The following is a 138,373-nucleotide window of genomic DNA, read 5'->3' as shown; positions in this document are numbered from 1 at the left end:
TCTCTAAGGTGCTGCTGGACTCAAATCCAGCTGTTCTACTGCAGATCAACACGGCCACCCACCTAAACCCTCTAAACCGAGTGAGAGGGCAACAACAGGGCAAATGAAGGTCCATGCAGGCACGTGCCAGGTGCAAAAAAACCCCAACTTCAGGTATGTGCTAATGAGGTTTGAAACCTGCAGAGACTGGGCGGGGGGGGGGGAGAGACCTTGGGGTCACCACAGTGGAAAGCTGAATGGAACCGTCAGCCCCGTGTGCCGCAGCAATGAAAAAGGCAAAGTCTGTGCCAGAGACTGTTAGGAAAGGGGCTGAAAAAATGGCCAGTATTGTAATGCCCCTCTAGAGATCTCTGGTGCTGCCTCATTTGGAATATGAGTGCTGTTCTGGTCACCGTATCTCAACAAAGTACTGCAGAGCTGGAAAGACTATGAAAGAAGCAACCAAGATGATTTGAGGGGTGGAGCGCCTTTCCTGGAAGGAACAGGTGCACAGTCTGGGACTCTTAAGTCTTGGGAAAGAGATGACCGGGGGGGGGGGGGGTGGGCATGGTAGAGGTTTCTAAAATTATGCATGGGTAGAGAGAGTGGACAGAGGGAACTTTTTCTCCCTCTCCCCAAATACTAGAACTCCAGCCACCAATGAAACTGATGAGCGGTAGATTCAGGACGGACAAACGGATGTATTTCTTGACCCAGTGAGTGACTTCGATGTGGGTGTCCCTGCCATAGGATGGACGGCTTTTGACAGATTCACGGAGGAGAGGCCCATCAAAGGGGTCTAGCTAAAAAGACAGAAAGGAGCCTCCATATTCTCTTCCGACTCAGCAGGCAAGAACCTCTTTGAAGCTCCACCGTCCACCGGTTTCACCTGGGTTAGGAGTTTCCTCCACAGTTACTTGCAGGGCCCGTTCCACAGGTTGGGGTTAAGCTCCAATTAGCCTCCTTCCTCTCCTGGCAAAGGCAATGAAGTGCCTGCCCAGCTCTCCAGCGGAGGAGGGAGTAATTGGACGCGGCTTACCTGTGCTATGGTTGGATCTCCGGAGCCGACCTTTTCCAGGGGAGGGGGATGGAGGAGCCCAGCTGCAAGGGGCCAGAGGCACGCTGACAACCCCCCCCCCCTCCCACGCTGCCCTCTTGAGCAGCCTGGCCTGGAAGAAGAACAGGACGAGCACCTGTCCTCCTGTACTTGCACCCTGGCTCCAGAGAAGCAAGAGGTCACACCAAGTTTCCTTTGCAAGCTCAGCTACAACCGACTATGGAGGACTGCACAAATGCCCCGCCTGTTGCCAGTCAATGTGGTGCCTTCAGGCCAGTGGAACCAGCAGCTGTAAACTGGGAGCGCCCTCCCTTCTTCCCCCGGAGAGCCACTCAGGTCCAGTGCCGGGAAGGCTCCGTGCCGGGGGTGCCTGCTGTTCGAGTCACCTAGAAGCAGTGCCACAGGGCTGGGTGCAGGCAGAGCCCGCCGTGGCCCGGCCAGAGCCCCCAGCATGGGAGGCCTCCTTCACCGCAAGTCACACCCGCCGTGGCCTCCATCTGGGGGACCGGGATGGCAACTGCTGCAAAGAAGGCTGCTTCCGTGGGGCAGGTCAAGGCAGGGGGCCCCAGCAACAGTCGGGGCTCAGAAGGGGGTCTTACCTCCGTACGGGGCAGATAGTCTGGGTCAGCCGGCACCCGGGCGAGGGTCTCACAGAGGATAATGCCGTACGCAAAGACATCAGCCTAGGCGGGCGGAAGAAGGAAGCGGCCCTGAGAGAGGCCCCTCCGTTGGGGGAGCTGCGGGGAGGGCAGTCTGAAGCCCCTGCCCCTCCCAGCAGAAGGCGCCACAGAGGGCCAAGCGGGAGGGGAGGGGAGGGGGGCTCTAACCCCCTTCTTGCCCTTCACAGGGACAGTCAGGCCCAAATCTTGCCCCCCCCCACATCACCCCAGAAAGCACCCCTGTCCACGACTATGCCGACACAACCACACTCACTCCATTACCTTCTCATTGTACAGCTCCCCGCGCAGAACCTCAGGGGCCATCCAGTACGGGGAACCCACCACGGCCAGGGGCTCCTTCTCCCCACCCTCACTGGAGGAAGAAACAGAACCTTTAGTGCCCCCTAGTCAGGAACTGGCAGGGCGGAAGGCAGGGGGCACGGCGGCTGCGGGGCGGGGCACACGGGACTCACCTGTAGGTGGGGATCTTCTCAGCCAGGCCAAAGTCGCCCACGACAGCCGTGTAGCTGTTGTCTTCACACTTCACCAGGCAGTTCTAGGGGAGGGAAGGCGAATCACGCACCGTCAGGCCCCCCAGCCACAAAGCGGCCCCCCTGCCCAGGAGCCCCGGCAGACAGGGAGGATCCCTGCAGGGGGGAAGGGGGCAGCGCTCCACGCAGCCCTACCTTGGAGGTGAGGTCGCGGTGGAAGATGCCCTTGCTGTGGAGGTAGCGCAGGCCGCGGGCGATGTCCAGGGCCAGCTTGCCCCGCACGGGCCAGGGCAGAGGGGTGGGGCTGTCCAGCAGCTGCTCCAGGTTCCCGCCGTTGATGTACTGGAGGAAGAGCACAAACGGAGACGTGGAGGCGGAGCCCACAGGCAGCCCCTTCCCAAGCACTGCAAGGCCTCCACTCGGCCACAGCCCCCCACCCCTCGCCCCCCCCCACCAGAGAGGCCTGTCCCGGCCCTCCCTTCCCGCAGCCCAAGCCGGGCCACACCTCTCACCTCCGTCAGGGCATGCAGCTGGCCCTGGTGCACGCAGACGCCCATGAACCTGGGGCAGAAGGAGAGCAAAGCGGTCAGCACCGGAGCCCAGGACCTGCCCCAGGAACGGCCAGGAGTGGCCACTCAAGGAGGTGGGGCGGCAGAGGACCCCCACAGCGGGCTCTGTGCAGAGGACCTCCCTTCCCTTCCCCAGGCCTGGAGAGAGGAGCAGGGCGAAGGTCTTATGCCCCAGCATAATAATAATATGTAAGGCAATATAGTGATGATGTCTGTGGCGGAACGGGCGCTGGCTCTCAGTCCGGGCAACTGAGCTGCCGTCAACGGCCTGCTAGCCCCGCTATCCGCCTCCCACCGTCCCTGGTGGGCGTGGCTCACACTCTTCGTCGCTGCCACCACTCACTGATTTGTACACCTCCTGACTGAGGGGCAGTGAGACCCCTCTGGCTGAATTTCCCTACTGGGAAGTGAATTCCCCAATCTTTGGGTGGGCCCTGGAGAATTGGCAACCCACCAAGGTCTGGCCTGATCAGTTCTCCCGGGCTCCCTCCCTTCCCATAGCGTGCCAAGTGGGGGAGCTTACGTAGTCAGAGCACCACAAGGTCCTTTATATTCCAAAAAAGTATAATTTATTAACTATATACAGAGCACTTGCACACAAAGCAGGTAAAGGCACCACACGTAGGGGTATAGACCCCCCCCCCTGTTCAGAGCTCATAGGGCAGAAAATCAAACTGAGGAGAACCGCCGTCTGCTTCCCCTACCACACTGTTCCCGGCTCTACCTTAAGGGGGGGGGTCTCAGGGAAGAAGGTTCCCCCCTTTTATTCCCTCTCTGCTGCCTCCCAGGCCCTCCACACTTAGGCACCCAGGTCTCACCCAGCAGCAGGAGCCTCCCCTCCTTCAACCAAGAAGGCGACTAACTTCCCCTCAGGATGGGCTGGGTATTTCTGTGGAGGCTGCTCCGCCCCTTATTTTTCCCGCACTTTTTTTTTGACCCGGGGCAGCTGGGAGTTGTAGTCCAGGAAGAAGGGCGTCCCACACCAAGACTCCTGCAGGCCCCTCCCTGGCCCCACAGTCCATCAGACCTCGGGGAACATTTTTTTTTCTTTTAGACAGATTAACTGCAACCAGCACTCATTTCACCCTTGGTAACCATTTCGTTATAGATGCTAAATGCCAATTTAGATCTAGTGGGTGTTTTGTAAACCTGGTGGAAAGGGGGACATCAATGGGACACTGTTATCCTTGGACATAAAAAGTATAAGGTTTGGCCAGATGAGGTGTGCAGACAGGAGCATGGATCTAGCAAAACAAATGTAAGTTGAAAATGAGCAAAAAGAGAATTTGAGGAATAGATTGCCAATGAGCATTTTTTCCAAATATATCAGGAGCAGGAAACCTGCGAGGGGAGCTGGAACGAAAGGATTACATAAAGGAAGATGGGAAGACAGTAGAGAAACTGTATGAATTCTTTGTGTCCATTTTCAGTGTAGAAAGTGTGGGGCGTTGCACCCATGCTGAGCCTCTGCTTTTGGTAAGGATGTCTGAAGAACTGGGTTAAATGGAGATCACAAGACATGAAATTCTAGGCAACTTGAAAAGTAATAACAATCCAGTTTCAGATGGGATGTACCCAAGGAATGCTACTATAAAATTGTTGAACTACTAACTGGTATATGTAACTTGTTGATAAAATTGACCTCAATGCTAGAGGACTGGAAAGGGGCAAATGTCACACCATTTTACAAAGAGATCCAGGAAAATGATGGTTGTTGTGGGTTTTCCGGGCTGTATTGCCGTGGTCTTGGCATTGTAGTTCCTGACGTTTCGCCAGCAGCTGTGGCTGGCATCTTCAGAGGTGTAGCACCAAAAGACAGAGATCTCTCAGTGTCACAAAGTTTCCTCCCTTTGCCTTTCTCCTACGCTGCAGGGACACAAGAACCATTCCATCTTTTCTCACAACTAAAAGAATCTTCAAAACCACACAGGCGAACCGCATTTATGACCGTCTAGAACAGGCCCTCTTACGTGAGAGAATCCACACTACCCGCAGAGAACTTGCTGCCACAGACAAGGAGCTATTTTGCTTGCATATCAACACCAGCCATAAAATGAGAAGTCAGGATTGGGACAAGATCGATAATCTCACCTACAGGAAGATGGAACAAGTTTTTACCAACCACACATCCAGACAGAAGCAGAAGTTTAGCAAACTACAGGAAAAAAGACAGACTAGCCCAATGCTCGACAATGCACGCATTGTCATCAATCTGACAGACCGTCAACTCTCACCAGAAGAAACCTCCATCTTGGCAAAGGGAGGAAACTTTGCAGTCACCCCCACCAGAATTCCTCTGGAAGACATCATTGCAAATGTAGAAGCTGCCATTCGTCATCTACCTGAAGAGGAAGCTGAGGAAATAAGAGGAGAAACAGCCAGGATTCTACGAAAGGCAAAGCTTCCCACCAGCAATATAACACGCAAGGAGAGAAATGCCATCAAGACCCTCAATGCAGATCCAAACATCATCATTCTACCAGCTGATAAAGGCAATGCTACAGTGATCATGAAAACAGGAATACAAAAAGAAGATTAAGGAACTCCTGGACCCCTCCACCTACAAAAAACTAAAACGAGATCCCACTTGCAAAATCACCAGGCTAACAAATGCTCTGATCAAGAATTCCTCACTACATCCCGACACGCACAGAAAACTATGCAAGACTGAAGCACAGCCACCTAGACTATATGGACTCCCCAAAATACATAAGGATTCAGTCCCACTCTGACCCATTGTGAGTGCCATTGGTTCACCGACATATGAACTAGCTAAACATCTGGCAGATCTCCTGCAGGACCACATCGGGAAAACCTCGTCTTACATCAAAGATTCAGCAGATTTCATCAACAAAATCAGTTCTCTGAAACTCAATCCACAAGATATACTTGTCAGTTTTGATGTTGTGTCCCTGTTTACCAAGGTTCCAGTAAAAGACACTATTGCACTTATTAATCAGATTTTCCCAGAGGATGTAACAGCCTTATTCCATCATTGTCTGACAACCAGTTACTTCCAATGGGACAACGAATTCTATGAACAGATGGATGGGGTGGCCATGGGGAGCCCACTCAGCCCAGTTATAGCAAACTTCTACATGGAACATTTTGAAAAAACAGCTCTAGAATCAGCACCCCACAAGCCTAGTGTATGGTTCCGGTTTATGGATGATACATTTATCATTTGGAGCCATGCGGAGGAAGAATTGATGGGGTTTTTGAATCATCTCAACAACATCCACCTGAACATACAATTCACAATGGAGAAAGAAATCGAGGGAAAACTCCCATTCCTGGATACCTTGGTCATCCGCAAAGCAAACTTTCAGTTGGGTCACAAGGTCTACAGGAAACCAACTCACACTGATCGGTACTTACACAAAAACTCCAATCACCACCCCCAACAGAAAAGAGGCATAATGAAAACATTAATGGATCGTGCAAGACGGATATGTGAGCCGCACTTTCTCAATGAGGAAATTAATCATCTAAACCATGCACTTCAGGCAAATGGCTACTCCAGAAATGAAATCCGAAGAGCAATCAAACCCAGGATGAATCAAACAACCAAGGAAAAACAGTCTCCTACAGGAAAAGTGTTTTTGCCATATATCAAAGGAATTACTGATCAGATGGGAAAGCTTATGAAAAAGCATAACCTTCAAGCAGTATTCAGACCCACCCGAAAAATACAACAGGTGCTATGATCAGCAAAAGACAGTAGAGACCCCCTCACCTCTGCAGGAGTATACCATATACCCTGCAGCTGTGGACAAGTTTACATCGGGACCACAAAGCGTAGCATCCAGACAAGAATAAAAGAACATGAAAGACACTGCAGACTTGGACAACCTGAAAAATCAGCAGTGGCTGAACATAGCCTAACGCAAACAGGGCACAGTATCTTATTCCAGGACACCAAAATACTGGACAACACTTCCAACTACTTTGTCAGACTGCACAGGGAAGCCATTGAAATTCACAAGCATAAGCAAAACTTCAACAGGAAAGAAGAAACCTTAAGAATGAACAGAGCATGGTTTCCAGTTCTGAAAAACACCAGGCTAACAAACCATTCTATCCCCGACAATAGCCCTGCAGAGAAGATTAGCACATCAAGTACCAATCCATATGCAAAAGAACCTCCTCAGGACACAGTGAAGCCTCCCGCCATTAGCATTCCACACCCTGGGAAACTCTTACAGGATGACTCAGCTCAACCCCACCCCTCCTGAGTAGATACAAATGACCTACATCTTTTCCACACTGTGACACTGAGAGATCTCTGTCTTTTGGTGCTACACCTCTGAAGATGCCAGCCACAGCTGCTGGCGAAACGTCAGGAACTACAATGCCAAGACCACGGCAATACAGCCCGGAAAACCCACAACAACCATCGTTCTCCGGCCGTGAAAGCCTTCGACAATACACAGATCCAGGAAAATACAACCCACTTAGCCTATGGAGGAATGGGCTTTCAAGCCCCCCAGTCCTTAAGATTGGTCCCTGGGAGGCTGGAAAACCCCACAGCATTCCCAGTCTCTGCTTGGTGATGCCACCTTGTAACAGATCGATTTATTTGTATCTCAGAGCTGCTGAACTGTTCAGCCTGGAAATTTATTCCCCAGATTCTGGAAAGATTTATAGCTTCAGGTCTGAAAACAAACATCTCTCCTTAGAGAACCTGCTTCTCAGTACAAATTATTTATGTAGGTTCTTGTTATGTGGGTTCTTGTTTTGAACTCTTTCCCACCAAGATATATAGGGACTTCCTTAGAGTTTATATCTGTTCATTATTTAAATAATCCTAATATTTTTACCCATTAAGCAAGATACTAAAATATAAAGAATATAATATTAAAGTGCTATAGCATAGTGGCTACGTGGTTGGGCTGCAAATCAGCACTCTGCTGGTTTGAATGATACAACTTGCCTTGAGCTCAGCAGTTGGTCTTGGGTAAACCGCTCCTCTCAGCCCCAACTTCCCAGCTGGACTGTGGGAATAACGACAACACTGACTTTGTTCACTGCTCTGAGTGGGGCATTCATTTGTCTAGAACAGGGGTATATAAGTGCAGTTATTAAAATGAATCCAATTACTGATGAACATATGCGTGCAATAAAAAGTACCTTAACAGTTCTCAATCAAAACTATATATGATATATTGTCGAAGGCTTTCACGGCCAGAGAACGATGGTTGTTGTGGATCTTCTGGGCTGTATAGCTGTGGTCTTGGCGTTGTAGTTCCTGACATTTCGCCAGCAGCTGTGGCTGGCATCTTCAGAGGTGTAGCACCAAAAGACTGTGACACAGAGATCTCTGTCTTTTGGTGCTACACCTCTGAAGATGCCAGCCACAGCTGCTGGCGAAACGTCAGGAACTACAACGCCAAGACCACGGCAATACAGCCCAGAAAATCCACAACAACCAAAACTATATATGATTTAAACTCAGATCATACTTAATCATAGAGTCATAGGGTTGGAAGGGACCTCCAGGGTTATCTAGTTCAACCCCGTGCACAATGCTACTATGAGTAACAGCATGCTTATATATCATCCTTCGGGACAGATGACTGCCCCACTCAGAGCAGTGAACAAAGTCAGTGTTGTTATTATCTCCACATGTTATACACATGTATAACTACAGTACATATGATTAAAATCTTATCTCGACTGCAACCCCTTTCTCTTGCTGCCCAGTTGTACCAAAAACAAACTGAGTAACAACCATCTCCATCAGTGGCTAAGAGTATCTCCTGCTAAGTGGAGTGGCACATCTAGCATTGCTTACCATTTAGAGGCTCCACCTAGTCGCCATACAATCTGCTTTGTTCCTACAAGCTAGCATGAGAAAGATCCATTGAATTTTGCAGTTTAGAACTATCACACTCCAGGTAAGGGCAGATGACCTGCTCCCCCTCCCTTTTATCACACTTCATATAGCATGACTGAATAGACATAGTGTGTGTCCAGAGATCAGGCTTAGAGTATTCAAAATATAAGAATAATGAATGAATGAGTAAAAAGAACACAAGTAAAAAGAATGCTTTTGGCATGTTCAGACTAGCAAGAGCACAAAGAAAAGGTGAAAATTTGAAGTTGCAGCAGAAGTTCAGCATTACTTTAATTCCCATGTTTGGACTTCTCTCCCCTGTCCCTTGCCATGTGGACAAGATGGAGTTGCTGGGTAAAAGCTTTAGTTCTGCATGGCTTGTGCCCCCCTGGCCAGAAGCCATAAGATAAAAGAGCTTCTCTGCCTAGAAAATGTACACTCTCTCTCCTTGGGAGAGTCTGCCCCCACCCCTGCCTCTCAATAGGAAAAGTTCAATATATAGCCAATTAAAAGCAGGATTTGGGTCCAGCAGCACCGTAGAGACCAACAAGATTTTCAGGGTGGAAGCGTTGGCGAGTCGGAGCTCCCTTCTACGGCAGACCAAGACAGCCACCTACCTGAAATTATCTAGCCAGGTGTCTTAACAGTGTCTCTTTGGGTGTGGCATTCTAGTAGGGGGTGATATGATAACCCATTGTTAGACAGAATTATTAAGCATATTGAGAAAGAAAGCCTGCTTAAAGAAATTCAGAACGAGTTCTGCAAAGGGAAGCCCTGCTGCACCAACCTTTTAGAGTTCTTTGAGCTGGTTGGCAAGCATGTGGGAAAGGGTGATCCGACAGACATTAGACAAATGGACTTCCAAACGGCTTTTGACAAGGCACTTCACCAAAGACTCCTCAGTAAGCTTAGCACAGTCCTGGGATAAGGGGACAAATTTTTATGGATTAAAACTCAGCTAAATGAAAGGAAGAAGAAAGTAAGAATAAATTAATAGTTCTCACAGTGGAAGAAAGTGAGCAGCAGGGTCCTCTAAGGATCTGTATTCAGACTAGTGTGGTGTAATGCCCAAATTTGCAGATGAAATCAAATCATTCAGGATGGTGAAAGCCATGGTAGATTGTGCTGAACTACTGGAGGATCTTACCAAACTGAGCAAGTGGGCAATAATACAGCAAATGAAGTTCATTGCCGATAAGTGTAAGGTGATGCACATAGGAACAAAAAATTCTAACTTTGAATATATGCTGATTGAAAGAGACCTTTGGGTTCTTCTATAGAGCCATAGTGTGACCGTAGGCGTTACTGGGGATGCTTCTCGTTGTCGTGTCTCATAAAGAATATTGCAGAGCTAGAAAAAGTGCAAAGAGGGCAACAAAGATGATCACCTTTCAGGTGGGCACCCATGTTGGCCTGCAGTAGAACAGCAAGCAAGATGTTCATCCAGTTGCTCCTTAAATACCAACAAGATTTTCAGGTGGTTGTTGTGGGTTTTCCGGGCTGTATTGCCGTGGTCTTGGCATTGTAGTTCCTGACGTTTCGCCAGCAGCTGTGGCTGGCATCTTCAGAGGTGTAGCACCAAAAGACAGAGATCTCTCAGTGTCAGAGATCTCTCTCTGTCTTTTGGTGCTACACCTCTGAAGATGCCAGCCACAGCTGCTGGCGAAACGTCAGGAACTACAATGCCAAGACCACGGCAATACAGCCCGGAAAACCCACAACAACCATCGTTCTCCGGCCGTGAAAGCCTTCGACAAGACAAGATTTTCAGGGTCTGAGCTTTTGAGAGTCAGAGCTCCCTTAAATACCAACAAGATTTTGGACCCCCCTAGAGTGTAATTCATCTGCTCCTGAGGACTTGATTTCGTTTAAAGAAGCCAGGTGTTTATGTACCACCCCCATCGTCTATCCTAGGCTGCAATTCCGTTTTTCCCTCATGTTCCATTTTGCCAGGGTGAGCCCAGTCCCCCTTGCAAGGGAAGACCGAGGCAAAGTAGGAATTGAGCAGTTCTGCCTTCTCTTTATTTGTTAAAATCTCACATTCTTCTCCCCACAGTGAGCCTAACGCTCCTTTATTCTTTTCCCTGCTTCAAATATAACCAAATAACCCTTTTTGTTGTGTTTAGCATCTCTTGCTAGCCTAATCTCACATTGAGCTTTAGCCTTTCTAACACTCTCTCTACAAGCACTGGCAAGTGGTTTATATTCATCCTTGGTTCTACAGTCCTCCTATTTCTTAAATGTGTTTTCTTTAATTTTCAGAGCTTTAGAAAACAGTTTATGGAGCCACCATGGCTTCTTTAGGTACCTTCCATTTTTCTTTCTCATTGGAACAATTTGTGATTGTGCCTTCAATATGTCACTTTTAAGAAACTCCTACCTATCTTCAACTCCTTCCTCCCTGAGTTTTTCTGACCATGGGATTCTCCCCAGCATGACTTTGAGCTTGTTAAAATTTGCTTTCTAAAATCCAGCCTATACATCTGACTATGTTCAGCTTTCCCCTTACCCAAGACTGTAAATTCCAAAATTACATGGTCACTGCTACCCAGGGTGCTCACTACTTTCACCTCGTCAACCAGTTCTTTGTTGTCCAAAATAGCAGACCCCCATGTTTCCATCTCTACTTTCCATAGGATGAAGTTGTCAGCAAGACAAATCAGGAATTTATTAGACCTTATGTTTTTTGCAGAGTTTGACTTTCAGCAGATAGGAGGAGGCCTTTAAACGTCAGGAGCCCAGCCTCCTGCCTGACGATGGCCGAGGAGGGTAGCAATCGCTCCCCAGCAGACCGGCCCTCCTCAGTTAGCCCCTCCACACACAGGGGGAGAGGAGGGGGAAACCTCTCCCCGGCAGGCTGAGCCCCCCACTCACTCCCAGGCCAGAAGCACCAGCTCCCTCCCCACCCCCCCACCCCGTTCTCTCCCTTCCCCCCCTGTCCAGCAGCCCCTTGCTGAGCTGCTCCTTCTAACTTAGCTGATGCAGCTCTTTATAAATCTCTTAAAGTTGACACAAAAGTTAAGCGAGCAGATCATGATTGGTCCATTCTAGCCATTAAATAATCATTTGTCTACTACTGTCCACTACTTTTTAATTGGTTGTCAAAGATAAAAGGAACATCTGTGGTTATACCACCTGTTGACAAACTACATTGAAGTTCATACACAGTTCATTAGAACACATGTGTATAACCAGATGTAAGGATCCACCAAGTAACTCTCAAAAATACTTCACTGCATGAGTTAAAGAACTTTATTGATAAGCTACCAGTTTCGGCTCTTACAACACCCTTGACAGGAATTGCATCTACTCCCCCCTCCCCTCTCCACCTGTCTATCTGACCAGTTTCTTCTTACCCTCCACGCATCTGATGAAGAGAGCTGTGATTCTCGAAAGCTTATGCTACAGTAAAGTTGGTTGGTCTTAAAGGTGCTGCTGGACTCTTTTCTATTTTGACAGGAATGGAGTTTCTCTACAAGCACAAAGCATATATAGGACTCTAAGCACAGGTGAACTCCCAAATCCCCACCCCTTGAGGTAATGGTCAGCTAAGTTCCAGAGGAAGAGCAGAGCTGATGTAGGGAAAAATCTCAAGGGGACTCGTGGGTGTCCATGCAAGCGCCCCTTCCCAGGCGAGAGAAGTGTAGGAGAACACACAGATAACAGTAGAGACAGTCCCTCCCTTGCATACTCTCACATTACAGTCACAAAACAGCTTCAGCCTTTTGTTATACCCACAGCCTCAGCGCACAAACAAACATTACACAGGGTCTTGTTGAGTATGTGTCGGGGTCGTGAACACCTGACACTGGAGCACATTGTGATCGAATCCACGTTCCCGTTACAAGGGCACCCAATATGAAGGTGATGGGCAGCAGGCACAGGGCAGTCCGAAGGAAACGCTTCTTTATTCAATGAGCAAGTACGTAAGGAATTCGCAGCCACTGGAACGGTGGCCATAAGCAGGGCAGCTTTAAAAGGGGGTGAGATAGATGTGTGGAGGAGAGGTCTGTCTGGGGGCAGGGTGACGACGGACGAGAGGGAGCCTCCACACCCAGAGGCAGAACAGTTCGGACTCCCAGTGCCAGGAGGCAACATGGGGGGGGGTTGCGCCATGGCTTTTGTGCCCTGCTTGTTTGGCCCTTCAGAACAGCCGGTTGGCTCTGGCGTAAAACCAGATACTGGCCTATTATGGGCCACATCCAGGAGAGATGTTCCTATGCAGTGGATGAAATCCTTTAAAATCCGCTCATTTTGTGGTGCTACCAAAACAGAAGCAGAAGGGGAAGCAAGGTGAATTAACGTGACTGGCTCTGGACTGGCTGGGAGCTTTGGGACTGGGCTGCGGCCGAGACTGGCCTAGCCGAGCTGCAGTGAGAAGAGAGCTGTGGCCGCTTGCCTGACTCCTCTGCCCTCGGGTCTCTCCCTTCCACGCAGGGTTAGTGCTCGGCAGTCCTTGCCATCCTTAGGGCTGCCGTGCTGAAGGCACCCACTGCTGCCCACAGAGCCGTTTCCTCCAAGGCCTGGTTGCGCGTCCTGGCCCCAGAGACAGGCCCCTTCCCTACGACCCTCCCAACCCCCTCTAGTTCTGAGACTGGTTTATACCTGTTGGCAGTGAGCTTGGTTGTCTCTCGGGGGGGGGGGAGCTGCAGCAGCCATGCCTGGGCTCTGGCTGGCTGGGGCAGGCCCTGCTGTCAGCTATGCAGCTCCAGCCCCTGCCTTGTCCGCAGCCACCCTGTCCGGAAGCATCTCTAGCCTGCGCTGACCTTCTTACACCGGACTGAGGCCACTTGGGGGATCGCTGCTCTCAGGTGCCAGCACTGGCGGCTCTTTCCATTGCCACCTTCCTACGGAAAATATCGGGCCTTCCCACGTGTGTGTCTTATGCGGCCATCTGCCTTGAAACCAATCAAAGACTCCCTGAGACTAAAAAGCATGGATTAATACTATCAAATTTTGGTTACATCTACATTTTAAGAATAATGAGGACAGCCTCATCTTTCACATGCTGATGGAGTCTCAGTCATCCATGTGGCTTAACATCATAGAAAAAAAATTAACTCAATAGGGATTAATATTGAAGGTTTATTTTCCCTCAGAGAAAAATCAGCTTATGCACTGATCAAAGACTCCTCGACACCGAGATCCAGAATCCCAGGAGTCTTGCAATAGGCAGATGTTCACCTCTGGGTTTGGGGTTTTTTACCCCATGGGTATAGGGCAGAATATCTCACTTGTTTAGTGGCCCCACATTATCGCAGAGCTTATTCGTTCGCTCGGTTTAATGTGCTACCTTCTATGATACTTTATGGGAGATGCCATAAAATGCCATATGCTAACAGGTTATGCACTTGTGCTCAGCGAGACACAGAAACCCTGGAACATGTGTTTTTGTATTGTATTTATGACTGTGATATACGTCCCGCACTCATTGATCTGCTGTTGAGAGAGCAAATTGGAAAATCTGATAAATGTAAAGTTATCTTCCTATTGGCTACTCAGAACCAAAAAGTTATAGAAACTGTAGCTAAATTTTTGTATCTTGCATCTATGAGGCAAGTTGTGTATTTGTAGACTGAGTTCTGGTTGCGTCGAGTGTTTTTGTTAACATGGATATGATGCCAATAAAGGTTGTTGCTGCTGCTGCCGCTGCCGCTGCCGCTGCCGCTGCCACTGCCGCTGCCCCTCTTAGGTGCCTGTCTGTGGCTACGGGGCCCACTCAGATGCTGGCCCTTGGGCCTTGCCAGGAACTCCCTTGCCTGCTTTTCTGGCCTCGAGACTCTCTATTCTGCTTGGACTGAAAGCAGGGGGGGGGCACCGCAGCAGGAACTAGAGACTGATTTGAAAGCTTTCTGCTCCTCCCCTCAAGCCAGACATTCGGCAGTCCAGGAGATGGTGGGTTGCCCCCCATGCAGGTGAGCTCCACTCCTGCTCCCCCTTCCCAGTCCCTTCATCCCCCTTCTCTCAGGGACGTCCTTTCCGGCATCCAGCCCCCCTGTGCCGCCAGATGCCTAGAGCAAGTCCAGCATGCATGAAGGCAGGCGTCCCCTGTGTGGTGCCCCTGACACTGGTCCCACTTCCCACCACGCAAGCTGGACCAGGTGGGGCTTCAGCCCTTGGAAATCTGGTTGGCTGTGAAGATTTTGTAAAACGTTGCTCTGGTGGGAGCTCCGACCACAGCATAAGGATCTTCACTGTCTTACTGAAGGTGTGCGCAAAACAAAAAGTTAAAACAACATGTTCATTTGAAAGGCATCCTATTAAACGCAGGGCCTGCCTGGAATGCTGAAGATTAACTATTTGTTATGGATAACCTCACTTACTGTCATTTTGTGGTTGGCTCTTCCACTGTGGCAGCCACTTCACGGTTGCACCCGTCAGCCTGAGCCAGTTTGGTGTCGTGGTTAAGAGCGCAGGACTCTGATCTGGAGAGCCGGGTTTGATTCCCCGCTCCCCTGCTGGAATCCAGCTGGGGGACCTTGGGCCACTCACAGCTCGCTCAGCCCCATGGCATCCACCTCTCAGGGTGATTGTTGTTGTGGGGATAATAATAATACACTTTGTCAACTGCTCTGAGTGGGCGTTAAGTTGTCCAGAAGGGCAGTATATAAATCGATACTACTACTAATAATAATGGGGAACTTGGCTTTCAGGATTCGTGGCCTTGAACACAAAGTGGGTTGCTGGTGAATTTCCTCTCAGACATCCAGCTGTGAGGGGGGGGGATCAGGCTGCAGCAAGCACTGCACAGCTACTGCAGGCTGGAGGGGAGGTCAGTGAGGGGAGTCACATCAGCAGCAGGCCTGCCCTGATGCCCTCTGAGCAGGGCAGGCACCCCCTCTCCATCACCATGGCAGCTGCTGGCATTTGGCTCCTGCTTCTTCAACTCCTCCCAACGTTCTCCTGAGCAGAGGGGTGAAGAGGAGCGCCCCTGGCATGCCCTTTCCACTGCCCAGGGAGGTGGGCTTGAAAGAGGCAAGAGTTCTTGGCATGCAGAGGTGCCCCTAATCCCCAGCTGCCAGCACTGAGCTCAGAGCCAGAAATAACCCCCAGGGGCTGATCTGACAGGCTGCAGAGAAAAGGCCTCTCCTCCCTGACCTACACCTGTTCCTGGCCCATCATGCAGAGGGGAATTAGAGGGGGCAGGAGCAGAGGAGCAGCTCCAGCAGCACCCTGGAGCTGCCCTCGCTGGGGCCCCAGGCCTGACTTTACGTGAACGAGCCTGAAACCTGATGGTGGTGCAGGCTGGAGCAGCTCCCGGCACTGCAGAATGAGCGGAAGGGACATGGCTCCAGTGCTGCTCTGCAGGGGTCACTGCTGGCCCTAGCACTGCCAGCCTCTTCCTTAAAGGCCCAAGTGGGGCTGAGCACTGCAATTAACAAGTTTACAGATGACACACATTTGAAAGGGACTGCAGATTCTCTGGGGACGGAATACCTTTTTAGCATGTCCTCTAATGCTGGCATGTGGTAACAGAAGGAAATCCAGCCAGAGATAAAATGCTAAGGAGGAAGGCGTGGGGTTGACTGGCTGGCTCGCCAGTAGCAGCTTTTTGGAAGGCCAGGCTGGGGGTGGTACACAGCTGGCCACTGCCGTGTGCTGTCTGCTACTAGTCTGACTCGCCAACATCTTCCCTTTGAATAGAAGTTGCTTCCATTGTTCCATCTGAGAAGGGGAGCTGCTGGAAGCCGGCTGAGTGTGCGGGATATAAATCTAAAAATAAACAGCAGCGTAGGAAGAGTAATAAATGCAGCAACTATGCCCCATGGCAGCTGCCCAGTCCCTTCCCAACTTGATAATCCACCCCAGCACCACAAAAAAAAGAAACAACTTTCCCCTCCCACAGTGACCATGGGAGGGGGGGGTAAGGCAGTAAGTAAATTGGGCTTCTGTTAATCCTCACACTGACGGAGGGAAGGGCCCGGCCGGATTTGCTATCCTTCCGCCGGTCCTGTTCGTACGATAGCTAGAGTCTTTAAAGGGCCCACGATTACTCACAGTTGCTCAACAGTGAAAAACCAATCATATAGAGCACTTTTGCAGCAGTTAATTAAACTGTATTTACAACTTTAGAAGAACAAAATGAAGCCTAGATCACTACTCTATATGCACAATTTAAATGCAGGTAAGTTACTAGTCCTTACAGAACTTATAGTTCAATGAGTTCATATCTCGTTTTTCTTTTGTTTGTTCTTTCAGACGTGTGAGGACGGTTCCACCACAACTTCAAGCTCAGTAAACTTCATTCATATTCCAGTGTAATGATGCAATAAAATGTTGTGTTTCAGCCTCATGTGGGATGTGTAATCTTCCACAACTGACAGAAGTCAGAGTAGGGGAGAGCCTAACGGGCGTGTGCCAGCGTTCTCTTGTGGCATGGGCTCAAATAATGTCAAGTTTCCCTGTGACAGAGTTAGGGGGTTATGTTGGCTCTTATTGACAGTGTGGGTTTGACTGTATCAGGAGGAGACAGGCTCTCTCAGTCTAACTCGGAGCTGAATCACGTTACAGTGTCCACGGGGTGGACCTGGAGTTGGGTGCTGGAAACTTGAGGCCAATTTGGACTGGGACCTTTGCTTATGCTCCCCCCTCCCACAGCATTATTTTCCAGACCTGGAATGGCTGCTCTGTCCCCACTGGAAAAACGTACGGGTAGCCATCAACACAGGCAAGTTCCCCCAAAGGGGCAACTGGTGGAATTGGTCAGGAAAAGGTCACAAGTGGAATCATAAGTGCCCTCCGCCTATCCAGTACTTCTGCTCTCTGCTCCCAGCATGGAATTCCAGTTGCCAGTAGTTCCTAGAACTGCAGCTTTTAAAAGTCCATCGGTACCATTGTTCTCACAGTTGGGATTCTCCCCATTGTCAGGCAGCATGAAGTCAAGATGGAGTTCCTTTGGGAAGGTGTAGTCCTGCCTGGCCTTTACCCATGCACGAAAGAGAAGAGAGCTGCTTTCTCATGTCCCGAGAACTTAAAATCTCCTCCTTGAGAGTTCATCCTGCTCTGGAGTCAGTCCTGCCTCCCTGCCTCAAAAGGAGGAAGAAACACTCTAGTGTCAAGTTTGGTTTTCCCACTCTGTCCCTTCAAGTGTGTCATTCCAGTAAAGTGTGAGATGCGATACTTTTTGTTCTCACTTCTGCCAGAAGAGTTCTGTGCTCGGAGCTTCATGACTTTGTTAGGGAATTTCTATGACCCCCTATTCTAAAAGACCTATGTATGAGCATTTATTGGGGTTGACCTTTCGCCCAGAAGGCAAAAGTTTTTTCCTTGTAAGCAGATTCCTTCTGACACTGTGGTTAAGTAAGGTTAGAAAGCCCTATTGCAAGGACAGTATTTCTCTTGTTCTGACTTTGTACTCAAGAATTTATCTTGAATAAGCACCCCCTCAGGAAGACACCAGACATGGAGCATGTTTGTATTACAGAGAGAGTTTACTATCTTGTCAATCAGGCCTGTGCTGGTGCCGTGTCTCCTGAAGAATTTGATTTTGAAGAATTATCTGTTATCCAGTTTTGTATAACAATTTTATCTCTTTTCTGTAAACAAACATGGAAAGTATATAAGATTCTCTGCTATGGCTGATCTTTATGCATATGTTAGAACATGGCATTGCATCTCGGTTTTATTGTAAACTAGAAACAGAGCCCGTTGTGCAAATAAATACAATGGGCTCTACAAAGCTGGGGCTGGGGAGGGTGGGGGGTTAGGAAGGGCTGGCAGGTGGGGGGCAAGGGGGGTCTGGGGAGAGGTGAGAAGCAGGAGGGGTCTGTGGAGCGATGGCAAGTAGGCAATGGGGGTCTTGGGAGGGTGGAGAAGCAGGAGGGGTCTGTGGAGCGATGGCAAGTAGGCAATGGGGGTCTTGGGAGGGTGGAGAAGCAGAAGGGGTCTGGGGAGGAATGGCAGGTAGGGAGGCAATGGGGGTCTTGGGAGGGTGGAGAAGAAGGAGGGGTGGGGAAGATTGGCAGGTAAAGGGGCAAGGGGGGTCTTGGGAGGGCTGAGAGGCAGAAGGGGTCTGGGGAGGAATGGCAGGTAGGGAGGCAATGGGGGTCTTGGGAGGGTGGAGAAGAAGGAGGGGGTGGGGAAGATTGGCAGGTAAAGGGGCAAGGGGGGTCTTGAGAGGGCTGAGAGGCAGAACGGGTCTGGGGAGGAATGGCAGGTAAATGGGCAAGGGGGGATCTTGGGAGGGCTGAGAGGCAGAAGGGGTCTGGGGAGGAATGGCAGGTAGGGGGCAACGGGGGTCTTGGGAGGGTGGAGAAGCAGGAGGGGTGGGGAAGATTGGCAGGTAAAGGGGCAAGGGGGGTCTTGGGAGGGCTGAGAGGCAGAAGGGGTCTGGGGAGGAATGGCAGGGAGGCAATGGGGGTCTTGGGGTGGCCTCCATGTCCTTGGATGGGTCAGAGGCTGTGGGGGAGACTGCCAGGCTGGCATGTGCCCTGGCCTGGGATGCTGCAGCCAGGGTGGTCTACAGAGCCAGAGCTAGGCCCCCACATAGGAGTCCTGCACCCAGCAAAGAGTATCTCCCCCCACCCTCCCATCCCAGAGGGAGCAGCTGGAGGCCCCGTGTGAGCGGAGGAATGCCACGTCCTGGAGCCGGCAGTGCTCGGAGCAGCTGGTGGAAGCTCAGGGGGCAGCTATTGGGTTCCTGGAGGGGCTGGTGACTCTTGCTGGGTGCTGGGGGGGGAGCAGGTGCCCATCAAGGGGCTATTTGTGGGCCTGGGGGCCGTGGTCCGTAGCCTTGCAGCAGCCTCTGCAGCCTCCCTCCTGCTCTTGGTCTCCCAGGCCCCTGTGGCTGCTGCCCCGTGGTTGGTTGGTTGGTTGGTTCCCCCCGTGGCGTGTTCTGGCCACAATGATACAGTGGCTGGGGTGCTGGCGCAGTTGCAGCTTGTGCAGCCCTGCTGCTGAGGTGTTTGCGCAGCTCTGGCCTGTGCGGGTTCTCTCTAAAGAACGGGCCAGCAGCGGCGCCGCCACCAGTACCCGGCCACCTAGTCTGGACCTCAGGATTGAGCTGTCTTTGACTTAACAGGGCAATTCTCATTCTAGTCACGGGTCCAAGTTTTAATTCACCCCTGCTTTGAAGAGACTGTTTCCTCAACACAGCATTCTGATGTGAAATCAGCATTTTTTAAACCATGGGGTTTTGATAAGGCAGCTTCCCCAATCAAGGGACGTAAAGGAGTGATAGTACTTTATAAGTTTATTAAATTTCTACAACTTTTAACTCGTAAGAAATTATAAGAATACTAATATGAGTTTATTACATAGATTTTACAAAATATATGTACTTGATATAAAACATCCCCCTTATCCCACACCGGCTCAACGTGCCCAGGGGGTGGCAACGTATGACTTACCATCCGTGGCTGCCGTACGGCTAAGTGTGTTGGGTTGGGGAAAGCAACGGTGAACTACCCTGTGAAACCTTCACTGCGAGGCTCTGCGGATCTCTCTCGACGCGCCATAGGACAGAAAGGCCTGGAGGGGGACGATCTACGGAGTAGCCGAGGGTCGGGCGCGACTGTGTGGCTTGGATCGGATCGGATATAAAACATGTAAGCTATCATTCTACTATTTCTAGCTAAATCCGCACACACGCACACCCCGCCCAATTCCCGCATTCAGAAACGTCTCACCTGTCCTGTAACGTCTGGGAACTGTTTTGTCTGAAAAGCATCAAACAGGTTTCTGAAGAAGATCTCCAGGAGTGAAGCATTTTCTCAAACAAACAAAAAAGGAACTTGCGTCCCTCATACCGCCGTTCCACCGGACGATCCCTTTTAAACCAGGGTGGTAGACATCAGCGTTGTGTATCTGCAACACACTTGAAATACGTAGCATTTTGGCTTAAAGATCTGTTTTCCAATGTAAATAACTTTAGGTACATTGCAGCTCTTGTTAGGGATTCAGGGCAAATCACCTCTTTAGGTGAACGAGGCTCGTCCACAACTCTGGGGCTGACTAGCTATAGTGAGGTGGGGGGAACAGAATGCCATCTCAAACGGCACCATTCGGTCAGCTCTCAGAATAGCCGTGACAGATTTGTTCCACGTTCCCTTTCTGGCGCACCAAAAGTTCTTGTCCAGACTCTTGAAGTGTTTGGGCAGGAACGGGCTGAAGTTAAAGTATGTAAACTCCCTAGCCCAGGGGTCCCCAGCGTGGTGCCCAAGGGTGCCATGGTGCCCACTGACACCTTTCCTGGTGCCCACCAAGTGTTTTCAGAAAGTGGGCAGGACCAAGTCGGGGGTTTGCCCAGCAGGGCTTCCGAGAGGCCGTTGGGAGTCTAATTGGCTGTGCAGATTTTTAAGTTTCTTCAGCAACAGCTGCCACTGCAGCACAAGGGGCTTCCTGGCATTACTGTGCGTCTATGCAAGAAAATATTTTTAAACATCTTCTTTTTAAAAGGCAACCTGCTTGAAGTGTTGGAGTTACTGTTAGAGTTATGCATAACCTCACTCCCTGACATCCTGCGACTGGCTTTGCCTCTGGGGGCAGCTGTTTCGTAGTCGGCTCTGCCTCCTGAGGCAGCCTTTCTGCCGTTTTGCAGTTGCACCCGCCACCATGCCAGAACTCCAAAGGTCCCCACAGGTGCAAAAAGGTTGGGGCTCCTTACCCTCATTCAATAAAACAATGAATCACTCATCTCTGTTCAAAAGAATGTACAGCGGAAAGAGAAATCCGCAAACCTCTTATGAGAAACACGTTTGAGCTTGCATGTAGAACAGGAGTCACCTCCTGTCACACGGCAGTGCCACAGAGTTCTGTGTCCTCACCCGTGTGCTTCATTATTAATGCGAGGCTGCTGCGGGTGATGGTCCGGAGCTTCAGGGTTGGGTGTCGTCAATAGGCAGATGATGCCCGGCTCTCTATTGCACCCTCTAAGCCTCTCGAGGAGTCGGCCTTGGTTTTGAACCAGTACAGGACCAATAAACTGGGGCAGGGGCCCATAATGGAACAGGACTGCAGTCTGCTGCAACTGTTACTCTGGGTATCGTTTTGCTTTTACTGCATCGCGGCAACCTCTACAATGCCCCTGTGCCCTGCCTAGGCCGTTTGTGGTTCATTGTCTTCTAATGGTCTTGTTCTAATTGTGTAGTCCTCATTTGTTTGTTATTTGTTTATTGCATTCAAACCTGCCTTTGTCCCCAGTGGAGATTCAAAGCAGCACACGTTGGTCTCCCCTCCTCCATTTTACTCTCCCAACAACCCTGTGAGGTAGGCTAAGAGGGCGTGACTGGCCCAAGGCCACCCAGGGAGCTTCCATGGCAGAGGGGGGGTCCCAACCTGGATCACCCGGACTATCATCGGACCCCCGTCCAGTTGCAGTGCCCATCGGATGCTGTATATGGCACGATTACGTGGATTTTTGGCCCGTAATCTGCCTGGGGTCTGAGCAAGGCAGGCAGGCTACATGTGAAGTGAGTAAATCCATCCCAGCGACTGTGTCGACAGCATCCCTGTTGGCTCAGCACCTGGCCCTGACTTTCCCTGCCGGATCAGCCTCCAGTCTTGCTTACCAGCTACGGGCTCCTGTGTGGGTGAGAATGGCCAAGGTGAGTCACAGAAGTTCTTGGCTTCCTGTGTCCCTTCCCTTGTGCATCTTCCCAGCGCCTGTTTCCCCAGGGTGCCCTGGCAAATTCTGGCCTGGCAGCGTGCCAGCCCACCCGAACACTTCAGGCCATACTTGTACACTCAGCCGGTGCTTTGGTTGGCCCTTCCCCAGCCCTCGATGGGAGCAGGGGTGCTGCTTGGCGGTTGGCCTATTGACAGGCCTGGGCTAATGTTTGGCCCATGCCTCACTTCCCCTCTCCTCTGCCCTCCACCAAGACCAAGCCGTGCCCGTGGCCTTTGAGGAAAGCACACGTGAAGCTGGGTCAACTGAGCCAGCCCTTGGTCCGGTCCACCAGGGTCCACGCTGTCTACTCAGACCGAGCGCAGCTGCCCAGAGGCTGTGACCCACTGCCCGGGCCTTTGAACGGGAGATGCTGCCAGGGACTGGAGCTGGGGCCTTCTGCACGCCAAGCAAAGCTTTGTCCCTGAACCACAGCCCCTTCTCTGGGAGAGGAGCAGCTCCGGAGCCGGAGGTGGCCTTCTTCTGCGCCACGTAACAAGCAGATTGGCAGCATGGCACAGCAGAACCTCTTGGGCTTCCACCCTCCCCAAAGTGGAGCACATGCGGGCAGCGTACAGGGGCAGGAGGAAATCTCCTTCCTCACCTAAGAGTGGGCTTCCTTCCAGGAGACCTGAGGCAGACTGAGGTTCCGAAGGATTCAGAGAGGGCCAGAGTGACTCACGTACCGCTCCTGCCTCGTCTTCGGCCACCACCCTGGCTGTCGAGTGTTCTCGCTTCTGCAAAGTGCTCCACCACCAGCGTCCCCCGTTGTGAGCTCCAAGCTCCGTAGTGCGATGAACGCTCATGCACTACGTCTCGAGAGATGAGGTCTCTGTGCCCTGGCTGGGGCTTAAGTAGCCCTGGAGCTGTGCCAGGATGGGCTGCAGTGAAAGGCTACCCTCCATTGTGGAGGTGCTGGTGGTGGTGGTGGTGTGTGGGGGCGTCATTTTTCCAATGACTTCAGTGGGGATATTTAAAGTTATGCCGGTGCCCAGTTTAGGCATGAGGGGGTGGGGCTGGCCTGGAGGAAGCCCGGGACTCCAGCTGCTTCCACCTCTATTGATCACGCCCCCCCCACCCATTGCAAGGGGCTTGAAGTGGTCGGGAGTCTTATTCTGCCAGGGACAGCCCCATCCTGCCCCAACCGGGACATGATCATATTGTAAGGCACTGGATGCTGTCAATCAAGTGTGCTACACAGAGGTCACCTTTACATTCTGTTTTTCTTTGCTCAGCACATGCTGGCCATAAGCTGGCTGGCAACATAGCAGCCAGGAAATGTTCCATGGCTGGGGCAGAAGAACCTCTCCATGGCTGTGGCGAAGACAAGCGCTGTGCCTGTTGAATGGCCACAGGGGAGAGAGCTGTCCACTGCGAGGCTGGCCACGCTTGCCCAGCTAGAGCCCACCTGAGGGAGAGGGCAAGCGGGAAGGGCCGTCCTCTGGGAGGCAGGAGTCCCCTTCTCCCCCTCTCCGCCTGGCCAGAATGCCATGTTGTCAGCCCCAGGGACAAGCACCCAGACTGGATCGGGGCCAGGCTCTCAGGCTCACACCCTCCCTGCGTGTGGAACATGCAGCCAGAACTGTGCTTCAGAGGCCTCAGTACAGAGGCAGAGAAAAGGGGCAACATTTCCAGTTCATTTCCGGGTGGAAACTGGCAGTATAATCCTAAGCAAACCTGCTTCAGTCTATCTCTGCTCAAATCAGGGGGTGCCGACTAGAGTAGCGCTGCATTAGGACAGCCCCGTGCTTATTTGCAACCAACCCATCCCTCCCCCCCCCCCACCAGATGTCTTTGGTCAGTTTGAAGTTCCAAAGAAAGAGTTTCCCTGCAGATGCTCACAAATACCCAAAGATCCAGAATTCTCCTCCCAAGACCCTTGGGCCAGAGGGTTCAGCCACCCGCTCCTGGAACCTGATGGGACACCTTGGTGAACAGAGCCCAGGAGGCCGAGGCCAGCCAAGGACTGCCGAGGAGCGCTGTGTTGCTTCAGAGGTCCCTCCTGGGCTTGCCTGTGCTCTGTTCCAGCATTTCTTCAACCCTGTATTGGATTTCTGCTGGTTTAAATCCTGCAAATGTGTAACTATATACCCTATTATATTGTTTACTGACATTCTCTTGAAATTGAGAGAGCAATCCTGAACAGGTCTACAGCGAATCCTACTCTGGCTTGTTCAATGGGGTCTACTCTCAGGAAAGGGTTTTTAGGATTGCACTGCGACTGTGTAATCTGCCTTGAGTCTCAGTGAGATAGGGGGACTATCAAGAACCTCAATCACTCGCTTGCTCAACTGAAAGGGGAAAGACCCCCTGCGAGAAAGCAGCTTCAACTCCGGAGACCCCCCCCCCTCCAGCGTCTCTTGGACCTTCTCGTGGCCTGAAGCTCACACTCTACAGGTGAACCGGTGAGACGTCGAGAGCTTCCAAACACCCCGTAAAATCAGGAATATTCCCATGTTGCGAAATGGAAAACTGTTGGCACGGTAACGGTTTGTAACGCTGTGCAGGAGGTGGAGAAAATGGCCAGAAACGACTTCCTTCTCCTCCTCCTCCTCCTTCCCGGACAGGAGCCCTCGGGGGGGGGGCACCAAGAGGAAGGGCTTGCCGGAGGGGGGCATTCGCTGGCCCGCCCAGGGGCGCTGATGCGCAGGCACCTGGACGGCTCTCCGCGGCATCCAACGCATGGGTGGGAGCCCCCTCCCAAGACCCCCAGCCAAACCTTCCAGGGCTCGGTCGTCTGCGGCGGCGGTGCTGGCCCGGCTGTTCTTGGGCCCGGGACGGAGCGGGAACCCTGGACGGGGTGCGGGGACCGAAGGAGCCGCCAGGCCGCTTCTGGCGCCTCCGGCCGGGAAGAGCGCCTCCGCAGCGCGCTGCGCGCAGGGCGGCCGGCGGGGCCCGCTCTTCCCCCCGCCCGCCGCCGTCTCGGCCACCTTGTCCCTAAAAGGCGCTGCTCGGCCGGCGGGGGAGGGCCCGGCCCCTCCCCGCCTTTTAGGCAGCGCGAGCGCCTCGGGGCGCCCCGCAGTCTCCGCCGCCCGCCGCTCTCGCCGCCGCCAGTCCGTCCCGTCGAGCCGCCGCCGCCGCCGCCCCCACCGCCGCCATGGAAGCCATCAAGAAGAAGATGCAGATGCTGAAGCTGGACAAGGAGAACGCCATCGACAGGGCCGAGCAGGCCGAGGCCGACAAGAAGCAAGCCGAGGACCGCTGCAAGCAGGTGCCCGCCCCGACGGCCCCGCGGGAGGGAGGCAGGCAGGCAGGGAGGGAGGGGAGGGGGTGGACGCCCGGCCTTCTCCTGGGACCCCCACTCCGGTCCCCCCCCCGCCGCAAACTCAGGGGCGCCCGGGGCGTCCCGCCGGGAAGCACGCCTCCCCCCCTGCCCCCCGCCCCGCCGCGCCCTGACGGCCCTCTTCTCCCCTCTCCCCGCCCCGCAGCTGGAGGAGGAGCAGCAGGGCCTGCAGAAGAAGCTGAAGGGGACCGAGGATGAGGTGGACAAGTACTCGGAGGCCGTCAAGGAGGCCCAGGAGAAGCTGGAGCTGGCCGAGAAGAAGGCTGGCGACGTGAGTAGCGAGCGGGGAACGGGCAGCGCGGAGCGGACGGGAGGGGCGGGCGGGCGGCGCAGCCCGGAGCCGCCCCAGCTGGCAGCTGCGCGCCTTCGGGGCCGCCCCTCGGCGGCAGGCCCGGGGATTGAGCTGTGCCAGGGCCATGGCGGAGGGCGGCGGCATCCGCTGGCCCCCCGCCCGCCCGCCCGCCCGCCGGAGAGGGCTGCGGGGGCTCGTTAGGCCAGGGGTGGACAGGTGATGCCTGCGCCGGCCCGGCCCCCGGGGACACTTCACACCCTATAAATAAACGCTCCTTTGCGAGGGGCGCCCGCGGCCCGTGAAAGGCGACCCGGGAAATCCAAGGAGCCGCCAAAGGGAGCCGCCTGGCCCCGCGCCCGCCCGCCCGCCGGGAACTCCTAATCCTTCGCTGCCCGCCGCTGGCAGCAGCGCAGCAGGGCCGCTCCCCCCCCCCCCCCCGACGGGGGCCAGGGCGAGGCCAGGGCCGCTGCCGCGGGAAGCGAGGGGCTCCGGGGAGGCGGCCGCGCGGCCGGGGAGCTCGAGGGACGCTCTTGCTATCAGTGATGCCTAGTGGTTGCAGTGGGGAGGCACAAAGGACCCCCCCCGCGCGCGCTCCCTGTGGCCTGGCGAATACCTGGGGATGGAGTAGCCGGCCTCGGGCCTGGCGTAGCTGCTCTGCTGCCCGTGGGCACTGCCAACAGACGCCTGCCCTTCAGGCAGAGCCCACATCCGGGAGATGCCCTCGAGGCCACGGGCCACTGTGTGCCAGGGATGCTCCTGCGTCCCCTTCTGCACCTGCTCCCAGCCCTTGGTGCCAAGGAAAAATTCTGGCAAATCAGCTCCTGGTCCCTCCCCCTCCCAGTTAGGGGCCCTGCTGGCTCCCCCCCTCGCTGCTGCTGGGGGCAGAACGTGGCTCCCCGAAGCCCCCTCCATTTGCTCAACAGCAGGCCGCCTGCTTCAGAGGCAGGCCCCACACACAGGGCCAGGCCTGCCACCCAGAGCCTGTCCCTGTGGGTGCAAAGCCGGGCCTGAGGGAGGCTCCCAGGGAGGGGGGGAGCAGCCAGTCCCCAGCTGCCTGGCCTATGAGCCTGGCCTTGCGGGGATGAGATTCCAAGTTCTCCAAAGAGCAGTTGGCTGGGTAGCCAGCCCAGCCCAGCCGCAGCCTTTGCTCATATTTGGCAATTCCCTGAGTTAGGAGGGAGGAGAGTCGCTGCAGCCCCTTAGGGTGGGGCTGGCAGAAGTGGCTGGAGCTGAATGGAGAATGAATGGGCCTGCCCTCCAAGGGGGCAGAGGAGCCTCATCTTGCCGCGTCCTCACAGGGAGGCTCCCCCTGCTTTCTGGGTGCCCGGTGCTTCCCACATCACACATGCACGCACGCACGCACACACACACACACACACACACACGCAACTCAGGAGGATGTCCGTCTCTTTCCCCAGCCCACCAGTGGTTCTGGCTGGTTCCTAGCGTGCAAGCCTGACCGGGCAGCTCCTTGGAGGGGAATAGCTTTCTAGGGTTCTAGGGTGGCCCAGTCCACAATGCATGCACTAGGATGCCCTCTTGCCTTGAAAACCCCAGTAGGGGTCACTATAACAACTGCAACTTGGTAGCACTTTCCGCCGCCACCAAATAATAGGAGATGTCTTTTCCGGCCCAAGACCCTGGAGTGTCACTGCCCGCCAGAGCAGGCAATAGCGAACCTGCCAGTTGGTGTGAGGCTAAGGCAGCTTTCTGTGCCCATGTGACTCCTGTGACGCCACCAGCCCTTTGGATAGCTCGCTGCAGCCACGTGGGATGGCTCTGCTCCTCAAGTTCCCATTACCCCGCAGTGGCACCCGCTCTGCAGATGCTGGCGGACTTATCCTGCCTGCACCAGGGAAGGAGCTTCTCTCCTTGCTGGCCAGCGTCACTGCCCTGGAGGAACACCCAGGCGAGGGCTTGAATTCTAGCACGGCAGAGACCTCTGAAGTCTCACTGCCTCTTCTTCATATGCAAACAATTAACCTGGTTTGAAGCTCTGCTAGAAAAGTATTTGTTGGTATGCCTGTAATGCTATCAACCATGAGCAGAGCAGCACCCAACAAGAGAGACGGGATGAATTTCCAACTGCTTCAGGCATAACACGATTTTGCATCAGCAACCAAGACGCCAGGCACTGAATGCCACACAGCGATGTCCTGTGGGGCCTGCCCCATAAGCCTTACCCCCATGGACGCTTTGAGACACTGCTTTTTAAACAAGCATCTCAAGTGTCAGGCACACAGGCCCGCGTGTTTCACATACACTCCCTCTCTGTGTATACACCCTGCCCCCCTGATTGCTGATGGCTCAAAGAGCAGAGGAGCCAGGGCTGCACGGCCCTGGACTGCAATGGGTGCGTGCCCCTCCCTGCCCAGGCTTGCACAGCCCCCCCCCCCCCCGGAATGCACGCCGTTTCCCATTTAGTGCTGCAATACTAGACCAGGGAAGGGAAACTGCCATTTGGAGGGCTCCCAAGGGAGGACACCCTGGTGAGATGGAAGGCCGAGCTTGGGGGAGGGGAACTCCTGGTGGGTGGCGCAGAAGCAGGCGGCCGGGGGCAGGCCGAACTGTGGAGCCGCCCCTGGCACCAAGCAGGCCGGCAGGCAGCCTGGCTAGATGGCCTCAAGGGCCAAAGGCGCCTCATGGGATTGGCGGAGGGAGCAGAGGTGCTGGGGCAGGCAGGCAGGCGGAGGGCCTTGTCTGGAAGCTGGAGCAAAAGCAGCCGTGGCCAGGAGGTGCCACAGCAGAAATCGTGGCTGTTCTGGTCAGCAGGCAAGGGGACAGCAGCTGTTCCATAGATACAGGCAACCCCATTTATTTATCTGTATTTTCTGTACTGAATGCTGAACTCTTCCCCTTTCCCATCATGAACAGGCTGTTGAGCCACTGGGAGTTTATGGGGCTGCCAGCAAGAGACGTTTGTTTTGATGGGGGCATGGCAGGGGGAAAGTGCGCAGGAGGAGGACACGGAAGAGCATCTGGCCTGATCCTCAGTGGTCCAGGGGCCTGGATTTGCTTTGTTCATCACGTACCGAGGTAGCTGAGACAGGTCAAGAGAATCTTGTGGTTTTCCCCCAGACATGATCTAATGTTCTTCCCTGCAGAGCCCCAAATAGGCCTGTCTATTAAGAAAGGGAAAGGAGGGGCAAACTGAGGCAGGGGGGCAGCCCCTGAAGCTTCTGGCCTTGGCAGAGAGGAGGGCAACTGGCCACCCCACAAAGAGGGCTGACACACAGGGGTGTGTGTGTGTGTGAGAGAGAGATCCTGAGGTCCAGCTGTGAGACAATCTAAACAAGTGCCTCTGCGCAGTTCAGAAGAGCGGTTCTCTTTCCTGTATGAATGTGGGTTTTCAGCAAGAGTTCCCGACCACGGGCAACAACATACATTCCCTGCATCTTCTGCGTAGGGGGATTCCGGAAAGGGGGTGGAGATACCTGATTCCGCCTTTGGTTAGAACCAGGAAACCTGTCCAGAGGTTTTAAAAACTTGCTGCTGAGAGACAAACCCCCACTTGGGCCCAACCAAAGTCTGTGTGCAAGTAGACAAGTTAGTAAAAGCCATTTATTATAAAAGGCAAATCAGAAATGGACACCCGTGGATGTGGTGCTTCGAGTGTTAGACTGGAATCTGGGGGACTAGGTCCAGATCCCCACTCTGCCCTGAATGCTTGCTGGATGCCTGGAGGCCCATCATTACAGGCCTGTTGTGAGGACAAAATGGAGCCAGGAAGGGAGGTCAAAGGCCCTCCCAGGCCCACCTTTGGACCGCAGAGAACTTGTCCTCTGCTCCGCCGGCAGCGGCCACAAGCGGCTTGGCCAGAAGGGGGAGCTCTCCTGCCCGGCTTCCTCCCTGTCACAAATAGGGTTTACTCTCTGCTGCCACCAGCAGGCCACTAGTAGAATTACAGACTGAGGGCCTGAAGCCAGACTCAAAAAATCAGAATTGTCTCCTTAATTCTGCCAATGTGTTAGAAGGAGGGAAATCTTGAAATTTTACTGCTTGGAAATTTTACAGCTAGCATGAGCCAAAGCACGAGGCTTTGTCCATGGCTGCCAAGGCCAATTTCAGGAAAAAAAGTTTTATGTTAAAGAAAAAAAACCAATGAAAGCTTGCTGCTTTCCAAGAGCGGCTGCTTTCCTCCGGGGAGGGCGGCTTCTTCCTCTCACAAACCTTCAAAAGCACTCCCCCCCCATAATGCCACTGGGGGGAGGAGGAAGAAGAGGCTGGACTCAGTTGCCCAGTCCCCACTGCCGTATAGCATACACAGCCAGGAATTCAGAGGGAATTGGGGAGGGGGGGTGAGCTGGCTACAGACTAGCTGTATGGGATGTTTGACTGTAACCTCTGAGCAGTCACAGAGCGTAAACCCACCATTGACTAAACAAAGTGGAGCATTTGTACACAAATACCTGGGTGAAGCGTCATTCCATCCTAGGAAGAACGATGTTCATTGTCCTGAGCTCTTTAGAGGAAGGGTGGGATTAAAATATACTCAGTGAACCAACATGCATTTAAGAAGTGAGGAAGCAAACAATCATAAAAATGGCGCACAGGTTGAAGAGACACAAGCAAACCCTTCTGCTCCGCCTAGGTGGGGTGGCCCCATTCTCACCAGACAGGGCCCAAAGCTTCCTTACGATCATTCCGGCTTTCCCAGATTGCAGCTGAAGCCACAGGCTGTCTCCTTGACCTAGAGAACACCTAGGCCAGGGGCCTTGGTCACACCTCCCTTCCTCCCAGCTCCAGCTGACTAATCACAAAACCAAAGGTACGCCTTTTGTGTGGACCAAAAACCTTACAGTTGGGAACTGCCTCTTTTTAGCCAAGGAGCGAATGGCAGCCAGGTACCGGAAGGCAGCCTTTGTACGGCACCCCTTCCCCTTGACGGCTCACAGCCAGCCATGCCTAGGAAGGGCAGGCAAGTGGAAGTGAGTCACACTGAGCCAAACTCTATCACTAGGAAAGGACTTCCAGGAACACTTCCAAGAGTGCCAGACAAACAGGGGGACTTGGGGCGGGGGGGGGGGGGGCGCACAGCTCCAAACTGAGGAGTGGAAAACTCCTGGCCATGACTGCGCTCGCCCCAGAGCTGGAGCTCCTTGTTCGCGGCAGGCTGTACTGCGGCTTCCTGCAACCAGCCCCGGTGCCAGGGTTTCTGGCGCTGGAGGCCAGCCTCGCTCGCGCGCCCTGGCTGGTCTGATGACATCATCACACAGTGCCACCGGCAGGTGGCTGGGGCGGAGCGAGGAGGCTGCCCACGCACTGCCCCAGCCGCCTGTAGTCCCTGGCTCGTGGCTGCTGCGCCTGCCTGGGGGCGGGCAGCGGCGGTGGCGCAGGGCTGGCCGGTGGTGGCGCGGGGCTGGCTGGTGGTGGCGCGGGACGCGCACCTCCGCCCCTGGCACCCCCTCCGGCCCCGCGGCGCCCGCCTCATCTCCTCAACGGTGGCACCGGCCCTGCCTGCAATCATTACTAACCTCCGCCTCAGGACGGGGAGAGAGAGCAGCATTCGGGTTGCTCCTTTCAAGCGTTGGTCTGCTGTAGAAATGCAGGATTTGAGCCCAGTGGCGCATGCTTTCCTGGGGGTGCTTTGGGCGGCGGGACCAAACAGATGCGCTCAAGAAACACCAACCCCAAGACAATGTCACCCATGCTGAAAGAAATGCTATAAAATAGTCTCAGAAATAATCCAGATACCATGATTAAAGAAGCTGCTGACAAAGGGGGAGTGGTTATTATCGTGTGCAAATCTGACTACATCGAAGAAGTTGAAAGACAACTCTCCAATAGTATATTCTAGAAACCGCTAACCTCAGACCAGGCTCAGGAACACCAAAGAGAACTAAAGAGGATTTTAAAGGAATCACCCGCACCCATGCAGGGGCAAATCTGTATGGACACAGCACAGGAACCTCGACCAGGCACTTGCTATCTTCTGCCCAAATACACAAGCCAGGCACCCCAGGACGCCCCGTTGCCTTGGGCAAAGGCACCATCGCTGTTGGGGGGTCTGGCTACATGGACCCCATCCTCAGAGCCCAGGCCCCCCGTTATGTGTGAGGCGCCACAGACTTCCTGAGAAAAAACAATCCGTTGACAATCTACCAGGTAACGCTTTTTGGGCCACTGTGGATGCCAAGTCTCTGCACACCAGCACCCCTCACAAAAATGGAGTACAAACCATTAGGAACGTCAGCCATGACAACCCCACAGCGGACCTTGCTACTGAGCTCAACGGGTTTGTCCTCACCTGCAACTACTTCAGATATGGTGAAGGTTTATTCCTTCAAATCAACGACACAGCCACGGGCATGCATATGGCACAGGAATACGTCCACATTTTGATGGCTGACTTGGAACAGCTCCTTCTCAGCTCCCACCTGCACTTGACAGTTTCAACATCTCGACACCTGGGGAAGGAGCGCTGGAGGCATTTCCGCAGGCCTTCAGCAGCTTCCATCCCACCCTCAACCTGACCAGGAATCAGTCCCCACAGGACGGACATTTTCTTGACTGCAAACACCGGAAACCCACTGATCCGGTAGGTGATCCCATCACCATCCTCGGCACACCAAACAATCCCTCGCCTGAAGCCAAGCTCTGTGTTGCAGCCGCATTTGTTCCAGTCCCTCACCTGCACAGACGTTTTGGGAACTTCAATGTCCATCTGACGTAGTAAGGAAACAGACCAACCAAGCTAGTATGGCAGAACGGCAGACAGACAAAGCCAGGGGCGACCTGCTCCAAGGCAGGCCCAGATGAAGCAACACCCGAACGCCACTGGCGGTCGCACACAGCTCTCGGCTCAAGCCAGCTGAACCCATCTTGCACGGCCTGCAACCTATGGAGGACAACGCTGGGCCGCTCTCTCACGGGCACTGGGAGGCAAAGCTTTTCTTGCCCAGGGGCAGCTCCCCAACCATGAACAGCTCCTCACTCACAATCATGCACTTCCTAACATGGACACGCACTCTGGAACCGGGGCCTGCAGCGGCCAAGATGCCAACTTTGTCCCCATATTCCCCCTAACGGCACAACCACTGGGCCTAGCGAGACCAGCCACGCCATCTCAGGCTCAGTCGCTTGCCCATCTTCCAATGTTATGCGCGCCATCAAGTGCCAACCACGCCCTTCGTCTCTCTGCACCGGACAAACTGGTCAGTCCCTGGGCAAAAGACTAAATGGGCAGGAATCAGAACCAGAAATCACAACTCTCAAGAACCAGCGGGAGAACAGGAGGGGACACGGTGGGGCCGCTGAGACGGAGTTCATGCTCGAATTCAGAACTCCCGGGGGGGGGGGGAGGGCTCTCCTCTCCCTCCAGACCTCAATTTCTGCTCTTACATCCTGAGGCCCCCCTGGAACGCCCCCCCCCCGGGTCTTGGGCCGGGAAGGGCTAGGAAGGCTCCGGGCTGTCCCTCCCCGATCTGGCTCTCGGCACCCCTCGCGGCGCAGCTTGACGGCCACGACCCAGTTCCTGAAGGAAACCAGACGAGCTGGAAGGCAACATGGGGAGGCGGGCTGGCGCCGGGCCGGCCCGGGCGATGCGAGGGGGGCTGGCGGGTCCTATTTCGGCTCTCTTTGGCCCGCGGAACCCGGGGATTCCAGGCCCCTCCCTTCACGACCCCCACCTCTATTCGGGAGGAGGAGGAGGCGGCGGCGGCGGAGGGCTGGAGCTTCTGGCGCCAGGGAGCGGGCCGGGGGGGGGGCCGAGCGGAGGCCTCGGGAGCAACCCCAGGAAAGGCCCGCCGGGTCTGCCCCCATTCCCCACAGGGCCGACCTGCCGCCGCCTCCTGGCCCCGGACCCAGTCCCAGAGTGCCCCCGGGGGCGGGCGTCCCTTCGGCCACCCAGGGGCGGGGTCGCCGCTCCGCCAGGACCCGCCCGACCCCCTCGCCAGCTGCAGGGCCGCGCCATCGCCGCCGCCGCCTCCACACCCCTCGCGGCGCAAAGGCGGGCGCAGCCCCGCGGCCCAGCCGTCCGTCTTCCGCATCGTCCCTCGGAGCGGAGCTGCCCACGCGGTTCTGCCCGGAGGCGCCTCGCCTCTCGCTGCCGTCGAGGCCTCCCAGCCGCAGGCGCCTCCCGTCCCGTCGAAGAGGCGCCGTCGGGCTCCCCCCTGCCCCGGGCAGTCTTGCTTCGAGGGCGGCGCTCGCGTGGCGCCCGCTCCTGCCCGAGGGCGCCTCTGCTTCCGCGCACCGCCCGGGCTGGGCTGGGCCGGGCCGGGGAGGACGCGCGGGCGCGGTGCCGGGCTCTTTAAGGGGACGGCCGGGAGGCGGAGCAGCGGCGGGGCCGGGCCGAGCCGCGCGCTTCCTCCTCCCGCTGGGCCGGTGGGCGGACTCGCCGCCCGCCCGCGCTGCCTTCCTCTCCGACGGGACCTGCCGCTGCCCGCCCGCCCGCCCGCCCGACGCCCGCGGAAGATGGCCGGGAGCAGCTCTATCGAGGCGGTCAAGAAGAAGATCCAGACGCTGCAGCAAGTGGCCGACGAGGCCGAGGAGCGCGCCCAGCACCTGCAGCGGGAGGCGGACGCGGAGCGCCAAGCCCGCGAGCGGGTGAGGGCCGGCGGGGCGCGGCCGCGAACGGGGCCGAGCCGGGCGGGGAGAGGGGCCGGCGGGCGCGTCCCAGCGCCACCCCCCCCCCGCCCGCGGCTGGGTCGCCTGCCCGCCCCGAGGCGGGGCTTCTGGGCAGGGGGGCTGGCCCGGGGCCGGGAGGGCTGAGGCGGGGCCCGGTCGCCAGCGTGCCGGGCCTGGAGGGGCGGGGGGTCGCCTTCCCGCCCGCCCGGGGCTGGAGCGCTGCTGGCTGGCTGGCCGGCCTCCAGGCTGAGCTCCCGGAGAAGATGGCTGCCTGGCGGGGGGGCGGGCGGCTCTGGGGCGCCGTGCCCGTCAAGGCCCCGCCCCTCCCTGCCTTCGGTCCCGCCTCCAGAACTCCTGGGCTTCCCCGCCTGGAGTTGGCCAAGGTGGTTGGGGGGGTTGGCCGTGCGGCTGCAGGCGGCGGGCGCCTCCCCCCCGGGGGCGCGGGGCAGAGTCTGCGGCGGCGCTGCTGATGGGGAGCCGCCCCCCCTCCCCAGGCCTCCCCTTAGACGGAAGGAGCGCCCAGGTGGACTCCTCCATCGAGTCCCCCCCTCCCCCAGCTGGGACTTTGCTCCGATGAATGCGGGCGGGCGGGTGGGGGGGGTGTCTAGGGAAAGGCGTGCCTTCGAGGGCTCTTTGCACGCACTGGGCGGGCCTAGCCCAGCCCTGCTCCGCCCTTGATGCGGGGCTGCATGGAGCAGCTGCCGGGACTGGGCTGGCTGCTCTGCCTCGGGTGGGAGTTCTTGCCACTGTGAGGAACAGGAACTCGGGGGGGGGGGGCGCTCAGGCTCTGGCTCTTTTCTGCCCCTCTGGCCCCTGGTGGCGGGGGGGGGGGGCGTTCCTTGGAGGCCAGGCCAGCCTATGATTTGGTTTGGAGCTCTGCCCTGCTGGCCCTTGGGCTAGGGTGCCCTGGCCTCCCGGCTCCGCCTGTGTGGGGAGAGTCTTGCAGTGGGGGGGCTGCAGCAGCCTCCCGCAGGAGGGAAGGGAGCACATGCTAGGGTGGGGTGGGTGGGGGTGGCCTGTGCCCCAGGGCGGATGTGTCCCAGTGCGTTCCTCTCTGGGGGCTTGTGCCCAGGGGTGGGGGGCTCCCCAGCAAGCACCATTCCCTTGGCTGTACTTCTCAGCATGGCAAGGTGTCTCCGTTTCCTGGTCCTCCCTACAGCAAACACCGAGAGGCATTTATACCTCCACGTGGGAGTGCCCTGCGGTCAGCAGCCCCTTTCACGGCGTTTTTTCTCCTGTTATGCCAGTTTTGTGTGTGACTGGAGCCTTTTTTGAAGAATTAAGCTTTAAGTTGGGAATTCAAATCAAAGGAAGTAATAAATCGTGACAGTAGGTGGTTGTTATAATGTTGCGCTATAACGCAGTAGCGATTACTGATTTTTTAAAGAGTCTTCTGGAGGCACAGTGGAGAAAACGATGGTTGTGCAGGGCTGGCAGAAGGAAAATGGCACAGAGATGAGTGAGCCGCAGCCTAAAGGAAGCCACAGCCTCCATTTTGCAACGTGTGAGCAGGGCTGTCAGTGGTAGGACTTTTTGGAGGTTGTTAATTCATAGGGTTGCCATAGGTCAGAGGTGGCTTGATGGCACCTAACCACACAAACCAGTGGGGCCTTCCAAAATCCACCTCTTTCCCCTCTCAGTGGCTTGCTGGCACAGCTGGGCTGTGTTCTTCCCAGAACGGTCAAACCAGCCAAGTTTGAGAATGGATGTACCAAAAAGAGGGAGGAGCCTGGGAAGTAGACAACTAGAGGGTAGTCCAGGTGGGGGAAGCATGCGTGCACGGCGTGCCTGGTGGCCGTCGGCAGGTGCCAAAACGAAAGCGTCCTGCTGTTGTGACGCCAGCTCTGGTATTCGGAGGGCTGATGAACGTGGGGTTTCCATTTGGTTCTTGAGGCTGAAAGCCATCGATGTACCTCTCCATTAGTTTGCACAATTGTATTTTAGAGCCATTTACTAGTGGCCATTCCTACATCTTGTGGCATTGAATTCCCCAGGCTCATCTCTCTGTGGCTACTTCGAGACAGAAGTAGCTACTATCCTCGGTGGTTCCCGTGGCTGCTGCGGACGCAGAGGCGTTTGCACAGAGTGACCGCACAACCGTTTCCCTTGGGCTTTCCTGCCCTCAGCCCTCTTGGGCACCATGTCCACCTCCTCCACCGGAGGGCTTTTGTAAAAATTGAGAGTTGTTCGGTCGCAGTAGCATTACAATGTGGTAATGATCTGTTGCTGCAATCTGCTAGTTCCCAGTTTTCATTTTTTAAAACATAACTCTTTTGCTGCAAATTTATGAGGGAAAATGTAGAGCTGGCACCTGACCCCTTATAACTTTGCAATGAAAGGGGCTAGGGTAGGGGTTGCCCAATATAGAATCATAGAATCATAGAGTTGGAAGGGGCCATACAGACCATCTAGTCCAACCCCCTGCCCAGTGCAGGATCAGCCTAAAGCATCTCCGACAAGTATTCATCCAGCCTCTTCTTGAAAACTGCCAGTGAAGGGGAGCTCACCACCTCCCTAGGCAGCTGATTCCACTCTTGAACTACTCTGACCGTGAAAAAGTCTTTCCTAATATCCAGCCGGTACCTTTGTGCATGTAGTTTTAGCCCATTGCTTCGCGTCCTACCCTCTGCTGCCAACTGGAACAGCTCTTTGCCCTCCTCCAAATGACAGCCTTTCAAATATTTAAAGAGAGCAATCATGTCCCCCCTCAACCTCCTCCAAACTAAACATTCCCAAGGCCCTCAGCCTTTCCTCGCAGGGCTCAGTCTCCAGACGCCTGATGGCACACACTAGTGCTTCCTGTGGCGCCCACCAAGCTTTTCAAAAAGTGGGCAGGGCCATTGTCAAACAAAAGGGTTTTCCTCCGCTGCGGGCATTGGAGGGTCGAGAATGGCCTGCTCTTGGACTTTGTTTAGCGTGTGGCTCTGTTCCCCTTTCAGGCCTGACAGACTGTCTTTTGCAAAGCAGAGAGGGGGCTGTGTGCCAGTCTTAAGAGTGTGGGGAGCTTGGTGAGGGAGAGGTGAGAGATCAGGAGCAGAAGCCCCCCCCCCTCCAGGCTTGCTGTCCGCCCCAGGGGTACTTGCAAAGAGATAAGCACATCTATTGGTCATTGACACATACTAACCTTGGCAGGCAGCCTTGTGATTTCGGCTTGGTTTCCATTTGGCCCTGCCTCCTGTGGTGGCACTCACCACCACCACCACCACCCCTCAAAATTCCCAAAGTGCCTTTAGGCTCAAAAAGACCCCTGGGCTAGAGACTGGGGGCATCGTGCATCTGATTCCAAACCGCCGTTGAGTGTGGAGCAGCCCTTCCTGGAGCTGTGCTGACTTCTCTGGCTTTTGCGGCGTTCGAGTGGTGGTGGAGGAACATCTCTCTCTCTGCCCGCTTTCTCCACTCCGCGCCTGATGTTATAAACCTTAGCTCTCCCTCCCGTATCTCTTTCCAAGGCTAAAAAGGCCAAGATTCTTCAGCTCTTCCTCATAAGAAGGGTGCTTCAGCCCCTTGATGGTTTTGGTTAGCGCCATCTCTGCCATTCCTGCCTCTTGAGGATCTCTCTTGAGCTACGGTGACCAAAACTGTATACAGTATTCAAGATCGGAGTTGGATTGGCCAGTAAGGCCACCTTGGAAATGTAGTTGGTTTGTGAGGTACTGTTGGTCCAGGATCTTACTGGGAGGCCACCAGGAAAAGTGGGCTAGAGGCCTTGGGAAGGGAGGCACTACCCTGGCTTTGCACAAGGTGGGGAGGGGCACCGGTGCCACAGGCAGGTGGCCCTTACTTTGAGCAAGGCAGGCAGTTGCCCGCCTTTCCCCAGCCTTCAATGCTTAGGCACATTGGTAGAAAAGTGATATATTTGGGGGGATATTTGCCCTTGGCTCGTTTCTGGCTGGCTTCAGGGCTGGTTTTGGTACCAAGACTGCACTTATTGCACTCGTGGTTGCTCTCCAGCTGCAACTTGACCAGGGGAACCCCTTGTTGATTTTATTGGACCTTTCAATAGCTTTTCTCACTGTCAACCAGATTCTTTGAATAGAGCAGCTAGAAGGTCTGGCTTTTAAGGCCAGGCCTTAAAATGGTTCTGTGCCTGTTTGACACTCGCCACCCCCACCCCTGTTCTGGGTGGGCAATCATGTCAGTGGACATGAGCCTGCCCTGTGGCCTCCCACAGGGAGTGATGCTTTCACTGGAGCTCGTTAACATCGGTTAACAAACGACTCCCCTCGCGGTCTTTATCCGAGACATTAGAAGAGATGGTCTCAGTGCTAAACCAGTTCCTGGAAGAGGTGGTCAAGCGATTAAGACCACACAAGCTGAAACGAAGTGCAGGAAAGATGGGGGTGGTGCTGATAGGGGAGGGTGCTTGTAAGAGTTGCCACCAGTAGACATGGAGGGCACGTGCCCCACTTCTGTCACTTGATGAGAATGCTGGACCCCATGGTTACTCCTAGAAAAAGCAAGCTGTGGAAGAGGCTGGGAGCACCGTCCATTATCTGTATCGGGCTCCAGCTGGATCCCTCTCTTGATCATGCTGACCTGGCTATGCTGATCCATACCATTGTAACCTCGAGGCTAGATTACTGCAATGCATTATACATGGGGCTTCCCTTGAAAACTTTGGAAACTTCCACTGGTACAGAATGCTGCTCCTGCTGTCCAGTTTACACTGATTCCATCATGCAACTTGTATGTCAGTGGCTACTTGTCTTTTCCTAGGTGCAATTCAAGGTGTTAAAGTTTTTCTTGGTCTGGTACCAGCTTATCTAATGGACTGTATTTCTCCACATTCTCCCATGTGCCAGCTGTGCCAGTCAGGCACCTCACCGCACAGTCAGGCACCCCTCTGTTTTGAAGGCCTGTCCAGCTACAGCTTGTGTGCGCTCATTTTCCATGGCCACACCCACACTTGGGAATAGCCTGCCAAATAAGGCATGGAAAGCTCCCGCACTCTTCCTTCTGTAAAAGGCGCAAGCGGAATTACTTCAGTGTAGCTTTAGTGGAAATAACTAATGAATGTCTCTGGTGGCTGGTAGTGACAATATTACAGCTTTTAAAATCGTATTTTTAATTGTATTTTTTAATGTATTTTTTAATGTTCTCCCAAAGTAAACCTTGTTCGTCTGTCTTTAATAAAGAGTTTTCACCAGTTTTTCTGTAACAGGCGTGAAATCACCCAATGTGGAAAAGCAGGAAATAAATACATCCCCCACCCCTCTTCCGCACTGGAGACGCAGAGCTGGGGCTGGTCCCTTTTCCCAGGGCAATTTTGGCTTCCCATTCTCTCCCTATACCAGTTAAGCTGTGCCACAGATCTCTACACAAGCGAGGCGGTGTTGGCCACTTCATTTTCAGTCCCTTGTAAAATAATCCACGGCATGGAGTTTGTCTCTTTCGCCGCTACCACACCGGGTCTGTGCATTCATTGAGCTTCCCGCTGCGACCCCGGCAGCTCTTTCCATCTCAGTCTTGGCCAGGGCAGACTCTGTTAGCATATATTTAAAGTTAGAACTTTTTTATTCGAGTGTGCATCCCTTTACATTTACCAACAATAAACTTTATTTGCTCCATTGTTGCCACCCAATTTAGAGAGATCCTTGTGGGCCGCTTCAGAATTCACCTTGTTCTTTGTCATTCTGAATCATTTGGTATCATCTGAAAGTTTGGCTGCTGCTCTGCTCACCCCCAGTTCAAAATCATTTATGAACAGATTAAATAGCATCGGTCCCCGGTACTGATCCTTGTGGGACCCCACTGCTGACGTGCCTCCCTGGCGAGAACTGTCCACTTATTCCTACTCTCAGCTTCCTGTCATTCAACCAGTTTTTATATCCCTAAGTTTACTCCGCAGTCTTTGGTGAGGCACCAGGCCAAGAGCCTTTTCTCGGGAAGCCCACGAGGACAATAATCTGCTCTGTCATTCGAATCCAAAAGGCTGGTGAGGCGGGACTGGGGTGGATTCCCCCTCAGCAGGCTTTGTTCTCCTGTCTTCAATGAAGAGCTTTCACCAATTTCTCCGTAGCAGCAGGCTGACTGACTCTTAATTGCCCAGATCTCCTCGGGATCCTGTTTGGGCATCAGGGCGAGCGTGTTCCGATCTGTGTTTAGAGCTCCGCCCTTCCCTTCCTCCTCCTCACCTGCCTTGCCCAGCAGGGAGCCTGGGGCATGATGTGGGTCCTTCCCAGTTTGCGGGGCATTTCAGGGTCAAGGCAGAAGCAGTGGAGCTGGTGGGGAAATCAGTTGTGAAATGCAAAGAAACCTGGGCTGAGCTCGGGACGGGGGCGACATGGGGCCAGGAAGTCTTTGTTTTGTGAAAATTCCGTTTTTAATTGGACTATAAAGGCCTGTCCATTTTAGTCTCATTTCTCTAGTAATGGTCAGATAAAGACCTTCAGGAAACACACAGAAACGTATGGCTGGAAGGGACCCCCAGGGGTCATCTAGTCCTGCCCTCATGCAATGCAGGAAACTCAGAACTACCTCCCCCCCCCCAGTGCCCCTTGCTCTGTGTCCAAAGGAAGGTAAAGCTCCGGGATCCCCAGCCCATCTGCCCTGGAGGAAAGTATCTTCCTGATCCCAAAGTGACAATGGGCATTGGGCACACGAGAGACACAAGAACCAGGCACGGGCACATCCCTTCCTGCCCCCTCCCACCATGATCTACCTAAGAATCTGTCAGAGAATCAGCATTGCTGACAGATGGCATCTAGCCCCTTCTTAACAACCTCCGAAGAAGGAGAGCCCACCACCTCCCAAAGAAGCCTGTTCCTCTGAGGGACTGCTGTGTCAGGAAGTTAATCCTACTGTTTAGCTGAAAACTCCTTTGGATTAATTTTAACCCATTGGTTTGGATTTGATCCCCTGGAAAACAATTCTGCTTCCTTCTCTATGGGACAGCTCTTTAAGCCGTCAGAGAGGGCTGTCATGCCACCTCTCAGTCATCTCTACAGGCTAAACATACCAACTCCTTTAACTTTTACTCCTAAGACTTGGTCTCCAGAGCACTTGCCATTTTCTTAGCGCCCCCCCCCCCCCCACCTTTGGACATGTTCCAGCTTGTCAGCATCCTTCATAAACTGCGGTGTCCTAAACTGAATATAGTACTCCAAATGAAGTCTTACCAGAACAAAGTGGTGCCATTCCACCGTGTGATCTGGATGCGGTCCTTCTGTTGATGCTGCCCAAAACCACATTTGCCTTTTTAGGAACTGCATCATGCTGCTGACTCATGTTCAGTGTATGATCTACTAAGATCCATGGATCCTTTCACATGTACTACTGCCAAGACAAGTCTCTCCCATCCTATGATTGTGCATTTGAATTTTTCTAGCTAGTACAGAACTTTACATTTATCTCTGTTGAAATTCATTTGGTTAGTTTTAGCCCAGTTTTCATCATGATTCTGTCTTCTGCTGTATTCTCTAGTCCTCCCAATTTAGTATCACCTGCATATTTAATCAGCATCCCCTCTATTCCTTCATCCAAGTCATTTAGAAAGATGTTGAACAACACAAGGCCCAGGACCGATCCCTGAGGGGGTTCCAAATCACTCCTCTCTACGAGGATGAGGAACCATTTACAAGCACTCTTGGGGAGGCTACAAATCCACCTAATAGTAGCAGCAGCCAATCTGCGTTCTACCAGCTTGTCAACAAGAAAATCTAGTTGCCATTCTCTCACTTGACGCAGAAAAAGCTTTTGACAAAATAAATTGGAAACTAAATTTGGCATTCCTTGTGAATTTTTACGGTGGATTAAAATTGTAGTATATAAATTAAGTGTTATTATTATTGTTGTTGTTATTTATTCATCTTCTAGATCTAGAGTACTAATGGTGGTTTTTCTGCACTATTTCCTCTTAAGAGGGGTGCTAGACAAGGTTGTACTCTTGTTCCTCTTATTTTTGACCTGTGTTTCGAATCCCTGGCTTGTGCCATTAAACAAAATAATAATGTCCATGGTTTTGTATATAATACTTTGGAATTTAAAATTATCTTATAAGCAGATGATTATTGTTTGTTGTTTATTTCAGAACCTCAATTTTCTATTCCAGTACTAATGAATGTGATTAATACGTTTGGAGATTTGTGTGGCTGTTCAATTAATGGGAGAAAATCTGAATTGGTGCCGCTGGGACACAATATATCACGGAGTGTATTTGCTAATGGACATTTTTGATGGTCCCCAAATGTCCTTACGTTATTTGGAATATTGATTCCTAGAAATATTGAAGCCCGCTCCAAAATGTTGTGGATTGTGGACAAACTATGTCCATGGTATTCACCTGATGCGAAAAAGTAGTAACTCTGTCAGAAAAGGAGACTAGGTTAGTCTGACATGAATTGTTCCTGAGAAGTCGGAGCAAGGGCATGCTGGCTCTTAATAATCACAGATGTCTTTTCTAAACGCTCAAGGACTGGCTGACTGATGATTTGTTCTAAAACCTTTCCAGCTATGGACATCAAGCTGCTAGGTTGGTAGTTACCTGGATCCTCTTTTTTCCCTCCTCTTGACCATGGGGACAACATTTGCCTGCCTCCTGTCTTCTGACATCTCACCTGTTCTCCAAGAATTCTCAGAGATGATAGACGCAATTACATCAGCAAGTTCTTTTAAGTACCCTGGGTTGCAATTCTTCTGGCTCTTGAGGGCTTGGTTTCAGTTAAAGAAGCGAGGGGTTTACATACCATCCCGATGCCTATCCTCGGCTGCCACTCCCCTTCTTTGTCATGTGTTCTCTTTTTGCCAGGTTGAGGACAGTTTCCCTTGCAAGAGAAGACCGAAGCACAGTAGGAGTCGAGCCGTTTGGCCTCCTCTCTGTCACCTGTTACAATTCCGCTTTCCTCTCTCTGCAGTGGGCCCACCACCTCCTTGTTCTTTTTCTCCAAACTTAACCAAAGAATGTTTTTTTCGTTGTGTTTAGTGCCTCTCGTTAGCCTGAGCTTTAGACGTTCTAACTTTCCCTACAAGTAAATCTTTGGTCATGTGCCCCTCCTTCCATTTCCTAAATGTGTCCTTTTAAATTCTCAGCTCGTTATCCAACTGTTTCTGGAGCCAGCCTGGCTTCTTTGGGTTCCGCTCATTTTTCCTTCTCATTGGAATCATTTGCTACGGTGCCTTCAGTGTTTTGCTTTTAAGAAACTCCCACCCACCACGAACTCCTTTCTCCAATATTTCTAACATGGGATTCCACCCAGCATATCTTTGAGCTTATAGAAATTTGCTTTTCTAAAGTCCAGTCTATATGACTGACTGCATCCAGCTTTCCCTTTCCCCTAAGTCTTAAATCCAAAAATGGCATGGTCGCTGCTGCCCAGGGTGCCCACTATTTCTCCTCGCCGACCCGTTCTTCCCTGTTGTTGATAATCTGGTCCAAGATAGCAGACCCCTCGTTTCCTTCTCTGACTTCTGGATGATGGAGCCGTCAGCCGTGCAATCCCAGATTTACTGGATCTTTCATTTTTAGCAGAGTTTGACTTCCAGCAGCTGTTATGGTTATGACTGCTACGTCATGTTTCTTTGAAAGTTTTGCAATCTAGGACTGCATCATCCAAGACTTCTGCTTGGCTTGGTGGTCTACAGCAGACCCCCACCATAATATCGCTGTGACTTCTTTCTCCTTTCATTTTTACCCAGAGGCTCTCAACTGGCCTTCCATGCTCAGTTTCATGGATTTCCTCTCAAGTATATACAGCCATGCCATATAATGCTACTCCTTCCCCCTTCTTGTTTTGGTTTATTCCTTTTCAGCAAGTTATGCCCCCTGCCCCCAACTCCCGTTTTCCTGTTGAGAGTCTCATCCTGCCGCGTTCTAGTCATGCCTCTTGGGCCATAGTCCCTTTCCTGTACTGAGACTTCAGGTTCCTCCTTTCCCTTGCTCTGCCAATCAGTGCAGAGGCGCCAGAACCCGTGGCTGCTTTGCCCCTGTCCTTCTCTGCAAGGCTGTGGCTCCCTGCGTGCGTGCCCCCGTCTGCTCACCCTGAGTGCTCTCACCTCCAGGAACTGGCATCATGCCCGCTTCTGGGCTTTGATCTCCTTCCCCCACCCCAGGATTTAGTCTCAAGCCCTCCTTGTCAGGCTTGGGAGGCAACTGGCAAGAAGGTCGGGGTGGGGGGTGGGGTGGGGGGTGGGGGTTCTGTTCTTGTCCTCTCCTTGGAAATGAGGATCCATCTGGACCTGCTTCTGAACAGGGGGGTCCATTTCACTGTCATGTCTGATGATAATGGATAGACCCCCCCCCCCCTATTTCTCTGTGGCCATTGCCCCACCTCACAAATGGCTGTTCCGTATGTTATTTGCATGCTGTGTATGAAGGAGACCCCCTGTGAATAGCCGGAGTTGGAGGGGGACAGTGGCTGGCTGTGCCTCCCGTGCCCTCCCTGCTGGCTTCCCAGAGAAGCTTTGCTGCGCGGGGAATGCGTGTGCCCGCAACCGCGATCTGTGAGAGCTCTGAATGGAAGCAGCATCTCTGGCGGCAGTAGGACTCCAGCATAAACTGGCTTTCTATGTCTTCTCCCCTTTGCCTTTATTGGCTGCCACCTCTTCTTACCGTTTCCCGCCCAGGTTCGATGCTGGCTCTGGGAGGGGCTGATGCAGACCTCCCTGAGGCCCCGCAGGTGTGTGCCCCATTGCTGCATGTTTTCCTGGCAGCAAACCTCTCCCTTGCTTAGACGGTAGGGGCAGGGAGTGAGGGGAGAGCCTTGGCCTGGCTCCTTCCTTCCCGGCAGCAAGAGCCTAGCTGGGGAGGCAGAGAAACCACCCTCCAGCACGAGGTGGCGGCTACCATAAACAGGAAATCCAGCGCCTGGGAAGCAATTCCCGTCTCTCTCCTTTTTGGGAACTTTCTATTCTCTAGGCATTCCTGTTGCTTGAGTCACTCTGTTGCTGGGCTGGGCCAGCCACGGCGTCCTGCACCTCAGCCCGCCCCCCAGGCCGCTCATAGCCTGGAAGCCTTCCTGCTAGGGGAGAGCCTTCCGTGGCAGTGAGCTGTGCCTGCCCAGGGCTGCTGTGAGAGGTGGTGGAAGTAGAGCCCAGCTGGGGAGCACTCGCAGTGTCGGCTGCTGTTTCTCTAGGCCAGTGAAGGGCACCGAATGGCTGCACAGAAACGCACGATTGCAAGCCAGCCAGCCCAGAGGGTGCAGCCAGGAGCAGCTTTTGGGCAGGATGTGTGGCTACTGTCAGGCGACTTCCCTGCATCTAGTCCCCCACCCCAGCAAAAGGGTCTGCCATAATCACACTCACATCTTTGGTAGTGAAGAAGCGTGAGGTCTACTTCTGTTGCATGGCACACTTTGAGGAGCGTGCAACACGGGGCTGCTGCTTTTAGCGGCAGCCACGTGTCCCCCATTTTCTGTCCTGAACTAAATGGACAAGGGAAGGTTGCCCGGGGGGGGGGGACCTGGGAAGAGGAGTGGGCGGCCTTGATGTGGGTGAGTGGGCAGCCCTTCAGACCCATTTGGATCAAGGAACATCTCTGTGGCCCTGGGAGGGGGCATGTGAGCTGGCGGCCAAGTGCAGGGGAACTTTTTCAAGTTCCCTGTTGCCTCTCTTTCACTGAATTTCCTCTTGTTCATTACTGTACTCTGCTCAGTGAATGTCAGTGAGAAAGGCAGACTATTAATAATAATAGGATGATGATGATGATGAAGTTAACTTTGCCTCTGTGGCAGTGGCTGGCGGCCAATTCTTGGCTTTGTGGCTAGCAGCTCCCTTGTCTTGTGGGGGCTGGGAAGGGGCCTGAGATGGGCATGGCCACCGTGGTCCCTTGTGCGTGGGCCTGGGGAGGGAAGTGTGGGGCGGGGCTCCTTCGCTCTCAGCAGTGGGGGGTGGGGGTTCCACCAAGAGGCAGGACTGACTGTGGTGGTGGTGCGCACGCGTGACTGACTGTGGTGGTTGCGTTTCTTCCTAGGCGGAGTCTGATGTGGCCTCTCTGAACCGTCGCATCCAGTTGGTGGAGGAGGAGTTGGACCGAGCGCAGGAGCGCCTGGCCACTGCTCTGCAGAAACTGGAGGAGACCGAGAAGATGGCGGACGAGAGTGAGAGGTGAGGGGAGGAGGGGGCAGGTGGCAGGAGGCCTAGCAGGATGTGCCCTCCGCAAGGTGCCCAGGCGCTGGCCATGGCATGCTTTGGCTCTAGCCACAGGCCCACTGCGTGCAGGCAGGCTTGCCTCTTGGATTTCGGAAGCAGCCGCTTGGCCCGTGCTGGCCCCGGCCGGCGGAGGTCGCGCTCACTTTCCTGTTTTCCTCTGGACTCCACGCAGGTGTTGAGGTGTGTGCGTAGATTACTTTGCTTTAAGCCAGGCTTCCGGGGAAGCACATCTGGGAGCCAAAGCAAGGTCCTGGCAATGTGCGACCACTGGTATTTTAAGGAACAAAGCCCCTGGACTGGAAGTAAAAATATCAGAAATCTTAGAGAAGGGGAAAGCCATTACCTCCACCCTCTGAAAAACGGAAATTGGGTGTGTGGGAGGGAGGGAGGAATCGAAATAGATACATTCCTAACAAGACCTGCCCGTACTTTACTGCTTTAAAAACAAAATGCATTATCTATGTGCATAAAGTTGTAGTTTAATATAGTTGATATTCCACAATGTTAGTGTCGCAGCTTTATCCAAACTAGAATTGCAAGTATATCCTCTGACAGAGATGGAGCAGGCCCTGAAAAAACTGTCTGTTTGAGCCAGTTGGGTGATTAAGAAATCAGAACTGGAAATGAAAAACAGCAGCCTTGCAGTAAATGAAGGAAGGTTTTCTGGTCTGGCTTAGCAACAATGGTGGTGGAATCCTAAACTGAGATACACCCTTCCACGTCCACTGAAGCTCAGAAGGGTGCAGCTAGGACGGCGCTGTCAGTCTCCCGTGGTATCGTCATGTAGAGAGGAAAGAAATGTAAAGTTTAGAGGCAAAGCAGAGAAGAAACATCCCTACAACATAAGTAGGGAGCAGCAATAAATGTAGGTATTCAGTGAAAGTTTAGGCTAGTATGTGGCCAGTGTAGGAAAGAGGCAGTCCTGCCCACACCTTGTTAAGAATGGCCCTGTAGAGCTCAGTGGGACTTACTCCTGAGTAAGGGACAGGGTTGCCCGTGCCCTTGTGGAGGGAGCAAGCTCTCCTGAGCCCATTTCGCTTCTGTCTGAGTGGATTACAGGCCCTTGAGAATCCCAGCGAGTGCCACTTTGCTTCTCCAGTCAGTGTCTCAAGCGTCCCTGCCACTGGCTCTTGCCTTGTGCTGGGGCAGCTGCTCTTATGCCCACTTGATCTCCTCCTTCCCTTCCCACGGCAGCTCCTTGCAACCAGCCCTCCCCCCGCCCCACCCCACCCTTGGGTGCAACGTGCGCACATCCGTGGATGGAAAGGGTGGAGGAGAGGAGCTCAGTGAAAAGCCCTGGAACTACCCGCCTGTCAGCTTGACGTCCATACCTGGAAAGGTGTGAGAACAAATTGTCAAGCAGTCAGTCCATAAGCATTTAGACAGAAGGCTGTGATTCCCAAGAGCCAGCAGGGGTTCCTCCAGAACAAGTCACGGCAGGCGAACCTTTTTGGGTAGAGTTACTACTTCATTTGCATCAGGGGGGTGCTGTGGACATATTTTATGGCTTTTGATAAAGTTCCACATGATATTCTTGTTTATTTTTTTAAATTTTAAGTTTATTTGAAAAAGTAGGGAGGAAATTTAAATAAACCGCATACACAATAGAAATAAAAATATGACAGTAGACAAAAATCTACCTATAACATCTGTACAAGGTTTTCAGATATCTAAAAATAAGTCCATCTTCAGTTGTCATCTATATGCCATACATTTGAACAACAACAACAACATTCAATTTATATACCGCCCTTCAGGACGACTTAACACCCACTCAGAGTGGTTTACAAAGTATGCTATTATTATCCCCACAACAGAACACCCTGTGAGGTGGGTGGGGCTGAGAGAGCTCTGGAAGAGCTGTGACTAGAGATGGGCACGAACAGCAATACGAACTAAAACCCACGAACAGCCCAATCTGCTGTTTGCGAACCAGCTGTTCGTGAGGCCCCATTCTAAAGGAACGGGTGGTCGTTGCAAGCCTCCTTCATTGCTGTTCGTCAAGCCAGACAGCCTGGCACCTGCAATCAGTTCCCATGGCAACTCAGGCAGGGATTGGCTGAACTCTGTCTGAACTCCTGCTGTTGCCCTGGAAACCCCAATCTAAGCCCAATTTAGCTTGATAGGCAGGTCTTCCTGCCCCCACCAACAACGAACATGTTCATGACAGGATCATGTTCATCAGTGTTCGTTGTTCGTTGTTCGTGGATGGCAACGAACAGCATGTTCAGGGTTTTTTTCTGTTGGTGCCCATGTCTAGCTGTGACTGACCCAAGGTCACCCTGCTGGCTTCAAGTGGAGGAGTGGGGAAGCAAACCCGGTTCTCCAGATTAGAGTCCTGCACTCTTAACCACTACACCAAACTGGCTTGAATATGGATAAAGTAGCAAGATCCTCCATCCATTGCATTAACTGGCAGAGATTTGTCTCTCCAGTTTTGGAATATAAGTCTTTTGGCTATGGTAGGGTCACAGAATCCACTTTTGTTGACCATTGGTTAAGTTGTAGGCAGGTAGCTTAAAAGTACATAAACATCCTCAAAAATCAGTGGGTGTTCTAATACAAAATTAATATGAATAATTACCTTCCAAAAAGATTGAATGACTGGACATGTCTGAAGTATATGCTCAAGAGATATGTCCTGTAAACTGCAGCGCCAGCAATTAGACACTGTACTTAGGTCTTAACTAAAAAGATGTTGTGGTGCCCGATATACCGTAAATGTGATTTTAAATTTTTTTTTTTTGCGGAATAAGTCACAGCTTAAGATCCATAGAAGTAACAGGAATAGCATTCAAGGCCTTGTCCCATTGCTTTGGCAAACTGGGCAATCTAACTTCTTATTCTATTTGTTTCTGAGACTCTGCATGTCATATTTATTATATTGGTTAATAAATTTATAAACAAATATTGTAAACAAATATTTATAACAATATTTATAAACAAATATTGTAAGTTTTGTTTTTTGTATAGAGAGTTTTGAAAAATGGGGGGGACTCTGAAACTATGCTCCAGGGTCATATTTGGATACTAACAAAGTTGTAGTTGGTTGTTGTGGGTTTTCCGGGCTGTATTGCCGTGGCTGGCCACAGCTGCTGGCGAAACATCAGGAACTACAATGCCAAGACCACGGCAATACAGCCCGGAAAACCCACAACAACCATCATTCTCCGGCCGTGAAAGCCTTCGACAATACAAAGTTGTAGTTGTAAATATTGCCGTTCAGCAAAAATTGACAAGACCCCAAATGAGAAAATGACAGAAACTTGTCATAATAGCCTGTGAGTTGATCCAAAGTAAAAAATCCCCCTATCTGTCCAAGCCATCCGTGAAAATGTTTCCATCCCAATTTTTGGATCTGGATTGGCCCATAAGGTTAATTTAGCATGAGAAAATGGGCCACATCTTTTTATTTATTCATAGTCTGCCTTTCTCAGTCAGACAGTGCAAGTGAATAGTATGTAATCAACAGTTAGGACATTAAATGAACAGATGCAAAAGGGAATAGTAGCAGAAAATTTGAAAACAAGAATAAATTTGAATGTAGAGATGAAATCTTTCGGAAACAAAGCCTGACCAATTTCCATGGCATGTTCAGCAACATGGAAACTCCCTAGTGGTGCATATTTACAGCAGCAGACATTTCCCAATAGCATAGCATATAGTCCCTGTCCCTACCAATGCATCTCTCTGAGCTATTTCTTACAACACAGCCCTATAATCTTGGTAGAAAGCCCTCCTGAATAACTCAGTTTTGTAATGGTTTGCAGAAACCCGGGGGGGGGGGGCTCTCCTGACCTCAGGCAGGCCATTCCATAAGGTGGGGGCCACCACAGAGAAGGCACATGTGTGAGCAGATGTTGATTTTGTCCAACTGCAGGGCGGAACCTGTAGAAGATCCTGTCCAGATAAGCAATAATGCCATGGTGGAACATGGGGGAGAGGCAGTTGCACAAATACGAGGGGCCGAGGCCATGAAAGGCTTTGAATGCGATAGGCATAACCTTGGATGGAGCCCAGTAACTGAAGGACTAGAGGGGATGCACATTCAGTTTGCATGTGATGCTAAATTGGGAGGGTAGCAAATATAGTAGAATATAGTAGAAAATATAGTAGAAGAGAGAATCAAGATTCAGATTGATCTTGACCAGATGGGAGACTGGGCTAAAAATAAAATGAAATTGAACAGAGAAAAATGTAAAGTTTTGCATTTAGGTAGAAAAAAATCAAATGCATAATTCCTGGACAGGAGAGGCTTGTCTTGGCAACAGTGCGCGTGAAAAGGATCTAGGGGTCTTAGTAGACCATACACTGAACATGAGTCAGCAGTGTAATGTGATAGCTAAAAAGACAAATGCGATATTAGGCTGTATCAACCGAAGCAGAGTGTCCAGATCACACGAAGGGATGTTATTGCTCTACTCTGCTCTGGTTAGACCTCACCTAGAGTATTCAGTTTTGGGCACCACAATTTCAGAAGGATATAGACAAGCTGGAACATGTCCAGAGGAGGGCAATGAAGGTGGTGAGGGGTCTGGAGACCAAGTCCTGTGAGGAAAGGTTGAAGGAGCTCGGAATGTTTAGCCTGGAGAGGAGACGACCGAGAGGGGATATGATAACCATCTTCAAGTACTTGAAGGGCCGTCATACAGAGGATGGCGCAGAGTCGTTTTCTGCTGCCCCAGAAGGTCGGACCAGAACCAACGGCTTGAAATTAAATCAAAAGAGTTTTTGGCTAAGCTAATTAGGAAGAACTTCCTGACGGTTAGAGCGGTCCCTGAGTGGAACAGGCTTCCTCGGGAGGTGGTGGGCTCTCCTCCTTCGGAGGTTTTTAGGCAGAGGCTGGATGGCCGTCTGACAGCAAGGCTGATTCTAAGACAGCGTGCTCTTCAGCGGGTGGAGAGAGAGGGGACGGGGCTGGGCCGGGGTTCTGGGGTGACAGACGGTTCAGGAACTGGCCCCAGGGCAGAGGTATTTGAGGTTGGCTTAGCCCTTGGAAGCTCAGAAGTTCGACTGGATTAGACTGAAGGAGGGCAGGAGCTCCGGTCCACTCGTGCCCACGCTCTGCCCTCCTCTTTCACACTGACAGTTGCCTGGGGAGGGAGGCCTGCAGGGCCAGGCAGTAGAGGAGCCTGCAGCCGTGGCCTGAGCAGGGTCAGACTTGGGATCCGAGGAACCAAGGCCGCCAGAGGGCTTGACACAGAACCTTGCCTTGAGGTTGAAACACAGTAATGAAGATGGCCTGGTGACTTTCTGCCTTCCTGGGGCGGGAGGGACCATGCATTAAACCCGACCGGATCTTGTTCTGGTCACCAGGTGGACAGTATCCTTCAGGGGAGAGCTTTGTTCCCTGATATCCTGAGACAGGAGAAGCCAGGGTTACAACCGGGGCCTCTGCTGCACAAAACCACACAGTCTGTCCCTTTCCTGCCTTGGCCCGGTTTCCCTTATTCGCCGTGGGCTGTGCCATGGAGGGGCCTGAGGCCCAGCTCCCGTCCCTGATGCCCTCCCAGTTCCGGGCTGGAGGGAGTTGGCCGCAGTCCAGGGCACACCGCCAGTAATACATCCCATTGAAGGGGACGAACGGGGTTTGTGCATTGCTGTAGGCCCTCCCGGAGGCTGTCCGGTGGGGGGGCTGGGTTGGGGGTCTCTGGCTGTGTCTGTACCCCAGCTGCTGAACAGTTTTCTTGTATTTTCTGTATTTGGATACATGAAGCTGCCTTATTCCGAATCCAACCCCCAGTCCATCGGGTCGGTCTTGTCTCCTCGGCCTGGCCGCGGCTCTCCGGATCTCAGGCAGAGAAAGGCCTTTCACGTCACCTGCTGCCTGGTCTTTTTAGCTGGAGAGGGCAGAGGTGGAGCCGGGTACTTTCTGCACACCTAGCAGATACTCTGCCTCTGAGCTGTGTCCCCTCCCCCAAATTAAATGTATTTATTTATTTAAAACCTTTCTAAGCCTCCCTTCCACCCAAACGGGGTCCCCAAGGCAGCAAACATCAAACCATTTCAACATTAAAACAACATTTAAAATGAAGCAGAATAACGGAATAATTCAATAAAAACATGAGCACGCATAATACCAAAACCAGGGAGGGAAGCCGGTGGCCGTCGCTGGGGGAGGGGTGCCAGGCAGAACCCAGAGCGGGTGCGGATGGTGTGCTTTTGTTCCCCAGAGGCATGAAGGTCATCGAGAACCGAGCCATGAAGGATGAGGAGAAGATGGAGCTCCAGGAGATGCAACTGAAAGAGGCCAAGCACATTGCAGAGGAGGCCGACCGCAAATACGAGGAGGTGGGGGCCCTCCGGGAACAGATCTGCTGGGGCGGGGGGGGGGGGCGGGGGTGAGGCTGGAGTTCTCTGCCAGCTGCCCCTCCCCGGAGGGCTCCTGCTAAGATCCGTGCCTGATTGGCTTGGCAGGTGGCTCGGAAGCTGGTGATTCTGGAGGGGGACCTGGAGCGCTCCGAAGAGAGGGCAGAAGTTGCCGAGAGGTGAGCACGGGGGTGGGGGGTAGGGGTGGTTCTGCCTTTCCTTGAAGGGAGGGGCAAGTGCTAAGGAGGGGGCAGGCCTTGGCACCCTCTGCATCCAAAGTGCCGTGCCCAAACCAGTGAACTGTGCCCCCCTCCGTAAGGCAGCAGGAGCCGCACTCCACAGCCAGGGAAGTGCCCTCTGGCGCTCTGGCTGCTTCTGCTGATGGGGGTGGGTGGCCTTTCAGGAGGGGCTCCCTTTGTGCAGGGCTGGTGGGAGAGCGCTAGAATGCCCCCGCCTCTCTCCCCGGTGGCTGCTGCCCCCAGTTTCTGGTCCTAGACCCAGCATGGGGGGAGAGAGGCCACTGGGCTGCATGTGGCCTCGGTGCCTTTTTCATGGAGGCTGGGGTGGGGTGGGTAATATGAGTAACATTCGATTTATATGCCGCCCTTCAAGACAACTTAATGCCCACTCAGAGTGGTTTACAAAGTATGTTATTATTATCCTCACAACAACAATCACCCTGTGAGGTGGGTGGGGCTGAGAGAGCTCCGAAAGAGCTCTGACTGGCCCAAGGTCACCCAGCGGGCTTCAAGCGGAGGAGAGGGGAATCCAACCTGGTTCTCCAGATTAGAGTCCTGCCACTCTTAACCACTACACCAAACTGGCTCTCCAGTTTGGAGAGGGTGGGGGTATGTGAGCACCTGCCCCTCCCACCTAGGTGATGCAAGTGACCCCGACAGGATACCTCCCTGGGCTCCCCAAGGCGTCTTAGAGCTTGCTTACATGGGCAGGTGGGCCCTAGAGAGGGAGAAGCAAAGGGGCTGCCTCTCTCTTGCACTGCTAGCAGTTGGATTAAGCATTGGCTTAAATACAAGGTCCTTGGAATGTTATATGTTTGTTGTGTTTGAATTGACTTGCACCCCCTTAGTGCCAGGGGGTGGGCGGGTGGGGGAGTGGCTCAGGGCATGTGGGTCTCGCTTGCATTCTCCAGCTAAGTGTTGCTTGCCCACCTTGCCTTGCCAGCCGCATGAGGCAGCTGGAAGAGGAGCTCCGCACTATGGATCAGGCCCTCAAATCCCTGATGGCTGCAGAGGAAGAGGTACTGAGCAGGGGCTCCTCCCTCTCTGTCTCTCTCTCTCTCTCTCTGCCTGTCTCTGAGCTGCACCCCCTCCCTGCCTCTGCTTCCCAGCGTCAACCTGGAGCTCTTTCTGCCTTCCCCTTGCCCTGTCCGTCCTCAGGGGCATGGGGGAGGTCTCCGCTGTGTCCTTGGCTGGGGGGGCCACACCCTGTCTGGGCACAGGAGCCATGCCAGTGTTTAGAGACTGTGGACCATCACTGGTGAGTGAGCAGCAGGAGGGGGCCTGAGCAGGAGCTCCTGGCCGGAGAGGCTCCTGAGTGTGAGACCCATGTCTGCCTTGCATGGCAAGAGACGGGGTGGGGGTCAGAAAACTAGATGAGGTTGGCTGCCAGAAGTGCTGCAAGGAGGAGCCTGGCTTGGTCTGTGAACTGAGGTGGCAGCTGTCTATGGAACTGGGGAGGCCCAGGCACAGGCTGCGAACGTGGGCAGGCCGGGCAGGAGGAGGGCCCAGGCTTTCCCATCCCTTGCAGGGCAGGCTGCGGATTGGAGGCTTGAGTTCTCCCAGCTCCTCTTCCTAGAAAGACCGAACTGGAAGGGCCCGAGTGCCTGGAGTTCAAATCTCCTAAGCCGAAGCCTGGCCTTTGAGACCACGCGGAGTGAGTCGAGTCCCGGCTGGCTGATGGCCAGTGACGCTTTTTGGCCTGAGGGCGATGCAACTTCTTCCTCCTGCAGTGCCTCTCTGTCCTCTCACCTGGTTCTCTCTCTCTCTCTCTCTCTGTCTGTCTGTCTGTCTGTCTCTGTCTCTTTCTCCCTGCCTCTCACATTCCCGCCTTTTTCCTGCCTGCCCCTGTCTTCTGGTCTGGGCCACAGTAAATGTGGTGACCTTGAGGAAGAGCTGAAAATTGTCACCAACAACCTTAAATCCTTGGAAGCCCAGGCAGATAAGGTAGGGGGGGGGCAGGCAGGGGAGGTTGGGGGGCTCCGTGATGCCCCCACTGGAGCTAGAGGGAGGCCGGTCTGGAGTGGGGCGGGGCAGCTTCTGAGGCCTGCGAAGCAAAACGCCATGTGGGCAGCTCCTCCTGGCTCTCATATTGACCCCCTTTCCCCCCCCCCTCCCCAGTATTCCACCAAGGAGGATAAATACGAAGAAGAGATAAAGCTTCTGACAGACAAGCTCAAAGAGGTAAGGGGCATGGGGGCCGGTTCAAGCCCGGCTGTGGAGTCTGGCTGAGCTTGGTTTCTAAAGGCTTCTGGAAGGAAACGTGCTTGAAGCCTCGGTGGGCTGTTTGGTCAGAGCAGACCACTGGGTGCCCCTCGCCTGAACGCCCACTCCGCTTTGCAGGTTCCTCGCTGGTTTGTCTCCCAGCCGATAAGTAGCCTTGGTGGTTCAGCAACTGAGCGTCTTTCCAGATGAATGCACTTAATTGGGGGGGGGGAACCTTCTTTCCTCTGTGGGGGTGGGTAGTATTTTGCCCCCTCCCTTTCCACCCTCATGGCTGTGTGGGCAGGGTGTGCGCCCCTTCCTCCCCTCCCCTGGCAAAGGCCGGAATCACCTCAACTCTGAGGCAGCCTGCCTGCCCCCAGGTCACTGACTGGAGCAGCGGGTGGTTCTACTGTCGGTTGCTTTGTTTTAAAATAAAATCTAGTAAAACATATCTCACCTTTCCTATTTAGATCAAGCCGCTGACACGTGTAATCAAAGGCCAAGCCATGCTGTTAAAACCATATAAAACGACGCCATAAAAAATTCGCCAAGCCCCAGGAGGCCTCTCCTGCCAGAAGGCCTTCCCTGTGGGTTTGGCTTCCTCCTTTCCCTCCCTCCCTCCCTCCTTCGGGACAGTCCGGGCTGCGCACCCTTCCTTTCTGGGGCCAGAATGTGGGGCTGTTTCCCTCTCTGTTGCGGGGGCAGGAAGGAAGCGAGTGCACACACCAGCTCGAGGTGGTCAGAGACTCTCTCAAGGAACCTCTTCCCTGCGTGAGTCCCAAGGATGCCTGAGTTAAAGCTTTTATTGATCACCTGAGAGTTCAGTACAGAAGAACCGCCTTGGTAGGAATGGCTGGCCCTCCCCCTGTAAAGCATTAAATGCTTCCTGCACCACCCACCCCGGCAGGCACCACCCACTCTACTCCACCCGAAACTAAGCTCTAAGTTCACTTCCAATAAGCTGCAGAAAGTAAAATGAAAGTTACTGTTCTGACGAGGTCCATGGTTCCTCTTTGTCTCCCTGGTAACATAGATAACTGCTTTCTCAGAGCTTCTCTCACAGATAACATTTCCCGGGCAGGATTTAACGCACACACACAAGGCTGCACTGGCGCTTTTAAAGCCGGGCACATAAAGCAGGGCACAGATCTGGTCTGCAACAGTAACCGCCCCCCCCCCCCCCAGAATGAACCCCTCAAAGTATGGCCACCAGGGGCCACCCGGACAGGTGCGCTTTTGGCCGTGGAAAGAGGAACGGCTGCATAAAACAACGGGGGGTGCAGGTGCAGGCGCAGGCTGTGGTGCCGGGCCCAGGGGGAATGGTGGTTCACCACCACCGTGCCAATTTCACATGGATGCTTGAGTCTGCCGGATCAGGCCATCAGTCCGTCAAGGGCTCAGTATTCTCTACTCAGACGGGCAGTGGCACTGCAGTGTCGCGGCCCGGGGTCTGTCACATCACCTGTGGCCTGCTCCTTTCACCTGGAGAGGCTGGGAAGATGCTCTGCCACTGAGCCACAGCCCCTCCCACGGAATCTGCTGTAGGGACAACAGTTGCCTCCCGTCTGGCGGTACCAAACTATCCCCTCCCCCACCAGCCGCTTTGGGGGCAGGGGAGTGCCATTCTCATCTCTGATTTGTGGCTATCCCTGCTGGGGCTTTCAAGGCAAGAGACATTCAGGGGTGGTTTGCCATTGCCTGCCTCTGCAGGGCCACCCTGGTCTCCTTCGGAGGTCTGCCACCCAGTTACTAGCCAAGGCCAACCCTGCTTGCTTCTAAGACCAGATGAGATTGGGCTAACCTGGGCTACCCAGGTTGGGCCCTGCTTTGTGGAGCCCAAGAATTTCGTAAAACAAATAAGAACTCACCTGTAGCTGCAGTCACGGAATCCCAACGCCTGTTTAGCTCTGCCAGCGATCCCTTCCGTGAACAGCAAGATTTGGGCCCAGGGGCGCTGTAAAGGCTCCGACTGTCGAAAACGCTCCTGCCCTGGAAATCTGGTTGGTCTCTAAGGTGCTCCTGGACCCAAATCTTCTGCTCTTCTCCTGCGGACCAACCACAGTTACCCACCCACACCTTTTCCGAGCAGGCTCAGGCGAGGTCTTCCGGCTCCTGGGCTCCGTTACTTGGTCCTCTGGTTAAATCTTCCTTGCTGTAATGCTCTGCAGGGAGGATTGGCGGCACCAGGGATTTACATCACTGATGTTTTCTGGGCAATCCGGTTTGCTGTCTTGCTTACAGATAACCTGTGCTTTATGCAACCAAACAGCCAATCAGTCCAAAACAGGGCATGCACTGTGGAGTTGTGCCTGCTTGGACACACTACTTTCTCGACAAATGTAGGATTGCTATGCAAAGATCTTGTATGTGAAAGCAAACGGGGGGGGGGGCAGGGAGGTGCAAACACCTGAGTAGATAGGCCCAGGATCAGGCTGCTGGTTCCAGCACTTCCTATGAGCAAAGAAGATATTTAGAGGTCAAGCAAGTAGTTTGGGAGATGTGACCCTTTTACAGATCCTGGGGTAGCCCTGGATGGCTCTTTGTGTGGCCTTTGTGCTGAATTTTGGGCCCTGGGTGTCTCTCCCATGGCACTTCCTCATACGGGGAGAGAAACCTCTGTCTTCTCAGATGATGATTCTGGCTCAGTTTTAAGAGAGAACGAGGGCCAAATGACATGTTTGTGTTTTTCACAAATTGGGGTCCTGGACCCAATGAATGCCCCACGTGGGCTCAGCCCGCCATTGGGGGGGGACGGGCTCCTGCCAACCTCAAGCAGGTTTTCCATGCGGAAATAGGACCCAGGTGGAGTGTGATTTCCCTTTTTCCGCTGCTTCATATGCAGAAAGTTTTCACGCGGGAAAATGGCCTTGGGGAGGCGGGGAGCCCTCCCTGCTTCGGCAGTGCCGTTCCAAGCTCTTTGGGGCTCTCCTGTCTGAAAGAAGAACCCTTTTTCTGCAGCCGCTGCCGGGATGTGTGGGGCATGACTTGCATCTGGGTTTCCTGCTCCCAACTTGTTACAAACACAAACATGTGGTTTGGCCCCCCGAGAGGCGTTGGTGGTGTTCAGATTTCCTTTTAAGTTGAGCTTTGTTTTAAAGACATGCTATGAATGTAAACAGTTCTTAAATTTTCCCTGCCGCTTTGTGTGGACAAATGCATGGAACTTTAAAGAAACAGCAGAAATGGCAGCCAGCCTCCTCGTGCTCTGCCATGTGAAGTCCCCCCTGCCGCTGCCCATAGGGCCGCCGTCGGTGGGCATGGCAGGGCACAGAGCACCTGCTGGCAGGAAGGCGGCTGCTCTCTCTGCCGTTCAGGGGAAGTGTCTCTGCAGGGCGGGGAACGCAACCCTCTTTTGTCTCCCCTCCCCCAGGCTGAGACACGGGCAGAGTTTGCTGAGAGGTCTGTGGCCAAACTGGAGAAAACCATAGATGACTTGGAGGGTAAGCAGGGCCCCTGGGCTGTGGGGCAGAGGTGGGAGACACTGGGGGAGGGAGGGAGGGGGCAGGGGGTGGCCCAGGCGGGGGGGGGGCTGAGAGAAAGGGCTTCTGGGCAGAGGGAGGGGCCGTGCCCGGTGCATGCTTCCGTGTGAGTCCTCACCCCCTCTTCCCCTTCACTTCCGTTCACTCTCTTCTCTTCCTCTCCTCACTCTTCTCGGCTGTGCCTCGCCCCTCCTGCGCGCCCCCCCCCTCACTGCCTCCTGCAGACGAAGTCTATGCCCAGAAGATGAAGTTCAAAGCCATCAGCGAGGAGCTGGACAATGCCCTCAACGACATCACCTCCCTCTGAGCCACCCCCTGCCTCCCCCCCCCACTGTCTGTCTCTGCCTCTCAGGGTCTGCTGCACGCCTCTGTTCCCCCCGCCCCCCCCCCGCCCCATACTCACTGGACTCCCAAGTGCTCTTCTGTGTGTGTGTGTTTACAGAGGGGGGGGGTGCAGTGTCCCCTCTAGGAGGGCTGACCCGAGCCCTTTCCTCACCAGAAGTGCCTTCCCAGGCAGAGCAAGGGGCACCCCTAGAGCCTGGGGTTTGCGGAGGCAGGCTTCCTCTGGGGCCAAGGAGGGACTGTGGGGGGCCCTCCCTGGGCTGCTTAATGTTCTAGCCTCCTTCCCCTCCATGGAAGTTTGGGATAGGCAGAGGGACAGCTCAGCGGAAGGAAGGAAGGAAGGAAGGAAGGAAGGAATGTTCCATGTAGGCCCCCACGAGGTCCTGCTGTGTCCCCTTTGCTCCGTCTGTCTGTGCTCACACTGTGTGTTTTAGGACTCTGTTCTCTTCCACCTCTGGTTTAATAAATAAATGCTCTCAGCAAAGCCTCTCTCTCCATCTCTGTCTCTTCCATGCTCCTCTTGCGCACTGCTCCTGGTCAGCTGCTACGCCTGTCCACCTCTTGCCCTGCAAGAAGGCGGGGTGGGGAGGAACCACATGAGGTGAAGATGGGCCAGCTGGGGCAGAGGAGGGTGGCCCTTCCCTGCTGCCGCCCACCCACCACTGGTGATTTGCATGTGTGGGGTCGGGGTTTCCAGCTGGTGGGGGCTGTGTGGACAGGGCCCCTCCCCCCCAGCAGGCAGCCCAGCTCTTCTGAGGCCCACACCACATGACCCATGGTGTGTGTTCTTATGGGCCACCTGTGCGTTTTCCCAACAGGACAAGTCACGGCTCCCCAGGAGCCCTGTGGGGGATCAAGGCGCAAGTCCCTGGGTGTGCTGGCCCCCATTTGCGCAGCTGGCTGTGCAGTTCCAAGACGCCAGTCCCACTGCGCATCTGGCTGGCCTGGCCTGGGGAGCAGAGCTGCCTTGTCTGCCTCCTGGGCTGGCGGAGACGCATGGGGGTATCCCTCCCCCATCAGATCTCTGTGCAGCCCTGCCCCTTCGGGAACCTGGCGCCCTCCTCAAAAGGTCCCAGCCCCCAATTTCTCCCTGGTCCTTCTGGTTTCTGTCCCCCCTCCCCATTCCTGTTCTCTGCTCATCTCTGGCCAGATCCACTCAGACAGCCCTTCAGTGCTGGCAGCCAGTGGAGGGAGGGGAAAGCCCCCTGGCCCCTCTGCTCATTCCCAATGGCCCCACCTCCCCTTCCGGCTGCTGGCCTCTCTCTCTTTCCTGTAGCTCCGAGCAGGAGGCGGAGGGAGCCCGGCTTCTCCCTGGTGGCTTCTCCCTGGTGACCTGGGAGTCCTCCTCAGTGGCTGCAGCCCCTGAGCTGCCTTTCCCTGTCTCTGCCCAGCGAGCTGCTTTCTCGGTGCAGGTGGATGGGAACCCTGGAGGGGTCCTTCCTGCCTTCTCTGGTGGTGAGGGGTGGGCCGGTGTGCTGGAAGTTGGCTCCGGTCCCACGGGAGGGTGTGGGGAACAGAGGAGGAGGGAGGAGGAGGTGCTCCCTGCTGGTCTTCAAAGGTTCCTGGGTCGAAGCTTCCAGCTCCACTGCCCCCTGGTGAATGGCGCGCTTGATTCTCCCTTCTCCACCTCTCCTTGAGCCGCTGTCCTCAACTGGCTCCTTCTCTGTCGCATTTCCTCACTCTGTCCTTCCACCAAGGAGCTCAGGATGGTGGGCATGGGTCTCTCCCCCGCACCATTTTGTCCTGGCTCCAGCGCCGGGTCACCGTGGTGGGAGTGCCATAGCTGGGGAGGGAGGCAGAGATGCCTAGCCGTCTCTCCACTGTGCCACTCTGTCTCCTTGGTTGCATTCAGTCAGAGTTGGATGTGCCGAGAACAGGTTTGCTCTGCCCGTTCTCTGCCCCACCCGCTGGCTGGGTGGCCTCTCTGCTGGCCACAGGTGAAGCTGGGGGGCTGCAGGAGACGCTGGTAGGGTTGCTGGCCAAGCTTTTGCAGCCACAGGCATTGCAAAGACCTGACCTTCGCGGAAGCAAAGCTGCTGAACTGAACCCTCCCTGGGTGCGTGTGCGTGCGTGCATTTCCTCCTCTCCCCCCCGCCCCCCCCCACTGCGTGGGTCCTTCATTCTGGCTGTGGATGTGTCTGGGTGCCTGCCTGCCTGCCTTTTCTTGCAGAGAACCTGGCTAGTGCCAAAGACGAAAATGTCAACATCCATCAAGTCCTGGATCAAACCCTGCTGGAACTGAACAACCTCTGAGGGCTGGATCGGGCGCCTCCCACCCCGCCTGCCTAACCCACACTCTTGCCCCATCAGCTCCACCAGGAGAAGGGAAGCCCTCTTGCCCCTGGGGGGGCTCTGCCTCTGCACTGCCCACTCTAGTCTCCAGATATTAAAGCAAGTTGAACAGAGGGTGTGTGTGCTTGTGTGCCTGGCTTGGGGCGGGGGCGGGGGGGGGCGGCATGAAGGCCGGCTGCAGCCATAATGTCTTTTCTGGTGATCTTTGTGGCTAAGCCGATGATGCAAAGGATGGGAGCTGAAGGGCTAGAGGAGGCGTCACGGTGGGCCACCGGTGCTTGGGTTCCTCCTGGCCACGTGAGGTTAGGAAGGGGAGGGGGCAGCAAATGTGGTATGCTAACTCTTCCCCCCCCCCCCCCGGGGTCACTTCCCCTCCTGGTTTGGTTCTCTCTGTGAGTCTGAAATTTTAAACATTTTACATCACTTACACCCTGCCTGCCTCCCCAGGGGGGCCCCAAAGCCGCTCACATTATTCTCTCCTTCATTTTATCCTCATCCCAACCCTGTGAGGTAGGCGAAGACCTGGGCACAAGGGAGCAGAGAGAGATACTGGGAGAAGGGAGGGTGCACAGCCAGTGAGGTCTTTGACAGAGAGGGGAGGAATGGAGAGGAAGGCTGTGCAGGGATTTTAGGAAGGTGGGGGGGGCTGGGGGGCAGTCAAATGGAAGGGGGACAGGCGTTGGCCGCTGAGTGATGGTGTGAGGGTGCTCGGCTGGGGGCGGGGGGACCAGAGTGACGGTTGTACTATCGTCATGTGCCATGACTTGGTGACAGATGCCGGGCTGGGAACAAAACAGAACGCTGAAAGTCAGAGCCGGGCTTTGTCTCTGCTCTCCTGGTTAGCTGGTGGCGTTGCAGGATACGGAGAGCATGAAGAGCATACTGCAACAGGAGGGCCTGGGTGGAAAGATGAGAAGTTGGGACTTGGAGGCGGTGGCGAGACGTCCAAGTGGAAATATCAGACGGGCAACTGGAGACGCAGGAATGGTGTGAGCAAGTTCAGGGGCAGAGCTGACGGTTGCCCACAGATGACGAGACTGAGGCGGCAGGCCAGCATCTTGGCAGATAGCGAGGGCCAAGGCTTGCCTGTCGCTTCAGTGCAGTTCGACAGCCCTGAGGGGCAATAGCTAGCTGAATGGGTCACCGGTGGGAGCGGGAGCTTTGCACAGAGGCTGGGGCTATCTCCCAGTTGCAAGAGAAGGAAGGTGAGAAGTGGGACCGTGCCTCCATCTTGCACATATACAACCTCTGCTAAGGAATGGAAGAAGCAGCCGGGCCAGGCAAAACCAGCCAAAGTGCCTGAAAGGAAGCGGAAGAGAACACGCTGAGGGTAACGGCTTTCCCTCTTGCTTTATAGGCTGCTTTTTCTCACTAAGACTCAAGGTGGATTATACAGGTTTTAAAATCAAAAAGAGTCCAGTAGCACCTTTAAGACTAACCAACTTTATTTTAATAAAGTTGGTTAGTCTTAAAGGTGCTAATGGACTCTTTTTGATTTTGCTACTACAGACTAACACGGCTAACTCCTCTGCATCTACAAGTTTTAAAAACACAGTAAGAGCAATATAATACCAGTATCACAGTCGAATTGGAGTAATGAGTCAAGGACGTGTTGTGCTCACCCATAACAACATAGGCACGAATCATGCCCTGATCCGCTGTGCTTTTCGTCAGGGTTTCTTTGTTGGGGCCAAAGCTGTTACGCTGGAGGAGAGATTTCCTGCCTTGGGGTGAGAAATCCTGGCCAGGAAGCCGAAGGGCCTGGGGCAGGAGGAGATCCCGGGAGCCAGAAGCTGAGCCCCCCCCCCTGGCCTGGTGCTTTTAGAGGTGCCACGGTCTCAGTGCACCCTTCTACATAGTTCCCGTCACCCTCAGGAGGCTCAAGCCCAGTAGAAGGGGACGTGTGTGAATAGTTGGGGGGCCGGACCCCGAGCATTCTGCCACGAGAGGGAGGGGAAGGGTTGAGCTCAGAGATTTTGCCTGTTCTGAGGCTCAGCTCTGAAGCAAACCACGGCAAGGGGGTTTGGCACGTGGTGTTCACAAAGCTCTAGTTCCTAACAAAAGGGAAACAGTTTCTTCCTAGAAATATCAAAGCAGTGGCAGAGCAGCCCAGGTAGACTGCAAGGGTAAGAGGACGCCTGCGTGGTTAACGACCGAGATCAAGGAAGTCATAAAAAGCAAGAAAGGCTTCTTTTATAAAGCAGAAAGTCTGCCCCAACAAAGCTTGAGCAGCAGATTGCTAAAAGCATCCAGGCAAACTGTAAGCATTTCTTTAAATGTAACCAGAGCAGGAAATCAGCCAGAGAAGCAGCGGGGCCTTTGGATGACCAAGGAATAAAATTTATACACGCATGCGCACACACACAGGCTCTGCACTCTGCAAAAAAAATATTTTGCTGAAAACATTCCAACTTTATTAAAAACAAGAGTGCCCCTAACGTCACAGTCTAGCAGCCGGGCCAGAGATGGAACATGTTGAGAACCATTTCTCCACCCCCGGTGAGCTGCAAGTAAGTTGGATTGAAGCAGGCAGGCCAGTGCAAGACCGCCAGAACGGGGCAACCCACTTTCACCTTCCTGGACATGAAGTGAGGAGCACAACCTAGCCAGCTTCAATGACATGGGATTAGATCTGCGGAGCCAGGATGAGGGTTAGCAAGGTGCACAACTGTGGAGGACGGGCTGGGTCGGGTCTCTGTGCCGCAGTGAGCAGGAAGTACCCAAAAAAACAGGCGTGTTCGTATGGAACAATTTCCTGCTTCACAGCTTGGGTGCAAGCTTGCTAACATTATTTAATGAAGTGGGTTTTAGATCAAATCAAGCCTGAATTCTCCCTAGAAACTAAAATGACAAAACTGAGGCTGTAATACTTTGATCACATCATGAGAAGACAAGATTCACTGGAAAAGACATTTGTCATTTATAGTTTGCCTTTCTCACTGAGACTCAATAATAATGGAATAATAATGCTAGGAAAAGTGGAAGGCAGTAGGAAAAGAGGAAGACCTAAAATGAGATGGCTTGGCTCAATAAAGGAATCCACATCCTCCAGTTTACAGGATCTGAGCAAAGCTGATAATGATGGGACATTTGGGAGGTCTTCATCGAGTCGCCATAGGTCAGAGGCAACTTTATTTATTCAATTTATAGCCCTCCCCCACCCCCACCCCCACAAACAGGCTCAGGGCAGGTTACAATAAAATGCTCAATAGGCATTAAAACTTATAAATACAGATTTGACAGCACATAACACAAACAAATGTGGGGAAGATGGTGCAATATCTCCCCCTCCAGTCCAAAGGGAGTAGAAATGAGCCACATGTGGCATGCGTTACACATAGTTTGTTGAAACATTAGCTGCAGATGGAAGCTAAGTTCTTTCTAAAAGTAAAGATCACGCAAGATGACATTTGAATTGCTCACAATCTTTTTGCAAACTGTTTCCTGTTTTTTTCCTTTTCATTCCATTCCTAAATTTCTCATGTATGAGCTATTAATGTTCCTGGGATGCCTGCCTGCCAATATCAGATAAGCCCATCAATCGAGACAGAGCCACAAACCACGCTGAGTGACCTCAGAGCAGCCCACCTCATAAGCCTTTCAAAAGCATTTTTTCCATACTTAGTATTTTTCTGTGGTTTTCACCAAAAAGGGGGGGGGGCATGATACATTTTAAGACCACGCTGGATCTCTTTTCTCAGCAGTCAGCTCTGCCCAGTGAACCCCCGTTCTTCCGGGGATAGCCAGCAGCATGGGGGGCTCTGCTCAGAATGAATGAGGAGGACGCTTCCGCTCGGAGAAAAGATTTTTCCTTCCCCATTACATATTAACAGCACGACAGGCAACACCCCTGCCTTCCCAGCTTAGTCATAATCCACCTCCTCTTCAGCCTGGAGGTCAGGGGTGGTTCGACTGCCCTTTCCACGGAGGCCACAGAGAGGGGCCTGCACAGGTCTTCGCGGTTGCCAGTGTGCGTCAGAGATTGCCCCTGGAAGAGCAGGAGAGTGCACCTGCCTCTCCGGGAGACACAGACTGCGAGGGAAGCCGAGACAAAAGTCTGGACATGCCAAAAAAAAGATAGCGATGACTTGGATTCCTTTGCTGTGTTCCGAAATACCACAAAAGCATCAATTTCGTGTTGTAAATATGCAACGCCAATGGCTTTTGGTTGGCCTACACAGTTATTTCTCCACGTATTTACTGAGCAGTAACTGAATAACCACAAATTCGTCTTCATGTTTCTGTGCAGCCCCACATTGGGCCTGCTCCGGAGAGAGATTTTTTAGCTCTAGAGCTCCTGAGGGGGCGATTCTGCTGACCTGCGCATGCGCGGCGTTTCCCGCCCAATTGCGTGATGCAACTCGCCCCCTCATCCCCGTGTGTTTATGAAATGTATGGCTGGCGTGGTGGCTTTCCTCGGGTCAAAGAACTGTATTATATACCCCTATCTAGATGATTGATTACTTGTATCACACTCCAGGAAACAACTGGAGAACGTTGAGACCACAATTCACACCTTAACTAGGTTAGAGTTGTTAGTTAATTGGAAGAAATCCTCCTTGCAACCCTCACAGACAGCTCAATTCATCGGTGCTGTACTAGATGCTACGACAAGTAGAGCTTTTCTACCCAAGGATAGGATAACATCCCCTTGTTCCATAGCAAAGTGTTTCCAAAACAAGCGTTTCCAATCAGCCAGATCCATCCAAAAATTGTTGGGCCTTACAGCCTCTCCTACATGTGTCGTCCCCTTTGCACGCCTCTTCATGAGGCCCTTCCAGAACTGGTTTATCAGGAAGTTCAATCCTGCCAGAGACCCAGTCGAAGCGTTTTTTGACCCGCAGGGCTATTCTGAAGTCATTGCACTGGTGGTTGGACCAGAGTAACCTAGGCAGGGGTACACCCTTTGTGATCCCTCCCCCACAGCTCACTCTCACCACAGACGCCTCCCACAGGGGCTGGGGAGCCTGCTGGGGGGACTCTTCGGTTCAAGGGACTCGGTCGCAGTCAGAGGCGAGGATGCACATTAATGTCTTAGAACGAAGGGCCATAAGATACGCACTTACCTCTTTTGCAGGGGTCCTTCGAGACAGGAGAGGCCCGAGGCAGACAGGCACCACCACTGCTCTTTTATTATGTAAACAAACAAGGGGGAACTGCTTCGATGATCCCCTGCAGAGAGGCCACAAGACTGGCTCTGGGCATACAGCAGGGTCATCGAACGCCAGAGAGGACTCTCTAAGCAGGATTTACAACCCGCACCACGAATGGTCAATAAAGGACACTTATATCAGACCGATCTTTGCAGAATGGGGCTACCCAGGCATCGACCTTTTCGCCACTGCAGAGAACGCCAAAACCAGGCAGTTTTGCTTCCAGGCCGGAATGAACCCGCCTTCTTTGGGGGGATGCATTCCAAATACCCTGGGACGAGGGCCTCTTTTACGCATTCCCACCGACCCCTCCGTTACCTCAGGTCCTCTGCAGGGTAAGATATCATCGGACACGCTGTATCCTCATTGCGCCTTTTTGGCCTCCGCAGGGACTGGTTCCCCCCCCCCCCTCTGGGACATGGCCAAGGGTCACTTCCGTCGTCTTCCACCTGCACCAGATTTGCTTTCATGGGGCAACATCCCCCACCATAACACAGCCGTCCTCAACCTGTCCGCTTGGCTTCTGAGACCCAGACGTACCCCTTTTCGAATGGAGTGACTCGAATCCTTCCAAACGCTAGGAAGCCCTATACCAAGGCATCCTCTCCGCTCAAATGGGACAAATTGGCTAAGCGGTCCCTGGAGAAGGGACACTCCCCCTTCACATGCCCTACATCGCTGGGTTTTGATTACCTTCTTTGCTTATTACGTAAGGGGTTAGCAGCAGCATCTGTTAAGGTGCGTCTTGCAGCGATTTCTGCATTCCACGAATATGTGGACGGTAGGACCCTTTCCCCCCATTACGCTTCCAAGCACTTCTTGAAGGGGGCACTTCGCACACGTCCACAGAGGCCCACCCCTGTTGCCCAGTGGAGTTTGTCATTGGTGCTGGCTAGACTCATGCTAGCCCCGTGTGAACCCCTGGCTCAGTGCACGCTAGCCCTGCTGTCCTGGAAGGTGGCAGTCCTGGTGGCCATCACTTCCCTAAAGAGGGTAGGGGAATTGGGCGCGTTAAGGACGGACCCTCCTTTCCTAAAGTTTTTTGCGCAGAAGGTGGCACTTCACCCGAGCCTCCAATTTCTTCCAAAGGTAGTTTCCAAATTTTACCTGGATCAAAAGTTGTCCCTCCCGGTCTTCTTCCGAAACCCCTCCAGTGAACCAGAACGGGCACTACACTCTCTGGATGTAAAACGGGCTTTATTGTATTATTTACACAGGACAAGGCCTTTCCGAAAATCAAAAGCTTTATTAATTTGCTATGCTGGCACACGTATGGGCCTCCCAGCTTCCGATCAATCCATATCCAGATGGATAGTGGCGGCCATTAGACATTGTTACCTTGCAGCAGGTTCTCCATGTCCGAGATCGGTAAGAGCACACTCTACGAGAGCGCAGTCGTCTTCGGCAGCCTTCCTCTGAGGCACGCCTCTCAGTGACATCTGCCAAGCAGCCACATGGTCGTCAGATGACACCTTCGTCAAGCATTATGCGGTTGATACGAACTCCAGAGCAGAGGCATCTGTGTGGACAGCAGTACTACAATCATTATTTTCCTAATTGTCCTCACACCCGTCCCCATTGGTGAGTAGCTTGCTATACTCCCAATGTGGGGCTGCACAGAAACACGAAGAGGAAAACAAGTGTTGCACTTACCTGAAACTGTTGTGCGTCGAGTGTTCTCTGTGCAGACACACATTCCCTCCCTCCTGCCCCGCTGTGAGGACGAGGCTAAAAAGTTAAATAGAATACATGATTACTAGATGTGTTGAATTGGATTGTCCTCAGGCGGCTTAGGAGAACTGAGGGATCAGGGGGCGATCCGTGTCACGCAATTGGGCGGAAAACACCGCGCATGCGCAGGTCAGCGGAATGGCCCCCTCAGGAGCTCTAGAGCTAAAAAATCTCTCTCCGGAGCAGGCCTGTGCAGGCGCAGTCCCAATGTGTGTCTGCTGCACAGAGAACACTCGATGAACAACAGTTACAGGTAAGCACAACACTGTTTTACGCAGTCACATTGTCCGCATTGGGGGAAATCCCAAGAGGTCAGCAGCACACCCGACTGCCGTGGATGAACCTCCCCTTGGGAAAACCTCCTTTGTGATGAAGGCGTGAGGGGAAGCAGGGCCCAGGCCAGGGTTGAGATGAGCCTGCATTTGTGAAGCAAAAGTGTGCCAGGCTTCATGCCCACTGGCTTTGCTGGAAATGGCAAGCCTCCCCCTCCCCACCTTAGGACGTGACCTTCTAGACAATCCAATGGCCAGGGAAGGAACCTGCATGGAATGTCTACCAAGGTGTGGAAACTCCCTGGCTTTGGTAAGGAGGCAGAGGTGGGCACAGAGGGCAGAACCGCGCGTGACCCTGGAACAGGCAGGCAGGCAGGCAGGAGACAGAGGGGCTCCACTCTCTCCCCCTGGCCAATTCTCTCTCGCTTAGCAAACAGGGAACCAGGAGGACAGCCTTGGGTGTGGCATGAATGTGCCTGAATCAGGGCCATGGGCAGGAGGAGGCTCAGCGAAGGGCGAAGGCCCTGCCAGTTCGGTGCCTCTGCTTGAGAGAGCAGGAAGCAATGGAATGGGGCGGGGGGGGGGGGCCGCGCACCTGTGCTGGGCAGTTCTGTGCGTCATTTGGCTTCACAGGTACAGCTTGGGAAGGATTCTCTAACAACCCAAAATATGGGAAACTGAACCACCATCATAACAGTTGTAGTTTGCAAAGAACACATCTCCACTTGGCATTTTGTTGTACAAGAGAGAGCAAAACATCACTCTCTTCCCGAGCATCGGCTAGGCTGAAATGCCCGCTCCTCCGGGAAGCTCCTGGAAGCCACAGGCTGTGCCCAGCCTGGCAATTCTGAAATGCTTTGGGGGGATGGACTCGAGCAAAGAGTTGAGGTGCACAGCCGTCAGGCGCCCCCCCCCAGCCCCGTCTAAACCGCTGAGTTTCCCCTCAAGCTCAAAGGCGCTTACCCGCTGCCGCCACCCCCCCCCCCCCAGCAATGGCCAAGCGGCGACGGCTGCCCGACGGCGAACGAGAGGATCGCCCGGGATCCGCCGCGCCTGTGGTCGGGCTGCAGACACCGGGGGCCGCCCGGACCACGCCGCAGCTCACGCCCCGCCCGCCCCCAAGTATCCAAGAATCCCCCGCCCTCGAATTGGCACCTGCACACCCGGACCTCGCGGGCCCCGGGAGCGCGCACGGGAGACGCGCGGCTGCTTCCTCCTCCTCCTCGCCCGGCCCGGTTTGGCCGCTGCGCGCTTCCTCCCGACTCGCCTGCCGAGCCAGCAGCGCCTCGCGCGGCCGCCCGGCTCGGGGCTCGGAGGGGAGGGGCTGCCGGGGGGGCGGGCTGGGGTCCCGCTCTCGGCCGCCTTCTCCTGGGCGGCGCCGGAGCTCCGAGGGCGCGGGGGGAGGGAGGGCAGGAAGGAGGGAAGGGCGCCGGGCGGACGTGAGGTCGGCGGAAGAAGCGGCGGCGGCGGCGGAGCGCGGGGCCGGGCGGCGGCGAGGGCGGCTCCCCGGCGTCGGGGCCATGACGCTGCCGGTCTTCTTCGGCTGCGCCTTCGTGGCCTTTGGGCCGGCGCTCGCCCTCTTCCTGCTCACCGTGGCGGCCGAGCCGCTGCGCATCATCATCCTCATCGCCGGGTGAGTGGGTGCGCGGGCGGGCGGGCGGCCCCCTCCCCTCCCCTCCCCTCCCCTCCCCTCCCGCCCCGGGCCCGGCTGACCGCCCCGTCTCTCCTTCCTTCCTTCCCCCCTTCCCACCACCAGGGCCTTCTTCTGGCTGGTGTCGCTGCTGCTGTCCTCGCTGGCCTGGTTCGTGGCGGCGCGGGCGGGCGACGCGCGGGACGAGGCGCTGCAGCGGGGGCTGCTGGTGGGCGGCGTGGTGCTGTCGGTGCTGCTGCAGGAGGCCTTCCGCTTCCTCTACTACAAGCTGCTCAGGTGGGCCCGGGCGGGGGTCCGCGGCTGGGGGGGGGGGGGTGTGTGTGCCGCCGGGAGGGTGGCAAGCCTTGCGGGCGCTGGGGAGGGGTCGCGGGAGCGGCGCGGTGGGCGCCGTGCTTGGCTTCCTGGGCTGGGGGGCGACTAGGCGGCCGCTCTGGGGCGGCCCTTGAAGGCCGGCGCTGGGCCTGGTGCCTGGGCGGGGGGTGGGGCTGGTCTGCCTAGGCTGAGGGGGGCTCCGCGGGGGAGGGGGCGGGCTGCCGTCTTTTGGCGGGCGGAATGAATGTTGTTGGGCCGCCTTTTTAAATGCGACGCTGGAGGTGCGTTCTCTCTCCCCTTCCCAGGAAGGCCATTGAGGGGCTGGTGGCACTCAGCGAAGACGGGTGCTGCCCCATCTCGATCCAGCAAATGGCCTACGGTGCGTTTCCGGGGCGGGGCGGGGCGGGGTGGGGGGGATGCAGAGAGGTTCATGTTTTGCAGCGGGAGGCAGGGTAACACGCCCACCCCCGCACCCCGAATAGAAGGGCTGCTGCGCTTTGTTCAAGATCCCCCTTCCAGCCTGTTCTGGGTGCAGGTAGCCCTGCTGGGGAGGGGGGTTGCAAGGGCACATTCAGAGGGCCCCTCCTGTCATGGGGCTGGGGGGCAGGCAAGGCATTCAGCCTGGATAACCCTGTGGCCGTTGTGGGCTGAGCAGGGCCTGCCTTGGGCTCAGCGGAAGAGGGAACAGCGGCTGCCTGCGACTGTCTGGGGGGGGGGGCGGGCAGCGGGCGGTCCGCTTCTCAGGTGCCGCCGACATTCCTTGCTTGCTGTTCCTGCAGTGGCCGGCCTGGGCTTTGGGCTCATGAGCGGGGCCTTCTCCATGATCAACCTGCTGGCTGATTCCCTGGGGCCCGGCACCGTCGGCATCTATGGGGATTCTCAGCTCTACTTCCTGACTTCTGGTAAGCGCCCCCCCCCGCCAGCCCTGGCGCCAGGCGGTGCTGCACAGTTGCCCCCCTCCCACCCCAACGTGTGCGCATTGTGTCTCCCACACAGCCTTCATGACGCTGGTGATGATTTTCCTCCACATCTTCTGGGGGATCGTCTTCTTCCACGGTTGTGAGACCCGGCAGTGGTGGGAGGTGGCTGCTGTGGTGATCACACACCTCATCGTCTCTGGCCTGGTGAGTTGCAGCCACCTGGTGAGTTGTGAGCTCTCTCCTTCCTGCCCTTGAGTTCCTTTGATGTGATGCATGGAGGGGAGGGGTCTGGACTGCCCTCCCCCCATGCTAGCAACTCTCCTTGCCCCATCAGGGTGGCTCTTGTGCCGTCGGGGTGTGTGCGCACGCTCTGTGGTTGCTTAGGTCTGCCACACGGCTCACAAGAACCGGAGGGCATCTTACGCTTCCACCCTGTGCGGGACCATTTTTCCTTTTCAGGCTTAGGCTCAGACATCGTCAGCTTTACCAGTATTTCAGCATCCAGAAAGGCTGAAGTACAATTCTGAGCCAATATGGGTGGGAGTAGCTTTGCAGGAATACGTTTAAAGGTGTTAAAAAGTCTCCCCCAAGGAGAGCAGGAACAGCTGCCCAGAAGAGCCTAGCAAACGAGCACGAGTGTTGCGGGTCTCCAAGTCTGCTCCTGTGATTCAGAGGCTTTAGTGCCGGTTCCCTGGGCAGTTCCCTCTCCTCAGCCCCACAACTCTTGCTGCAGAATGGGGGGGGGCTTTAAGCCTGGCCCCCTCAGCAGGGGGATGCATGTCAGTGGGGCCTGTGAGCTGGGTTTCCACAGTGACCTCAAGATCCCCCTTACTTTCATCGCCATATTTAACCTCTGGCCAAACACTTTTTTTCGAGATTGACTCTGGTGCAGGTTCGTATGCAACCTCACAGGAGTGTGGAGGAACAGCCCCCAAGGGTGGTCTCCCCCGAGCATGGCACCAGGCACCTGCTTGGCAGTCGGGAGGGGTGAATCTCTGTGTCAACGGAGGACATTGTGGTGGGTCCAGGAAGGAGTCCCGGCAACAGGTGTGAGGAAACTCCAGAGTCTCTGGCTGTAGTTCTGTGAAGTGGAAACCAAAATTCCTTAAGGAGCAAAATGTGCCCCGAGCCATGGGGCTTTTCTGCAACAAGCACACCTAGTTGAGGAACACCCCCCCACCCCCGTTCCTGCCAACACCAGGCCCATCCCAAGGGGATGATGTTGTGAATTCTTGAAAAATATTGGCGGGACTGGATCAAATTTGAGAATGAGTGTTGGGTAGTAAAGGGGTGGGGGCCAAGGGAGGCAGGGATTCTGAGAGAAGGAAACAAGGCAAAAGTGCCAGTATGAATCCTAGAATCCTCGAGTTGGAAGGGGCCTCACAGACCATCTAGTCCAACCCCCTGCCCAAATGCAGGAACAGCCTCAACATCCCCGACAAGGATTCCTCCAGCCGCTCCTTGAAGACTGCCAGTGAGGGGGAGCCCACCACTTCCCCAGGCAGCCGAGTCCACTGCTGAATTACTCTTAATGTGAAGATGCTTTTCCTAACGTCCAGCCGGTACCTTTCCTGTAATTAAAACCCATAATTTCGAGCCCCATCCTCTGGTTCCAACAAGAAAAGGTCCCTTCCCTCCTTTAAATACTTAAAGAGAGCCTCCTCAGCCTCCTCTTCTCCAGACTGAACATTCCCCGGTCCCTCAGACTTTCCTCGCAGGGCTGGGTCTCCTGGCCCCTGATCGTCCTGGTTGCTCTCCTCTGCACCTGTCCCAATTTGTCTGCGTCCTTTTTGAAATGAGGCTCCAGAACTGCATGCAATACTCCAGGTGGGGCCTGATCAGATATATAGTGGGACAATGATATCCTGTCATTTGGATGTTACACTCACACTCCAAGATTGCATTCGCTTTTTTTGCTGCTGCAACACACTGACTGCTTATATTTAGCTTCCCATCCACTCGTATCCCAAGATCTTGTTCACACACACGGCTACCCAGAAGTGTATACCCCATCCAGTATGCATGCTTTGCATTTTTGTTACCCAGCTGGAGAACCCGGCACTTGCCATGTTAAATCGCATCTCATTCAAATCTGCCCACTTTCCCAGCGTGTTCAGGTCTCGTTGAATTCCGTCCCTGTCTTCAAGGGTGTTTGCTGCTCCTCCCAGTTTGGTGTCATCTGCAAATTTAATGCAGCACACCCTTATCCAGATTACTTATAAAAATGTTGAAAAACCCAGGGCCCAGAGCCGAGCCCTGTGGCGCTCCGCTGGACACGCCCCTCTCATCAGACTCGATGCAGTTGACAACTGTACTAATTGACTCCACTAATCTCACACAGTGTGACCCACCTTAAGTCTCTGTGAGAAAGGCGGGCTATAAATGACATAATAAAATACTCTCTGGTTGCAGTTATCCAGCCAGTTCACTGTCCATCTAAACAAACTTGAGCCCAGTCCCCAGTCTTCCAGTTTACCCTTCAGAACATAGCGAGGAACCTTGTCAAAAAGATTTGGTGAAATCCAGATAAACTACATGGGCAGCATTCCCACCATCCGGTAAGCCTGTCACTTGATCAAAGGAGGAGACGAGGTTGGTCCGGCAGGACCCGTTGGGGACAAATCCATGCTGGCTTCCCCGTATCAACATGTTGATCATCAGATGCCTGCAGACTGATGCGGAGTATCTTCTCCTGGGATAGAGGGCAGACCTGTAGTTCCCTGTAGTTCCCAGGGTCATCCTTTCTCCCTGGAAGACTGGGATGACATTTGCCCTTCCCTAGTTTCCTGGTACATCACCTGTCCTCCAGGAGGCCTGAAAGATGATTGACTTTGGGTCTGCAAGCTCTTTCGGAAGTTCTTTAAGCACTCTTGGGTATACCCCGTCTGGCCCAGGAGATTTGTTCACATCTGTTGCAGCAACAGCAACAGATGGGGCTAACTAGAAGGAAGTTAAAAGGGGGAATTGAGAGAATCGCGTCCTTTCAGAATGCCTGGAAACTGCTTAAAACAACACTAGTTGGAAGTCCAGATATAACGTATATCTCAAGTCACAAAAGGCAACCCCCAAGTCCAAATGGATGCATGTGTGGTTAATGACTCCATTAATGGAAACTATAAAAGGCAAAAAGCTTCCTTTAAAAAGTGGATGGTGTTGCTGATTGAAAAGACCATTTCGCCTCATAAAACAAATGTAAGTTAACAAGTAAGTGAGCAAAAAGAGAATTTGACGAGCAGTGGCCAAAAACATTAAGACATTTCTTCACCACCTGAGCATTTTTTCACATCTGTGAGGAGGAGTCCAGCTAGCTTGGCAGCTGGTCTTTGGATGACCGGGGGATAAAAGTGCTGCTAAAGGAACTGGGGGAGGTGGCAGAGCGGCTCAGTCAGTCCTTTGCACCTGATTTCACTGTGGGGAGTGTGGGGCGCTTCCTCTTTTGAGGAAGGGGATCTGAAGCAGAGGCTTGATGAGAGTCATTCCGTGGGGGAGTGTGCTGGAAGGAAAAGGAGCGAGTGAAGGGTGGCCCCTTCTCAAACACGAGCTTTTGCAAGCTCAAGCCTTCACTATCCCAGCAAGACGGAAACATGGTAAGGGCTCCAAGAAACCGATGTGGATGTACAGAGAGCTCCAGAATAAGCTAAGGGAGAAAAAGGAAATGTTCAGGAAATGGAGAGAAGGACAGACCTCTAAAGAGGAGTATATGAGGGTTACTAGGTACTGCAGATCAGCCATCAGAGAGGCCAAAGCTCAGTACGAGCTGGGTCTGGCCAGGGGGGCTTGCTACAATAAGAAAAACTTCTACAGATATGTGAGAAGCAAACGCAAAGTAAAAGAGGCAATTGGACCGCTGTTGGGAGTAGATGGAGAAACTCTGATGGAGGACAGAGAAAAGGCAGACAGGCTTAATGACTTTTTGCCTGTTTTCTCCCTGAAGAACTCGAGCCCATCTAGAGATGGTAGTGGACAGGACAGGACACCTGGGGGGCTAGTTGACATGGACAGAGAGGTTGTGGAGAGAGACATCTGGCTGCACTGGACAGATACACATCCCATGGGCCGGATGGGGTGCACCCAAGAGTGCTGAAAGAACTTTCTAGAGAACTTGCAGAACCCCTGTCCATCATCTTCAAGGCCTCCTGGAGGACTGGGGATGTGCCACAAGATTGGAGAAGAGCAAATGTTATCCCAATCTTTAAGAAAGGGAAGAAGGATGACCCAGGAAACTATAGGCCGGTCAGTCTGACTTCTGTTGCTGGGAAGATATTAGAACAGATTTTAAAGGGATCAATCTGTAAGCATCTGAAGGACCGCTCAGTGATCCGGGGAAGTCAGCATGGTTTTGTTCCTAACAGATCTTGCCAGACCAACCTGGTTTCCTTCTTTGATCGAGTGACCAGCTTACTGGATCGGGGGAACTCTGTTGACGTGATTTATCTGGATTTCAGTAAAGCTTTTGATAAGGTCCCCCATGACATTCTGATGGGCAAACTGGAAGACTGTGGACTGGACTATAGGACAGTTTGGTGGATAGGGAACTGGTTGGAGGACCGCACTCAAAGAGTGGTGGTCAACGGCATTTCATCAGATTGGAGGGAGGTGTCCAGTGGGGTGCCGCAGGGCTCGTTTTTGGGCCTGGTACTTTTCAATATTTTTATCAATGATCTGGATGAAGGAGTGGAAGGGCTGCTCATTAAATTTGCTGATGATACCAAATTGTGGGAGGGGTAGCAAACACCCAAGAAGATAGAATTAAAATTCAACAAGACCTGCATACTCTGGAGAAGTGGGCAGCTGTGAATAGGATGCAATTCAACAAAGACAAGTGCACAGTATTACATCTGGGCCACAAAAATGAGAAGCACAAATACTGAATGGGGGATACACTTCTGGGCAGTAGTATATGTGAAAGGGATCTTGGGGTAAGAGTGGACTGTAAACTGAATATGAGCAGTCAGTGTGATGCGGTGGCAAAAAAGGCTAATTCAATCCTGGGTTGTATCAAAGGGGCCATAGCATCGAAATCGCAGGAGGTCATAGCCCCTCTCTATACTGCCTTGGTCAGGCCACACCTGGAGTATTGTGTGCAGTTCTGGAGGCCCCACTTCAAAAAGGATGTGGACAAAATTGAGAGGGTGCAGAGGAGAGCGACGAGGATGATCAGGGGTCTGGAGACTGAGCCCTACAAGGAAAGGCTGAGGGCCTTGGGAATGTTTAGTTTGGAGAAGAGGAGGTTGAGGGGGGACATGATTGCTCTCTTTAAATATTTGAAAGGCTGTCATTTGGAGGAGGGCAGGGAGCTGTTCCAGTTGGCAGCAGAGGGTAGGACGCGAAGCAATGGGCTAAAACTACATGCACAAAGGTACCGGCTGGATATTAGGAAAAACTTTTTCACGGTCAGAGTAGTTCAAAAGTGGAATCAGCTGCCTAGGGAGGTGGTGAGCTCCCCTTCACTGGCAGTTTTCAAGAAGAGGCTGGATGAATACTTGTCAGAGATGCTTTAGGCTGATCCTGCACTGGGCAGGGGGTTGGACTAGATGGTCTGTATGGCCCCTTCCAACTCTATGATTCTATGATTTAGGTAATGAGAGATGAACTTCTAGGACAACTAGGCAAACTGAAAACGAGTAGATCGCCAGCTCCAGATGGCACACACCAAGGGTTCTTAAGAAACCCAGTTATGAAATTGTCAGTCCACTAACCCGTATATGTAGCTTGTTACTAAAACTGGCCTTGGTGGCAGAACAAGAAAGTGGCAAACTTAACTCCAGTTTTTAAGCAGGGGATGCAGAAGGGAATCCAGGCCAGTTCGTTTAACAGTTCTTCTGGATAAATCAGTAGAAACTGTTATTAAAGAGAGAGAACTGTTGAGCGCATTGAGGATCAGAGCCTGCTGAGGGAAGGTCAGTCTGGTTTCTGCAGAGAGGGATGGAAGTGCATGAAGTGTTGCGTGCAGTGGCTGGAGGGAGCTTTTTCTCCGTCTCCTGTACTTGAGAGCGCCCAGTGAAGTTGATGGGCAGTATGTACAGGACAGACAAAAGGAAATACTTCTTTATTCAATTAGTCCATTGCGGAGTTCACAGCCGCTGAAGGCTGCAATGGCTTTACAAAAATAGATGGCTTTAAAGGGGGTTAGACAAATTCGTGGAGGCCAGGTGCATCAGTGGCTGCTACTCGCCCTGGTGCCTGAAGCACTTGCATTATTCTCCCCGTTTTCTCCTCCCAACACCCCTCTGAGGTAGGCCAGACCGAGTGTGTGTGGCTGGTGCTGGGTCAGCTATTTCAAGGGGGTGGCTCTTTGCACAGCCTCTGAACTGTCATGGCAAGTTACAGCTACTTCTGCCAGAGGCTCAGGCATCTGGGCCTGCTGGCCGCCTCACCTCTGGCCCTCCCTTCTGACAGACGTTCTGGAACCCTCTCTACCTGGGCAGCCTCCTCCCCTCCTACCTGCTGATGGCAGCTGCAGCCGTCTGGGCCTACGTTCTCTCTGGTGGCTCAAAGCAAAACCTCCACCACTTCCTTCTATGTGAGTACGGACAGAGGGGCCAGCCGAAGCCTGCTGACGGGCCCCTGGGCCTAGGGCCACCCCCCCCCATATGCCTCCGGGGCCTTCACTCTCTTGGGCCGGGGGTGGGTGTACTTTTCCCTTGGCTGGGGTAATCCCAGCTGCTGCTCGTTCTCCTTGTCTGTCTTTTCAGGCCTCCGGAGTGGGACGACGCCTCCACCAGGATCCTGAGCCCCCTGTGGCCCCTCACCCCAGTCTATGTTGCAGACTCCAGCTGGGGGGGGGGGAGGTGCAGCAGCAGTGCCTTCATAGGGGTTTCTAGGCCCTGCAAAGGGACCACCGGGACTGTAGGGTCGGAGGTCGGGGCTTGTGCCTGCCCCCCAGTACCTCTCTCAGGAAACTTTGCAGTAGAAGCTGCCTGGCTTCTGCCCCACAGCTCAGCTGCCTTCCTGTGTCTCTGGGGCAAAGGCAGCCCAGCCCCCCAGGGGCTCCACAGGTTCCAGCGGATTGACGTTGCTTGCGTGCCACACAGGGCTGGCACTGAGATGGGGGTGGGCCAGGGCCGGCGAGGCAGAGCGCCAGGTGGAGGTTACAAGGGAAGGGTGGGCTGCCTGCTGTGGTGTGTCTGCGGTGGGGAGGGCCTTTCTGGCAGAGATGGAGGGGGAGGAAATGCTTCCTTTCCCCTCTCCGCGTGGCAGCTCCCTGCTCTCGGTTTCTTCACCCCAATAAATACACACTCGTCTCTTGCTCCTGAGTGTCTGTCTAGCCAGAGGGCACGGGGCTGTGGTTTGGTGGTAAAGCATCTAGGGGCAGGGTCTGGTCGACACTTGGTTCAGTTTTCCCTTTGCCTTCTTTTCTGGCTCAGTTTTCTGTGCCTTTCCTTGCACATGGTGGCTTTGTGGGCATGCCTCGCCTGCATCTGTCTTCTCTGCACACGCCTCTCTCTGAGGCCCAAACTGGTCTTGGAGACATGGCAGAAAGTGGGCTAGATGGCCTTTGGGTACGTTTCCTGAGAGTGTGCAGAGGTGAGGGGTGTTGCGGCTGTTTCCCCTGCGTTGGGGACAGCTGCTTGGGCAGTGCAGGCATTAAAGGAGCGGGAGGGGGCAGAGACTCAGTTGACCAGCTGTGGAGGGGGTATTGCTGTGCTTGGGAGTGAGTCGTCTCCTGGATTTCTCTTTTAAAAAATAGCCCCCTCTCAGCTTTGGCCTCAGGAAGCCCCTTGTTTCAGACGGAAGAACTGCCCCCTGGCCAGCCACCTCCCACAGACTGGAGCCTCGGTGCTTCTAGGGCCCCCCCCCCCACATACCCCAGGAGCAGATCCGTGCAGGAGAGGAACGCCCGGCCTTGCATGGCTTGAGGGGAAGCATGGCTCTCGGTGTCACCAGCCCCCTGCAAGCCATCTTGCTCTGTAGAGGGCGGCTCTATGCTGGCCTGGCAGGAGGGGAACCTGCAAGAGGCTGGGCAGTTAACTCTGGGAGCAGCAAGCAGTCTACGGGCCGGTCCTCTTTGGGGGACGTGCTGGTCCTTTGTCTGGCCCCATGAGGTCCACTCACAGCTAGCCAGATCCCCGTCCCCAGTGGGCCAACAGGCACTGGCAAGGACCTTGGAGGAAGGGGCTTGGTCCTCCCCCCCCCCCCCCCCCCGCGCTGCTGTTTGGTAACTTGAATAAGGTCCATTCCATTGATTCCTGCAGTCTGTTCGGGTTGAGGTTGCACACAGATCTCAGTGTTCCCGGTACAAATGCTTCCCAGGCAGCTGAGGCAAATAAAGGGAGAAAGGGTGGAAGAGAAGGGGGGGGGGTTGTTGGGAGGAGGCAGAATTGTCCCAGGCAGAATTGGCTCTTGTGCAGCCTAGCCCATGTGCTCCTCAGTGGTGGCCGGCACGTAGATGATGCTGGGCTTGGCTGCTTGAGCATCCAACCTGGGGTAAGAAATGGGGGTCAGCATAGTTGGAGGGGCTTGTAGCCCCAGAAGCTTTGCTGAGGTTGCAGCCCCAGAACTGGACACCTCTGGATGGCAGCTTACCCACTGGTAGACCTCACCCTTCCTTGGCTGTATGCACCGCCCCCTCCCCAATGCTAGGATTGTCGTAGTTGGCATTGTGGACTCTCACCGCGGGTTCTGGCTCCGGTGCTTATGGACGTAGAGGAGGAACGCGACAGCAGTCAGCCCAAAGAGAGTCCCAAATAGGATGGCCAGCAAGTCCCCTGGAAAAAGAAAGCTGCAAGAGTGATCCTGTTGCATGGAGGGGCTCTCCCATGGAACCCCCAAGGGGTTAACCCAGAGCTTAATTCAGTGCAAATGTGGCTGGCCAGACCCTGTCCTGTATTGAGGTTTGGAAGAGGAGGACTGGAGCAGGCGAGCCAGCAGGGCCAGGGCTGCAAAGGGTTGGCGGAAGCAACTCTTCCATAGGCACAGTGGGCAGCTCTGGCAGAGTGGGGGGTGAGGCTGCTCTGGAGCCTTTGGCCAGCGGGGGAGGAGGCAAAACACCACCTGCCTTGGGGGCAAAGGGAGAACCGCCCTCCAAGACTGTGAAGGAGAAGAATCTCCTCCTGGCTGGATGTGCAGCGAGAGACGAGGATCTTAAGCCCAAAAACCTGGAGGTTCCCCCCCCCCGCCCCCCCCGCCTCTGCTCCTTGCACTTTGCATTGTCTCCTGGGACGCTTCAGGGGCCAGCCTTCCTCCTCTTCCCCTGCTTCTGACGACCTGACCCTCTTGGAAAAAGAAACCACGTTTCTTGAACGCTAAAACAAGCGACAGGTCATTATTTGGGGGAAGGGGGAATAAAACCAAGATTATAAATGCTGAGAAACAGGGTGGGGTGGGATCTGTGAGCCCGCTGGCATGGCATGCATCCGGCTTCCACTGCAAACCCGCAGATGTGGTTTCCCTTCTCCTGGCCAGCCCTGGAGAAGGTTGAGAGCTTAAGGGCGGCTGCCAAGGAAGACGCTGCTTGGTCTTGCAGCTGCAGCTGTGCTATTCCGTTGGTTCTCCAGCTGGAAATTTGGGCAGTCTTGGGCTGTTCCACAGGGCTTAGCCAGAGGGTGGAGTGAGGGCACTTACCTGTGTGAAAGGAGGAGCTCACCTGCTCGCCCGGACCTGGAAGTCAAAATGGGAGGCGGGGTCAGAAGCTGCCAGATTGGAGCCCTTCTCTCGTCTGGGGTGCCCATGGCTGCTGCTGTCGCTCTTCTCTAGCCAGAAATAAAGCCCGCCCCCCCCCCAGGCTGGAGAAATAGGCTGGGCAGGCGACCCACGTCCTGCCCTCGCCTGCACCCACGGACTGGCTCTGATCTGACAGTCTGCAAGCACAGGGAAATGTCAAGCACTGGCAGTGGGGAGGGGGCAGCAGCTGTACCACCCTGCTTGTGCCTTGCCCTGAAATATCTCGGATCTGCCTGCCTAAGGGGCTAGAGTTGATGGTGGGGGGGGGCTACCAAGCTAGCTGCTCTTAAATTAATGTCCCTCCCTGCCTCCCTGCTCAGCCTATTCAGTCTTGTTGACCACACTCTGGCCTTCAGACAATTGTTCCCTGCGGAGTTTGTCCTCCACCACAGGCACATGAGGGTGTTTCTGCTGAGTGACCTGGAGGGGGTGCTCTTTGATGTGTCCAGGCTGGAGTCCCAAACGTGGATTGGTAATGTCAGTACGAGAACCAAACCAGGTGACAAAGGGGGTGGATTTTTCAAAGGAAATGTGAACACCCTCTTGCAGAGGCCAGCCCTCCCGTTCAACCTGTCCCTTGCCGTGGAGTGCCCATGTTCTCTCTCTCTCTCTCTGATGCCAGGTCCTTTCTGCCACCTAGTAGTGTCCTCTTGGTGTTACCTGGCAGGGACCAATGCATCACAAGCACAGATTGGGGTGGGGGGCAGACCCAGAGCCAAAATTGCACCACCACCACCACCACTAGAAATCCTTCCCATTGCAGAGCTTTGATCTTCCATCAAGCTCCCCTTCAGCTCAGATCCTCACAAAAGCCGATGGAGAACTGAAAAGAGATCCCAGCAGTGGAGGCCAACTGACAGGACGTGTGTCCCCATCCCCCTTCCAGGAGTTGCTATATTTTGGCAGAAGCCCCAACTAAGGTCTACGAAATAATGAATAGAAGATTCAATACTCATCCATAAATGAGATTCTCAGTAGAAATTCATAGAAATTCTATAATACAATATCACTCAATGAACATGTGAACAAATCATTAGTTTGAAATACAAATCCAATAATGACTCCATAAAAAGCCAAACCATCAATATAGGTATACAAACTCTTACAAATACAATTTACAGACCGTATGACACTAAGTGTCCAGCGGTGTATATGAAGTCTTTTGAAATTTCAATCTGGGAAAGTGCTCATTCAAAAAATACACTGCGGCACGTGTGGTTAAAGGTCCAGTGAAGTAGACAATCATTAATAGGAGACCCCGCTCAAGTCTCTGCTGGATGGAATATAGCAGATGTACAACGTGGTTGAATCCCGTAACGATGTAATGTCTGTTAAATTCTGTTTCTTTTAGGTGGAGGAATACAGATGAAGCGGGACCCGGAGGCCTCTGAATTCCTGCCTCATCTGTATTCCACCTAAAAGACACAGAATATCCTGTGAGCTGGGTGGGGCTGAGAGAGCTGTGGCTGACCCAAGGTCACCCAGCTGGCTTCAAGTGGAGGAGTGGGGAATCAAACCTGGCTCTCCAGATTAGAGTCCCGCTGCTCTTAACCACTACACCAAACTGGATGAGGCGCCAAGTGGCCTCGCACACATCTGCACATGGCAGGGAAGGAAAATGGGTGGGACGGTTAAAATGGCTCCTTTGTCCTGACCTGGATAGCCCAGGTGAGCCTGATCTCGTCAGAAGCTAAGTAGGGTTGTCCTTGGTTAGTAATTGGATGGGAGACCTCCAGGGATTGCAGAGGCAGGCAATGGCAAACCACCTCTGTTAGTCTCTTGCCACAAAAACCCCACCAGGGATTGCGATAAGTCAGCTATGACTTGAGGGCACTCTCCAGCACCAACTATTGAGCTAAAATGGTTCCTTTGAAGACGACATGACTGACAAGAGAGGGATGTGTCTTGGATGTCACCACAGTCATGTTCATAAATGGAAACAATTGGATGGCGAATTCTCATCATTGGATACTCTGGAAAAGTTTGTCACTTCTCCTGAGAGAGGGAGGGGCTGCCTCTGAACAAGGAAGAGGAGCATAAAAGGCCGTATCAGGACACACAACACAGAGACTTTCTTAGCCTTTCTCAGCCTTTTCTCCATCTTCAGCCTACTCTTCCTCCTCCTTGTCTTCCCTGCTTCTCACATTGCCTATTGCCTTGCTTCTTTCTGCTTTCACTATAAGCATGCTTGCACTTTTTCCTTTTTGGAGTACTTTTATAGGTTTCCTGCATACAGAATTCCATCTAGAAAATCCAGAGGAAGAAAACGGCTTTCAGGAATTTAGCTACAGGGTAACTCATGGTGCCATCCCACACTTCTGAGAGTACACAGGCAGCCAAGCATTCTGCCAGCATCTCTCAGAGGTATGTGGCCACTTGCCACAGCTGTGATCTGGAGAGAGGCTGGTGTAGCCACCAGGGCAGCATAGGAACAAGCAGAGCTGGGGCATGCCATGAGCGGAGCTGGACTTTGCCTTAAGCCTCTCCAGCCTGGGAACGCCCCTCCGTTGGCGTAAAGTTATGCCTGCAAACACAGTCCAAGCAGTCCGGCCTGCCCCCCAAGCCCCAGCATAGCTCAGGATGCTGACTACGGCCACAGCCAAGCATGCCCCTCCCCAGCAGCCACTGCACCCCCTGATTCCAGAGATGGCTCCTTTGCAGGCAATGCTGCCAGGGAGGGGCGACGAGGAAAGGTGCTTCCCCTCCCCCACCCCCGCAGATCGCTTGGGAGACGTTGCCTCCAGGGCCTCTTCAGAGCACAGGCACCTCGGTCCAGCCCCAGTGAGGCGTAATGTGGATCCCTCTCCTTAAGAGCACAGCAGGGGCACCGCCGGTATCTTTCCTCTCTCCTGCTCACTCTGCCATGGGCACAGCCTCTGCCCGAAGAGAAGAGCAGGCAAGTAGTAGGCCAAGGGGGCAGCTGGGGCTGTGAGAACTCTCCCTGCGAGGCCACAGATGCCTGCAGTTGGCTGCGGTGACGTGGAGGTGGCTGCCCCCCCCCCGCATGCACACCAGCAGACGTGCTGGGCAGGATGCCAGGCAAGCACTGAGCCAAGGCCATATCTCAGGCTCCGACCGGCCACACCCCCACTGTGAGCCTTTTGTGGTGAGACACACTTTGGCTGGGGCGGGGCTCTCTTCTCTGACGTAGCCCCAGTCTCCAGGGTCAGGAAAAACCAACAGCTCTCCTGATGCCCGAGTGCGATACCAGGTATCACAGACTGACTGTGGGAATGTGGCTTTCCATGGGAGTGGCACGCAAGAGAGGGAAGGTCCACACCCCTCCCATAAAAGAAAACATGATGAGGATGCAAGCTGCGAGGATCAGGCCATGGCAGCACCTGACGTTACAGGGGAGGGAACTGGATAGAGAGATGGCGGAGAAAAGGGGACAGTGGCGGCAGTATTTTGGCCACGGCAGCTAGCATGCCCCAGGCAGGACATCGGAGTTGTCAAAAGGCATCTAGCTGACTGAAATGGCTCTGGGGAAGTGGGCAACCTGCAGGTTAAAAAGAACTTTTAAAAACCTCAAGCAAGAAACAAGTGGGAAAGGTGCATCCACAGCCCCTTTAAAGTTGGCTGCCACCTAACACCTTCGAAGGGTGGCTGCTTCCATCAGTCCTGGGCAAAAGCATGGCGGTGCTCTGCTCTGCCCACTCCCCACAGTGGCAATGGAGAGAATACCCACACAGACATACCCTCACAGCCACTGTGCAGGTCCCCCTTTGAGCCAGAGAACAGCCAGGGCTGCTTCTACACCAGGGTGGTTTTCAGTGCCAGTGTGGTTGCTGATGCAAGTCTGTGTGAAACCGCCCTAGCAGTGGAGATTCCAGACAGCCCAGGGTAATCTGCTAACAGGCTGTGCGCAACTATAGGCGGATGCTATGTGGAACCCAGAAAAATAACGCACACCTCTTGGGTGGCTGAAATGTGGGGAATCTTTGGTGCGGAAGCCGCCCAGAGCGTGATCTACACAAAGCCTTTGAGTAGGACCAACCAAAGAGGGAAAGTTCTGGTCAACTAATAAAAAGTATTACGTGGGCTGAGTTCTGGGTTGTTTTGGATTTTACTCTTGAACTATCACAGCTGCTAACATTTTTGTTATTTTATTTATTTAGCTTATAGTTCACCCTCCCCACAAGTGGGCTCAGAGCAGATGACGACAAAGTTTGAACCTACATCGACATTTCCATTTAAAACCATAAAAAACATACAATTCAGCAGTCAAAAACAGCACTAAGCAGCAGCCCATATTACCAAGCCCCAATAAAACATTTCTAAAACGTTTCTATGGGTGGGAGTTAGGGGCAGCAATGGTCCAGCAGATGGAAAAGAGAAACACCGGGAAGGGGTTACCTTCCTCCTTTCCTAGGTGGGCGGCCAGAAGGCTTATCCATGGCCCGCCCTCAACCGTATGCTTAAAAGGGAAAGCTGCAGCGACAGCATGAGTCTCGCTCAGAATGAGCGCAACGTCATGTTCACGCGCCCCTTGAATACCTGGCTGGGGGGCGGGGGGGGCCATCACAAAGCCCCGAATGGCCTTGGGCTCGCCTATCTGCAGGACTGCCTCCCCCACTCTGTTCCCCCGCGAGAGCTTCACTCACCCAAGCAAGGCCTTGGAAAGGTGCCACCCTGCAGGTGGGTGAGCACCGCAGCTACCCGTTCCTGTGCCTTCTCGGTGGTGGCTCCCACTCTGGGAAACGGCCTGCCTGTGGAGGTCGGGAAGGCTCCCACACTCCTATCATCCTTCATTTTTCATAGCAGTAGCATTACCATTCTGGGCTGGCACCCAGGACTGGCACTGTCGTGCATTTTCTGGGAGTCCAGGAGGAACTGCTGCCAACTCCCAAGTCTCTGAGACATTTCTACCTGCCCTTGTGCTCAATGGCAGCAGGCGCAGCCCCCAAAGGGATGAGTGCAGCCGATGCGTCCTTGCAGCAGTGCCCCCGTTCTTCTGGTGCCTAGAACAGGCAGCTAAGTGCAGGGGCACACGCAAGAGCAGGGGGGGGGGGTGTTTAATAAAAAAGCCAAGTGACACTAAGCGGTGAGGCCATGCCAGAGAAAACAGTCCATGTGTCACAGGACTGGGAGGAGCGCAACTGAATGCCAGCCAAGAAATACAAGACAGAGCCAATCGGGGCAACCAGTCCTGCAAGGAGCAGGCACAGAAAGATCAGCAGGGAAAAGGAACACCCAAAGCGGGAGGAGGGCTTTCTGTCATAAGGCAGCCACTCCCAAGGTGCGTGGAGGGTAAGTTCTGGATATTGCAACTGGCTAACCCTGGTCCAACCATCCCAGGTGCTCCAGGGAGCTCCCTGGCTCACCTGCTGCCATCTCTTGCATCCCATTTGTACTTAATGCAGCAGACGCTTTGCAGGCAGCTGGATTTAGCCACTGACATCGCATTTCCCATTTTATGACCTTTCTTTTGGGGGGGGGGGCTTCCAAGGGAGAGGGAGCATGAAAGAGGAAAGGGGCAGACTTGTGGTAGAGGAGGGGGAGGCTCCTTCCCCCCTCAGTTAAGGGGCTTCTCTCCTGCTGGAGGGGTAGAGTGCCAATAGCACCACTTGCTGTGTGTGGCATGCCCCTCAGCGTCCTGGTAGCAAAGAGGAACGTCGCCCCTCCTTGCACTCCGCCCTGGTCCTCTACCGAACAAGAGCTGCGCGTCCTGCCCTGACACCAGGGCCCCATGAGGCAAGCCTCGGAGGTGGTGGCTTACCAGGTGGCTCCACAAATGGTGACGCGGGGGGCATCGGGAAGCTGGCCAGCACTCTCCGGCCGTGCAGACTTTGGGGCAGGCGGAAGTTGCCTTGGATCAGGTGCTCTTTTCCGCCAAGAAGGCTTTCTTCCAGCACTGAAATCTGAAGGGGAAAGGGACAGCGCCCGGTCACCCGGAGAGATGCAGAACCCCTCCCCAAGGACTCACAGCAGCAACATTTTAGAAGGGGTGCCAGGCCAGACAACAACAACAGTGTTCAGGGTACAGGCTTCCAGACTGCTCATACACACACACACACACACACACACACACACACTGCCATGTCTTCCCCAACCCAGACAGACCTGCTCCTGTGACAGCAGGACAGTTTGGTTGAAGACAGTCCAGTTCACCGTCTGATAGCAGGGAGGAGTGGTCAGTGATCCATTGTAGTGGAAATAGGAACTGAGGTTGGCAGGCAGCAGCTGTGCTATATCAAACCCAGCTATTAAAGTTTCCTCTCCTGGGAAGGAGAGAAAAAGAAACTCTCACTGGGATCACACACAGAGGCATCTGAAGACATGTGCAAATATGGGCCACCTCTAATGCAAACCAAGGAGCATGCTGTCTAAACACAGCTGGATTCAGGGGGATTCATATGTTCTGAATTTTCAAAACGAGCGATTGGGAAAGACGTTTCACACGAACCAGCAGAAATCTCGATCAAATGGAAGCAGCTGCCCAGGGACGCGGTGGGCTCCCCCTCATTAGCAGTCTTCAAGGAGCAGCTGGACTTGTCAGGGATGCTTCAGGCTGCTCCTGCATTGGGCAGGGGGTTGGGCTGGATGGTCTGGAAGGCCCCTTCCGACTCGAGGATTCTATGAGTCGAGAGCGATGCTGGGCTAGAGCTACACTGTCCACAGGCTAGCTGGAATAACCGTCTCTTTTGGTCTTCCTAAATGAGAGCTGAAATCAATTCAGTGAGCACTTTCTCTCTGATGGGCACCCAGGGATGGCATCGCGGGGTGGGGGGTGGGGAGTTGATCTTTATCCAAACCCTGCAGAGGCCTGTTGCTTGAGAGAGGGTCCATAGGTCACCAGCAATACTTGGCTTGTCCTGTGAAATGAGGAAGCCCCCCAAGAGGCATCCTCAACATGGTAGGGACTTCTGGGCCACTCTTCCATTTCCTCTAGGAAGGAGAGGGGGCAGCAGAGCTTTGTGCATTCTGAGGGAGAATGCAGCAAAGACCCCCCCCACACACACACACACACTCCTTCCTTCCCCTGGTGAGAGAGGTGCTGGCAGAGGGAACACAACAGGTCTCTCAGGGCTCCAACAGGGCTCAAAGGAGCGTAGAAGGATTGGTTCCGGGTTCCCACGAGACCGCCACCTGCCTCTATCTGGGAATGTGAGACTGGCTCAGAGGCCCCTTTCACAGGAGCTACTCGGTGACTTCCCATTTCCTGGCTGGACAGGTGCTGGGAAGAGCAGAGTGGAAATTCTCTCTGTGTGCCTTTGGCGTGAGGAAGAGATCAGGAGATCAGGAAACAGGATTGGGCAGGCAGCAGTGGGGCATGAAGTGGAGATCCCCAAGAAAGCACCTTCCCTGGCCCCAAGCCCCACAGCCTGGAGCCAGCCCTGGACAGAGACCCCAGCGGCCTGCGGGCTAGCCCACCTGCCCGGCACCAGCGTGTCTTTGCACTGCAGGGGATTTCACCAGCATCTTTGCCAGCAACTGAATTAAGGAAGTGCTTGGCTTTGTTTTTTACCTTCCTCATGGATGTCATCCAAATCTTCAAAGATGTGCTGATAAGCCTCGTTTTCCTCTGACCCAACCTGGAACAGCAGTTGAAAGGGACTGTCAGAACCACCGGGGGCGTGGGGGGGGGGGCGTGTGTGTGTTTGTGCTGCAGCCCAGGCAAATTAAGCAACAGCCCGGGCCGCCATATTGTGCCCAAGCAAGATGTAAACCACATAGTGCAGCCACCACCTCTCTTTCCTCCCTCCACCCCCTGACATGCTGCCAACATCACCTGTAGGAATGCAGCCAGCACAGCCAAGCCGCCCGGCTCCCTTGCCGCCTCCCTGATGCTGCGAAAGCGGGTGCTGTAATGGACAACGTGAATCTGGAACCAGAAGACAGAGTGGCTCTCAACACACCTCTCGCTTCCCTGCCTGCTCTCTCTGTCCACCACCTCCCACCATCTGCACCCCCCCTCTCCACTGCCCGCCATCCTCCCGCCTCCCCTGCATGCCACCTGTACTGGCCTCTTACTGCTTCATGATACCCAGGACACAAGATGTGCCCGAGTGCCCAGCACCCACACTACCGCGGGAGCACAGGCACTGATTTCCTGCAAGGAGTCCAGACAGGCCCCTGGGGGAGGAGGAAGCCTCCATCCCGATGCCTCAGGCCATCCCCATCTTTAAAGGTCAAAAGCAGTGCTTCGTGTTGCCTGCAGCCAGACTGGCAAGTAACCACAGCTGAGGGAGTCCCAGTTAAGATCACAGCCTTTATAACCAGCATCGCTTCCCAAGATGCATGAAAAGGAGGGGGGAGGCAATGGAGTGAGGGATGGTGGAACAATTAGAGATGTTCCTGAAGGACATACGTGGATGAGGATTATCACTTGGTGGAGAAATATCTCCACCCTAGAATTTGCCCCAATACTTCCACCCTTGGGGCAGCACTCTGGGAGTTGGAGCCCAGGTGCAAACCAGTAATTGGCAGAAGGAACGGAGGGGGCAGGGTCGAGCTATCCAGTTCCAGGACAGAGCGCTTCAGTGCTAACATATGCTAACAGCTCCGGCTGCAGGAGGACACTGGTCTACTATCTCCCACCCTGCAAGATTGTCACACCTAGAGGGACAGAGAGGAAGACAGCCAAAGTGCAAGGGGAGGGGTGGACTCTCAAAGCAGAGACTATAAATTTCCAGGACACAGAATAGAAGGTCGATTGCTCTTCCGTCTGCTCTTCTCTGTGGATGGGCACAAGCGAAGAAAGACTAAGTGTCGCAAAAAGTGATGAAGGAGATACAAGACAGGAAGATCCTACCACGGACATGGCAAGAAGCTAACATAACTTTAATACTTAAAGAGGGAAATGACCCATTAAGATCACAATCGTATAGACCCATCTCTTTATTGAATGTGGACTACAAGGTATTTACAACAATAATGGCTGAAAGATTAATGCATCTCAGAAGTAATTCATGAAGCTCAAACAGGCTTTGTCCCAAAGAGGTATTTGAAAGATAATATTAGATATCTCCTCAATGCAATTGAATATTCAAGAAGAAAAGGCGAAGAAAACTGCTTTTATTTTCCTAGATGCTGAAAAAGCTTTTGATAATGTGTCTTGGAAGTTTCTTCTGATAGCACTGCAAGGAATGAATTGTGGGACTGAGTTTTTGAATTGAATCCAAGTATCTACACCAATCAGCAAGCTGCAATCTTAGTAAACAGTTTGTTTACGAAGAAAATTGAGATAACAAAAGAAACACATCAGGGGTGTCCAATATCACCATTATTGCTTTTTATTGCGTTGGAAATCTTGGCAGTGAGAATCAAGCAAGACAGAAGAATAGCTGGAATAAAGGAGGGGAAAGAGACATATAAATTGAAAAGCTACGCAGATAATGTGGTCTTATCAGTGACGAAACCATACATCTCACTTACGTAATGGAACAAATATCAAGATTCGGGCAGTACTCTGGATGCAAGCTGAATAAAAAGAAAACAAAGATAATGCTGTTTTCAACAATGACAGAGGAACAAGGAGAGACTGGAAACATAACGGATTGTGCCATTACTACAAAGCCGATAAAATCCTTGGGGATAAATGTATAAGCACAAAATGAGAATCTTTATAAAGACAATTATCTGAAAGTTTGGACAAGGGTTACCAAAGATTTGCAGAGATGGGAAAAACTGAATATTTCATAACTAGGAAGAGTCTCTGCTGTCAAAATGAATATATTACCAAAATTGAACTTTTTATTTCAAATGATCCCAATTCATATAGACCAAAAGATCCTAAATAAGTGGCAGAAAGTAATAAATGACTCCATATTGAAAGGGAAGAAACCAGGGATAAGATTCAAAGTATTACAGGATGACAAAAAACTAGGAGGACTGGCAGTACCGAACATCAAATTGTATCACCGAGCAGCAGCACTAGTTTGGATAACAGATTGGATTATAAATCCGAGTAGCAGACATATGAAATTGGAGATAGCGGACACCAAAGAAGGCATCCATAATTGTTTATGGGTTAAGAAATCATTGAAATATATTCAAAAACAGGATGGGACCCACATATTAAGAGATGGACTACTTAAAACATGGTTTCAGTGCAGAAATAGATTGAATCCACTGATCTCCGCATTGGTGTTGCCAATAAACGCTCATTATGACAGCCACGAGAAACAAAATTGATCAGCTCAGCTATGAATCAGTGATTGATAAGAAAGGAAATGTCAAAACTTGGCAAGAAATTCAAGCTCAAGGTAAAATATTCCACGGCTGATGTATCACCAAACAGTATCAAGGCTAAAAGAACAAACTCTTAAAGAAGGCAGTAGATTGAGAGAAAAAATAGAATTTGAATTATTAATATCTGGAGATCTGAAGCATCTCTTAGGGAAAATTTACAAAATTTTACTGCGATACCATGCAGAAATGGAACAAGTTAAAACCTGTATGATAAAAGGGATGAAAAATGTTGGAGAAACTATTCTGATGAACCTATTAGAAGATCTATGGACTAAGGATATAAAATTTACAGGCTGTCAGTTACTAAGAGAGAATAGGAATAAAACGTTTTTTAGATGGTACACTACCCCCAAAGACATTGCAAGAATCAGTAAGGGTTATATAGAGGACAGTGTTGGAAATGTCAATGCAGGGATGCAACATTTTATCATACGTGGTGAACTTGTAAGAAAGCGCGAAAATATTGGATAAAGATACATGAAGAGATGCAGAAGATTCTCAAACTCAGATTTGAGCTAAATCCAAAAAACATGCTGTTAAACATCCTACCAATTAATGTTATAAAAGAACAGGGAGACCTTTTCCATTACACGGTGACTGCAGCAAAACTGTTATACACAGCAGAATGGAAAACAGATCTGTGCCCTGATGTGTCAGAGTGGATAGATAAGATTTATGAATATGCATCAACTAATTATGTACATAACAGACCAATAGCTGAATTTTGGGGGAAATGGAAGGATTTCTTTGACTTATTGTCGAAGGATTTCACGGCCGGAGAACGATGGTTGTTGTGGGTTTTCCGGGCTGTATTGCCGTGGTCTTGGCATTGTAGTTCCTGATGTTTCGCCAGCAGCTGTGGCTGGCATCTTCAGAGGTGTAGCGCCAAAAGACAGAGATCTCTCAGTGTCACAGTGTGGAAAAGATGTTGGCAGGTCATTTGTATCTACTCAGGAGGGGTGGGGTTGAGCTGAGTCATCCTGTAAGAGTTTCCCAGGGTGTGGAATGCTAATGGCGGGAGGCTTCACTGTATCCTGAGGAGGTTCTTTTACATATGGATTGGGGCTTGATGTGCTAATCTTCTCTGCAGGGCTATTGTCGAGTATAGAGTGTTTTGTTAGCCTAGCTCAACCCCACCCCTCCTGAGTAGATACAAATGACCTGCCAACATCTTTTCCACACTGTGACACTGAGAGATCTCTGTCTTTTGGTGCTACACCTCTGAAGATGCCAGCCACAGCTGCTGGCGAAACGTCAGGAACTACAATGCCAAGACCGCGGCAATACAGCCCGGAAAACCCACAACAACCATTTCTTTGACTATTTAGGCAAAATTAACATTAATTAAGGTAACTTAGTATGTGTGTGTGTGTGTTGCTGTTGCTTCTGTAATTGTTGTTGTTGTTGTTATTTATATCCTGCCCTCCCCACAAGTGGGCTCAGGGTGGGTCACAACAGTAGATAAAATATACAGAGATAAAATCACAATCATTTAACACAGCCATCTAATAAAACACCTGCTCACCGTATAAAAAACCATACAGCATCTGATGTAGGTGGAGGTGCGGCTTAACAACACATGGTCGCTCATATATGGGGGGCCCCTTACAGACATAAGGGCGACCAGGAGGGAGGCTCATTTGATGGAATCCCTGATGGCCTCAACCACATGTCTGGCAGAACATCTCCATCTTACAGGCCCATCTGAAGGAGACAAGATCTTGGCGGGCCCGGGTGTCCTCAGGCAGAGAGCTCCACCAGGTCGGGGCCAGGACCAAAAAGGCCCTGGCCCTGTTTGAGGCCAATCGAGCCTCTCTGGGGCCAGGGACCACCAGTAGGTGCTTACCCGCTTATCTCAGTACCCTCCGGGGAGTATATGGCAAGAGATGGTCCCTCAGGTATGCTGGTCCCAGTCCGTTTAGGGCTTTAGAGGTTAATACCAAAACCTTGAACCTGATCTGGAACTCCACGGGAAGCCAGTGTAGCTGCTACATAACTGGAGTTATGTGTGTCCTGAAAGGCACACCCATCAGGACACGGGCAGCAGCGTTCTGGACCCACTATAAATTCCGGGTCAGACTCAAGGGCAGCCCTGCGTACAGCGAGTTACAGTAATCCAATCTGGAGATGACCGTTGCATGGATGACTGCTTCCAGGTCATGAGTTGAGAGACAGGGAGCAAGCTGCCTGGCCTGCCGAAGATGGAAAAAAGCAGACCGGGCAACTGCTGCGACCTGGTCCTCCATTGATAAAGAGGAGTCCAGCATCATGCCAAGACTTCTGACCGACGAAACGGGCACAAGTGGTGCTTCATCAAAGGCCGGAAGCTGGAACCACCCCCTCCCAACATCCCATGACCTAAGTACAGGACCTCCGTCTTTGTGGGATTCAACTTCAGTCTGCTCTGCTTCACCCAACCAGACACAGCATCAGGGCTTCTGGAGCCGAGCCAGGAGGGCTGTCCAACAACAGATACAACTGGGTGTCATCAGTGTACTGGTGACAACCCAGTCTGAAACTCTGTACCAGGTGGGTGAGGGGGTGCATATACAGATTGAACTACAATGGGGAGAGAATCACCCCCTGGGGGACGCCGCATACCAATGGTTGGTGTGCAGACACTCTCTCCCCTAGCACCACCCTCAGTCCCCGACCTCGGAGAAAAGACAGAGAAGCCACTTTAAGGCAGTCCCTTGTATCCCCACATCAGCAAGGCTGTGGGTCAACAATTCAGTCGACCATGTTGAACACTGCCGAAAGATCCAATAACACCAGTTGCGCTGACCCACCTCAATCCAGAGGTCTACGGAGATCGTCTGTGAAGGCGACCGACACTGTTTCAGTCCTATGGCCCAGGCGGAAGCCAGACTGGAATGGGTCCAGGACCGATGCATCTTCCAGGAAAGCCCGCAGCTGCTCCACCAACGTCCATTCAATCACCTTACCCAGAAACGGGAGGATCGAGACTGGGCAGTAACTGGACGGGTTGGTGGGGTCCAAAGTTGTTTTTTGCAGGAGAGGCTTCACTACGGCTTCCTTTAATGCCCCGGGAAAACCCCCAGAGCTCAAAGATAAGTTGATAATGGCCTCCTCCAGCGAAGCCCTCAGCCCATCCACACTGGCTTTCACCCGCCACGAGGGGCAGGGGTCCAAGGAGCACGTAGTGGGCCCCACCCGCTGCAGGATCCTGTCAACATCCTCCTGGGAGACCAGACTGAATCGGCCCAGGGGACAGCCAAGGGGTCTCCAGTTCCCGTACTGTATCAACCGTGGCAGATAAGAAGATAAAGACAGGAAGATAAAACGCAGGGAAATGTCTAACCAAAAAAGTTGATATTATAGTTTGATTAAGTAACCAAAGAGAGGGAAGGAGAGCTAATACACAATTAAGTTTAGTTATGACGAATTCTGAATGTATTTTTCTATTAGTTTAATTTTAAATGCATAAGTTTCAAACTTATTTCAAATGTAGTGTTTATATAAGTTTGTATAAGTTTCACTTTAATTTCAAGTGTGGTGTTTGTATAAGATTTTTCTATCTACTTTCTATTATATCTTTTCTTTTTAAATAAAATTTTTACATTAAAAAAAAGGACCAAGCATTACCTGGGGACTCCACCTTGTCCATGTGGCTTTATACCCTTGCTGAGCCTGAATTCTTAAACAAACCATGAATATTCTTTTTATTCATTTATCAAACTTATATTTTAACTACTCTAAGCCTGATCTCTGGAAATGCTCCACGCCTATCTGGCTTTGCTTTCTGAACTGTGGCAATGGGGAGGGGCAGCAGGCCAGCTCACACACACACACCCCGCACACACCGCAGCAGCAGGAGTGCTCCAAACTAGTGCAAAAGGCGAGACAGATGATCCGTGCACCAGCCTGCAGGCGCCAAGAGAGAGATGCAGCCACTGGTGCAGCCTCTGAGTAGCAACCCTCTTGAGTTAACAGGAGATGCTCTCAGAGCTGCTGGTGGCAGTGGGTGATGCCCAATTTGTTTTTGGCACTTCCAGGGAGCAGGGGAAAGGGGTGGCATTCCCAGCAGAGATGCAGGGCAGCCACAGGGTTTTCTGACCTCCTGGGGACGAGCCCAAAGGAACAGGGAGGGTTTCCAGAGCCATGCCAAGGTGGCATTGATGTAGGGTGCTCTTCATGACAATTCCAAGATTTCCAAAAATACAAAATGCAGCAGCCCTTCTCTCACCAGAGGTGAGCTGGTGGGAACATGTTGCTCTTCTAAAGCAATCGCCTGATTATTTCTGAGCTCCCTTTCAGGAGGGTCTTGTCAGTAGAGCCCTTTAAAACCTGGGACTGGCCCCTCTGTGCTCCTTTCACCACCACCTCCTGTTCCTCCACTCAGGGTTGTGCTTTCTTCCCCTGTTTCAAGCCAGCTTAAGGAATGGGCCACTGGAGGGGGAGGGGGAGGAGGAGGAGGACGAGGCCCCCTCCAACTGTTTAGGAGGAGAGGTGAGGCTCTTCAGGTTGTCCGTGTCCTTCACAGGGCTGCAGTTATGGTTGGCGTTACTGGCATGAATGCTATTTCAGGCACTCGGGCATATCCGTTCTGGGCACCATGAAGCGGCAGCCATTGACTGAGTATAGTTGCCAGGGCAATTGTTTATTTAGTGGAGTTTATTTATTTATACATTTGTATGTTGCCTCAGCAGGAACCCACCTGAGGCAGCTTACAGTTTTAGCCTGGTACCTAAACAAAAACACTAGCCACCAGGAGAGCCTCAAGAAGAAGGGCATTCCACAAGCAGGGTGCCATTTCTGAAAATGCCCAGGCTCCGGTTGCCCCCCACCTCTGCCCTGAGGGTGGGGCACAGAAAGCATGGCTCACGAGGCAGAGCTGAACTGGACAACATGGGAGGGGGTGGTCCTTCAGACCCCTGACCCCAAGCCCTTGAGAGCCACAAAAGTAAGAAGCAACACAAGGAATTGTGCCTGGAAACAATTTTATTCCTGTTTTATGGAACTGTCCATAAGCCAGTGTTTGCTGGACAGATATTTTAAATAAGTATAGATTTTTAAATTAACCTTTTAAATACTACTTTTAAAAATTTGATATATGTTTGAGAAGAAAATTAGTTTTGTGATTGATGAATAACAAAATGACATCCAAATCACAGGATGTTATTGGCCCACTTTATACCACGTTGGTCAGTCCCCCCCACCCCTCCCCGAGTATTGTGTGCCGTTCTGGAGGCCTCACTTCGAAAAGGAGGTGGACAAACTGAAATGAATGCAGAGGACAGCAACCAGGATGAGCAGGGGCCTGGAGACCCAGCCCTATGAGGAGGCTGAGGGGAGACATGATTGCTCTCTTTTTTAAGCATTTAAAAGCCTGTCACTTAGGGAACTGTTCCTATTGGCGACAGAGGATAGGACTCAAAACAATGGGTTTAAATTGCAGGAGGGAAGGTACTGGCTGGACGTTAGGAAAAGCTACTTCACATTAAAAGTAATCCAGCAGGGGAATCGGCTGTCCAGGGAGGTGGTGGATTCCCCCTCATTGGCAGCAGCAGGACGAATCCTTGTCAGGGATGCTTTAGGGTCATCCTGCATTGGGCAGGGGGTTGGACTAGATGGTCTCTGGGACCCCTTCCAACTCGTGGGATTCTATGGAATGCTGTGCACAGGCTTGCTACAAAAAGGGGGAAGGGGCTGGCTGGGCAACTGACGCCAGAGCGGAATCATCACTTGCCCTGTACACACGGCTCCTCTGACTAAATCCAAAGAACAGATTCCCTCTTGTAACAAATTGAACTTTGATGCAGTTTTAGATACATGCAACTGGGAGATCAACAAGAACTTGGGGGGGGCAGGGGGGATCTCATCCTACCCCTACTTGCCATCTCTTTCTCCAAGTCTGCTTCCTCCAAGGGAAAAATTATTCTGTCTTCCCAAATGCTAGAAGATAGGATCCCTGAATCAAGTTCACCTGCGTAAGCTAAAGTATTTCGCATAGTGCATAATGAACTTTTGGAATACAAGTGAAGAAAGCTTTTAAAAATGGAACTTATATGTGCAGAGGTAAGTCTAGTACCAGTTACCAGGTGATGGGGCAAATAGCAGGAAATCTTTCTCTCCATTGTGCCATTCCGGCGGGCATCCCACAGAAGCCAGTCTGGATTGCCCAGAATGGAAGAGACTGACTGGTATGTGGTGCATGCTCATTTCTCCAGCCCCGTGTGCCTGGCACTAGGTGTGCACTTGGTTTCAGGGCTGCCGCCAGGCTCACCCCCCACCAGGTACTGGCTGCCAGCAACAGGAAAGAAATAAGCATGGTGGAGGCGGCTGCGGCTGTGTGGCACAGCAGCTTCTGGGCATGACAAAGTCTCTGGTTCAAACTCTGGCACTTCCAGCTGAAAGAATCAGTTGATGGGCAAGTCGTAGGCTGGACTTTAGAAAAGCTAATTTTAAGAAGCTCAAAGATATGCTGGGTAGAATCCCATGGTTAGAAATACTCAAAAAGAAGGGAGTTCAAGATGGGAGGAGTTTCTTAAAAGGCCCAATTGCAAATGGTTCCAAAGAGAAGGGAAAATGGGAGGCACGTAAAGAAGCCAGGGTGGCCTGGATCCTACTGCTGTTAGGTGGATTTGTAACTGGTGGACAGATCGTACCCACAGAAAGCTCGTAAATGGCTCCTCATAATCTCGGAGAGGAGTGACAAGCGGGGTGCCTCACCTGTCCTGGGCCCCGTGTAGTTCAACATTTTTATAAATGACTTGGGTGAAGGAATAGACGGGATGTGCATTAAATGCAGATGATACTGAACGGGGAGGAGCTGCAAACATAGTAGAAGAGAGAACCGAGATTCAGGATGATCTTGACAAGACGGAAAACTGGGCTAAAAATAAAATGAATTTCAACAGAGAGAAATGGAAAGTTTTGCATTTAGGTAGAAAAAGAGAAGCTATCCATTGTAATTTTTGTATCCAACTGTATGATTTTATAATGCTTTTGTGTGTTTTTATGGAACCGTATTCATAATATATTGTGTTTTAAATGGTGTGATCTGCCCTGAGCCCACTTGCGGGGAGGGCAGAATAGAAGATGAATAAAATAAATAAATAAAAATAAATAAAATTCATAATTATAGGATGGGGGAGACTTGTCTTGGCAGTAGTACATGTGAAAGGATCTACGGGTCTTAGATCATGCAGTAAACATGTGACCCAGCAGTGTGATGTGGTAGCTAAAAACACAAATGCGCTTTTAGGCAGTATCAACAGGAGTATAATGTTCAGATCACATGATGGTATTGCTTACTCTGCTCTAGTTAAACCTCACTTGGAGTACTGTGTCCATTTTGGGGCATCACAGTTTAATAAGGATGTGGCCAAGCTGTAACGTGCCCAACAGAGGGCAACGAAGGTGGTGAGGGGTCTGGAGACCAAGTCCTATGAGGAAAGGTTGAAGGAGCTTGGTACGTTTAGCCTGGAGAGGAGACTGCAGGGTGACGTGATAGCCCTCTTCAAGTATTCGAAGGGCTGTCACAGAGAGGATGAGGGGAATTGTTTTCTGTTCCTCCAGAGGGTCAGACCCAAAGGAACTTGTTAAAATTACACCAAAAGATTTTTTGGCTAAACATTAGGAAGAACTTCCTGACGGTTAGTGGAACAGCTTCCTTGGGAAGTTTTTAAGCAGAGGCTAGAGGGCCACCTGTCAGCAATGCTCATTCAGTGACTCAATGTGAACTGAGGCCGATCGTGAGGGGGAGGGAGGGCAGGAAGGGATGAGCCCGTGCTGGGCTCTCAGGGCCCTTTCTTACATGCCCATCGCCACTTTGGGCTCAGGAAGGAATTTTCCTCCAGGCCAGACTGGCTGGGGATCCTGGAGGTTTTTCCCTTCCTCTGGGCATAGAGCAGGGGTCATGAGGAGGTGATGTGGGAGGGGGAGATATCTGTGAATTTCCTGCTTTGTGCAGGGGGCTGGACTAGATGACCCTTAGGTTCCCTTCCAGCTCTATGTTTTTATGCTTCTAATGTGTGAACCTTCTGCTTAAGACCTTGGAGAGCCAGCGCTGATCACAGGTGAGGAGACTGATCAGTGGACTAGTCAGCAGGAGGCTGTTTCGTGCATATGGGGCCTATGGGATGCTGCAGGGCAAGTCCTAATTTGACGTTCTGAGACAGAAGACAGCAGAGCTGTCCCCACTCCAGAAGACCCTCTGCTGCTGGGGACATGAGTGGATCTGGCCTCCCCCTCTCCTCCGGCTGTGTCTGGGGGTCCCAGTTCAACAAGCAATGTCGTGTTCCACTGCGGACCTGGAGGTGTTGGGAAGGTTCCTCCTGAAATGGTCCCAGGGAGACCACAAGATGCTCTTCTTCCCCTTCTGCAGCCACTGCTAGCCCTTGGCTGGAGGAGCCCGGAAGCTCCGAAGATTGGACTTACCTCCCCAGCATAGCGGTGGCCGTCCACAGTGTGCTCGGAGCCCGGCCCTGCTTTGGAGCCCCAGTGCAGGTGCAGCTGGGCGGCTCGGTAGGCCTCCAGGAATCCCCCTCCGGACAAAGACATGTTGGCAGGTAGGCTCAGTACAACTGCAGGAGCAAAGAGGCAGAGGCAAGGGCCGCTCAGTGTCCCTTCTGGTCAGGAGGCCCTTCCTGCCCTGCCTTGTTGCTGCTTCTCACAGGGCTAAACAGGCAGGCATCTCCTCCCCGACTCCTGTGAGCAAATGGTGTGCTGCCCCGCTGGGTTGGTTGCCCTCCACCACCTCCCCCCTGTGCGCCGCCCTCATTGCCTGCCCTGTTTGCAAAATCAGACAGGTAATTGCAAACGGGAGCAAATTGCTCCGTGTTGTGTCTTGTGTGCTCTTGAAGTCTGACTATTCCCCACTGATGGTTCAACTTTCAGCATCTGTCTTTTATTACTACACTGGATAACAAACACTCCTTAAACTAACTGCATAGGAACAGCAGATGAGCCCTGCTGGACCAGACCAAAGGTTGATCTAGACCGGCTGCCTGTTTCTCACACTAGCCAATGAGAAGCCCCCCCCCCCCCTGCCATGTTCCCTCTCAGGCTTCCAAGCACGGAGATGCCGTTAATCATTTGGGACTAACAGCCTTTCACAGATTTTCTATCCATGAATCTGTCTGGCAGCCTTCAAGACATTTTATGGCCGATGGTTATTAAGATGATGATATCATTTACATTCCCTCATGCTTCCTTCATGGAACTCGAGAGAGCTCAGAGGCACTGAACAGTACTACATCAGGTGTCTTCAGGCCATACCTTTGCGTATTAATTACTCCACAATTCATACCCCATGTGAAGAATTTCCCAGTTTTCCAGATCTGCAATGTCTTTTTGGCAACCCAAACTCCTGGCTGCTGAAGCAACATTTCTATAAACTGACTCCTGAGGTGGTAGAAAGCAGCTACCTAACCACAGTCAACTGGATGGATCCCTGTGAGGACTCTCACAAATGGGCTTGAAAAGCATGGATTTCTGCATTACAAAGAGGGCCCTCTACAAACAGGACCCACTGCTGGGTGAGGGACACGGAGAAGAAAGCGCTTTGGGTCTCTGACCAGTCCTATCTGCTGTGAAACTCCACCCTCTGTGCAATGGACTTGACTGGCCTGAGCCTGGAGAGTCACCTCTCACATCAAATTGCTGGAGGATCCAGTCTTGAGAGGTACATTTGCAATTCAAGTCCAACACCTGCGTAGAGACACTGCCAAACTAGAAATGCTGACTGTCTGAAATGTTCAACATTTACCCAAAAGCTCCCCTGACCTTGGAGTCCCCTTCGACATTCATAGCACCACAGGCTGTGTGACCCCCCCCCCCCCAATGAAGGATGGAGAGGGGGAGGCAGAGGACAGACGCACAGCAAACGTTGGCTGGGCCATCACGACTGGCTTAAGACCGGACTCCATGGCTATGCTCACTCCCAGACGGCTAGGACTGGACTAGATGGACTACATGACTATTGTGTAGAGTTACCAAGTTACTTTGAGAGTTGCCAAATAGTACCTGAAACATCCCCTGCAGGGGTGGGAGTTTGCCACTTGGGGAGATAGGGGATGGAAGCAAGCCCACTTCTCGCGCCTTCCCTTCTCCGTCCCAGTGAACCACGCTACAAAAGGCAACCAAGACTTTTAAAATCCTCTCTCCTCTGGGGTGGGGGGAATCCTAGGGAGTTAAAACCCGTCTCTCCCAAACTCCATGACCCAGCTGGCCCTTGTCAGGTAGGCACAGGTAGCTGGTTTTATGATGGCACCCAGAAGGCTAGAACAACACCCATATATCTCTCAGTTTATAACCAACATCCCCAAGGAGGTGTCAGTTGGAGCAAAGGGTGTGCTGCCCTGCTGGGTTGCTTGCCCCTTCCCCGCTGAAACAAGATGCTTTCCCAGGCCGGATTAGAACAAGTGACTCACTGGCCAGTTGGATATCTAAAAGGCCTGCAGCCATATGCCCTTATGATGTCAGGACCTCCTTCCTGCCCCAGGGGACTTTGCTGGAAACACCAACATGTGTTTCTGCCAATAACTTCAGAGGCTGATTGAAGCTCCCCCCCCCCGTGAAAATGCTACCTGTGAGCCTATTGGTTGTTTCTTCTGGGCAACCGCCTCTAGAGAGTCTGCTAGCTGGAGCATATTTGGGGAAAAAGAGGGAAGTGAGGTGTTAAATTGTCTGGGCCTGAGCCGGCAGCAGGTGTGGCTCTGAGTTAGCCTGGTTGGCTTGTAAGATTCACCGGGGCAGTCCTCCCAAGGAGACACACCCTGGCAGTTGGCACAATTTTGGCAGAAGATTTGGCCTCTGAGAGGCAGTCCATCAAAACTTGGAAGAGGAAATGGATTTCAACAATTGCAAGTTTAGGCCAGCTGTATCAGGGCCAGCATTCAACCTGCACAGGTGGCTGAATCAGGGCATGTTCCCAAGAGGCTACGGATCTGGCCCCAAATGAAGGGTGGGAGAGTTCCCACAGCCGGCATGACGACATCACTCCTGCAAGTCATGTTGTCGCATGTTCCTGGAGTGCCTGGCAGTAGCTCTGGGGGGGCTTGCCATCGCCCACCAATTGCTGGCAGATTGGCGGGCAAGGGGGCAAATCCCTGGGAATTTGCCCACTACTGGCGGGCACCTGGAAACTCTATCGGTAACCCTGCAAGTATGTGATTAGGGTCGCCAGTTTCTATACCCTCCCGGTGGGGGTGGGGGCCCCAGCACTCACCTCCCAGCCCCTGGAAGGGACGTCATCATGCCGGCCATGGGCGTGCTCCCGCATTTTGCATGGGGCAAATTCAGCCATTTGGGGCCACCAGTCCCTATTTATGCCCTTTCAGGGAAGGGAGTAAATACCAGAATTCTGATTTATTTGGGTGCCTATGGTACTATTTCAGTATTCAGAATTGGGTTTTCTTTGATTTTTTTAAATTCCAGGGTTTTTTGGGATCCATTATTCATAGAATCATAGAGTTGGAAGGGGCCTTCCAGACCATCTAGTCCACCTGCCTGCCCAATGTGGGTGCAACCTAAAGCATTCTCCCAGCCGCTGTTTGAAGACTGCCAATGAGGGGGAACCCACCACCTCCCTAGGCAGCCGATTCCACCGCTGCATTACTCTCAATGTGAAGAAGTTTTTCTTAACATCCAGTTGGTACCTTCTGTAGTTTAAACCCATTATTGCAAGTCCTATTCTCTGTTGCCATCAAGAGCAGCTCCCTGCAGCCTTTTAAATACTTAAAAAGAGCAATCGTGTGTCTCTTCAGCCTCTTCTTCTCCAAACGGAACATTCTCCGATATCTCAGACTTTCCTCGTGGGGCTGGGTCTCCTGGCCCCCGATTGTCTCGGCTGCTCTCCTCTGCACCTGTTCCAGTTTGTCCACATCCTTTAGAAGTGAGGCCTAACCCACACGGCTGCTGCATCAAACTGACTGCTCATCTTTAGCTTCCTATCCACCTGTATTGCAAGCTTTTGTTCACATACGTTGCTGTCCAGAAGTGTATCCCTCATTTGGTATGCATGCTTTGCATTTTTGTTACCCAGGTGGAGAACCTAACGCTTGTCCATGTTAAATCGCATCTTATTCAAATCTGCCCTCTTTTCCAATGTGTTCAGATCTCGTTGAATTCTATCCCCGTTTTCAAGGGTGTTTGCTACTCTTCCCAACTTGGTATCATCTGCACATTTAATGAGTAACCTCTTCACACCATTATCCAGATATTGAAAAGCACTGAGCCTAGGACCGAGCCCTGTGGCCCTCCACTGGACACCTCCCTCCAATCAGACGTGATGCCATTGACAACTACTCTTTGGGTGCGGCTACCCAGCCAGTTCCCTATCCATCTAACCCTCCTAAAATCCAGTACACAGTTCACCCGTTTACCCATCAGATCATCATGAGGAACCTTGTCAAAAGCTTTACTGAAATCTAGATAAACTACATCAATCGCCTTCCCATGACCCAGTAAGCCTGTCACTCGATCATAGAAGGAGATGAGGTTGGTCTGGCAGGACCTGTTGGAGACAAATCCATGCTGGCTTCCCTGTATCAACATGTTGTTCATCAGATGCTTGCAGACTGACGCCTTTTGTATCTGTTCCAGAGGTCAGGCTGACTGGCCTGTAGTCCCCCGGATTGTCCTTTCTCCCTTTCTTGAAGACTGGGATGACATTTGCCCCCCTTGTGTCTTCTGGCACATCACCGGCCCTCCATGAGGCCTGGGAGTTGATCGTCAAAGGGTCTGCAAGCTCTTTTGGAAGTTCCTTGGGCGCTCTCGGGGACACCTTATCTGGCTCAGGGGATTTGTTCACATCCAGTGCAGAAAGGTGCTTCTCCACAACTTCTCTGCCAATGTCAACCAGCTGCCCTGAAGCCATGCTGTAAGCCTCTTTGTCTTCTCTCCATCCTCTGTCAGAGTTTCTCTATTTCCACCCAGCAACTGGGGTATAAACCCCTTTACCTTCTGTTTGCTCCTCATTTATCTGTTCAACGTCTTTTTGTTGTGGTGCTATCCCCTGGCCAGTCTCAGCTCATTCTGAGCTTTGGCCTCTCTCACGGCTGCCCTACAGTGCCTATCTAACCCTATATACTCTTCCTTAGATGCATTTCCTTCCCTCCATTTCTTGAGCATCTCCTTTTTCCTCCTTAACTCATCACGGAGCTCTCTGTTCATCCACACTGGCTTCTTAGATCCTCTACCGCATTTCTGTCCTGATGGAATAGTGATAGCTTGAGCATTCAACAGCTCCTCTTTCAGGAGAGCCCACCCTTCACGCACTCCTTTCCCTTGGAATAACTCTCATCATATCTCTAAGTTCATTAAAGTTTGCCCTACTAAAATCTAGCCTATGAGTTTGGCTACAAACTCCCATGGTACCCTGCAGCAGAAGGAATTCTAGGAGGATGTGACTACTTCTCCCTAAGGTGCCCACCACCATTACCCCATAAACCAACTCTTTCTTGCTGGTTAATGCCAAGTCCAGTATGGCCAAGTCCCTTGTCATTTTCTCCACTATTTGAGAAAGGAAGTTGTTGGCAGGCAGGTCAGGACCCTAGAAACAGCAGAGTTGGTCTACCAGCACACTTCAGGGAAGCTGAAGTCTCTCAAGGTCATTGTCATGTCTGTGTACAGCCATGCCATGGTTGTCTGTTTGTTGTATTGCTTGTGCCACAATATGCTGAAGCTATACTGCTTTATTACTAACTTGATGTGTGACTCTCTCTGATCATTCATAACCATATTGCAGATGTTACTTAGGACCCAGAACGGGCCTCCCTGGTTACCTTAGAGAAATATGTAAGTCTCAGCTAACTGTGACCTTGGTGTGTCTAGATGCCAGCTTTCACTACTCTTCCCAGATGCTGGGAATACTTTATTGTATATCTGATGCATAGTCATAACTAAATAGATTCTCATAGAAGCAATCTGTAGCAGACCGCAACCACAATACTGCTCGTCCTTCTCTCCCTTCTCTTCACCCAGACACTGTCCACTAGATGGTTGTTGTGGGTTTTCCGGGCTGTATTGCCGTGGTCTTGGCATTGTAGTTCCTGACGTTTCGCCAGCAGCTGTGGCTGGCATCTTCAGAGGTGTAGCACCAAAAGACAGAGATCTCTCAGTGTCACAGTGTGGAAAAGATGTAGGTCATTTGTATCTACTCAGGAGGGGTGGGGTTGAGCTGAGTCATCCTGTAAGAGTTTCCCAGGGTGTGGAATGCTAATGGCGGGAGGCTTCACTGTGTCCTGAGGAGGTTCTTTTGCATATGGATTGGTACTTGATGTGCTAATCTTCTCTGCAGGGCTATTGTCGGGTATAGAGTGTTTTGTTAGCCTGGTGTTTTTCAGAACTGGAAACCATGCCCTGTTCATTCTTAAGGTTTCTTCTTTCCTGTTGAAGTTTTGCTTATGCTTGTGAATTTCAATGGCTTCCCTGTGCAGTCTGACAAAGTAGTTGGAAGTGTTGTCCAGTATTTTGGTGTCCTGGAATAAGATACTGTGCCCTGTTTGCGTTAGGCTATGTTCAGCCACTGCTGATTTTTCAGGTTGTCCAAGTCTGCAGTGTCTTTCATGTTCTTTTATTCTTGTCTGGATGCTACGCTTTGTGGTCCCGATGTAAACTTGTTCACAGCTGCAGGGTATACGGTATACTCCTGCAGAGGTGAGGGGGTCTCTACTGTCTTTTGCTGATCGTAGCATCTGTTGTATTTTTCGGGTGGGTCTGAATACTGCTTGAAGGTTATGCTTTTTCATAAGCTTTCCCATCTGATCAGTAATTCCTTTGATATATGGCAAAAACACTTTTCCTGTAGGCTACTGTTTTTCCTTGGTTGTTTGATTCATCCTGGGTTTGATTGCTCTTCGGATTTCATTTCTGGAGTAGCCATTTGCCTGAAGTGCGTGGTTTAGATGATTAATTTCCTCATTGAGAAAGTGCGGCTCACATATCCGTCTTGCACGATCCATTAATGTTTTCATTATGCCTCTTTTCTGTCGGGGGTGGTGATGGGAGTTTTTGTGTAAGTACCGATCAGTGTGAGTTGGTTTCCTGTAGACCTTGTGACCTAACTGAAAGTTTGCTTTGCGGATGACCAAGGTATCCAGGAATGGGAGTTTTCCCTCGACGGCAAATGGCTAAACCAGGCAAATGGCTACTCCAGAAATGAAATCCGAAGAGCAATCAAACCCAGGATGCCTTTGAACTTCAGATAGATTACAAGCCTGAGTTAGGAATGTTCTTGACTGATAAGCCTATAATAACCTGAGTACTCTCAACAGATAGGCAGTGTTGGAATATTTTGTTTAGTGCTTATGATTATACACAGGTCTACAAACCCAGAAAAACAACTTATGCTGATATTCTGAGCCAGCTACCTTCTACCATCACTGAGGTCTCTCAGGGACAATCTTAGGGGCATGGCGACATTGGCGTAGGAGCCCTTAGCATCACTGGCCTGCTGCATTATGATCAGTGTGTTGCAGTGGAGTTGCTAAGGGCTCCGGTGCCATCGCCACGCTCTCCTTCCTAGCCTTGTCTGCTGTCTAAAGAGAAAGCACACAATGCCGATGTGCGGTGTCAGTGCTGCATAGCGCTGGCACTGGCAATGCACCAGGACTGTGGTTTTGCCACACAGGCTTTGGCTGTAACCATCTCCAAAGGGGGAATGGGTGTGTGGGTCACATGTGCTTGCTTGATCACAGCCCTTAATGTCATATGTAGCACCTACACTTCAGGGATCATACTTAGCAGGACTGGAAAAAAACACGTGGGAAAGGTGCCACCAGCCCTGGCTGATGATTTAGGGTTTAGGTTTGTTATATGAAAAAGACCAGCCAACCCCCTCTAATGCCTGAAGTAAGGAAGGTCGTCTGAGGTGGAACCTGTGCGGGGGGGGGGGCTGGCTGGTCTTGGCCTGGTAGCCCTCAAATCCAGTTCTAGGTTCTGCCATGAACTTCACACTTTCTCAGGCTGTCAGAACTAGCAGGACAGTGGAGACTGAAAGGGGGGGCGGGGGGGGGGTATGTGTAAATTGCAGCCCTGTCTGAAGGGCTATCCCAAGGTAAGGTGGCAATCTGAAGAAAGCAGCTCGGGCTTTGGCAAATACCACGCTTGATTCCCTCCAACTCTGCCTCATCCGCCAACATCTGGCCTGCCTCTGTGGCCTTGCTCCCCCCTCCCCACATCGAGAGCTGGCCTAGTGCTCACGTGATGCTCGTTCCTGGCCTCTGTGCCCAGGAGAGTGTTTTGCACACACCACCACAGGAGGACTCACTTGTATGTCCGTTGTTCCGGAGGCTGAGCTTCTGTTCGGGGAGCAGATTGTAACCATACAGCTGCAGAGGCGTCAGCTCCGGGGCAAAGAGAGTGGTGGACGTATCAATGTTGATGGGTGACTGCATGTGGCCCCCACAGTAAACAAAATCTGAAGCCCACTGTGCCTTGTCTGAAAGAAAAAAGCGGGCGTGACGGCAGCCTTGGAGAGATTTGCCACTCATCTTTCTGCAGCGCCAAGGGCTGTGCCCAGGCAGCACTCGACAGGTACTAAGAATGGGGGTGGGGCACGAGGGAGCTCATCCCACCTGGCCTGCCTCTCCTCTCCTTTCATAAAAAAGGAAGTGTCATGCTGTGAAAAGGAACTGTTACAATGAGAAATTAGGAAGAGCCTTCTGGTTCAGCAAATAACTAATCCCGCCTCCTCGCAAAGGAACTGAACACGTCTGTTTGCACGCAATACAGCTTGGGCCTAGAGCCTCCAAACTGCAACACCCCTCCCCCGCCCCACAGCCATTTTAACGACCGCAGCACACCTTCTTCCCAGGTCTCCCCACGAGGCAGACGGCCGCTCTGCCAGACAGCAGCACTTTCTGAACTCCATCTTCCTTTGGAACTCTTTCCCCAGCAGCCTGAGGGAGCTGGCGAGGAGGTCGCCTAACCGACTCCGGCCGTTCTTGCTTAACAGACACACTGCAGTCCACTCAGTTCCCCATTGAGGGCAGCTAGTGCCCAGCTCCATGTGGAACACACTTAGGGTGGAACAAGCACACGTCCAAGGCCGTTCCCCACCTGGATCCTGGAAATGTACAGCCAAGTGCCAGATGGATGGAGCTTGCTGTCGGAATTGTCCGCAGGCTGGGTCCAGGCAATACGCCTTCCACAACTGTGCAAGATTATGGAGAGGATGGGCCCAGGTGGGCATCCCAGCCTTGACACAGAGCAGGCCTTTGGGTCATACCAGGGATGCCGATGAAAAGCAGGGTGTTGGCAGAGGGCAGCGGTGCCAAGAATTCCCAGCCTCCCCTCCAAGAGAGACTCTTCCCTCCTAAAAGGGTCCCCCACCATTACCTGGGAAAGGCCTGCTGCTGAGGCAGGCTGCACAGGGACAGCTACTGTGCAGGGCTGAGGAGGAGGAGGAGGAGAGAGAGAGAGAGTGCAAGTACCAACAAGGCAGCGCCAATATGGACAGCAAACGCCTTGCAGGGGAAGGGTGAGAGGCAGTCCGGAAGAGAAGGACAGACCAAACTGCATTCAGGGGACAGAGAACTGGAGCCTGTCCACAGCCTAGATGGAAGAACGGGGGGGGGGGAGAGGTTTGCAAGGCACTGACTTCTGGGCGGGGTGGGGGAGGGGGCTTTTGCCACTCTTTTGGGAAGTCTGATGCACATATCCCCATGCACACCATAGGGAGGGGGGCTGAGCTGTGAAGGCTCACAGGCAGGAGGGCAGGGCAGGTGCAGGAGAGGGAAAGCGGGCTAATCATTAATCCCAGCAAGCCGGTTGGCCAGCAGCCCAGAGGAAGGGCAAGGACAGCCACAGGGCACTTACCTGTGTAGCTCCAATGACTGGGCCCATGGCCAGGAGGACCTGCAGAAGAAAAGGGGGGTACAAATAATCAGGACTTAAACACTCTCTGCACCCCTCCCTTCCCTGCTGCTGCTGCCGCTGTCCTTCCATATTACCCCAGAAGGCACTGCCACTCCGGAGTGAGCCTATGGAGCTGACAGGCCTATCAAGACATTTCAAGAAGGGAGGCGGTCCCTTCTGCAGCCCATTTCGGGTCAAAGGTGTGTGCACGCACACACACACACACACACACACACACACGTGCATTCTCCTCAAGCCTGAGGCAATACAGGGTAGAAGTTTTCTTTGGCAGAAACCACCCCTCCATCCTCTGACCTTGATACACTCTCCCATGCTAGAATCCAAGACATGCCTCAAAATCCAGTAGCAAACCTGGCCACAATTCCTACCTGGGCCTCATTTCCCCCTCTGTCCTGCCAAAAATGGGGGCCTGTTCAAGAGACACAAGGGAACTGTTGGGAACCCACATGCAGTTAACTTCTTTGCCCCCCCCCTGCGCATCATGAATTCTCATACGGGTCAGGGAACTAGGGGCATTATCAAGCCAAAGGTGCGTTCTCCCAACCACGGGGGCACCCCTCCCCAAAAGAGAAGCCAGTGATCAGAGCCCTAGGAGCTGAAAACAGAGCAGAGAATTGGGCCAATATTCAAGCTCAGCTGCCTTTTGGCAAAGACAGAACCCCAGAACACCACAACAGCTTTACGTGGGGTGGCCCTGATCACCATCTCCAGCCGCACAGAGCTCAGAGCACACAGTGCGGAAGTGGTCTCCGGAGAAGCAGAAATGAGAGAGGACAAAACTGGAGATCTCCTAAGGGAAGAAAGGTGGAAAGGGGCACTAGGCGGCTGTGGGGGAGGGACCTGCCAGGTAGCGCTTTTGTACTTTTGTATCCAGCCCCCACCCCCCGCCGACCCCTGTTCCTACCTGCCAGATCATCTTTGCCACAGAGTGACAGCTCAACTGAACACCAAACCAGAAAATGGAGGAGGCGCTTATTAGCAGGGAGGAACCCCAGAGGATTGGTGCAAAGAGGCTTTCCCGTAATACTTTGCATTTATATAGCACTTTCACCATTCAATGTGCTGCACTGTAGTACTTACAAAAAACCCTGAAAGGTAGGCCAGTATAATCCCCACATTGCAGCTGGGGAACAGAGAGAGGGGGAGAGAAGCTTGCCAAAGTCCCCTTAGTGACTCTGTGGCAGAGGTGAGATTTGAACCAATGACGTCTCTGTCAGCAACACAAGCTCTAGCCACCACCACGACACTACCTCCTGCCTAGAAAGCAAAGGCAGATTGGAGTGCCCCAGCCTTCCCAAATGGTGCCTGGAGGAGAAGGCAAGGGGGGGGGGGTGGGAAACAGGTCAGCTCTGGGTTGCCAGCGGTGCCATCTTGCAAGTTTCATCTGCCATCATCGCCCTGGAAAGGTCTTGTGGAGACCTGCTCTGGGTTTTGTTCATCTCAGCACTGAAATGCCTCTTGATTGGCAGGGCTCGGCTCCGGAAGATAGAGTGTAATAATGATAATTGCTATGCTTGTTGTGGATTTTCCGGGCTGTATAGCCGTGGTCTTGGCATTGTAGTTCCTGACGTTTCGCCAGCAGCTGTGGCTGGCATCTTCAGAGGTGTAGCACCAAAAGACAGAGATCTCTCAGTGTCACATTGTGGAAAAGGTGTTGGCAGGTCATTTGTATCTACTCAGGAGGGGTGGGGTTGAGCTGAGTCATCCTGTAAGAGTTTCCCAGGGTGTGGAATGCTAATGGCGGGAGGCTTCACTGTATCCTGAGGAGGTTCTTTTGCATATGGATTGGTGCTTGATATGCTAATCTTCTCTGCAGGGCTATTGTAGGATGTAGAGTATTTTGTTAGCCTGGTGTTTTTAAGGACTGGAAACCATGCGCTATTCATTCTTAAAGTCTCTTCTTTCCTGTTGAAATTGTGTTTATGCTTGTGAATTTCAATGGCTTCCCTGTGCAGTCTGACGAAGTAGTTGGAAGTGTTGTCCAGGATTTTAGTGTCCTGGAATAGGATACTGTGTCCTGTTTGAGTTAGGCTATGTTCAGCCACTGCTGATTTTTCTGGATGGCCAAGTCTGCAGTGTCTTTCATGTTCTTTTATTCTTGTCTGGATGCTACGCTGTGTGGTCCCGATGTAAACTTGTCCACAGCTGCAGGGTGTGTGGTATACTCTTTCAGAGGTGAGGGGGTCTCTACTGTCTTTTGCTGATCATAGCATCTGTTGTATTTTTCTGATGCGTCTGAATACTGTTTGTAGGTTGTGCTTTTTCATAAGCTTTCCCATCTGATCAGTGATTCCTTTGATATATGGCAAAAACACTTTTCCTGTGGGAGACTGTTTTTCCTTAGTTGTTTGATTTATCCTTGGTTTAATCACTCTTCTGATTTCATTTCTGGAGTAGCCATTTGCTTGAAGTGTGTGGTTTAGATGATTAGTTTCCTCGTTGAGAAAGTGCGGTTCACATATCCGTCTTGCACGGTCTACTAATGTTTTTGTTATGCCTCTTTTTTGTCGAGGGTGGCGGTTAGACTTTTTGTGTAAGTACCGATCTGTGTGAGTTGGTTTCCTGTAGACCTTGTGACCTAACTGCAAGTTTGCTTTGCAAAAGACCAAGGTACCTAGAAATGGAAGTTTACCCTCGATTTATTTCTCCATGGTGAATTGTATGTTCAGGTGGATATTGTTGAGATGGTTTAAAAACTCCATCAATTCTTCCTCACCATGGCTCCAAATGATGAAGGTATCATCCACGAACCGGAACCAGACTGTAGGTTTGTGGGGTGCTGATTCTAGAGCTGTTTTTTCAAAATCTTCCATGTAGAAGTTTGCTATAACTGGGCTGAGAGGGCTTCCCATGGCCTCCCATGGGGAAGAAGAGGGCTGCAGCAGGTCTGTGAAGACAAGATGAGCGGTGTGTGTGTGTGTGTTTCCAGGCTCCTGCTTCAGGTAATGGAAATGGAATTCCAGGTTAGTGTCAGGCACAGGTTTTCTCCAGCATAGCTGCAGTCTTCTCAAGGCAGGCAAAAGCACCTGGATCAGTGCCTGTGGCTGCCTCCAGCCTGCACAATGCCTCTTTGTCTTCTGTTGCCAAACCTCTGGTGCTCCTGCAACCCCAAACGCCTCTCCCCATTCACTCCCCCCCACCCTGCCCAGCATTCTGCTCCCTGGAAACTCACTAGAAAAACCGGAAACCCCACTAAAGCGGAAGGTGGGTGACTGTGCCAGAGCATCTGTTCCGATCGACGCGCTTGGCGTGCATGTGTGTGGGGAGGGGTTCAATTATAGTTCCCCCTCAGCGCTGTTGGGAGGTGACACTGCAATAGTTGCACTCTTTTTTATACCTGGACAGTAGGTAAAAAAGACCCGCAAAGGGCCTAAGCTGCATGGGACAGCCCTCCCCCATGCCTTCCTCAGCATATTTCATTTTCATTTATTTACGTCATTTATAGTCTTCCTTTCTCACTGAGACTCCAGGCGGATTGCATAGTGTAAGAACTACTTTGCCGGGGGTGTGATGTTTATTTCTCATGCAGCATACTCCCCCTCCCCAGCAGGCGGGCTCCTTCTCCAAGCCACAGAGATAAGCACCATCAAGAATCTCAGAGAGAGCGCTTGTGGGCTCCCCTCCCAGGAGACGCGTTATGTCGTTAGAAGACCCCTCTGACTTCCCAAGGATGGTGCCAAGATGCGATGCTGTCAAAGGTGGGATGGGGAGAGAAACTTCCAACAGGCAAGTCCCCTGCTCATGAGACAAAGACTTCATCACTGCCTTATGGGGCTCCCTGCTGGAAACCCACCCAAACAGTTCCATCTGGCTTTTCTTTTTTTTAATTCCATGTTCAGGGCCTCCTGCTCCCCTGATGTGGAAGGCTAGTATCCAACTGATTTGCCTTGTAATAAATGAAGGGAAGGGAAGCAGCAGGAGGGTTTGCTGAAAGAGTTTTGAGTGGGGCAAAAACAGCAACTTAGAGGCTGATGACACCTCTCATAACAAGAATTCAGGAGCGCACCTTCCATAGTCAAGCGAGTACCACAGGTGACATCTGCAGAGCAAGTGGGCAGGGCAGGATGGCCCAGGCCGCCTTTTGTGATTGCCCCACCGGTGCTTGAAACTGAAGGGGGGGTGGCCTGTGAGCTAGGGCAGGGGTAGCACTAGCATGTTGAATGTGAGGCCTTTGTATACTGCTTTCCCAGAGACATGTTCAAGGTGGCTAACAGTAAAAATAACACAATATAAATTCAAATTAAAGTAATAAATCAGTAAAACTAATCCTACAGCAATAAAACTATCACTTCAGTCAATTAAATCAATACTTCAACATAAAATAATTAGAAATATAAAACATATCATAAAAACTCCAACAGGGAACACACACCAAAGATATCAAAAATATCACAACTAAAAGGTTAGATCAAACTTCAACTAAACATCAACTAGCTATCATAACTCTCAGCACTGTTTTGACCTGGGTCTTATACATTATTTTTTTTATTTATTTACATTATTTATAGTCCACCTTTCTCACTCAGACTCATGGTCAATATGATCAGAGGTTGGGACAGCCAAGAAACAATACAATAGGGTAGGGATAGCTGAAACTTGAAAGCAGAAATCTGATACAGAGCTGAAAATAAATGTTGAAACAAAGCATAAGCGTATTGCTGTGTCATATGGCCTGAGTTTGATCCTGGCGGAAGCTGGGTTCAGGTAGCCGGCTCGAGGTTGACTCAGCCTTCCATCCTTCCGAGGTCGGTAAAATGAGTGCCCAGTTTCCTGGGCGTAAAGTGTAGGTGACTGGGGAAGGCAATGGCAAACCGCCCCGTAACAGAAAGTCTGCCTAGAAAACATCGTGATGCTATGTCCCCCCATGGGTCAGTAATGACTCGGCGTTTGCACAGGGGGCAACACAGAACTATCTAGTAGGTTCATACTTGCAGCAACAGGCAGTACACCGTCCTGTATGAACAGGGGAGGCATCAGGTGTGCCTGAAGGAAAGGGGGACGCCAGAGATGCTGTGCCAGTGTGGTGCAGTGCTTAGAGAGTCAGACTAGGATGTGGGAGACCTGGGTTTGAATCCCCACTCGGCCATGGAAGCTCACAGCGTGACCCTGGGCCAGTCACACACTCTCCACCACCGGGTTGTGCTGAGGGTAAAATGGAAGAGCAGAATGATGGAAGCTACTTGGAGTCCCCGTTGGGGAGAAAAGCTTGGGTATAAATGAAGTAAATAAAATAAATAAATCAACTGCAGAAGCTGCCTGCCTCACCTCCCCAGCTGGCAACACAAAGAGCAGGACTTGGAGCAAGGATCCCAACTGGTAAGCAGAACTGTACAGAAGAAGGCAGCCCTTTGGGTGCCCCATCCTAAGCTGTGTAGAATCATAGAACCATAGGTGTGGGACCTCCAGGGTCATCTAGTCCAACCCCCGGCACAATGCAGGAAATTCACAACTACCTCCCCCCTCACACACACACACACACACAGTGACCCCTGCTCCATGCCCAGAAGATGGCAAAACACCATCAGGACCCCTAGCCAAACTGGCCTGGAGAAAATCACTTCCTGACCCCAAAGTAGCAGTCAGCCTTACCCTGGGGATGTAAGAAGGGGCCACAAGAACTAAGCACTGATGTAACCCTTCCTGCCCTCCCTCTCACGATCTGTCGAGGTTCACTGAATCAGCATTGCTGTCTGGTGGGCATCTAGCCTCTGCTTAAAAATCTCCAACGGAGGAGAGCCCGCCACCTCCCAAGGAAGCCTGTTCTACTCAGGGACCACGCTAACTATCAGGAAGTTCTTCCTAATGTTTGAATTAATTTCATGCCGTTGGTTCTGGTCCGACCTTCTGGGGCAGCAGAAAACAACTCTGCGCCATCCTCTATATGACGGCCCTTCAAGTACTTGAAGATGGTTATCATATCCCCTCTCGGTCGTCTCCTCTCCAGGCTAAACATTCTGAGCTCCTCCAACCTTTCCTCATAGGACTTGGTCTCCAGACCCCTCACCATCTTTGATGCCCTCCTCTGGACACGTTCCAGCTTGTCTATATCCTTCTGAAATTGTGGTGCCCAAAACTGAACACAATACTCTAGGTGAGGTCTAACTAGAGCAGAGTAGAGCTATACCAGCACTTCACATGATCTGGACTCTATGCTTCTGTTGATACAGCCCAAAACCACATTTGTCTTTTTAGCTACCACCTCACACAGCTGACTCATGTTCAGTGTATGGTCTACTAAGACCCCTAGATCCTTTTCACACTTACTACTGCCAAGACAAGTCTCCCCCATCCTCTAATTATGCATTTGATTTTTCCTTCCTAAATGCAGAACTTTACATTTGGCTCTGTTGAAATTCATTTTATTTGTTTTAGCCCAGCTTTCCAGCTTGTCAAGATCATCCTGTATCCTGACTCTGTCTTGTACTGTATTTGCTACCCACCCCAATTTTGTATCATCTGCAAATGTAATAAGCTTTCCCCCTATTCCTTCATCCAAATCAGGGCCCGAGTACACAAGAAGCTGCCTTAGACCGAATCAGACCATTTGATTATTGCCAGTGTCCAAGGGGTCTGCTCAGACTGGCAGCAGCTTTGCAGAGTTTCGGGCAGAGAAGGGTCTTTCCCATCACTGGGGAGCCCCCGCTGCTGGAGACGGAACCTGTGGCCTTTGGGATGCCAAGTAGATGCCCTGCCTCTGAGCCAGGGCCCCTCCCCAAGAAGCCCTTTGAATCCCTCCTGGAGGCATGTCGGCAGCCAGCTCAGAGCTTTCGGCACAGCGGTGACACGACCCCTGCCTCCAGGCCGACTCCCCAGCAACCTGGCCGCCAGGTTTTCACCTAAGTGAGACTTCTGGATGGTTTTCAGAAGTTCCATGTCGAGAATGTGACAATATTTTGGCCTGGGTGTGACCAAGGCACAGGTTTTTTGTGGCCAGATCACATTCTTCAAGGATCTCTCAAAGTCCCTTGGTATGCTAGTGACGGCTGGTACTGCCGTAGGATTTGGAAGCCACCTGAAGTGTTTGGCTAGCTGATCCAAGCATGGCCATGCTTTAAATGTGGCCCCAGTGGCTGGAAATCTGCTCCTATTCCTGAGTGCAGCTTTCTTTCTCGCTTCCTTCCCACTTCTGTGATTCACCACATTGTGTTCTTCCCAGACTACTGTGAGCCGGGTTCATCCTTCACAGCGCACTTAAACGTTTACTTATTTTTGTCATTTATAGTCCACCTTTCTCAGTGAGACTCAAGGGGGATTACATAGTGTGAGATTAGTACGGTCAGTATCAAGAACGTTTCAATAAGCAATGCCGTAGGGTATGTAAATGCAAATTTACAAAGACACAGCATTAGCAGGAATCCACTACGGAGTTGAAGAATGCTGAAACGGAGCATAAGTGATTCAGTAGGACCGACATTAGACAACATAGAACGACCCAGTAGGGTCATACTTAAAGCCACAGGAAGTACCCAGGTGCACGTCTTTAAAGCCACAGATAGGACCTAAGGCAACGTAGTGGTGAAAACTGTGGTCCCTACGTCGTTAGTGAAGCATCTCTTTGAGACCCCCTCCCTACAGCCCTCCTGTCTGAGTAAAAAAGCCCTTTTGAATCATTCAGTTTTGCATCCTTCGCGGAAAGCTTTGGACCGTTTCTCTCAGACTGAGAGCAGCTGCAGGCAGTTGGGGGCACAGCTGTGCGAAGGGGTTACACACACACACACACACCTTCGCCTGGATCTGCCTTGTTAACTTGCACAAGTAACGGAGAGTAACAGGCTCGGAGGAAAAGGTCCCCAAAGCTCAGGAGGGGCTTGCCCCGAGACCCGGGCAGTGGAGACGCCCCCCGGCCCCGCCCCCGCGGCGAGGCAGCCCCTTGGTGTCTTGCTCGGCAGGAATGGAGCAGGAGGCTGCTCGTGCCCCGAAGGCTGAGGCGGCCTTGCCGGTTCCTTGGCACTGAGCGCAGCCTCAGCATTCGCCTGCCGTTCAAAATGGGCTCTGCAGCTGCTGCTTGGAGCAACCGGGGCGGCCTCTGTTTAATCGGGGGGGGGCGCTTTGGGTCCCGGGCTCTGGCGGAGGGGCAGCGCCCCGGGGCTGCCCGCATCCACGCCCTCCCGCTGCCCGAAGGGACGCCTCTTTACCAACGAGCCCCCGGGCTCGCCCGGCCGCGCGCAGAAGAGTGACCTGGCTGGCCCGGACGCCACGGGGGGGGGGGGGCGCTCTCCCTCCCTCCGCACCGAAGTTTGCTAAAGGGGCAGGGAGCAACAGGGAGGCCCCCCGCCGCCCGCCCCGGCCCAAGCCCCGCTTGCTCGGGCCGCAATCCCCAGAGCTGCCGGCGGAGGCAGAAGGCTGCTGGCGCGGGAGAAGCAGGCTGGACGGGGAGGGCAGCCCCAAGGACGCGCCCGCCGCCGCCGCCGCCGCGCGCACCCACCTGCGCGGGAGTCCGCCGAGCCGTTGCCGCCGCCGCCGCCGCCCCGGGCACAGACTGGCAGGGCCGCCAGCAGCAGCAGCAGCAGCTGCCTCCGCCCCACCGAGCAGCGCATCCTCGCCCGCGGCTCCCTGGACTGCGCACCGCGCCAGCCGAGCGGCGAGTGAAGAGGCGGGAGGAGGGACGGGCGGCGACTCCCGCCCGACGGGACGGGCTTGTTGCCCTTCGCCCGCGGGGCTGCGGCTGGGGCCGGCGGGCGGAGCGCCCTCCCCAGACCAATGCCCCCCTCGCCCTGCCGGCCCTCTGCTGTCCAAGGGCAAGCCTCGAGGCGCGCCGCGGGCCCGGGCCAAGCCCCCCATTCGGACGTGGTCGGGGCTGCAGTCTCCTCCACCGATGCCGAAAGGCAGCTGGTTCCCAGCGCCCCCGGAGGGCGGCATTTGGAACCTCCCGGGTATTGACTGAGGGGAGGGTGCGCGTCCGGTGCCCAGAGCACCGCCCGGGGCCGCCCTAGCCACCTTCCCCGGTCTGGGTTGGGGCGCAGTGCGCACCTAGCAGAGGCGTCCTTTGCCCGGTGGCGCTGGGGCGGGAAAACCCAATTAGGGCCCTTAAGGTGGCAACAATTAATGAACAATGTATTGTCGAAGGCTTTCACGGCCGGAGAACGATGGTTGTTGGGGGTTTTCCGGGCTGTATTGCCGTGGTCTTGGCATTGTAGTTCCTGACGTTTCGCCAGCAGCTGTGGCTGGCATCTTCAGAGGTGTAGCACCAAAAGACAGAGATCTCTCAGTGTCACAGTGTGGAGAAGATGTAGGTCATTTGTATCTACTCAGGAGGGGTGGGGTTGAGCTGAGTTCTGAAAAACACAAGGCCAACAAAACACTCCACACCCGACAATAGCCCTGCAGAGAAGATTAGCACATCAAGCACCAATCCATATGCAAAAGAACCTCCTCAGGATACAGGGAAGCCTCCCGCCATTAGCATTCCACACCCTGGGAAACTCTTACAGGATGACTCAGCTCAACCCCACCCCTCCTGAGTAGATACAAATGACCTACATCTTTTCCACACTGTGACACTGAGAGATCTCTGTCTTTTGGTGCTACACCTCTGAAGATGCCAGCCACAGCTGCTGGCGAAACGTCAGGAACTACAATGCCAAGACCACGGCAATACAGCCCGGAAAACCCCCAACAACCATAATTAATGAACACTTTTCGAACAGAGCATCGATGTGAAGCACCCGCTAAGCTGCTTGTGAATGGCCAGTTTCAAAGCACTTTTCATACCTGCTGCCCAGCGAGAAGCAGAAACCGGCCAGTCTGCACTGAGCGAAGGGTGAAAAGACACCTGCCTCGCTTGCTTGCAGTTCTTCTTGGCATCACGAACCGTTCAGCTTGCACGGAATGTCCAGTGCGGCACAGATCTGGTTGGGTGGACACCTGGGAAACAGTGAATAGAAGCGCCGCACTGGACCTCTGTGTAGCTCTCCCAACTTCTGACCTGGTTATAAGGCTGATGAACCTTCAAGTGAGCTCTGATTTACGATAGTTCATCATGACTTACCGTCAGGCAAAATCAACAGCTGCCTCTACCTGTGCATTCTCTGTAGCTGCCCCCCAACTTCAGGTGGGAACAGCCCGCCTGAAGAGGCCAGGAAAGCTCCCACCCTCCTCACATACCACCAAATGTGCAAAACTGAATTATTCAGGAGAATCTTCTTACACGGGTAGAAGGGCAGTGCTCCAAGTAAACGTGTCAGAGAGATGTAGCATACTGCTGTCTACTGCCTGTTGCTGCAAGCATGCTCCTACTGGATGGTTTTTACACTGTTAATATGTCATATCAATTTGTTTCAGCATTTTCCAGCTCTGTCTCAGATTTCTGCTTGTTTCCAAATTTCTGTTATCCTTAGCCTATTGTATTATTTATTGAATGTCCCAGTTGATGATAGTATTCACTTACACAGAGTAATCCATCTTGAGTCTCATTGAGAAAGGCGGACTATAAATAAAGTAATAAATAAATAATACCCAGGAAAGTGATGTTGGCCTTTATGGAGCTCCTGGACTTGAAGTTGGTTCTACTAGTACAGACTAACACAGCTGCCCACCTGAAACAACCCGTTTGGCATTTCCTGGTTGAAGATGAGCCTGCCTTTCACATCCGATGAACCTGCCTTTCAAGCTGAGAACCTGCCTTTCTCAGCTTGAAAGCAGAACGGCCGTTGCGCTTGAGGCGCCTGATCCAGCTGCGCTGAACTGTTGGGTGAACCACGGAGGTTTCCAGACAGGAGCATCAAGATCGCTTTTAATAATAACATAATAATAACATTCGATTTATATACCGCCCTTCAGGACAACTTAATGCCCACTCAGAGCGGTTTACAAAGTGTTATTATTACCCCACAACAATCACCCTGTGAGGTGGGTGGGGCTAAGAGAGCTCAAGAGAACTGTGACTCGCCCAAGGTCACCCAGCTGGCTTTGTGGAGGAGTGGGGAATCAAACCCGGCTCTCCAGATTAGAGTCCCGTGCTCTTAACCACTACACCAAACTGGTGTAGTGGTATTCAGCCTGGTATTCTCTTCCTTACTTCAAGAAAGAGGATTTCGGGCCTACCCTTCCTAATTCCTCCAGTGATCCTCATTCTTTTAATCAGATTGTTAAGGCCTTGACTATTCAGGTTTCAGGCCTTTGACTTACTTGCCATAGTTAAGACAAAGCAGCATTTCTAAACAAGTGGTATCCCTGGGGAGTTCTTTGCTCATTTGCAAAAGTCACCCAGTATCACAACATCTTTAAGACTAACCAACTTTATTGTAGCATAAGCTTTCGAGAATCACAGTTCTCTTCATCAGATGCATGGAGGGCAAGAAGAAACTGGTCAGATATAGAGGAGGAGAGGGGAGGGCGAGGTAGATGCAAACATCTCCTTCTGATATGGAGATCAGTTTGCTTCTGTTAAGGAAATCAGTTACTTCTGATAATGAGAAAACCATTCATAGTCCCTATTCAGTCCCAGCCTGAGTCAAATTTACATATGAATTCCAATTCAGCAGCTTCCCGTTGGATTTTGTTTTTGAAAGGTTTCTGTTGAACTACAGTGACCTTTCAGTCTTTGATGGAATGTCCTGGTAGATTGAAGTGTTCTCCCACTGGTTTCTGGACGTTGCCATTTCTAATGTCAGATCACTGTCGTTAGGTCCTGGGCCGAGAGGTAGGGTGCCAGTTGCCGGGCCTGCCAAAGGTGGAAAAAGGCCGCCTGAGCCACAGCCGCGATCTGGCCCTCCGTAGACAAGGAGGAATCCAGAATCACACCCAAACTCCTAACTGATGTTACGGGCACAAGTGGTGCCCCCCCCCCAAGGTCGGGAGAAGGATCCCTGCCTCCGACAGTCCATGGCCGAAGTACAGGACCTCCGTCTTCGTGAGATTCAACTTCAGCCTGCTCTGTTCTACCCAACCAGACACGGCCTCCTGAGCTCTCAACAGGGTGTCAGGGGCAGAGTCAGGTCGGCCGCCCATCAACAGATACAACTGGGTGTCATCTGCATATTGATAACAACCCAGTCCGAAACTCTGCACCAACTGGGTGAGGGGGCGCATATAAAGATTGAACAACAGGGGAGAGAGCATCACCCCCTGTGGGATGCCGCACTCCAAAGGTTGGTGTGTGGACAGTTTCTCCCCCAGCGCCACCCTCTGTCCCCGACTGTGGAGAAAAGAGACAAGCCACTGCAAGGCCGTCCCATGAATCCCCACATCGGCAAGGCAGTGGGCCAACAACTCATGGTCGAGAGTGTCGAACGCTGCTGAAAGGTCTAACAAGATGAGCAGCGCCGCCCTGATCCAGGTGCCTACAGAGATCGTCCGTGAAGGCAACCAGCACTGTCTTCACCCCATGACCCATACGGAACCTGGACTGGTACAGGTCCAGGACAGAGGTATCTTCCAGGAACACCTGTAGCTGATCTCCCACCGCCCGCTCAATCACCTTTCCCAAGAACGGGAGGTTCAATACCGGGCAGTAACTGGACGGGTCAGCAGGGTCCAAAGATTTTTTTTCAAAAGAGGCCTCACTATGGCTTTCTTTAGCGCCCCAGGAAAACCCCCAGAGCTCAATGATGTATTAATTATGACCTCCAATTGGGCCCCATGATAGGGAAACCAAGGACCGAACTACCTGGAACAATTTTGCCGGGTGTGAGCTTGCAGACATTATGGAGGCGGCAAAGTATTCCTTCTTTTCTCTGCTTGATTGTTAGTGGCTTATCTTGCAGGTGGTTACTTTCGGTTTCCCTGCCAGCATGTGAGAGTGGCCTTGAAGTGCTAGCCGGAGCCATACCGGAGCCGCATCATGTACAAAACTGCCAAGTCCTACCAGTTAGATTCTCAGTTACTTCACTGCACACACTTCAGTGCACGAGTTAAAGATGCTTTAGTAGAGATCCATCAGTATCAGTGCACTCCGTAGCATGGGCAGAAGTGACATAAGAGAAAGCAATACTAGATATAGGGTACGGTTCCCGCCTGGGACAGGGACCCTTAGGATTTGGGGCACAGGGTAAGGAGATGGAAGGGAAGGAGGGAAGGAGCTCATTCCATTTCTCAGGGGGATACGGCTCTGGCCGGCGCTTAAAGGCTACTCTCACATGCCAGCCGGGAAACCGAAAGTAGCCACTTGCAAGATAAGCCACCAACAGTCAAGCGGAGAAAATAGACCTTCATACATTCTCAGATGACCAAAGTATCATACAGGAGACATACCTGGCAGATAGGCAGGCTGTACGTGACATAAGCTCTACATGGCCTGGGCCTGGCATACCTACAGCCTTAGAACATAGGGCCTTCCACCCTATGTTGTTCCACGGCAACTTCGCTCATCTGAACAGGGTCTCCTGCAGGTGCCAGGCTGCACACGGGTGAAGTCAGGAGCAGCCCGAACATGGGCTTTCTCTGTGGTGGCCCCTACCCTGTGGAATGGCCTGCCTGAGGAAGTCAGAAGAGCCCCCACTCTCCTGGCTTTCCGCAAATGATGCAAAACTGAATTATTCAAAAAGGATTTTGTATTGTAGGAAGGGGTCTCAGATGCTCTGCCAATGAGTTAGGGACAGTAGACGTCACCACTATGTTGCCTTACATACTAGCTGTTGCTTTAAATACATGCTCCTCTGTCAGACCTAGAATTGCTTATGTTCTGTTTCAGCATTTCTTCAACTCTCTATTGGATTCTTGCTGATGTTACGTCTTTGTAAACTTGTTTTTATTTACCCTACGGTATTGTTTATGAAGTTGTCCTTGATAGTGACTGTGCTGCTCTCACGCTGTGCATTCCACCTTGAGTCTCAGTGAGAAAGGTGGACCATAAATGACCTAAATAAATACAAATAAATAAATGTTTTTGGTTCCAGCAGTATCTGCACTGGCTGGATCCAGCAGGATCCTAGCATAGGGAAGGCACAGCACGACCCTGGAGAGGGGACTTCTGGGGCCACTGCTGCCATTTAATCACTCTCTGTCCTCCTGCCCCCGTCTCCTTCCCCAGTAGTGGGAAAGGGGCAGGATCGTTGGCGGCACGAAGGGATTCCAAGCATTCATGCCCCTCACGTTGCCCTACAGCTGCATGCCTCCCTGCTTGCTGCACCCAGAGACCTTAGGGCTCGAACTCTGACTTTTTCCCAGGGCCCCAGAATCACTTAAGACTACCCCGGGGTGTAGAACTGTGCAGATTTTACTGAACAGCACCAGGGTAACTGTGATAGAGTCTGGTGAATGGGGCTACCAGCCCGCTGTGCCCAGCCTGTCCCCATGCCTCTGCGAAGTGTACAGAGAGGCTGTGGGGAGACAGGCGGAGCGCTCTGGATCACAGCATGCCTGTAAGTGGAATGGCCGTGCCCGACTGACGGCCACCTGAGCGAGCAGGAGGGGGCAGGAGCTGTGCTGGAATGGGTGAAATAACAGTCCCGTGGCAGACTGCTGGGATCCACACTGGCTGTACCTTACCAGGTATGTTGTCTTCCCAGATCTCCTCCCTGTTAGACTTCTGCCCGCATAGATGCCAAACACAGACATATGGAGCAATCCTAGGCAGGTCTACTCAAAAGTAAGCCCCATCATATTCCATGGCGCTTATTCTGGGGAAAGTGCTCTTGGGATTGCAGCCATAAGCAAAGGTGCCCTTTATGAATGGCAGGGTGGCCGTGCCAGGTAGAGTCATGACGAGATCATCTCCAATTGCTGGGCTGTTCCCTGGGGGCACATGGGGTGGCCATCCAACCAGCACTTTCGATTATTTAGTTTTAAAAACACAAGGGTGTATGGAGTCAGATACCCAAAGAACCATTAAGTTACGCATTGGAAAGACACTGACAGTATCTTCCTTAGTGGGGGAAAACAAAGCAAACCTCTTATTTGACATAAAAGGGCAATTTGTAAAGACTACCTGATAAGGCAGATGGGAAAGTGGGGACTTTTGACTTCCAATCAATACAAAAAAAGCAAAGGTTATGTTAACTGGAAATAACGAAGGAATACAATCAATAAACATTTTGGTGGGGCAAGAGGTGGCTTTTTATGCTGCTGTGCCACTGAGCAGCACACGGCCTAGTGGCTGGAGACCTTCCATCTACTCCCCCAGCCCCAGTGGTTTGTCTGTCTGCCCTCAGTTGGTCTAGCGGACCTAGCTAGGATAGCAGGCAGGGTGAAGGAGATCTCACAAACGACTACCGCTGCGTATACAGTTCAACTGCAAAGTGGTGTGTTTCCTTTACTTTGCAGCACCGGGGACTTGGGGGTCGCTGTGGTTCAGCAGAAACCTTTCAACGGCAAGATCCGGCGGGGGGCTGCTGAATTGGAATTCGTGTGCAGGTTTGACTCTGTCAAGCGGGGACTGAATGGAGACTATGAATGGTTATCACATTACCACAGGTAACAGATTCTCTTTACAGAGGCGTGATCTGGGGGAGCCCAGTGACGCCTGGTGTGGGCTTTCGGGGACCACAGTTCTCTTTGTCAGATGCAACTGGCAGGGAGGGCTGTGGTTACCGAAGGCTTATACTACATAGGAATTGGACACCTTCACTGCTACAAACTGACTGCACACCAAAAGGAGATGTTTACATTTCCAAGCAAAGGAATGTTTTGATTGCCTCTATGCTAATTGCATTCTGCCTTCTTGTGATTTATGACCCCTCCCTTTTCTCTCTCTTTCCCCCTCCTCTTCTGTATCTGCCCAGTTTTGATCAGGCATCTGATGAAGAGAACTTGATTCTCGAGAGCTTATGCTATAATAAAATTGGTTAGTCTTAAAGGTGCTACTGGACTCTTTTTGATTTTGATCCTTTACTTTGGGGGATGTTCACCCATCTCATGTCAGATTGGGCCCCTTCTCTGTGGGGACCCCCCTACCCCGTGAGGAATGGCTACCTGGAAGGCCCCCGCCCTCTGTGAACTACGCAGAACTGAAGTATTCTAGATAGCTCGTTGCACAGAAAACGGCTGTGCCGTAACAAAAGGATTCCGACCACAGCTTGGGGGCGAGGGCTTCGGCCCTGGGGCCTGCACGACTGCAGGGAACTCCTACGACCAGCTGCTGCTGCTGCTGCTGCTGCAGGTGGGCTCTTTCGGCGTGGTTGGCGCACTGCTGAATTTCCTCTTCCCGGCGCTGTCGAGTCCCGGCCTGCTCCCAGAGCTCCACAAGTCCAGCCCCATAGCCCGGGCGATGGCGGGGGGGGGTCACTTCCTGCGGCTTGTATTGCGCTTTGCCGCATAACCCGCCTGGCGCTCCAGCCACGAAGGCGGCCGGCGGCGAAGGCAAACCCCGAAGCGCGCCTGCCGGAGGGCTTCCGCCACCGCCGAGCCGCAGCCCGCTCCAGCCGCGAGCCCTTGGCCGCAGGCGCGGCACCGCCCCGGGCGTGGCCAGGGAGGACGGGCGGGGCCGGCGGGCCGTTTGAACGCCGCGGGCGCGAGTCGGTGAGGGGCGCGGCCGGGCTCGGGGCTCCCCGGGGGCCGCCTGCAGGGCGGGGGCGCGCTGGGTCCGGGCTGGGGGGCGCCTCGGAGCGCGGGGTCTGCTGGGCCCCTGCCTCGCTGCCCGAGCCCCGCGCTCCCTGCCGCCGAGCCTGGCGGCCTTTGGGGCTCCGCTGGAGGCCTCGCGGCTCTGCCCTAAGACCCCGAGCCGGCCTCTGAAGGGCAGCCCGCCCAGCCCCCGAGGAGCCCGGCGGAGAAGGGGGCCCGCAGCAGCTCCGCCCCGCGCCCCCGAAGCAGCCCCCTCCCCTTCCCTCCCCTGGGGCCTGCGCGCTCCTTCCCGGCGCGCGTCCTGCCTTAGGACGGAACAAACTTGGCCGGCCGGCCGGGCGCGGGCAGGAGGCGGCTCTTCGCGCCCTCAAGGCCGCCGGCCCGGCCCGCTGCGGGCAGCCACGGGGCGGACGCGGCGCCGCGCCCGAGAGCAGCCCGCCGGCCCTGGCCGTCCTCCTGCTGCTCCAGGGCCGCCCGTCTTGCCCGCCGGAGGAGCCGCGCAGCTTCGAGCGCCTCTTCCCCCTTTGCTTGCAGGTCCTCGCCCCGAAGGCAGCACACGATGGCTGCTGCGCCTGAGCTCGGGCTGCCTGGGAGCGGCCGCGCCCCCGCCGTGGAGGAGCAGCGGGCCCGGTGGGAGAGGAAGCGCTGCCGGGTAGCCAGGGAGCTCCTGGAAACCGAGCAGAGATACCTGGAGCAGCTGGAGCTGGTGGCCACTGTGAGGAGCCCGGGCCGGGGGGGGGGTGCGGTTGGTGGGAGGCAGCTCTGGGCAAGGGGCCCTGGTGCAGGGGGCTCCCTCTTCGCTGGGTGGGCGCAGCACCGAGGCCAGGAGAGCTGAGCCCGTGAAGAGACGCCCTTGGAGGAGTGTGGCAGGCCAAAGGGGGCAAGCCTCTGATATCTCCCTGAGGGGGACCGGGCAAGGGGCTTCGGCACCAGAGTGGCAGAGATAGGGGGGTGTCAGTTGGCGAGGGGGAGGGGGTGGGGTGGGGCTTAGTAGAGATGGGGCAGGGCTGTAGATATGCAACCCAGCTGTGGGTGCTGGATCAGTGGGCCTGCCTTTTGAAAGGGGGTGGCGATGGGGGTAGGGTGGGAGACACCAGATCACCATGGTGGTGTGTTGCGGCTGTCTGGAGCCAGCAAACATCCGAGAACTGTTTGTAACCAGGGGTCTCTTCCCCCCCCCAAATAGTTCGTGACCATCCTGAAGGCCAAGGAGACCCTGAAGCCAGCTGTTGTGGAAGCCCTCTTTGGACCCCTGGAGTCTATCCGCTCTGCCAGCAGGTAATGGGCCCGTTTGGTCAGACTTTGCCAATGGGCAGGGGGAACGGGCAGAGTAGAAGACCGGCTGCCCGTGGCAGAGCTTTGGCTTCTTGGGCAAAGTTTTAGCAAAGGGGTGAAAATGTCACATTTTTGTGGGATGGGAAAGTCTCTTCTCCTCACCAGGTTCTCAGCTGCTCCTTCAAGAGTAAGTACAGGTTCTGTTTTCTGGCAAGATGAAAAATCTGGCTAGTCTAAATTTTAAAAGATTTCTTCTACTGTAAGCTAGATAAGATTTCCTTCTGCTCGTTAGCTGACATCGTTTCTCCAACCAGCAAACATGAACCCAAAATTCAGTACTCAACGCTGACGGCAGGCACTGTATGTAATTGAAAATGAGCTATCCTCAGCCTTACAAAGCAAATAAACTTTGGGCAAGGGAAGAGGTACTGCAGGAAGCTCCCTTGGCCAATGCCAGCCTGAAGCGGGGTGAGGTTCAAGCGCACTTAGACCCACGTGAGATTAGGCTGATCTTCACCTGGTGGGCACGTCTGCAGGAGTGAAGATGCAGTAACGGAAGCGGAGCCATGGCTCCGCGGTGGAACGTCTGCTTTGGACCAGAGGCCCCTGGCTCGTTCCCCAGCATCTCTGCTAGGTAGCAGGTGCCTCAGAGCTTGCAGAGCTGCTGCCGGCTGAGTAGACATCACTGACCTTGATAGGCCTGTGCTCTTGACTCCATAGAGGCCACTCCATGTGCTCGTGAACCAGCAGCCCTTGGTCCTCTGGATGGTGATGGAGGCCAGGGGCCTCTGCCTCTTACCGCACCTGTCAGGCAAGGAACCAAGGTGGCCTGACCCTTTCCTTAGGCTAGGTATTTACAGCTTGCTTTTATCCCCAATGAGGACCCAAAGAAACTTACAATGTTGTTTTCCTTCCCCCTATTTAACCCTCACAGCAGCAAGCCCCTGAGGTTGCTTAAGCTGAGACAGAGGGACTGACGCAAGGTCCACCAGCAAAGTTCCATGGCAGAGTGGGGGTTCGAACTCAGGCCTCCTGGTTCTGACTCCCTGACAATGTTCTTCCTGGGAGGGAATGGGTGGAGCCCACAGGCGGCTCCTGGATGATGGCAGAGGCCACAGTGTTCCCCTTGGATCCCGGCAGCCACAGGAGTAACCCGTGCATTTTCCTTTTTACCCGAGTTCTTGGTCTGTCGGCTATGGCAAGCTGCCATACCAGAGAGTCGATCTGGGGTGGACATTTTCGCCGTGGTGGTGCTCTGCTGTGCTTCTTGGAGGCAGCAGTCCCTTCTAGAAGCCAGGTGCAGAGCAGAGAGTAGGACTCTTGCTGGGACTAAATGCGACAGAGTAACTTTGGCCGTGATCCGCCCTGCTCAGGCTGTTCTCTTTGTACCCAGGACACTAGTTCTTCATCTGGAAAGAGGCCACTTGGGTCTGGGACTGGACAGCTTCTCTCACCAGTTGGTTCTCTACAGCCACTATGCTGAGAACTTTGCAGAGGCGAAGAAAATCTTGCAGGTAGACCTTGCCCTCCTCCACTGGTGTTCCCCTGTGGCTGGGTCGTGCTGTCTGAATGATGCCACAAAGCAAGCCCCAACATTCCCCTTTGAACTTATCTCCTCCCCCCCGCTCCGCCCCCCCCCCCAGGCAACTCTGAGTGCTCTGTGCCCTCTCTGCACCCTGGAGCCACCACCAAGACGCTCTGTGTTCTCTTGGATGGCAGCAGGGAACCTCCCACCAGCAGTTATGACTGCACCTCTCTTTTTTAATTTTTATATACATTTTTATTTCAGTGAATTAACTCGCATAGAACATGAACTATAATAATCTAAATTATACTTCTAGAGTTATCCACTCCTACCATTGTCTACAATCATCTAAGTCATACATATTACACAAACACAGTCATCTAAATCATACAAAGAAAACAAAGATTTAAATCATATTGTCATCAATCGAATCATATCTGTATAGAACTGGCTCATATATGTTCTTATTTTTTCCCTTCTGTTTCACTATCTTTTCCGTGTATCTTCATATCTAACAATAGTTTTATTATAAACATACATTGCCAATTCTTCTTTTTTTCGTTTATAACATTTTCTATTTAAATTTATTCTTAATTATTCTTAATTTTCAGCTATGGAATAAAAAAAAACTTTCCATTTTTCTTGAAATTCTGAGATCGGCCTGTTGCGTATATAAGTTGTTAGTTTTGCCATTGTTGCATATTCGTATAATTTATTCTTCCCTGCTTGCATCTCTTCTTTGCTGGGCTCCATGTAGAAGCAAGTGAGGGAGAACCGATCCTTTGCCCGCTTCAAGAAGCTTCAAGAGACGCGTCCAGAGTTCAGGGGCTGCCGGCTGGAAGATCTGCTCCCTCTGCCCCTGCAGAGGCTCTCGCAGTAAGCAGCAGCATCTGATCCAATGCCTTGCCCCCCCTGCCCCCGCCCGTCCCCCCTGGCAAAGTCCTGGGATCGGACGGGTGGTTGTGGTGACCACAGTCTGCACCCACGGACTGTGAGGATCTCTCTGGTATGAGGCAACTGGCATACCTTCTAGATCCCTCAAGCAGCTTGTTCCAGACGTCAGCCACCACCTCTGGAATTCCCGGGCCTAAAACCAGCGCTGCGCTCAGTTGTTTTGCTCTTCTCCCAGGTCTCCATGGGGTCTCTTTCTCAGGGTGGAGTGGTGATCTGAGATGGGGACATCTGAGAACGGTCAGCAAACCTATCTGCTTATTGCTGCCTTTAGAGTTCTGGCCAGCCCAGAACGGTCCACTTCAGGCACCCACTGGCTATTTAGGCTTGGCAGCAGATTAAAGCATCCCACAGAAAATTCCTGATTCTGTTGTGAACAGCCTATGGAAGGTTAATATGCAAACCAGAGGCAAGGTTTAAACAGCATTTGCTATTAACATTTATTAATAGCTAGGACATTCAGAGAGCAAAATACAACATGATCAACAGTTGGGACTTTCCCTGAAAACAGATACAAGCTCGAGGGGAGAGGTATAGATGGAGTTAGGGTGAGGTTCTTTGCCCAGTTTTATTCTCTGAACAATTGACATGGCCGAGCAGAGTTTTGAACCCAGTTTCAATCACGTTTTAGCCGCTGTTCCACATTGGCTCTCCATGTCCGTACATCCTCCTCTTTCATTTCTTTGGCAGGTTCAGGCACTTGCTGGAAGGCCTAGTGGAGAACACCTTTCCGGAAAGTCCTGATTTTGAGCAGCTCACAGGTAGGCTTTAGAACTCCCATCATGTATGATTAAGATTTCTGCTTGTTCCCACCACTGCTGAAGCTCTGGTCACCTGCCCCTCCACACATCCCCTTCTTGACCCACCTCCTTCAAAGGCCAGTCTCCCACATCACTCCATCCAGAGGGAGGAATTGACCTTGCATTTGATGCTGCACTCTTTGCAGGGAGTTTAAAGTCTGTCTCCAAGGTGTTTCATCAAGTCCAAAAAATATCTCACTTTCATCAGAACTCCTGCCAGATGAGTCGGGTTCAGAAACTGCTCAAAGGACAGAAGATTCAGTTGTTATCTCCAGGTCAGCCCTGTGTGTTAAGACTGTATTATTCTGTTTTACTTAGTGAGCTGCCTTGAACAGGTCTCTGGGGAGATGGTACAGGCATTTTCCAAATGAATAAAGCCGTGGCTGCCACCCTGTGGTTGCCAGGGAACAGTCGCGGGAGGTCAAAGGTGATGGTAAAACAAACTCCTTATTGGACAAGCATCTCCTGATGTTGAGGCCCTGGAGTGCTCATCCACAATTCATTATGCACTGTCTTTTCGAACTCTTTGAGCTAAAATTTAGTACATGAATTAAAGGTTGTAGAAATCCTTCCCCCCGGCATGTTGGTAATCTTGATGGTGCAGGGATGCAAGATGCCTCAGAGGGACCATGGCAGTTTAAAACATCAGGGAAGCTTTCTATACAGATGCAACATGCTGTGCTCCCTGGAACAGATTGTGGATTTAAAAAAAATATCCTACCTGTACAGATAAAAGTATCCAAGGGGGTTTGGACAACAGCTTAGATGCCAAGTATTCTCTCCTCAGATGTTAGCACGGATACCCTTTGCTGTCAGTTGACAGCTGTGCCGAGAAAGTTCCCTGTAGATGTTTGGAGCAGGTGCTCTATTGGGAACGCACCTGGCCCGGGATCTGGGTCTTCCCCTAAGGAACTTTTTCTTCCCACCAGTCCTCTTGACCTTGTTTCCTCCTCCTCCCTCCTACAGGCCGCTGGTACCTGCAGGAAGGGTGGCTGATGGTGGTACCCCCCAAGGGGGAGGAAGTGCAGCGAAGGATGTTCTTTCTCTTCTCTGACATCTTGTTGGTGACGAAGCCTTGCCATCCACTGCACCCTTGGAATTCACACAAGTTTGCTTGCCAGGCTGTCTACCCACTCAGTCAGTGCACAGTGAGGAAGGTTTTTGGCCACACCCAGAGTCACGGAGGGCTGCTCAGTGTAAGCTTTCCTGTGATTTATTTAGAATATTTCTATGCTGCCTCTTCCGAGTTCTTTTATGCTCCTTGCCACAAACCTCTGGTGGCTGCAAGGAGCAGACTAGCTAGAATCAGTGGAGGCAGAATTGGTGCACATAAGAGGGAGGGAGGGAGGGACTGAGCAGGGTTAACTGACTAACAAGGCGCAAGGCTGATTCTGCCAGTCCGCTGAGACTGGGATGCAGAAATCTCCCCTTGGAGGGCTAGACTGCAGAACAGACGGCTGCCCTGCCTTTGTCTCTGGTCTCCTGACAAGCTTCTAGGCACATGTGCCACTATGCCTGTCACCATGGGGTGGCTGGACTCCTTTGGCTGTGTAGATTCTATGCCCCCACCTCTTGCCTCTCCTTATTGAGAAGGAAGTCATGAAGCCGCCCTTTCTGGCCTGCTCTTGCTATCCCACCTCCATTCCTTCTCTAGCTGTCCTTCCCACACAAGAAGCTGCTGCTGCTGTCCTGTGATCAGGAGGATTTTAACAAGTGGCATCAAAAGCTGGTGACTGCCATCAGGTAAGCTAAACGTCTCTCTCGAGCACACACAGATCTCCCCAGGTTGCCACAAGCTGTGGCGTTGCCATGTTTGTGTATTCACAGGTCTCGTCTCTTTTGCCTCCAGACAGCTAGAGATCAACCCCGCTACAAGTTGTTAAGGGGATGACCTGCACAAGCTCCCTCCCCCACCAGGAAACAAGCACAGCTGCCCAGAGAGCAGCCAAGAGCCCTCCCTTGACAGCCACTCGATCAGTGTGGAAACTCTTGCAAGAGCCTGTCCTGACCTTCTTCACAAACCCCGGGCCCGGGTACCACTTGGCCGGTGACCAGTCTGGTGTTGTTTGCTTTGAGTTCCCTCAACATGGAGAGACCAGCAGAGTGTCAGGAACTGGTACTTTCCGTGCTACATCTGCTTGAGCTGACAGTTGTGACAAAGCTCTGCATCTTTAACCTGCCCAGAGGTATCACGGGAGGCTTAGCCTGATGGAAACCTGAGAAGGCCCATAGAAGACTATAAGCGTAAGCACAGAAACAGCCACCTGTCTTGGATAAGCCAGAAAATGGCTGATGAAGTTTGAAGTGTGATACACTGCTAAGACTGCCTGTGGTGGAAGCTCCCCTGTGTAAGAGGGAGAGGAAAGCAGTCTTTGAGCTTCTTATGTAAATGGTTTTACTTGTTCCTTAGTCTTGTGGAGTGTGTGGGCTTTTATCTGCATTTCAGTCTAATGAAGAATGCATTTTGAATATAGTTGGTTTGTTCCTATTGAATTTTTAGTGGTAAACCAGGGTGTAGAAAGGTTTTTGTAGACAGAATCTCAGTGAATCCTTTTAAATTATGCTGGGACAGTGGTAGAGTTTGGTTACATTAGCTTTCCCTGTGCTTCTGAAAACTCAAGAGAGCTGTTAAGAACACCACTGTGGTCAGGAGAATCCATTGGAAGGCTCAACAGATGCCTGACCAGATTCTGCTTGAAAACGCCCAGCAAAGAAGAGCTCCCCGCCCTGGGCAATTGCTTGACTGTTGGGAAGCATCCCCTAATGTTCAACTGCAATCGGCCGTCCTGTATCTTAAGCCCATTAGATGTAGTCCTGCCCAGTGAAGCAGTTGGGAACAAGGTCTTTGCCCTTTTCCCTAGGACAGACCTACGAGGATTCAGATAGTCAGGGTGTTACCAATCTATCAGAGCTCATCTTTCCCAGCTAGGGACTGAAGATCAAGAATGGATGCTGATCTTTGAACCCCATGAGGACATGAAGATTTCTCCCCTTCAGTGCAAAAGCGATAGCAGCACATCTTCAGGGAGCAATCGTCCACCTACCACTGAAGTTCATCACACTGGGACTGGCACCGTTTTGGACCTCTAGCGGTCCTTAGCCTGAACCATTTCAGAGTTTCTCGTCAAAATTACTGCCTACCTCTGAACAGTTTTTGACTGCAAACATTCCCTAAACTGGTGGTGAATCATTATGTGAGTGTTTGAAATTCAGATCTTTTGCCCCCTTCCATGCTCTGGGTGGACTTTCACTTTATTTGGGCTTCCAGGCTGTAGCAAATTTGGGGGTGTAGCCTTTGGGTTTCTCAGCAGTGTCGCTAGCCCTGGAGATTGAAAGGTAGCTTTGAATGCCAAAACTGCAATTCTACCAATGGTGAGAAAAGTCTCAAAACACTGCTTTGGAGTGTGCTGTACTAGTAACAGATTATGAGAAGAATAAATCCCACAATTTGTAAGACAGGTTGGTTGGAGGAGGACACCTTTGGCTGGCTGTCCAGACTTTGGCAGGGGAGGAGAGCCGTATTTAGGAACATCTTTCCTTTTGAATAAATATAATAATTTCTTACTGAGTCTTCTGGGCCTCAGTGCTACGCAGCACGATATCTCAAGACAGAAGGCGAATAATGCGTTTGCCCCATGGCTACATTTATTAATCAAGATAATAGGACTTTTCTTCTAAATTTCCAAAGTCAAATTGCAATTTGAGGGGCAGCCCCTCCTGCCTAACATAGTCCATAAAACAAAGGCATAGGCTGCCGGGAGACATTCCTTGCAGGAAGGGGGGGGAGGGCACAATTTTACCAACTAAGAGACAGCCAAAAGCCTGCATGAAAGACCAGCTCAGTGCCCACCGTCCCGGCATTCTGCTTTATTTCTCTCGCACCGTGTGAATGCATCTCTACACCGCTGTGCCTACGTGCCCCTCTTGGAGCTGGGCTCCTTTGGTCCGGAACACATCGTCCTTATAACCTTTCAGAAGCTGGTTCACCAGGGTCTTTCCACTGTCTCTGCGTGGAATGGGGAGTGGCGGGAAAGGGTTCCCTTTGTATTCAATGACTGCCATTTTGGCTCGATCTATAGTTGTACGATTAGGAATTTGCAGCATTCTAGTGTAGTTCCCTGCATGAGCCTGGAAGCGTGGAGCAAGCACTTTGAAAAGTTTGTGGATGAGATCTTTCTCCTGAAAAAGACCAAAGGAAAGATACTGTACATTGGTTCATGAGTTCCTCTTATGCACCTGGTTAACCAGGTAACCCTCTTCATCTCCACTCACAGAAACTCTCAGAGAGGGTTTCTCCTGCTCAAGTGTCCCACCCGAGGCACTTCTGGTCCCATCCCATGAGGGTAAGTGTCACTGACTCACCGTGAGCCAGAAGTTGGCCATGTTCATGGCTTTGGGATCCGTGTCCCCACGTTTGGCATAGTCGATCAGCTGCATAGAACAAAACATTAAAAGGAAGGGGGTGGTAAAAGGATTCTTTCTTTGCATGGATCAATATCAAATGTGGAGGCCCCTCCCCTCCACTGAGTGGATTTGGCAGGCGGGGAAAGCAGTCAGGTATGTGATAAAGCAGCATGATGGGTCTCCTCAGTAAAAGGAGGCTGTCCCACTCCCCAGGTCTTCTGGGACACAGAGCATGAGTGGGAGATCTGCAATAACAAGAGACCGGGGGGGGGGGGGGGTTCCTCGGTTTTACAGTTCCACCCTGCTAGGTCTCTTCCAAACGTGGCAAAGATTTAACATTGAAACACAGGGAGACCAACTGACAAAAAGTAATTTTGATTTCCACAAGAAGGGATTTCCTACTTATTTCATATCAAATTTTTAACTTGCCAACAGAGACAAACTGAAAGTTCCGTATAGGAAACCAGGGCCCTGGTTTTACTACAATGCTAAGATGTACTCCAGTGTTGGTGATGTACTTGGCCGGTATCTAATACACTGGAACCATTATTTTGAAGGGCGGTCAGTTGTGTTAGGTGCTCCTGAAAATGCTAAACACACATGCATACGGAGCAGGCTACTTTGTGCCGGTGGCTATTTCGACTCCCTGGCACAAGACCGGCTGCAGCTTCGGGCGGGGCGGGGGCGGCAACGGGATCCCCACGGGGAGGAGTGCCAGGGCGAGGGGCGCCCCTGTGGCAGGGAGTTCCGCCGGAGCTGCGGGCGCCCCTCCCCCTCCCCCCCGGCGCTCACGTGCTCGGCGTAGAAGCGCATCTCGTCGAGGCGCGCGCGGGGGGCCTCGATCCGCTCGTGCCGCACCAGGCCGGTGAGGAGGTTGCGCAGCAGGTCGAGGCGCGAGCGGGGCCCGTAGCCCAGGCGCCGCCGCAGCCGCCCGTGCGAGATCCAGGCCGCCGCCGAGAGCCGCATCGCCGAGACCGAACCGCCGTTCGGACAGCCGGAAATCCGCCCCGGCCCCCGCCCTCCCGCGCCCGGAAGCGGAAGCGCGCCTGACGTCACGCGGACGGCCCAATCCGCTCCCGCCCCGGAAAGGCGGTGGCGGAAGCGGAAGCGGAAGCGTATCTGCCTCGGGAAGCCGGGTGGAGCGGCCGATTGGGAGGTCTCGGCCCAGCCCGGCCAGCCCTGCGCGTCGTTCTCGGCCTCCTCCTCGCCGCAGGCCTTCGAAGGAGCCCCAGAAGAGCAGCCGAGAGGCCGCGGCCCTTCCCGAGCCCCCAGGACGGCCGAGCGCGCCTCTCTCGCGCAAATAACATCATCATCAGTCATCATAATAACATTCGATTTCTATACAGCCCTTCAGGACAACTTAACACCCACTCAGAGCAGTTTACAAAGTATGTAGTTATTATCCCCACAACAGCAATCACCCTGCGAGGCGGGTGGGGCTGAGAGAGCTCTGAGAGAACTGTGATTGACCCCAGGTCACCCAGCCGGCTTCAAGTGGAGGATTCGAACCCAGCTCTCCAGGTTAGAGTCCTGCTGCACTTAACTAGTACCCCAAACTGGCTATAGAGTCTGCCCCCCTCGCCCAGGCGCCCCTTCAAGCCCTCTCCTGCCGCCCGGCCCCTACTCTGGGTGGTGGAACCCGTCCCCCGTCCCCCCGGCGCTCCCCAGTTGACTCAGGGGAGACCTATGAAGAGCGCATGAAAGTGTTCGGGGCTTGCCCTTACTATCCTGTGGATCTCGGTGGCCTGATTAGCAGATTCATCTTCAGGGCTAGTCTGGGTTGGGAGGGCCCTTTTTACAGCTGCATTGACTTGCCTCTCTAGCAGCAGTGCTGGGCCCAGTAGAAGCTCTGGTCTCTTAACCTAGTCTGGAAGCGTCAGCTGAACCCCGTTGAAAGTGGGGAGCACAATGTCCTTCAAGATCTCTGCCTTCCCAAACAGCATCACATCAGAGATTTCTAGGTTTCGTTTCAGTTGGTTTCCTTTTAGCCAATTAACCATAGCAGTCAGGCAACGACTTAGAACCTCTATTCTCTCACCAGGAGATTGAGATAGTGAGATATAAAACTGAGTATCATCAGCATGTTGATGGCATCCAGTTCTATAGCTATGAATGATTTCTCCTAAAGAATTTATACAAAGGTTGAATAATATGAGGGATAAGATTGCTCCTTGCAAGATAATTCCCACACTGAAGAGAGCTGGTTACCAACGGCAACCTTTTAAGTCTGTTCCATGAGGAACGATTTAAACCAGTCTAAGGCATGTCTTCTTGATACCTGCTTCTGCCTCCAAATTTGTCAACAGGATGGTATGGCCTATTGTATAAAAAGCTGCATATAGATTCAGGAGGAGCAACAAAGAAGCATGGCTTTTGTTTGTAGTCAGACAGGTCATTCGAATAAAGCCATTTCTGTCCCATAGCTTTGTCTGAAACCAGACTGAGAAAGGCCCAGAACACCAGAGTTATCGAAGAAGGCCTGGAGTTGGTCAGCTGCTGCTCTCTCAGTCACTTTGCCCAGAAAGGGCAGATAAACTGGGCAATAATTGGCTACACTATTTTTGTCTAGGGATGGTTTTTTTAAGTAGTGGCTGGATCAGTGCAGGATCAGCCTAAAGCATCTCTGACAAGTATTCATCCAGCCTCTTCTTGAAAACTGCCAGTGAGGGGGAGCTCACCACCTCCCTAGGCAGCTGATTCCACTTTTGAACTACTCTGACCGTGAAAAAGTTTTTCCTAATATCCAGCCGGTACCTTTCTGCATGTAATTTAAGCCCATTGCTTCGGGTCCAGCCTTTCCTCGTAGGGCTCAGTCTCCAGACCCCTGATCATTCTTGTCGCTCTCTTCTGCACCCTCTCGATTTTGGCCACATCCTTTTTGAAGTGAGGCCTCCAGAACTGCACACAATACTCCAGGTGCGGCCTGACCAAGGCAGTATAGAGAGGGGCTATGACCTCCTGCGATTTCGACGCTATGGCCCCTTTGATACAACCCAAGATTGAATTAGCCTTTTTTGCCACCACATCACACTGACTGCTCATATTTAGTTTACAGTCCACTCTTACCCCAAGATCCCTTTCACATATACTACTGCCCAGAAGTGTGTCCCCCATCCAGTATTTGTGCTTCCCATTTTTGTGGCCCAGATGTAATACTGTGCACTTGTCTTTGTTGAATTGCATCCTATTCACAGCTGCCCACTTCTCCAGAGTATTCAGGTCTTGTTGAATTTTAATTCTATCTTCTTGGGTGTTTGCTACCGCTCCCAATTTGGTATCATCAGCAAATTTAATGAGCAGCCCTTCCACTCCTTCATCCAGATCATTGATAAAAATATTGAAAAGTACCGGGCCCAAAACGAAGCCCTGCGGCACCCCACTGGACATCTCCCTCCAATCTGATGAAACGCCGTTGACCACCACTCTTTGAGTGCGGTCCTCTAACCAGTTCCCTATCCACAGAACTGTCCTATAGTCCAGTCCACAGTCTTCCAGTTTGCCCATCAGAATGTCATGGGGGACCTTATCAAAAGCTTTACTGAAATCCAGATAAATCACGTCAACAGAGTTCCCCTGATCCAGTAAGCTGGTCACTCGATCAAAGAAGGAAACCAGGTTGGTCTGGCAGGATCTGTTAGGAACAAAACCATGCTGACTTCCCCGGATCACTGAGCGGTCCTTCAGATGCTTACAGATTGATCCCTTTAAAATCTGTTCTAATATCTTCCCAGCAACAGAAGTCAGACTGACCGGCCTGTAGTTTCCTGGGTCATCCTTCTTCCCTTTCTTAAAGATTGGGATAACATTTGGTCTTCTCCAATCTTGTGGCACATCCCCAGTCCTCCAGGAGGCCTTGAAGATGATGGACAGGGGTTCTGCAAGTTCTCTAGAAAGTTCTTTCAGCACTCTTGGGTGCACCCCATCTGGCCCAGGGGATTTGTATTCATCCAATGCAGC

At 52.8% G+C, this 138,373-nt stretch overlaps 6 protein-coding genes across 14 annotated transcripts; 3 read left to right on the top strand and 3 right to left on the bottom strand.

Moving 5' to 3' along the window:
* Positions 1 to 25,186: 25,186 nt before the first annotated feature.
* Positions 25,187 to 61,395, top strand: TPM2 (tropomyosin 2). 8 transcript variants are annotated; one of them, XM_054987129.1, is made up of 9 exons: positions 25,187 to 25,405; positions 25,623 to 25,748; positions 46,240 to 46,373; positions 52,592 to 52,709; positions 52,836 to 52,906; positions 53,910 to 53,985; positions 55,085 to 55,147; positions 58,539 to 58,608; positions 61,160 to 61,395. In XM_054987129.1, exons 1-9 carry the CDS (start codon positions 25,292 to 25,294, stop codon positions 61,240 to 61,242), a joined length of 855 nt encoding a protein of 284 aa, XP_054843104.1. In that variant the 5' UTR covers positions 25,187 to 25,291; the 3' UTR covers positions 61,243 to 61,395. The 8 variants fall into 8 exon arrangements, with proteins under 8 accessions (XP_054843104.1, XP_054843103.1, XP_054843102.1 ...); XM_054987128.1 differs by lacking the exon at positions 61,160 to 61,395 and adding an exon at positions 58,872 to 59,478 and having other exon boundaries at positions 25,190 to 25,405; XM_054987127.1 differs by lacking the exon at positions 53,910 to 53,985 and adding an exon at positions 54,835 to 54,910 and having other exon boundaries at positions 25,191 to 25,405.
* A 6,225-nt stretch (positions 61,396 to 67,620) lies between these two features.
* LOC129334467 (atherin-like) lies at positions 67,621 to 69,959 on the bottom strand. Its single transcript, XM_054986604.1, has 3 exons — positions 69,593 to 69,959; positions 68,088 to 68,162; positions 67,621 to 67,953 (listed from the first exon to the last, which is right to left on the bottom strand). Exons 1-3 carry the CDS (start codon positions 69,957 to 69,959, stop codon positions 67,919 to 67,921), a joined length of 477 nt encoding a protein of 158 aa, XP_054842579.1. The 3' UTR covers positions 67,621 to 67,918.
* On the top strand, positions 69,878 to 78,568 carry LOC129334305 (gamma-secretase subunit Aph-1b-like). 2 transcript variants are annotated; one of them, XM_054986291.1, is made up of 7 exons: positions 69,878 to 70,070; positions 70,194 to 70,364; positions 70,706 to 70,779; positions 71,180 to 71,302; positions 71,397 to 71,524; positions 77,720 to 77,843; positions 78,016 to 78,568. In XM_054986291.1, the coding sequence occupies exons 1-7, from the start codon at positions 69,958 to 69,960 to the stop codon at positions 78,051 to 78,053; spliced, it is 771 nt and encodes a 256-aa protein (XP_054842266.1). In that variant the 5' UTR covers positions 69,878 to 69,957; the 3' UTR covers positions 78,054 to 78,568. The 2 variants fall into 2 exon arrangements, with proteins under 2 accessions (XP_054842266.1, XP_054842265.1); XM_054986290.1 differs by having other exon boundaries at positions 71,397 to 71,542.
* Positions 78,569 to 79,453: 885 nt separating this feature from the next.
* On the bottom strand, positions 79,454 to 117,597 carry CA9 (carbonic anhydrase 9). The gene is made up of 11 exons (XM_054986288.1): positions 117,450 to 117,597; positions 108,965 to 109,003; positions 107,415 to 107,585; positions 99,581 to 99,726; positions 88,716 to 88,808; positions 88,452 to 88,518; positions 87,047 to 87,204; positions 86,703 to 86,844; positions 80,885 to 80,920; positions 79,935 to 80,028; positions 79,454 to 79,742 (listed from the first exon to the last, which is right to left on the bottom strand). The coding sequence occupies exons 1-11, from the start codon at positions 117,559 to 117,561 to the stop codon at positions 79,673 to 79,675; spliced, it is 1,128 nt and encodes a 375-aa protein (XP_054842263.1). The 5' UTR covers positions 117,562 to 117,597; the 3' UTR covers positions 79,454 to 79,672.
* Positions 117,598 to 125,384: 7,787 nt separating this feature from the next.
* On the top strand, positions 125,385 to 132,459 carry ARHGEF39 (Rho guanine nucleotide exchange factor 39). The gene is made up of 10 exons (XM_054986132.1): positions 125,385 to 125,419; positions 125,996 to 126,176; positions 126,648 to 126,739; positions 128,130 to 128,250; positions 129,019 to 129,137; positions 129,903 to 129,973; positions 130,159 to 130,287; positions 130,979 to 131,208; positions 131,667 to 131,755; positions 131,862 to 132,459. Exons 2-10 carry the CDS (start codon positions 126,021 to 126,023, stop codon positions 131,893 to 131,895), a joined length of 1,041 nt encoding a protein of 346 aa, XP_054842107.1. The 5' UTR covers positions 125,385 to 125,419; positions 125,996 to 126,020; the 3' UTR covers positions 131,896 to 132,459.
* Positions 132,460 to 133,632: 1,173 nt separating this feature from the next.
* MRPL17 (mitochondrial ribosomal protein L17) lies at positions 133,633 to 135,430 on the bottom strand. The gene is made up of 3 exons (XM_054986913.1): positions 135,209 to 135,430; positions 134,375 to 134,443; positions 133,633 to 134,191 (listed from the first exon to the last, which is right to left on the bottom strand). The coding sequence occupies exons 1-3, from the start codon at positions 135,380 to 135,382 to the stop codon at positions 133,910 to 133,912; spliced, it is 525 nt and encodes a 174-aa protein (XP_054842888.1). The 5' UTR covers positions 135,383 to 135,430; the 3' UTR covers positions 133,633 to 133,909.
* Positions 135,431 to 138,373: the final 2,943 nt, after the last annotated feature.

This window comes from Eublepharis macularius, chromosome 8 (assembly GCF_028583425.1).
Source record: "Eublepharis macularius isolate TG4126 chromosome 8, MPM_Emac_v1.0, whole genome shotgun sequence".
Lineage (NCBI taxonomy): Eukaryota > Metazoa > Chordata > Lepidosauria > Squamata > Eublepharidae > Eublepharis > Eublepharis macularius.
Note: the sequence above shows the minus strand (reverse complement) of the source record. Positions and strands in the feature narration are given on the sequence as shown.

What these genes read in the sequence shown, in the direction of transcription:
- TPM2 (XM_054987129.1), top strand. Translation starts at nt 25,292, where the DNA reads ATGGAAGCCATCAAGAAGAAGATGCAGATGCTGAAGCTGGACAAGGAG. An exon ending in CCGACCGCAAATACGAGGAG is followed by an intron (nt 52,710 to 52,835) that starts GTGGGGGCCCTC and finishes TTGGCTTGGCAG; the next exon opens with GTGGCTCGGAAGCTGGTGAT. An exon ending in TGACAGACAAGCTCAAAGAG is followed by an intron (nt 55,148 to 58,538) that starts GTAAGGGGCATG and finishes CCCCTCCCCCAG; the next exon opens with GCTGAGACACGGGCAGAGTT.
- LOC129334305 (XM_054986290.1), top strand. Translation starts at nt 69,958, where the DNA reads ATGACGCTGCCGGTCTTCTTCGGCTGCGCCTTCGTGGCCTTTGGGCCG. An exon ending in CTCTACTACAAGCTGCTCAG is followed by an intron (nt 70,365 to 70,705) that starts GTGGGCCCGGGC and finishes TCCCCTTCCCAG; the next exon opens with GAAGGCCATTGAGGGGCTGG. An exon ending in TGGTGAGTTGCAGCCACCTG is followed by an intron (nt 71,543 to 77,719) that starts GTGAGTTGTGAG and finishes CCCTTCTGACAG; the next exon opens with ACGTTCTGGAACCCTCTCTA.
- LOC129334467 (XM_054986604.1), bottom strand. Translation starts at nt 69,959, where the DNA reads ATGGCCCCGACGCCGGGGAGCCGCCCTCGCCGCCGCCCGGCCCCGCGC. An exon ending in CGCGAGGTCCGGGTGTGCAG is followed by an intron (nt 68,163 to 69,592) that starts GTGCCAATTCGA and finishes TTAACTTTTTAG; the next exon opens with CCTCGTCCTCACAGCGGGGC. An exon ending in TCGACGCACAACAGTTTCAG is followed by an intron (nt 67,954 to 68,087) that starts GTAAGTGCAACA and finishes CTGTCCACACAG; the next exon opens with ATGCCTCTGCTCTGGAGTTC.
- CA9 (XM_054986288.1), bottom strand. Translation starts at nt 117,561, where the DNA reads ATGCGCTGCTCGGTGGGGCGGAGGCAGCTGCTGCTGCTGCTGCTGGCG. An exon ending in CAGTCATTGGAGCTACACAG is followed by an intron (nt 107,586 to 108,964) that starts GTAAGTGCCCTG and finishes TTTTTCTTTCAG; the next exon opens with ACAAGGCACAGTGGGCTTCA. An exon ending in ACCATTTGTGGAGCCACCTG is followed by an intron (nt 80,921 to 86,702) that starts GTAAGCCACCAC and finishes TTTGACTTCCAG; the next exon opens with GTCCGGGCGAGCAGGTGAGC.
- ARHGEF39 (XM_054986132.1), top strand. Translation starts at nt 126,021, where the DNA reads ATGGCTGCTGCGCCTGAGCTCGGGCTGCCTGGGAGCGGCCGCGCCCCC. An exon ending in AGCTGGAGCTGGTGGCCACT is followed by an intron (nt 126,177 to 126,647) that starts GTGAGGAGCCCG and finishes CCCCCCAAATAG; the next exon opens with TTCGTGACCATCCTGAAGGC. An exon ending in TCTATCCGCTCTGCCAGCAG is followed by an intron (nt 126,740 to 128,129) that starts GTAATGGGCCCG and finishes CTTTGTACCCAG; the next exon opens with GACACTAGTTCTTCATCTGG.
- MRPL17 (XM_054986913.1), bottom strand. Translation starts at nt 135,382, where the DNA reads ATGCGGCTCTCGGCGGCGGCCTGGATCTCGCACGGGCGGCTGCGGCGG. An exon ending in TGCGCTTCTACGCCGAGCAC is followed by an intron (nt 134,444 to 135,208) that starts GTGAGCGCCGGG and finishes TGTTCTATGCAG; the next exon opens with CTGATCGACTATGCCAAACG. An exon ending in TGGCCAACTTCTGGCTCACG is followed by an intron (nt 134,192 to 134,374) that starts GTGAGTCAGTGA and finishes GGTCTTTTTCAG; the next exon opens with GAGAAAGATCTCATCCACAA.